Here is a 142,953-nt window from a genome sequence, read left to right on the forward strand (position 1 = left end):
TGAGCATTGGCAGGTTAGAGAATACTGGAGAGTGATCTGGGTGATACTGCTTGAGCTGGGAGATATGGAAGACAGGGTGAACCTGACTGCCTTCTGGTAACTCTAACTTGTAGGCAACTGATCCAATACGCTCCAGAACAGTGTATGGCCCAAAATATTTGTATGCAAGCTTGGGGTATGGTTTGCTAGCCACTGAGGATTGAGTATAAGGTTGGAGCTTAAGGAGTACCTTGTCGCCAACTGTAAACACTCTTTCTGTACGTTTCTTGTCAGCCTGGAGCTTCATTCTGTTCTGAGCTGTTAACAAACGTTGCTTGAGGACCTCCAAATGTTGTTCCCGGTGCTCAATGATCTCAGTGATGTCTGGAGAAGTTTCTGTTGATATGGTTGGGCACATCCCCAGGTTGGGTTCATATCCATATAAAGCTTTGAATGGTGAACAGCCAATTGCAGTGTGGAAAGAGGAGTTGTACCAAAGTTGGGCTAGTGGCAGCCAATGTTTCCAGTTTCTTGGAGAGTCTTACACTGCACAGCGCAGGTACATTTCCAGACATTGATTGACTCTCTCTGTTTGACCATCAGACTGTGGGTGGTATGCAGTTGTTAAATTGAGGTTGACTTTTGTATAACTTGAACAGTTCCTTCCAGAAGTTGCTCACAAAAATGGGATCTCTGTCAGACACAATGGACTTTGGAAAGCCATGAAGTTTGACTATAGTGTCTAAGAACAATTTTGCAATGGATGGTGCAGTATATGGATGTTTGACTGGCAAGAAGTGTGCAAACTTACTCAATCTGTCCACCACTACAAGGATTATCGAGTAACCATCTGACTTGGGTAAGCCTTCTATGAAATCCATAGAAATATCTTGCCACACACCCTCAGGGATAGGGAGTGGTTGCAAAAGACCAGCTGGAGGTAAATGAGTATGTTTTGCTTGCTGGCACACCACACATTGTTGGATGAAATTTTCAACATCTTTCTTCAAGCCTTTCCAATAGAAATGTTGCTTGAGTCGCTGATATGTAGCTTTAGTGCGTGAGTGCCCTGCCACAGCACTAGCATGGAATGCTGAGATGATCTTGGTCTGCAGAGCTGAGTTTTGAGCTATCCAGATCAAGTTGTCTTTTCTGATTATGCCTTGATCTAAGTTGAAACCCTTAGCATTGGGACTGACAATGGCCAATTCAGTCAAGAGTTTCTGTGCTTTGGGATCTGTTGCATAGGTATTGATCACTTCCTGTATCCATTGTGGTTGGACCACCGAGACTTCCTATATTGCATATAAGTGTGCCACTCTGGATAATGCATCCGCAGCATTGTTTTCCTTGCCTGGTTTGTAGACAATTCTGAAGTGAAGCCCCATGAGTCGTGTCATTGCTTTCCTCTGCAGCTCTGAATGGAGTGTTTGCTCATTGAGATAAGACAATGACTTATGGTCAGTCAGGATGACAAATTCTTGTCGTTGTAGATAGGGTCTCCATTTCTCTACAGCCATAATCAGTGCTAGAAACTCCTTCTCATATATAGATAGACTTTTCTGTCTTTCAGCCAATGCTTTGCTCAAGAAGGCAATGGGTTGTCCCTGTTGCATGAGTACTGCTCCTAAACCTTCCCCACATGCATCTGTTTCCACTGTGAAGGGCAGGTTGAAATTGGGCATTGCTAACACTGGTGTGTTGGTCATGGCTTGTTTGATGTGTTGAAAAGCCTGTTGAGCTTCTGGCGACCACTGAAAGGTTTTGAGTCTTAAGATATTGGTGAGGGGTTTAGCTAAGATGCCATACTTTCTGACAAACTTTCTATAATAACCAGTGAGACCCAGAAAAGCACGAAGCTCTGTCATGGAAGTGGGTTGTGGCCAAGCTAACATTGCTGCAATTTTCGATGGATCAGTGGCAACTCCCTTGTCAGAGATGATATGGCCCAAGTATTCTATGCTGGTCTTGGCAAATGTACACTTTGATGGTTTGAGAAACAATTGATGCTTTCTCAAAGTGTCTAGAACCTGTTGCAAGTGGAGCAAGTGGTCTTCCCAAGAGTGGCTATAGATCAGAATGTCATCCAAGAAAACTAGCACAAACTACCTCAGAAAAGGTTGTAGCACCTGGTTCATAACACACTGGAAAGTGGCAGGTGCATTTGTGAGTCCAAATGGCATGACCTTGAATTGGTAATGACCCTAGTGTGTTTTGAAGGCTGTCTTCTGTTCATCTGCAGGCGGCATTCTTATTTGATGATACCCAGATTTCATGTCCAGTTTGGTGAAGAACTTTGCTCCAGCCAGCTCATCCAAAATCTCTTCTATGATAGGCATTGGAAATCTGTTCTTAATTGTCATATCATTCAATTTTCTGTAGTCAACATAGAATCTCCAACTCCCATCCTTTTTCTTGACAAGCAGTACTGGGGAAGCAAAAGGGCTGTGGCTATGAGTGATGAAGCCTTTTTCTAGGAGCTGCTTGACTTGATTTTCTATCTCAGTCTTATGCTGTGGAGAATAGTGATATGGTCTGGAGTTAACAGGTACTGCCCCTGGTTGTAATGGGATGGAGTGATCATAACTTCTGGGTGGAGGGAGTTGCTTTGGATCTGTGAAAACATCTGCATAGACTGCTAACAGGTGTTGAATGTCCTCAGTTTGCTGATGAGCCTCCATTGGCTGTTTGGCTGTTGGTTGTATTGGATCAACCAGGACATAAGCCCAAATGTCATTGCCTTGAGTTGCTTTGTATATTTGCTTGGCTGACATAGTACTTGGATTGGGTGGTGGTTCCTGTAATCCATAGAGAGTTACAGGGTGGCCTTTATACTGAAATTGCAGTGTCTTAGCTTGCCAATCACAATTCATTGGGCTGTGGGCCTGTAGCCAATCATATCCAAGGATGGCATCGTATGGCAGAAGATCCAACACTATCATATCAGTATGAAATGTGTGGCCTTGTAGTAACCAGGTCAATTGTGATACTTTTCTAGTGGTGGTCATCCATTCCCCATTGGGTAATTTGATCTTTTGTGGTGACATTGGTACTGTAGGAAGCTTGGCCATGGTTACAAAATGAGCACTGACAAAACTGTGAGTACTTCCTGTGTCTACCAGGATCAGCATTGTCTTGTTTTTGACAGTAGCTTGGAGTTGGATACTAGCAGGTGATGTTGTACCAGCCAGGGCATTCAGAGATAGTTGCCCAAAATCTTCAGCCAATAGCTCTTGTGCAGCTATTTCATTGAGGATATCATCATCAAGTTCCTTATCCAAGTCATTGACCACCAAAGCATTGAGCTGGGGTTTGTTCCTTTTGGTGCACACTTCAGCATGGCCTGGTTCAAACTTCTCACCACAACTGTAGCAGAGGTTGTTAGCTTTCCTGTAGTCTCTAAGCTGTTTGTCACGCCACAATGTGGTATATGTAGTGGGTGATTTGGCCTCTTGCTTTTGCTGTGGTCTTTGGTAATTGTGTTGTCTCTGGTTTTTGAACTTGTTTCTTTCCAGGTGGCGCTGCTGAAAGGTCCTTATTTGGTTTTGGTAATTGAGTGACAACTTAGGTGGACTAATAGTGTTTATGTGAGATACACAGGAGATTAGTCCACAGGTGATTATGTGATGATGGAGGAGCTCATTGCATATGAGACATGACATGGAGTCATGTGACCAAGGTGGAGAAGATCAAGATGAGGCTTGGCTTGATGGACCGGTTGCAAGAGTGAAGGGCAAGTCGGAGGCTTTGAAGCGAGGGACCGCGTGTGACGGTGAAGCTTGAGCAAGACTTGGCGCCGATGGACCGAGGCAACGGTGAAGAGCAAGTGAGGTCAAGATCGATGAACCAATACGGTCACGTGATGATATGAAGTGGATCATATCTTTTGGTGATTGGTTGGTGCATGTGTTGCATCAACATTGGAGGAGATGGAATGGAAAGCGCAAGGCAAAGGTATAACCTAGGGTATTTCCATTTCACCGGTCATAGGTGTGTAGAGAAGTTTATGACCGGATTTAGGATAAATGGCCGTACTATCAAGAGGGGCAAACTTGTTTGCATATCAGTCATCTAGTGCCACTTGAGCGATCTAACTTTGCATACGTGTTAGGATCGAGTGGCGTGGCAAGTTTGAGAGACTAACTCCTTTGGAAAATTGTTTGTGAAAATGCTAACACACATGCACATGGTGGTGTACACTTGTTGGTGTTGGCACACTTTACAAAGGAGGTGGTGTTCCTAGGGTTGAGAGAGGTGTGGGTTTCTCTCTCCCTCCCGCCGAGCTTGCGAGGCGGGATTCGACTCTTTTCGAGAAAATGAAGTGCATATTTTCTATTGCGCTGGTGGGAATTTTAGAGAAGTCGCGGGAGTGTTTTCTCACTGAGAAACACTCACCGGACGCTGAGTGCGGAGGCACCGGACGCTGGCCTCAGCGTCCGGTGAGCTTGACCCTGCTAGGGTTAAGCACCGGACGCACTCTGAGAGCGTCCTGTGGTTAGCGTCCGGTGTGAGGGGTTTTTGCAACCCTCTCTGCGCACGAGTCCGGTGAGCACCGGACCGTCCGGTGCCTAGCGTCCGGTGAGGTCGCGAGTTTGACAAACTCTCTGCGCACGAGTCCGGTGAGCACCGGACCGTCCGGTGCCCATCGTCCGGTGGTGCTGTGCAGGCGCGCGTGCGCAGTAGCCGTTGGCGGCAACGGTCGACTTCAAACGGCTAGTGACACGTGGCCGACGCCTGAGCACCGGACGCTGGGTGTTGAGCGTCCGGTGGCTCCTTGAGAGCGTCCGGTGCTCACGTGTTTTGCCCAGTGAAGGGGTAACAGCTAGTTTAGCCCTTGGGGCTATAAATAGAAGTGGTGGCCGGCCTTGGCTGGTGCTGAGCACCCTTGGGACTTAGTGTCCATGCTTAAGGAGTGCTAGGAAAGCCTCTAACTCACATATGCTTGATAGTGATCATCCGATTGTGTGAGTGAGCGATTCTAGTGCGTTGCATTGAGAGATTGCATCGAGTGGCACTAGGTGTTCGTGTTGCAAGCCGGTGGTGCTTGTTACTCTTGGAGGTTGCCACCTCCTAGACGGCTTGGTGGCTTGTGACTCCGTCGAAGCACGCAAGGAGATTGTGCGGTGCTCCGGAGAAGAAATTGTGAGGGGTACGGTGCTCACCCCGCGGGGATCGCGAAGAGCAACTCTAGTTGAGCGAGACGTGAAGAGCGACAAGTGGTCCGGCTGGGTCAAGTGCTAGAGCTTGTGGTAAGCACTCCACGTGGGAGAGTGTGACTTGCGGGTCACCACTAGCAAGAGGACCGGCGGCAACCTTGGAGCTTGTCTCAACGGGGACGTAGCTTGGTGGCAACCAAGTGAACCTCGGGAGAAAATCATCGTGTCAACATTGTTCTTCCCGTTGGTTTGCAAGTCCCTAACACAAGCTCGTTCTTACGTTCATATACTTGTGCTTGTGTAGTTGCTCTTGTAATTAGTTAGCTTATGTAGCTTGCTAGTTGCCTTCTTGCTTGTGTAGATAGAAGTAGTTCCCTTGCGTGACTAATTTGGTTTGTGTAACCTTGTTAGTCACATTGCTTAGTTTGTGTAGCTAAGTAAGTTGCGCTCTCTAATTTGGCATTAGTTGCCTTGTTATTGAGCTTGCTAGTGAGCTTAGGCTTTGTGCGCTTTGCCTCACTAGTTTGTGTAGGAGCTCCCTCGGTTTGCAAAGTACTAGTTGCATAGGTTTGTGTGACCTTGCTCCTAGAATTGGTTAGGTGAGCTCTTGCTAAGGTAGCACCTTGCTTGCTTGTTTAGGATCTTTTCAAGGTGCTAGAGAACTTAGATAGAGGGGTGTAGTCTTGGCTAGACCGATAGTTTTAATTCCGCATTTGTTTCGGTTAGCCGACGCGATAATTTTTAGAAAGGACTATTCACCCCCCCTCTAGTCCGCCATCTCGACCCTTCAGCTGCTGAATCTTAGCAATGGTTGCTGCCTTTCTGACTGTTTCAGGTGTGTGAGGTTCCACCACTGTTCTGATTTCTTCCTTAAGTCCATTGATGTATGTTGTGACATAGAAGAGCTCTTCCACTCCAGTACTATGCATTGTGAGTTCAAATTGAAGGGCCTGGAACTGATCAGTGTACTCCTCTACTGTGCCAGTTTGTTTCAATTGGAGAATGTCAGTCATGGCTGATCTAAAATCATCAGAACCAAATTCCTGCTGCACAGCTGCACAAAAGGCTTTCCAAGTGAGCTTCCTATGTGTTTGTTTGTATGCCTGCCACCACTTTGCTGCATTGTCTCGAAGATGCATAGCTGAAGCTGTCACCCAAAGCTGTTCAGGAAGAGAGTACATACTGAAGTAGTTTTCACAGTTATCAAACCAAATTTATGGGTTCTTTCCTTCAAATACAGGGAATTGAATTTTGGGAAGAGAGTTTCTTGGAATAGTCTCTCTGGAATGGCTTGGATGATGTTCCTTGTAGTTCCTGGGCATAGCAGTCTTCATTGGTTTCTTGCCTGCAGCGAAGACATTGTGTAAATCTGGATCTTCTTCCTCAAATACCACTGATGTGGATGTATCACTCAAGTACTGGTCCTCTTTCTCCAATTGCCTTAGTGTGAGATTTGCCACAGCTTGCCCATTCGCTCGTATTTGTTGTACCATGACATTTTGCTGTTCTGCCATATGGGTGACCTTCTGGAGACTTGCTTGGACTTGTTGGCTGAGAGTCTGTTGAGCAGTGGTGATATCATTCATTCTATCAAACACCATGTCAACACTTTCCATCATCTGATCCCACTTGGACTTATCATCAGTCTTCTTCGACATGTGGTCAAGCAACAGCTGGGTCTGCTTGGAGGGTTTGATTGGTGCCGTTGAGGCCCTCTGCGTCTGACTTGAAGAATCCACTGTGAAACACAGGCTCGGCCGCAACCTCCCCTATCGCGTGTTTCACAGACCCCTACTCCTGGAGATAAGGCAGGATCGAGGGATTTTACACAGAGATTGAATTCTGCAACCCAAATCCATGGATATCTCCTCTCCAATCGCCACCGCACGACACTCCTCTACGCAAAGCTACGGAATTTTACACGCGAACAACTGCCGCGCAACCCTCGCTCGCTGAGAAAGTGGTGCCCAAAAGAGAGATTGTGAGCAGAAGAGAGCGCTCACAGTGGTTCACGCTGCCGAACCGTGGTTGTCGATGTAGTCCCCCAGTCGGTGATGAGTTGCCGGAGCCGAAGATGTTGAGGACGCGCCGCCGCCGGTACCGAGATTCCGTCGCCGCGCCGTTCGTCGTATGTCTGATGTGGTTGGTGGATCAACGCGATCCAGCAATTTAGGGTTGGTAGATTGGGTGGGTAGGGTTGGGATCCGAGGAACGACCGCCTTTGATACCAATTGTAACAACCGTTGCCGCCGGTGAGGACACCGTCGACGTGAGCGGCAACTGGACTCGCCGGAGTTCGGCCAACGGAGGAGGCAGAGGGGAACCTCTGGCTCTCGCGAGTCTATTGACTTGTATGAAATTCGATAATGTCTTTTTACAACGACAGTACAGGTTCTTAAGGCTTGTAGCCACTGGTCACCAGGACCCACACGTCATAGTCTACTTATTACATAAATAGTGAAAGACGCTTTCTCTTCGGGAAGACGTATTCTGTCGATGCCGCCTTGTCCGACCCTTCAGCCATGGGTTGTGACAGGGCCCCACCGAAAGGGACACCGCGGGCTCTAGCCTCACCTGCAACATGGATGCCAACATGGTCCCTTTCTTGCAGATCGAGGCTTTATTTGCTTGGAAAGTGGCAACTGATAATTACGTACTGTACTACTACGGAGTAGAGTATTACTAGTACGACGTAATCTTTCCTCTTTTGGCTGTTTGGACGTGGGGATCGAGCCTGGATTCGGTTTTATTCCAAAGCTAAATCCAGCCCCAATCCCAACAATTAATTAGAGCCTCTCTTTACCAGCCACCGCCGGGGAAGATGGAGGAGGCCAGAGAGGAGCACGAGCAGTGCGCAGACAAGAAGAACGTACTGCCGAAACGCCGCCAGGACCACGGGCGTGCCCGTCGCCGCGGCGACGGGGGTGTAGAGAAGAATGACGCCGGCGAGGTAGGCCATCGGAAGGGTGAGGGTGACGAAGAGCACGGCCGCGTCGAGCTCGGGCACAGGGCCGCGGGCGGGGGCTCCCTCCAGGAAACTGAGGAGCCGCTCGAGAATCGCGGCGCAGCCGACGGCGATGCAGAGGGCCACCATGCCCGCCTCCGGGAGCTCGGCCGCCATGGTTGCCTTGCCGGAAGGGAGGGGACAGCTGCTTTTTCTGGGACGAAATGATTGGGGCTACTGAGCAAGTGCGAGTGCGCTTTGCCGGTGCAGGTTCGCATTTTTATAAGCGATACACCGGCCCCGCCGTAGCAAAACGCCAAAACCGAAACAGTCGACCAGAAATAGAGAGACAAATCCCAGACATTTTTGGCAATCGATATGAGACGACGAAGCACCATTTGATGCGCCAGGTCCAGGTAATTTCAGCTCAGTGTCAATCCAAAGGCCTCACAAATGTCTGGATTCAGTAGATGTTCGTTCTCTGTTTCAGTTATTTCTATGGATGGTGATCGATCAGTGATCGACATAGGACACTCTGATCTGGTCTGGCAAATGGACGCATGCATGGAAAATCCTTGACATCCATCGCACCATCGATCCTTGCGAGTTGTGAAGGTATGCGCCGAACGGCCGAAGAGGATGGCATGGAAAATCTTCGACGCCGCGGCCGCCATTCCGGATGGCATGTCTAGATCCGCCCCCAGCCGGCGAGGAGATCGTCCTCGCTCGGAAAGCCAGCAGCCTCGAGGGACCCCGGCAGTTACCTGTCCGCCGTGCCCTCGGAGATGGGCCACTACGGGAACCTTCAGAAACTCGACGTCGATGGCCAGGAAGATGCGGTAGAGCTGGAGTTCCTTGTCGTTCATGTACTTCTGGAAGTCGTGGTAGCCGACGCGGCCGTCATGGTGGGTCACAGGTCCAGAGCAGCACGTGCAAGTCCTTGGGGGTACGCAGGCGAGCACCGGCGGCGCCGACGAATCATGGCAGGAGCTCAGCTGGGTGGCCACTGGCCAGGAACGCCGAGTCTGGTGCGTGGGCGAGGCGGCAGGCGTAGCGCGCGGAAGGGCCTGCTGTGGTGTCGCTCCGGCCGGGACATGCGTGGTCGACTGGGCTGCTGCAGGCCTGCAGCGGCGTGGGCGGTCATCGTCTGCACATACGGGCAGCCGCGGGGGCCGCGGTGGTGGGGCGTCCGCAGAAGCAGGGCCGCTCCGCCTCCACGGAAGACCCGATGCGGCGCAGGAGCCTGAAATCGCGGGCGCCGCGGTCGACGTCGACGCCGCGCGGATGGGCGCCCACGATGCGTCCCCGGGCCCGGTTGCGGCCGCGCACCGCCTGCTCGGCGACGAGACCCAGCGGCGCTGACGCCGACTTCCTCGGGGTCGCGGGCAGCACATGTGCCTGCCGCCATCCTCCTTCTGGGCGAGCACGAGGACGCTGTCAACTCCCGGGTGGCGGTGCGAGGCGCCGCTCGCGCACGCTGCGGTACTACGTCACAGCGTTCGACGCCGTGGACGCGGCCGGGGGCTGGCGGACGCGAGCCCCGCGAGGGTGAAAGCGGAGGAGGAAATTCGCGCAGGTTCCAGAACGCCGGCTTCAAGCAAGCGATCCAGAGCTACCGACTTGGTTGGGAAGTTGGGATCAGCAGAGGAATGCAAAGAGTTGCTCCATCACCTCCGTCTCGCTAGCTCACCAACCAACCATTCCAACGCAGAATCGCAGATGCGGCAAACCTTTGGCCGGATCCGGGTTCTGCTGCAGCAGCATTGAAATCACGGTAGCAGCGGCGACAGCATCGACGATATCCCGGTACGGTACTCCCCGGCGGATACTGCTGCGTCTGGCTCGTGCCGGACCAGCGCCGGTGGCGTGCGGGGGCTGACGGTGTCGGACGCGGAGCAGCTGGCGTCCCGCGGGTTCGCGGTGCGGCGCAAGGCACAGGGCGACGACGTTCGCGCGCGTCGAGGAGCAAGGGTGGCCTCGTTGGCGCCCTCGCCGCCCGGCTGGAACAGGCAAGAACCAGGATCGATACCGTGGACCGGCACGGCCACCGCCGTGGCCTTGGAGTCGTCGCTTGCGTACGCGACGAACCGGTGGCCACGTTGTCCGCTGCCCCCTTGCCGGCGAGCTCTTGCACCAGCGGTAGCAGCACCGGCCGAGCTCCGTCGTGGCGTGCAAAGCGCGCACCATGGCCGGGAGCCCGGGACTGCACCTAGGCGCACCATCTCGACGCGCGCCGTGCGCCGCGAGTGCGGGACCAGCAACTGGCGGCCCGTAGGAGAGCTCGGACGACTCGGCCCGGCCGCCGCTGCCTTCGAGTCGTCGGCCACATTGGCGAGCAAGAAATCCGCCAGCCTACCGCGTTTCCCGGTGCTACTCGACAGCGCAGGTTCCGGCCATCCGTGACGGCGAGTAGCGCAGCAACCCCAGCGATGCACCGCGCCTGAGATGGTGGCGCCCATCTCCTCCACAGCGGCGAGTAGCATGCCTGCTGCCCCCGGCCCATCTCATCCACGGCGGCGAGGGCTCCACACTCCTCCGGAACGACGTGATGCGCCGATGCCAGAGAGATCTGACTCAGCGCCGGACTCCCTGGCCAGCTCGAATTCCGCTCTGTTCGGGAAGGGGCTGATAGCGGCGACGTGCGGGAGGGCTGGTGTGGCACGGGAATTCTGCGGGCGGCACGGCGCGGAGGAGCACCGAGGGAGCGTCGCGGTGCAGCTTCGGAGACGAGGAGGAGCAGAGTAGCTCCGGTAGCAGCCACAGCCACAGCCAGGTCGGCGTAGGCCAAGCCGCCCAGGTCGGCTGCGCCCGCGGCGTCGGTTTCCTTCGAGAGGAAGGGGAGCAGCGCGGTGGAGGTGACCTCGACGCGGGCACGCGTTCGTCGCTCTCCCGCCGCGGCCATGCCCGCCAGCTCCTCCTGCTCCAACGAGGGGTCGTCGAGGCGCTGTGCAACGCCACTGTCCAAGCAGCTGCGGGAGGAGGAGACGTGCTGCCCAACTCCGTCGGCTAGTCTGCGTCCGCACCGCATGGTCGCGCTCCAGTTCGCATTCCGCATCGGCAAATGTCTCTGCGCCTCCAACGCTCTGACCTCGGGAAACTGACGGATCCATGGAGTCGAGGGAACGATCAATGGAGACCGGAGGAAACGAATCGGAGGAGGACCGAATCCGAACGGAGGAGGTCGATACGGACGAGGGAGAAGAAGCGGACAGGACACCCTGGCCTTGTTTAGTTCTCAACAAATTTTGTAAAATTTTTCAGATTTTCCGTCACATCGAATCTTTAGACGTATGCATGAAGTATTAAATATAGACGAAAATAAAAACTAATTGTACGGTTTGGTCGGAATTGATGAGACGAATCTTTTAAGCCTAGTTAGTCTATGATTGAACAATAATTGTCAAATACAAACGAAAGTACTACTATTCATATTTTTTAAAAAAAATTAGAACTAAACAAGGCCCCTGTGTCGCCCAAACGCGCAAGTCCCCAACCAGGACTCCAGGAGCGCTTGTGTCCCCGGCATGCTCCAGAGCACCACGCTGCAGAGGCGAAGAGTATGATTAGGCTAAACAGTACTCACCCAAAATTTTTTCATCCATCCCATCGAATCTTTGGACACATGCATGGAACATTAAATATAGATAAAAAATAAACTAATTAGGCCAGTCTCGATGGAGTTTCATTAGAGTTTTATGCACATTAAATATACTAATGTGGCACTATATTAATGAAGAGAGATGATAAGTGTTTCATGGGAGTAGAGAGGTTTCATCCCCATGAAACTCCTATGCACTGTTTCCAAAATATTGATGTGTTGGAAACTGTGTCATGAAACTCCCATTGAGGATGGCCTTACACAGTTTGGTTGAAAATCACGAGACAAATTTTTTAAACCTAGTTACTCTATGATTAGCCTTAAGTGCTACAGTAACCCACATGTGCTAATGATAAATTAATTATACTTAATAGATTTGTCTTGCAGTTTCCTGACGAGATATGTAATTTTTTTATTAGTTTCTAAAAACCCTTTCCGACATTATTCCGACACATTCGATGTGACATAAAAAAATTTCATCCTCAATCTAAACAGGGCCTAAAAAAACTGCCGCATCTGTTTCGTTCATTGTTACAGTATAGAGCAGGTGAGGACAGCGAGAGGATATTTAGACCATCTCCGAGAGACTTTGTATATTCTTCCTAAATACTAGAAATAGCAATTTTGATGAAAAATTACTCTCCAACAGCTTCTCTAAATGGTCATCCAAATATGATCATTGTCTATTCTGGCTTTTTCGCTAACCAAATATAGAAGACGAGAATGACTCTCTAGAGTGGACATTAAATTTAGCAAAACTGTTGGAAAGTAAAAAAAATATAGAAAGCGACTTTTATGCAAATGACTCTCCAAATAATAATTTAGAGAGTGAGATTTAGAAAGGCTCTTGGAGATGCTCTTAGGCCTTGTTTACCTCACCTAAAAAAGGTTTTCTGTCACTCAAATCTTATGGCACATATAAATATAAATAAAAATAAAAATTAATTGCACAGTTTATCTGTAAATCGCAAGATGAATCTTTTAAGTCTAATTAGTCCATGATTGGACAATAATTACCAAATAAAAACGAAGTGCTACAGTACGCAAAACCAAAAAAATTTCAGAACTAAATAAGGCCTTAGTTGGTGATTTTTTTCACAAACAAATACTATAGTACTTTCGTTCATGATTGAATAATAATTATCAAATACAAATAAAAGTGCTACATTAGTCGTTTCCAAAAAAATTCGCAAACTAAATAAGGCCTGGCCTTGTTTTAGTTTCTCACTAAAAAACTTTTTACTCATCACATCGAATCTTTAGACACATATACGGAGCATTAAATGTAGATAAAAAACTAATTATATAGTTTGGTTAGAAATCGCGAGATGAACCATTTAAGTATAATTATTTTATAATTGGACACTAATTACTAAATAAAATAAAAATGCTGCACTAGTTAAATCCAAAAAATTTTGTGAACTTAACAAACCCGAACAAAGTGACACTTCCCAGCACGAGGGTACTCCCTCCGTCCCAACTAAAATATATTTTTTGACTTTCAAGTTTCTTTTTATTCAATTCTTTATATAAATATTAAAATAATAAATCAATGTTAAAGTATTTTTATTGATAAAACAAGTCATTACAAAAATAAATAATATTTATATAAAAATTTTATATAACATGAACGGTTAAATAAGAAGTCTAAAAATCAACGCAATATTCTTAATGGAATGGAGGCAGTACAAACCAAGGCCTTATTTAGTTACAGCCAATTTTTTTTTTCAAGATTTCTCGTCACATCGAATCTTACGGTATATGCCTAGAACATTAAATATAAATAAAAAATAATTAATTGCATAGTTTGCTTGTAATTTATAAGAAGAATCTTTTGAACTTACTTAGTCCATTATTAAGCAATAACTACTAAATACAAAAGAAAATATTACAGTATCAAAAACTTTTTACCTAGGAAAGAAGGCCCAAAGCGGACTGCTGGAAACGACCATGGCTAGGCCCATGCCGAGCTAACGAGCACGTCCATCCAACCTAGCAGATGACCGAGCTAACTGAACTGTGTATCAGCAGAGAATTAGTGCTACGACTACTGCCTGCACGCAGCTTTGTATCACGACGTTGCCGTGTATATGCATATATGTGTTGAGTCTTGACTGTGTATTGTTACCGCCATCTTTGTCTGATTCAAGCGATTGGGAGTATTCCTGGCTTGAAATGTTGACCTTTTTAACAATGTGCAGCCACTGAGGGCCATCGTGATTGGCAGATCACCATGCTGGTTGGTTCGGTGCTTGGGGGTATGGTTGATGGAATCTCCACGATCAAAACCAGGGCTAAGGTCTTCCTTGATTCTCCATTTCGGAGAAGATGATGGATATGTGAATGGGATAATGAGTTAGTAAAGTGAGATTTCATTTCATAAGTCAGCAAGCAAGTCGTTGTAGTATAGTGGTGAGTATTTCCGCCTGTCACGCGGACGACCCGGGTTCGATCCCCGGCAACGGCGATTTTGTTTTTTTACTCTTCTCCCTGTCGAGCTTGCTCGGATCTGCAGCGACCCACAATTGCACGTGATGTTCATGTCCACACACGACTTGTCTGTTTCTCATGCGTGCGTGCGCACCTCCACAAAAAATATACTATACCACTAGTAGTAAACACAGCATGTCCCTACAATTCCTTTCCCACAGCTTCAGCGCAAAACACACTCTGTGTCACAGAGTCACAGTTTCAGCTTCTTTACATGCAGTGTCCATCTATATACATTTGCCAAAACACGTTCTGTCTCACAGTTTCAGCTTCTTCCCACATCTGGGACCCAAACTTTGTATGTGAACATATATATGATGCTAAGGCGGCACTACAGACTGTTAGCCTTCAGAAATATTGCCTTCTTCAACTCAATGAACACTGATGTTGGATGGTTTGGAAACATCACTCGACGTCCTTGTCCATAGGTTCAGTGAAATTTTGTGGCCAGCATTGCTGGCGTTATTATACCAAAACAGAGAAACAAGGTGAATGGGTGGGTAGTGATGGGGCTTCAGATCATTTCGACCATACAGCTGTTTCTGTTTGGAATGTGCATTTTTTTCTTCTTTGGAGTGCATCATCAACTCTATTGACCATCTATTTCTGTGTTATATATTCTGTTCTTGATTGGATGGATGCTTACACAGAAACAACAGTCATGCATAAGTCCAGAATAGAATGCACAGATTCTAGTGTCTGTCATCAACTGGGATACGCAGTACAACGTCATTTTCATCCAGGTCTTTGTCTATACCATGTCATAAGTTTGCTGCAGCACGAAAATTTACAGCTTGCCCAGGGACCCAGGGTCCACGTATCGGCAACCCATGCCAGCTGGGAGAGACATTGCAACGGCTTCGGTAGTTAGTTCAGTGGTTCACCCAGGGACAGACTCGATAGAAACAATCTGATTTTGCCTGCAAATCAGGAGACCGCATCAGCAATTCGGCATCATGGAATTGCAAACATTTCTATCAACGAGAAAAGAACTTTCAAGATCACAAGGGAACACATCAAATGGGTTATAGTAGAAAACTAGGGACCACAAGAACTCGTGCATAAAAGGAATATAAAAGTTCACCATCTAGAGCAGACATGGTGATATCTTTTGTGGGCCTAACTTCTAGCAGTAGGCATGCAAATCAAAAGGCTCTTATCCACGTACAGCTTAAAAATCAAATTAACGAAAATCAATCTTGTTTATACATGTGCATTCCTCGGGCAAAATATCAATACATATTGATAGAGAATGAAGAACAAAAAGAAGCAACAAACTGACAGTTCTGTGGAGCAAATATGAAATGTTTGACAGATTCTGAGTAAAGCAACTGTTACATATGTTGAGCAGAGGAGAAGAATACCTGCGAGAATTAGTTAAGTTTCGGGCTTAAGAAGTACTGTGGATCCCTGAAGAACCTGAAAATTCTCTCTGCCTTTTCAGTGGAAAGATCGGTATTTTCCAGAATGAATTCCTTGGATGCTTTTGCAATTGCTTCGATAGAGCCAATGGCTTGGGCAAGCTAAAAAAAAAACAGACTAGCATCAGTACCAATTAGCACACCATGGTACACATAACATGGAAAAAAATAAATTGAGAAAGGCAAGTGATGTGCAAGATATAGGGCAGGGAAGGTAACAGAATTCAATCTGCAAGATATAGCATGTGCACATTCTTATTCTGGAGTAGTTTGCATGTAAACTTGTAAAGTTTCAAAATATGTTTAAGCGCTGATCTGCCCTGAATCTTGTACAGATTAAAAGTTACTGTGGTTAATTCTTCTCAATCTCCAGAGAAATGTGTGCAGATGACAAGGAAAATGATGATACCCATATCGGCAAACAACGCCTACAAATAACATGCGTGTCCTCCCTAGAGACAGAACTTGCAAAGCAGTCATAATAAACAATCTAGCATTGATATCCATGTAACCAAGAGATCACAAAATTATACAAGCCGCGGAAACAAGTTGAGCAACTCACCGCATTTGCATCATGACTGTCAATACCAGGAATAGAGGTGAGCACTCGTAAAAACGCATCCATGCACTGAACAGCTTGCTCACGCTATGGAGACAAGCAAGAGAATCATTTAGCAACAACATGACCCGTTGCTAGTATATGAGCTTGCATCTGGGAACAGAACATACCTCAATTCTCATAGCTTCGACGATGTTTTTCTGCTTGGACACTGAAGAAAACAGACACGCAATCAGTGCCAGCTCGCAGTTCAGAACTTGAACATGAGTCAGGAAATTGGTAGATGAAGCAAAGAGGTTTCACCTCCACGAGCATGAGCTATCCTTACAATCTTCTCGAATCCCATCTCTGGATCACAAACAGGCACGAACGTAGGGCAGCCAAGCTCCATGCCATACCTTTAATGAGGACAGAAGGAATAAGAACAACCCAACCCAACCAAACTAGAACAAATGCTACAACTTAGCATCACAGTATGTCAGCCCATACTTGAAATATGACTGATTGAATGATTCATTCTGCTCTGCTGAGCGAACGACGACAACGACGTAGAGATACTTGAACTGCCTCTTCAGTGTATTCACCCTGCAAAAAGCATTCCATGTACGACATCACCATTACCATCACCACGCATGCAGTCATCAGTGCACAACAACAAACATAACACAGGGAACATTGTGACCTGCTGAAGACAGCAGCTTCCCTTTCAGGAAGCCAGTCCGTCTCGAAGATGAAAGCAACCGACAAGCCCCCATTGTTGAAGAGGAAGTCCTGGAACCCAACCTAACCCAATCAAAGCCTTGCCTATACACAGTTACACACACAGCACCATCTCTGGATTGGAGCGCGTACCGGAGAAAGCGACAGGAAATTGAGGCGGTACAGGTTGGTAGCGAGGAATGTGGCGATGAAATTGACGAGGTCCGGGCGCTGCTTGTCTCTCCAGGAGGTGCTCATCAGGCACACTCCTCGGCCTACGCTCACATCGACCAGGGGCGGAGGACCCAGCAGAGCTAATGCACGTATACGATCGTGTGATCAGATCAGATCCGAACACAGATCACCAGATGAATTTAGCTAGGTTTCGGGTACTGCTGGGCGCGGCTGGGCACGACAGGAAGAGGGGAACTGAGGCGAGAGAGAGAGAGAGAGTACGCTTACCTGGTGTTGGGTGCTCGACGCCCGCTAAGGCCTGGCGACGGGCCGGAGATATGGCGTATGGCGGCGGCGGCGGCGGGCGCCCAGACATCGCCGGGCGAGAGGGAGAGCACGCGCGCACGCGGGGTGAGCCGTGAACGGAGAAGAGAAGGCAGGGGGGACTGGAATTGAAATCTGCCTGCTCCTCTCCTCGACGCTGGTCCGGCGGAAAATCAGTTGCCTTTTTGCGGTGCTTTACTTTTTTTTTTCTTCTTTTGAGTGCATTTTGGGCCCGCAGCGACGCGGTTCATTTGGGCCGCCACATGCTAGCTGGGCCGATCGATGCTTTCTGGCTGATGAAAGTTCTAACGAAAAAGTTCTAAATGTGCATTATCATATCATGTGGGCTTAAAAAATAAGAAAAGAAGAAAGAATGTTTTGATATCTCAGATAGCATTCATTTATTTTTTAGACTAGCAAAATATGCCCGTACATTACAACAGGAGAAATAAGCTATGAAAAAAATATGTGTACTGATATTTTCTTTATAATTTATTTATATAAATTAATATTGGTAATAATATGACAATACTCTATTAAATCTATATCAAATTAAAATAATAAAATTAGATTTGTACCGTTGGTAGAACCAAAGTTTAGTAAAATAGCATAAAAAGGATTCAACTTTAGAAATTCGGCATCAAAATATTTCTCCCATGTTGCCTTCCACCATTTCCATCAGATTGACGTTAACTTGAATGTTGCTTGTTATATAACCACCATCACCCCTGTAATAGTGGCACGAACGATAGATGTTCCCACGAAATCCCTCGAGGCATGAACCCGGGGCCTTCATCCGGCGTAGTTAGACACTCTATCATCATTGAACATATGTTGTTTTTTAACTTACATGAGCGTGGGTTGTAAGCATAGGTCACATGTGTATTACGCATCGTTATTGGACAAGTGTTGTTCTAACTTATATGGGCATAAGTTCAAATCATGGACATGACAGAGAGAAGTGCAAGGGTATTACGATAAGTAAAAAAACAATCGGAAAAATCCTTTTGCTCTTTAATATCAAGTATGTAGATGTAGAATATAGATATTGATTAGATTGGACAACAAACTGCTTAAGACTTCAGTTTACAATTACATTAGTCTGACCATTGATTTATCCAAGCTATAATAAAAATAAAATTTATTCATAATAAAACTATATCAAGAATCTAGTGATAATAATATTTTATTAATTAATGAGATAGAAGATGTAAGGATTCAAAGACTAATAATAATATATTTTATTATTAAAGATAATCAGAAAAAAATCATGAAAAAGACTTCGAAGAAACGGACTCAAAATACTTCTTAAAAAGGAAAATAAATGAGAAAATAAAATAAGAGAAAAATTGAACGAGAACTGAAAATAAATACCGAACAAAAAAAAGAGAGAAACAAAAAGAGCATGGAAATCAAAGTGAAGAAACAATGAACAGAAAAGTTAATTGTAGCTAAAACAGAAAAGAAATAAAACTTTTAACGAACATGGGAAACATAGGGCACATAAAAATTTCATCGTAGGCTCCCCTAAAAAATCATCGTAGGTTTTAGAGTATTGAAAAGTTAGGGATAAAATTTCATTGCCTCTTTGGTGTTCGGCTCTGAATAATCAATACTCACACAATAAATATAAAAAGATTTGTCTAGCACTTGAGTTGAAGTGGTGAAATGGCAGTCCATTTTGACTCCAACGTAAATACTCCAGACCAAAAAGAGGCTGAAATTTTACTTCTTTATTTATAGGTATAGATAAAGAAAGAAGCATAGTACTCCCTCCATCCATTTATCTCACTCATTTAAGCAATTTTTTTTCACTTATCTCCATCATCTTGAGGTGACCGGCTGTAATTATGGTTATGCCTTGCATGCACGCTGGCCATTCTTTGGGTGCATGCACAGGTTCTAGGTCATCTTGGATGCTCCTTGGTTGCATGCAGGCATGCATATTAATTAGATTAATTGGACCATAATGATTTATTGAAAATACGTGAGTCATTCATGCTCATTGGTCTCCGTGCACAAGGCTTAAACGAAGGATACTAATGGATGGAGGGAGTATACACTTGATGACTCTTAAAACACTTGTTTGGCGACACTCACATCCACCTCAATTTACGCGTATTAGAGTGGAGTGAAAATTAGTTAATCTTTCATCCAACCCTCCCTATGCGTGTAGATTGAATTGAACACAAATACATCCAAACAAGTCTTAGTGCACCAAAAAATGATGTGCGGCATATATATGTCATCATGACAAAATTTTGTTAGGTCTATATATGTATTTAGGGTGTTTATATTGTATAGAAATATATAAGCTGCAATTCAATGTGAAACCAAGCCCATTAGTCCTTACCACCAATAACGGACTTGATTCTCTTGGAGTCTCCGTTATCTCACCATTTCTATAATTTCTAGGTGTTTAAGTTTCCGTTGTAATTTGGAGAATATGTAATTTTGTTATTGCTTGACTATAAAATTATGATATTAATTGGTTGTCTCATATTGTAGGCTAAAATCCAGACACATGAAACACATCCACTCTCTTACTATTTTAGGCTAGTCCCGGTGCCAGTGACTCTGACTCCCCATGTGTTGGAAATAATGTAAACTAGTTTTTATCCCCATGAAACTTATTTTACTCCATGAAACTTTGACCACTTATCTCTTTTTATTTATATGGTGCAATGTCAGCATATTTGCTCAATTGATTGCTTATTTAATCTCTATAAAATTTTCATGAGACTGGCCTTATAAATATGGCGATAAGCTTTTAAAAAGGAGTGCACAGACGTCAACACATTGTGTTATGGGGATAGTCAAGTCCAAAGAATCAAAGGAGAAGAACTTATCGTATTTAAGGCAGAGCCATATGTGTGTGTGACGTGTGTGTGTGTGTGTGTGTGTGTGTGTGTGTGTGTGTGTGTGTGTGTGTGTGACATTGTGACAGTGTGATAGAGGACATCTTTGGTTTCTCCGAATAACTCACCTAGTCTAGTTGACACGGAGCACAAAAAGTTTTCCCAGACATGAGAGCCAATTTGACTCTCAAGATAGCAAGACAAAGCTTGTTTACCAAGGCACAAGAGAGGTAGGTAAGCTATCTAAATAAGTTTGTTTCATATCCTTACTCAATGAGGCAAAATAGTAACTGGCAAAGAAAAGCAGCCGAGAGCTTTTGTGGGCAGGGGTGGAGCCAGGTGGTCTGCTAGCAGAGGCCATGGCCCCCTAGCAACACAACACATTTCTAACTCAATATTTATATCAAGAAATATATAATAAAAATTTTATCATATATTTTTATTGGCATTTAATACTTTAATCAACAAGTTAATGACAGTATTTGTGCTGTGATTTCTTGTGCTCTCTCATATTAATCTTTTATAGCATCATATATAATTAATAAGTGGTCTTCCTATTATTTTCTCCATCCTTTTGTTCCCACAGTAACTCTCTAATTAGCTATTTCAAAGAATTATATAATAAAATTTTTATCATATATTTTTATTGGCTATTTAATACTTTAATTAACAAGTTAATGATGTTATTTGTGCTGTGATTTCTTGTGCTCTCTCATATTAATCCTTTTATAGCATCTTAAATAATTAATAAGTGGTCTTCCTATTATTTTCTCCTTCCTTTTGTTCACACACTAACTCTCTAATTAGCTATTTAAGTATACTCTCCATCTGAATTGATCTCCAATAACACATATATTATTTAGGATTAGTCTTTATGTTATTATCGTGATTCTTTTTTCCTAGCTCAAGAATTAGATTGCTTGTTGTATGAATGTGATAAACCTACAGCTAATTATTTTTCTTTGTTTTTTCTAAAATATTCGTGTCCTTTTTAGCTTCTGTTATATTATTATATAAAATGTTTATTTGGTTGTTTTGTATATTTTAACTATATATGTATTTCATCATGTGTGATTGTTATCAGTTCTGAACGTCCCCTGTTCAGAATCCTGGCTTCACCGGGAAGCGGAGGACATTAGAGCATCTCGAGTTTTTTCTCCCTAAATCATGTAGTTTTACAATTCCTAAAATATTATTGGAAGAAAAAAAGTCATCTCCAAGAGTTTTCAATAATCTACTCCTAAAATAAAAGATAATTTTACAACAAGAATCCTACACTATTTCTAAATTATCATAACTACATATATATACTTTTTTCTCTTGTATATTTGCATCAGAAACTTTTCTGTACTCTCTATTCTTTCCCACACCCTTCCACCTTTAAAAGATGGCACGAGAAAGCGAGGCTGCGTGTATTTTTACGCACGATGCCGTCTTATTTGCCAATTGCTAATAGATGAGGAAGGGGTATGGGGTACTGTTAGAGCATCACAAACAGTTTGACATTTTTTATTTACCATTTGTTGTAGTTTGCCAACTCCCAAAACGATATGACAAGTGGAAGAAAAGGTCATCTCCAAGTATTTGGCATAATTGACTTGATAAAAACCAAAATTGTGGACACAACCGTATTTGCCGCGACTTTTCTTCCGCACCGTATCTGGTCCCGCGCTATTGGTCGCGCGTGTTTCTTCTTCGCGGCATTTTCTCGTCGCGCCGCCAGTTCGCGAGCTTCCAGGTCGCCGCTGTTTCCTGTTACCTGTATCTGAGACGCTGCAGGTCGTCATCGAGGGCTTCCTGCCATAGAGACCTTCCTATCATAGAGTCCTTCGTCCTGCTGCCGTGGACTGCAAGTCGTCATCGATCTCCAAGATTTGTCACCACGCGCGAAGAGTCCCCCACGCGCGGGAGTAGCGCGGGAGGAGCGCACGATTGGCGTTTGCCAATCGGCCCGCGGCCTTGCATTTATGCCAAGTTTCCTCCCCCAATTGCCAAGTTGCCCAAATTGCAAAACACAAATGCAAAACTGTTGGATACCTCATTTCCATAATTTTGGTAAATTACAGGAATACAAACCCCAAATGCAAAACTGTTGGAGATGCTCAGAGATGAGTTTTTCTCTTTTCCCCCAAAAAATATGCATGGGAAAGGCATATGGGGTAATCTTGGAGATGCTGACAACCGGTGCAGGCAAAAGCATCAATAGATGAGAATGACACAAGTACCCCTCTAGCATTGCACGTACACACAACATTGCTTACTAGAGAAAGGTTGAGTGTAATATGGATAGAGTTGTGGACCAGAGCCATCCTTAAAAGCTAACCTATAATATAATGAAGCTAATGAGACTTCGCCTAAAGTACAAATCTGTGATAGAAGTTTTATATGGTGTTGTTTATGCTCAATTTAGTATGTGGAAGCTTTCTCCACAGTTTAGGCACTATAAATAAAGGAAAGATGCAACCAAGTTTCTTCTTCTAGTTTTGCATGTGATAAGATAACCATAGTGCTGCTAATAGGCATAGCCTAAGTTACTAGCTTTAAGAAACAATGCTTTATAAGTGGGAAGATTATGAAGAAATATTTTTCTGACGTTGATAAAATTCAATCATTAGAAAGAAGCAATAGCTAAATGCCAAATTTATGGGGAGCCTTACATCGCCCTACAATATAGAGCCAGAACAAGCAACAATACTATGAGGAACTGTTTTCAGAAGAGATGTAAAAAAAATCCAAATTAATAAAAATTTAAAAAATAAAATCATGTATCAATGAATAAAAATAAAGACTTTTTGACATTTTGTGGTAAGTACAAACCCAATTATCAAATGGACAAGCTTATAAATGTTAGTTGAGCTATAAAGTAAGCTAAATTAAGGTTTCATATTTTAGTCTCAAGATTCTAATCTAAATGCTCAAGTTTTCCATGAGCCAATGGATACTAGCAACTAAAGAGTTTCGTATTAGCAGTGATAATTCAATACTAGCAAGTCAACAGTAGTACATTTTCACCAAACAAAACAACATTACTTGGTGAAACTGTAAATTGACTAGAAATCTGAGGTCACCTGAGAAGTTACTACAACATGGACAACAAAATCATACTTTTAGAAAGCACTACATTTTCGGTGCAACAATTCTAAATATCAATCTAAGTTGGGTCTCTAGCCTAGTGGTTAGAGCATAGCATCCAGTAGACTTAGATTCGACTCCCATGGGAGCAAATAAAATAGGTCTAGAATAAAAAAAATACAAAAAATAGGTTGGGGATTCCCCCTACATGTCAAAAAGTATCGATCTAAGTTGTCTAATTCTCCACAAGGGGTGACATTTTGTAGTTAAGTTAACAGTAATTTCCTACAGTTAGGCATCAAAGAAAGAAAACAAATAAGCTAGCGTGTCAATCCCAAATATTCTCATCAAAGGAACAAATCAAACAAAACCTAGTGCCCCTAATCCCAAATGTTCACATAGAAGAGGAAAATTATAAATAATTCCTTTTAGCAGCAAGAATTCTCATGCCCAAAGGAAATGATGGTGTTGATAATCCACCGGAGCTGACCCATCACAACGAGGTACGTCAGGACGACAACAAAGGTGAGGTTCCCTACAACCTAGCTGTTGCCGATATCCACACGCCTCCTGCTGCCACCAAAGAAGGGGCCTCTCCTAGCTCTAGTCATGCCAAGTCATCATCCTTGTGTTCCCGTCGTTCTCCAAGCCAAGCCCCCTCTTTTACCCAGTAACTTGCTCTGGTCCAATGACCTCACTGTGGAGCAGACCACTTTTGAGAATTTTGGAGCCAATTCTAAGTACCTTTGGTAAAGGATGGCATGCAAGTAGCAACAAAGTGGTGGAGGACTGAGAAGAGTAGGCTTGAGCAAGGACATGAATGTGAGGGAACGCGTGAGGAAGATTATTCTTCAGAGATCATATTTTGTAAAACTAATCTTTTTTTCACGGTTTTTTGTTGAAAAAAATGTATGTACTATTAGCCTTACTTTTCAAACAAATCAAGTCTATGTTCATTTTTACATAATCACAAACTTAAATAAGAAGTGCAATAACAAAAATTTCATTCAAGTTCATATTAAAATGCAATGATAAGTAGTCTCATGAAGAAGAAGTGTGACAATGCATATTTCTTTGACCTTGTAACTGACTATCACTTTTATACCTAGCATTGATATTCACTCAACAGTTTTGAAAAGAAATACAAAATGACCAAAAAAGTCCAACCAGATCAAGTTTGATCCAATTTCTCAACTCTATTTAGATAGCCTAATAGCCCTGGCAAAAACAAAACCACACATGTAATGTATGAAGTTGCAATTATCCAGTAGCATAAGCATGGTTTCAAACGTCATATATTTCTCATGTACAATGCTCACCACTTTTTGATTGTTTTCTTTTTTTGTAAGAAAGAACCACATGAAAGAAAATAAAGGAGTTTCTTTTAAAAAACACAAAATCCATATGCACCCATTCATGGAGGATAAGCAAGTTGGGTGTGCCACAAGTGCTCTAGCCATACCTAGCAGGCAATGAGAGCCCAACATCAGATGTCATGGCCCACATGTCATCCATGTTGCCTTTAGGAAGCTTCTAAGTCAAGCCTTTGTGCCCATGTAACCCCCGCCAGACAAGGATAAACACCAAAGAAGGAAGGGAGAAACAAATGTGTAGAAGATGTCCTATGCCATGCTAGCATTGGGTGACATGGGCCCACCTTCCCTTGTGCTCCTTTATAATTGGAATACATCTACATGTGAGAGGACTTTAGATTCTATTAGATGCCATAGTAACGAGAGGGTCATGAGGTATCTCTCGCACTAGGAGGCTACACTACACCACTGTAAATCAAGTACCACTAACAATGTCATGGAAGCATTTTTGAACACTTCATCTAGGCACGACATCTTGCAAGTCAATATCCCTACATGGTTGTACGTCTAGGGCTCCAAGGCATCTGCTAGATTAGTCACCAAGGTTTTTAACTATGATGATGTATCTAGTTACTCATGTTTAAACAACATATCTTGTGACCTTATTACTTCTAATTGTGCTATGTTTTTGTCGACGAAAGCTGGTCGGCAGTCTACCTTGGGGTATACCCACGGTAGTAGTTTATCGGTAGACGGTGCGCAAACTACGAACTCGATGGTGACGCAAGACACGGACAAGCTTTTTATCCAGGTTCGGCCGCCGAGTTGGCGTAATACCTACGTCCTGCGTCTGGTTGTATTGATTTGTGCCGAGAGAATATGATGTCCTAGGGGGGTCCCTTGCCCCTCCTTATATAGTCTGGAGGGCAGGGTTACAGATCCGGAAACTAATCCTAGTCGGTTACAATTGCCATGGATAATTCGATATCAATTCCTATTCTAACCGACTAGAATCCTGCTTGATCTCCACATCTTGTTTCCTTGCGCGAAACTCCAGGTTGTCGGATCAAGCCTTGAACTCGTCTCGTAATGGGCCAAGCCTCCTGGCCGAAGTCTAGCCGTAAGGGTATAGGGGTTTATACCCCCACAGCTAGTCCCCGAGCACCATGTATTGTGATGTAACACGCCGTCTTGAGCTTCTTCGATCAGTGAGACTTGACGTCTTCAATAAGTGGGAAAGTCGCCCAAACAGTTGCAACGGTTCTTTGACCAACTCGAAAGACAGTTGATCAACATCGATATCGAAGAAGCGAGTTGTTCGAAGAATGCATGGTGCTCTAAATTAAAAAAGATTTCTTTCCTGGTGAAGTGTGCCCACTTTACTTTTTTGAAACGTATAAACATCAAAAAAGCAAGCATATTCACCGCAAGGTGAAGTGTGCCCACTTAGTCCCCGAGCCTGGTAGTAGGTGACGTAGGCACGTGGTGCCAGGGTCAAAATAAAAGTCCTCAAAGAAATTCTGTAACTGAGATGCATCGCCAGATGCATCGTACCGATGTAGTCCCCGAGCTTGCTGTAAGGCGAAGTATGAGCCTTGTAGCAAGGTCTAAAAAATTAAAAGTACCAGTCCGTCTGCAGTTGAATAGACTAATCGACCAGTCCCCGGGTGTACAAAAGTATGACAACCAGGCCCCAAGCACCAAGCGCACTCCTTAGAATTCTGAGTTGCTATATTGGGCGACCAGTCCCCGGGCATCGAGCGTTCAGTGGTCGCCGGAATTTTCGAAGTTCCGGGCTGATAGACTGGGCGACCAGTCCCCGAGCATCAAGTGCTCGGTGGTCGGTGCAGTCTTTCACATCCGAGTTAATAGACTGGGCGACCAGTCCCCGAGCATCAAGTGCTCGGTGGTCGGTGCAGTCCCCGAATTCTCAAATTGGTGGGCTGGTCGACCAGTCCCCGAGCGTATAGTGCTCGGTGGTCGGTGCAGTCCCCAAGTTCTTAAATTGGTGAGCTGGTCGAACAGTCCCCGAGCGTATAGTGCTCGGTGGTCGGCACAGTCCCCGAGCACGGCGTAGGGACCGGTGGACAAGTCCCCGAGCGTGGTTGGGAACGTAAACGTGCTCGGTGGTCGGCACAGTCTTCGAGCATAGCATAGAGAGTAGTCGACAAGTCCCCGAGCGTGGTTGGGAACGTAAACGTGCTCGGTGGTCGGAGCAGTCCCCGGGCACAGCGTAGGGAATAGTCGACGAGTCCCCGAGCGTAGCTTGTCGACTGGGCCAAACCCCTGAAAAATAAATATAAAGAATAGGTAGTACATGATGTATAAATAAACTTTAGATAAAAATCAGTACTGAGATAAGTTTTAGATTTTTTGTTATAAAATTAGCACAAGTAGTTAATTCATCCTAGAGCTTGTACCAGCTCTGGTCTAGCCAACAATCAGCATGAGGTGCGGAACCTAGACACGCGTGGGATTGTCAGCCTCGCCAGAGAGCTACTGCCGACCACCCGGAACGCAGAGGGCGGATCTCGTGCACGTGTAGGGAGGAGTCGGAGACAGTACCGGCTCTAGAAAGCTCGTGTAGGAGAAAAAACTAGTGTGGCTAAATAAAAAGTATTTTTTGAATGATAATAAAAAATATTATGCCAAAAATAAATAAGATATTAGAAGTGTACTTATCTTTGGATGAAAGTCTAGTCGGTGACGACAAAATTGTCCGGCCCTCGAGCTTTTCGACTTGTCATGACGGTGGTCGCTGTTGTCGTAGCGTCGTTCTTCGCGGCGATTATTATTGCGACTGGTGGTCAGAGCAAGTAGGCTAAACAATTTGGTCGATGGCCCGAGCAGGTCGGTGTTGTCGATCTGCCTCTCTTTGTAGCAGGGAAGCGGGTGACGCGTTGTCGGCGTGGTCGGAGACGTTGCTGGAGTAGTCGGAGTCGTAGCCAGCGTGGTTGAAGCCGCCGCCGACGTCGATGAAGAAGTGGTTGGCGCAGATCGGATCTACACCTCCTCCGTGGTCATGGCGGTGAAGTTGTTGAAGCTGACGGTGAACGTGAAGTCGCCCGCCATGGCCGCGAAGTCGGGGATGATGGCCATCTTGTTCGTCGGGAGAGCTGTACGCACACCCCCTACCTGGCGCGCCACTGTCAACGAAAGCTGGTCGGCAGTCTACCTTGGGGTATACCCACGGTAGTAGTTTATCGGTAGACGGTGCGCAAACTACGAACTCGATGGTGACGCAAGACACGGACAAGCTTTTTATCCAGGTTCGGCCGCCGAGTTGGCGTAATACCTACGTCCCGCGTCTGGTTGTATTGATTTGTGCCGAGAGAATATGATGTCCTAGGGGGGTCCCTTGCCCCTCCTTATATAGTCTGGAGGGCAGGGTTACAGATCTGGAAACTAATCCTAGTCGGTTACAATTGCCATGGATAATTCGATATCAATTCCTATTCTAACCGACTAGAATCCTGCTTGTTCTCCACATCTTGTTTCCTTGCGCGAAACTCCAGGTTGTCGGATCAAGCCTTGAACTCGTCTCGTAATGGGCCAAGCCTCCTGGCCGAAGTCTAGCCGTAAGGGTATAGGGGTTTATACCCCCACAGTTTTGTACATGCATCTCTGTATGCATAGTTGTGATCCTAGTAGTGATGGAAAAAACTAATAGATGGCAAAAATATATCGTTCTTGAGCGATTGTGCTAGTAGCATAAGCGTTTTAGATTAGCTAGTACAATAATTGAGGCAGTGAGTATGTAGACACTTGAAGTGGAGGAGTTGAATAGTCTAGAATGTGAAGTCAACAAATGTTATGAAAGCAATAGAGTGAAAGAGTAGGTGTAGCCATTATCTTTTTATAAGGAATGTAACCCCATGCTAGTTATCTGGCCAGTAGGAATGCAATCCCATGCTAGTTTGTGGTTGTGAAACCTAGGGCTTGCCACATAGGAGGGAAGGGGTTTGAAGAGGCAAGTTTGGTTCAAGTATAACATTGCCTTTTGCCTTTGCTCATGCATTGTCACAACTTACCAGCAATAATTAGTTTGCAATCCCTAGGCCTCAACTTGCCTCACGCTGGTTGATGCATGACAAGCTATGGTCAAGGCTGCTTGTTTCCAAGCCCTTGTGACTAAGATCTAGTGGCCTGAGGGTGATGTTTTCTTCCCTATTTTTCTTCTCATTTGTTCTCTAAGTTAGTATAAACCTTGGAATATCCTTAGGGAAAAAGTTCTACAACATCTCTATACACTTGCGGTATTAGTAGGTTGCATAACTTCCAACAATGCCATAGTTATTTTGATCTTATGACTAGTAGATATGGAGAAAATTGCAAATATAGGACATCAAACAACATGTTTCGCAAATATAGGACTCCAAACATCGGCTTTATTAAAAAGACACTATGTTGGATTCTTGTTTTTCATGATATTTGGTGTTTTTCATCATTTTGTTAATCTAAATACATGTATTTTGCCTCTAATCTGACCTTTTGTCCTTCTGCTATATTGATGTATGAGACCAACATTTCTTTTCTTCCGTACCAGATTGATGGAAGCCTTTGGTGGGGCTTTGACATCCATGTCGTCGGGGTTTAGTGCAGCCACGTCTGATGATGTCGTGGGTAGGACTGATGGTGATTGCCCTTCTGATCACCCTTGGCTGGCCGGTGTCGAGTGTTGGGTGGCCACAATGGCAAGCCCTAGGGTCACCAGGTCCATGCGTTGGAAGACCAGTGTTTGGGCTCCGTCGGTTCACGTGGCCTGGCCAAGGAAGGCTAGTGTTAGGGGTTCGATGGCCGACATCACAGGTCGGCCGACCATCGTGGGAGTTAGCCAACTGTGTGCCACCTAGGGTTCCATCGATGTGATGTTATGGGGACAAGGTAGCAAGCAGCGGTAGAGGAAGAGTTAGAAGGAAGAATTGAAATGTCGATCTCGTACGTGAATGTAGCAGAAGGGCAAGAGGGTCATATTAGGGGCAAAATACATGTATTTAGATTAATAAAGTGATGAGAAACACCAAATGTCATGAAAAATAAGAAGCCAATGTTTCAAGGGTCATTTCAACAAAGTTGATGTTTGGAGTCCTATATTTGCTAAGCACGTTGTTTGGTGTTGTATATTTGTAATTTTCTCATAGATATGTTCTCTAACGATTTGTGATCCTATGATTCAAGTTTCAATCTAATTTAATATCACAATTTTAACAACCTTGCAAGAAAGACAATAAAGCATAGACACATGCATATAATAGTTCATTACAAAGGTTCGTTGAAATTATTCCTCCACAATAGGACATAGTACTTATAGCACATAGGTATATGATAGACTAATGTGTTTCCATGCATCTTATGTTACTATAGGCTATATGTAAAAACTAGTTCATATCCATGTTCATCATCCACTGATCAATTAGAAAATCTCCCTCCTGATCACCAGCCCAGGTTGTCTTGTTGCTATTCCTCTCCATCACTAGAGCAACATGAGAGCCACTAGCCCACATTTGTTGTTGTTGTTGTTGTTGGCCTACAACTAAGGTAGCAGCCAAGCTATTATTGTTGCTTGTCCGGTCAGCATGGTACAAGGATGGTAACCCAATCTGTTGGTCCAGGTTGTTCATGGCGGTGAGATGTCCACTAGTGCCATTGTGTTTTGGGTTGTAGGTGGCGCCATTAAAGGTGAGCCCCTCCAAACTAGAAGCATTATTTTGCAGCCATGGCTCAACATCATAGAGACCAACATCATTGATGCTACAACGTTGTTTCGTGGTAGAGTCCATCCTACGGAAGTACTTTTGGGCATGACTGGAGACTTGCATCGGTGTCCTGGTGGTAACAAAGTACCTAGAGATATTTTTCCAATCACCGCGGCCAAACACAACTAGGCCATGGAGAAAGTTCCTACAATGAGTAAGATTCATGTTAAAACAGTGATATATGAACTCAAAGCACATGTCCATACTCTCAAAATCTGAATACCCTTGTCAAAAAAGATCTCAATGCATGCCTAATGATAATCAATAACCCACGTGGCACTCCTAGAATATGTACTAATTAATAGTTCACACAAGCATATGCTTTAACAGTGATATATGAACTCAAAGCACATGTCCATACTCTCAAAATTTGAATACCCTTGTCAAAAAAGATCTCAATGCATGCCTAATGATAATCAATAACCCACATGGCACTCCTAGAATATGTACTAATTAATAGTTCACACAAGCATATGCAAAGCATTTTAAAAAATAGTGTAACCTAATAAAAACATCAAAACTCAAATGTGTGTGAAAGGGATTGATAACATATATAAAATTATTGACCTGTGCTCTTCCTTGGTCCAAAACTTCATAGGGCGCTGCCTCTTTGTCGGTGGAGCGAGTTGCCTACATGGAGCCTCCTCCGCCTTCCTCTTGGCCCCACTCTCTACCGGATAACCACCCAACATGTCCATGCTTTCCATGGCTAGAACATCCAGTGACATCTTGGATTCTTCATGAACAAGATTGCTACTTGATGTTGCATGGTGGTCATTGCTCAACATCGTCTGCAACATCTCTACCATGAGATCAACATACAAGTTGATTACCTGATGCTTTCCCTTTGTAGGAAACCTTGCTTGGAGAACATCCACAATATTGTCAGTGTGCTTCTTGTACATGTTGTAGGCATAATTATTGTTGGTGTTGTGGCTAGCTATGAGATCTTTCGCCATCATGATCTCAGAGGCATTCCACTCTCCAGAATTGAGATCCATGGGGTTTCAATACTAGACACGATAGATGTTAGTATGAACTAGGATGAGGGATATTGGGATAGGGAGAACAAAAAGGACAAGGTCATGTATTTATAGGCCTTGTGGTGAATCTTTTTGTTCTGGTTTTTATTAATTTTCCAACTATGGTATGGAGTAGATAATAGTTTTCAAAAAATAAAGTCAAATATTGAGTCACAAATATATATTTATTAGTTAATGTACATTATAATTTATATAGTATAGGATTATTGCTTGTCAAGATAGCGCTCCTATCTCATAGATCTCATATCAGACCACTTTGGACAAGTCAATGAGGTGTCAAGCGACTTATACACCCACATACATAATCGTTGATGTGGTCCTGCATGGACATACCACAACCACCATCACTGATCTCAAGCACACAATACGGTAGGATACTGGCGTCTGATTTGACTACTATTGGTTGACTCTATCTTGAGTAGTGAATTCTCATAATTGTGACACCATTGATCTATATCTATGAGTTGCCACTACATAAATGATCGTGAACAATTTGAATCTTCTATATAAATATACATACATACCACCACCACCACTTATCTGAAGCACACAATACAGTATGATATTGGCGTCTGATTTGACTACTATTGGTTGACTCTATCTTGGGCAGTAAATTCTCATGATTGTGACACCACTGATCTATATCTATGAGTTGCCACTACATAAATGATCGTGAACAATTTGAATCTTCTATATAAATATGCATACATACCACCACCACCATTGATCTCAAGCATGCAATACAAGGATACTAGCACCTGTTTTGTTTACTATTGGTTGACTCTATCTTCAATAGTGACTTCTCATGATTGTGACACCACTAATCTATATCTATGAGTTGCCACTACATAAATGATCATGAACAATTCAAATCTTCTTTATAAATATACACAAATTTTCTCATGATAAAACACTCAACAATTTTATACCATATTCATATATAAAATAAGCATGGAAGGAAGCCAATTTTTTATAATATATAGTTATACATTGCATGGATACCAACTAGATGCATTATTGTACTATAGATGACTTGTTTCTTTTTTCTATCATTGGTTAGTAACAATATTGTAAATAAGTTGAGAAATGGAGAGGATGTGTAGTACAAAATGTCCGAGAAACATCCTGAGCCAAAGAAAACAAGAACTAGGTGTTCTATTGGTTATTGTGTTGCCATGGTACTAATGCTAGTGTTTGTTTTAAACCAAGCAAAGTGGTATCTCCATGATCCCAACATATGCACTAGCTTTCAACAAAACTATAGAAACATGAAAAGGATATAAGATTATATAACACTCCTTGAATCTACCTTGAATTAGACTTGACTTCAATTAAGGGGAAAGAAAAGCAACTAGGTGAGCTCAGAAACAACAATGGAGAAAATTATGGAAACCATAGAGTACTTAAAATAGCTTTTCCAATCTTTTCTTGGTTTTAATACACTTCGGTATATTTATCGATGTTAAAAATTTACTTATAAATTTGCATTGAGAATAAATAATGTGCAAAAATGGTAAGCATATAATCAAAGGTACCTAGAATAATGATATCTAGAATATTCCCGGTGAAATTCTGCAACAATATCCATGCACTTGTTGATTAAAATGTGTGACTATTAAGGATACAAACAAGCATTTTTAGCATCATTGCCTAGGAAGGCATTGGGTATAAAGTTTTGATTTATTTCTACTTAGAACTATAACCATAATTATTCATCACTACTCTGGCAGGCTTACCCTTGTCTATTTTCTCCTTTGAGTGAAAACAAATAGTGTATGACTAGTTTCTCCTTGCCGATAAACTTCATTGGAAACCTAGAAGCACTCATGAGAAAGACTCTGTCCATACCGACGCTTCTCAAGGTCCCTCATAAGTAGTTGTACCCATTGTTTCTGCACCAGCAACCTCAAGAACTATGACCTAGGAGTACTTAGCCCCATCGGCCGCCAGCATCCAAACTAGCCTGGCCATTGATGCTGGAGAGCCTAGATTTGCAATCAAAGAATGCCTAACCACGATGGTGTAGGCTAGCCATTCTGTGGGAAAGCTAAAGAGTATGCAAGCACCCACCTCCTAACACTACTACACAATTTGTTTTCCGCATCGTTTGGTGTTTGGCCTCTAAGGCGGACGGCCTGGTTCCCCGCCTCGGCTATTCAAGGTAGGACAGCCAAGCTAGCAACCGCCTTGTTAAATTATTAACCAAGGCGGGCATTATAAAATAACCACCTCACTTAATAAGTATTAACTAAGGCAGACATTGTAAAATAACCACCTTGGTAAATCATTAACTGAGGCAGGCATTGTAAAATAATCGCATTGTAAAATAACCGCCACGGTAAATCATTCACCGAGGCAGATATTGTTAAATAACCACCTCGTTAAATCTGGCCCAGCTCACTAGCCCACACTAGCCCACTATCATGTCCAATGTATAAACGAATTCACAAACCCTAAAGTCACTCCCTCAGTCTCTACCTCACCCCTGCAGCTGCAGCCCCTCTCTCCCATGCTCCTCCACGCGACCACACAGGCAGCGAGCGTCGTGCTCGTCCCTACCCTCTCCTATCCTCCTCCATGTGCTCCTCCCTTCCTTAACATTCCTTCCTCGGCAAGCGAAAGGCCAAGACGACGGGATAGTTTGAATCTCATGAGCAGGTACGTGGGTCCTTTTGGCGAAGAACTGACATCCCTCACAATGTCGGACCAGTTTTTCTGCGTCGGTGACCGCGGTTGGCCAGTAAAAACCTGCTCGGAAAGCCTTCCCGACCAGCGTTCTGGAGGCAGCGTGGTTGCCGCAGGATCCGGCATGTATGTCGTCAAGGAGCTTGATGCCATCGTCTTGTGATATGCATTTGAGCAGCGCTTCAGAACTTGCATTTTTTCGCATAAGTTTGCCGTTCACCAGTATGTAATTCTTTGATCGTCGAATGAGGCGCTCGTTCTCTGTTTTATCCTGAAAGCCTGACCCGTCCGATATATATCTGATGAACGGGGTGCGCCAGTCACGGTTACTGGTTGTCGGAGTAGCGACGTCTACGATCATTGCCTCGGTAGGTTGCTTTTCGACCAGGCCTGAGCCCACACTTGGCTCATGGATGTCCTGGACGAAAACACCTCGCGGGATCTGGGCCCGAGATGACCCTAACTTTGACAACGCATCCGCTGCTTGGTTCTTATCCCGGACCATGTGGATGTATTCTATGCCGTAGAAGTTGGCTTCCCATTTGCGGATTTCTTTGCAGTAGAGATCCATCTTCTCGTGGGTTGCGTCCCATTTCTTATTGAGCTGGTTTATGACTAAAGCGGAGTCGCCGTGAACGTAGAGGCGTTTGACTCCCAGCTCAACGGCTAGTCGTATGCCGTGCAGGCATGCTTCGTACTCGGCGACGTTATTCAATGCCGGAAAAAGGATCCTAAGGACGTAGCGCAATTTGTCCTTGTTAGGCAACACGAAAAGTATCCCAGCGCCGGCACCGTTGATGTTCAGGGATTCGTCGAAGAACATTGACCAGTGGTCGGAGACGTCGGAAACGGGAGGCTCGTTGAGATCCGTCCACTCTATGATGAAATCGACCAGGGCCTGAGACTTGACTGTGGTGCAGCTCTGAAAATCCAGAGAGAATGGGCATAATTCCATTGCCCATTTTACAATTCTGCCGTTGGCGTCTTTATTGCGCAGAATATCCCCAAGAGGGAAACTGGTGGTTACCAAGACTCGATGGCCGTCGAAGTAGTGCTTTAGCTTCCTTGACGTTATTAGAATAGCATATATGAGCTTCTGTATTTGCGGGTATCTGGCCTTGGACTCGTTTAAGACTTCGCTTATGAAATAAACGGGTCTCTGGACCTTGTAGACGTGGCCTGGCTCGTCTCGCTCGACCACTATTGCTGTGGAGACGACCCTGTCGGTTGCTGCAATGTAAAGAAGTAGGTCTTCATTGGGCTGAGGCGCCGTGAGAACAGGCGGTGAGGTGAGGAAAGTCTTAAGCTGGGTGAACGCAGCGTCAGCCTCTTCTGTCCACGAGAATTTTTCTAACGCTTTCAAGAGTTTGAAGAACGGGAGGCCTTTTTCTCCTAATCTTGAGATGAAGCGGCTGAGAGCGGCCATACATCCGGTGAGCTTCTGAATATCCTTGACATTCTTAGGTGGTCGCATGTCAAGTACTGCTTTTACTTTTGAAGGATTCGGCCATATGCCGTCGTGGCTGACGACGTTGCCGAGTAGTAGACCGGAGGGGACCCCAAAGATGCATTTTTTGGGATTGAGCTTCCACTTATATTAGTTTAGCGCTTTGAAGGTTCGGTCTAAGTTGTCGATTAGGGTGCTTGCGTCCCTTGTTTTGACGACGACGTCGTCTACATAAGCCTCGACGAGGTCGTCACGAATCTCGTCGTGGAGGCATTGCTGGATGGCCCTTTGATAGGTGGCCCTGGTATTTTTGAGTCTGAAGGACATGGTCGTGTAGCAATATGCGCCGAAAGGAGTAATGAAAGACGTTTTGATCTGATCGTCTTCCTTTAGCGAGATCTGGTGATAACCAGAGTAGCAATCTAGAAAAGAGAGGAGTTCGCATCCGGCCGTTGAGTCGACCACCTCGTCGATGCGAGGGAGACCAAAAGGATCTTTAGGACAGTGTTTATTGAGATCGGTGTAATCAACGCACATTCTCCATTCATTATTCTTTTTGCATACAAGAACCGGATTGGCAAGCCAATCGGGATGATACACTTCTTTAATGAATCCGGCTGCTAGAAGCCGTGTTATTTCTGTCCTAATAGCCTCCTTTTTGTCGCGAGCGAACCGTCGCAGCTTTTGCTTGATGGGTCTTGCGGTCTTCGAGACATTTAAGGAGTACTCGATCAGGTTTCGTGGGACACCGGGCATGTCTGCGGGTTTCCATGCGAAAACGCTTACGTTGTCCCTTAGAAACCTGACGAGCGCGTCTTCCTATTTAGGGTCCAGGTTGGCCCCGATGAGGGCCGTCTTCTCGGGGCTGCCTTCGACCAGCTGCACTTCCTTGTGCTCCTTGGATTTTGAATTCTTCCTGGCGGTCTCCTGCTCGGGTAGTCGGAGCTGGTCGGGAGGTAGCTGTGCAGCTTGGGTTGCTGTTTCTGCCATGCGTATTGAGAGATCAATTGCTTCGGTGATCTTGAAGCTCTCCTCCTCGCAAGTATATGCAGTGTAGACATTGCCTCTGACGGTTAGGACGCCTTTCTCCGTAGGCATTTTGAGGACCAGGTATGAGTAATGTGGGACTGCCATGAACTTGGTTAGCGATGGTCGGCCCAGTATAGCGTGGTAAGTCCCATCAAAGTCGGCGACCACAAAGTTGACGAACTCTGTTCGAAAGTGGTCGGACGTGCCGAATTGGACAGGCAGTGTTATCTGTCCGAGGGGCACTGAACTCTGTCCTGGCAGGACTCCCCAGAATTGAGCATCGTAGGGTTTTAGCTGTGCCGGAGATATCTTGAGAGCGGGCAGGCTGTTACGGAAGAGGATGTCAATGGAGCTTCCCCCGTCCACGAGCACTCGCTCGAATCTGATGCTGTTGATGCAAGGGTCCAAAATTAGAGGAAAACGACCTGGCTCTGGGATGGCGGCCCATTGATCCTTCCTGCTGAAGGAGATTTCTCTGTGTGACCACGGGGGGAATTTCGGATCTGCGATCAAGCCGTCCGAGCTGTCTATGTTGAGGCAGGCTCTTTTTAGGAGCTTTCTTTCTCGCTTAGATTCGATGGAGACCTTGCCCCCGAAGATGGAGTGGACCACGTCGGTGGGACTGACATATTGGTGTCGTGGGTCCCTATCTTGGTCCTCGTCCTCGTCTTCGTGGTCGCGCCCGTCTTGTTTCCCGTTTTTCTTGGCGGAGTCGTCTTGGGCGGCCCGCCGCGTATAGATGTTTTTGAGGACACGACACTCTTCCATGGTATGGTTGGACTTCGGATGCAGTTGGCACGGCCCCTTCAACATTTTGTTGTAGTCTTCTTGGTAGTCCCGCCGCCCGTTGGGGCGCTTGACTGTGTTTACTTCGTGGTCGTGGTCACGGGGACGCTTTCCTCTGAAATCGTCATGATTGTCACGTCGCCTGTCCCAGCCTTCCCTGTGATCACGGTGGTCGGGGCGGCGATGGTTCCTGTTGTCGAAGCGACCGCGACTATCATCTCGACGAGGAGGCTGGTCGGGACCTCTCGCATCGTCCCGGATGAGTTTTTCTGCGTCGTCGACATCGGCGTAATTCTTAGCCGTGGCGAGGAGCTCGACCATCGTTGTTGGCCTTTTGCGCAACAGCTTGTTTCTCAGTGCTTCATGGAAGCGTAGCCCTTTGATGAAAGCAGATATGGCCTCGTCGTGGGAAATCTTTGGGATCTTAAGGCGCATATCCGAGAATCGTCGGATGTAATCGCGCAGAGGCTCGTTTTTCCTGTCCCTTATCCTTTTGAGGTCGTACTTGTTTCCAGGTTGCTCGCATGTGGCGATGAAGTTGTCGATGAAAGCCTGGCGTAGCTCTTCCCAAGAGTCGAAAGAGTCCTCGGGCAGGCTAAGGAGCCATTGGTGACCAGCCTGGTCGAGGACTACTGGGAAGTAGTTGGCCATGACGTGCTCGTCGCCTGCTGCTGATCGGACGGCGATCTCATAAAGAGTGATCCAGTTCTCTGAGTTTTCTTTGCCGTCGTATTTTTTGAGTTTCTCGAGCTTGAAATTGCGGGGCCACACGACCTGGCGGAGGTGCGAAGAGAACTGTCTCAGGCCCGAGGGGCCGTGTGTTGCATCGTATTCAATACGACGCAGGTTTTCGTGAACTGCTCTCTCCGTAGCGCGCCTGTTGATGCGGTCTCGGGCGTCTTTGGGAGGGATGTTGTATCGAAGATCCCTGTGCTGGCTTGCTTTCGGACCACGTCCGTGATTCTGCTCGCGACGGCCGCCATCATCCCGACCGTCATCGCCACGCCGTGAGTCTTGATGATTGTTGGGGGAACGATTGCGGTGGTGCCCGCTGGGCTGTGGTGAGGTCCGGCTGCGGTGGGTCTGGTCGGAGGTGGCCTCTGTATAAGAGACGGCTTGGACTCTTTTGAGCAGAGTGGCTGTCTGTCCCATCGCGGCGATCAGATGTGCTCGAACGCTGGATCGGACGCCCTGGCACTCGGGAGTATCAGGGAGCCGATCTAAATTAGCCATGGCGACAGCCACATTGGCGCTTGGTGTTTTGTAGACTGGCTGGTCCTCGACCATGTCGAAAGCGTTGTTGAGATTATGCGGCGGGAGTTGGCGTTCCTCATCCGCGCGTCGTCGGGCGCGGTCGGCGTTGCGCTGCTCACGGAGCTGCCTCTGCTCGTCCGTTTCTCCATCAACGGCCGGCTCGTCGGCGCTGACGTTGAAAACGATGTCTCCTCACCGGGGTGGGAAGACCGGGAAACGAGAGAAACCCGGAGGATATGGAGGCAAATCCTGATCGTAGTCCTCGTCCTCGGAGTTTATGACTTCAGTGGGAACGGAACCAGTGCTCGAATTTGTGCTGGAAGCCTGGCCGTCCCGTAGTTCTCGGACCGTCACCATGTTGACGTAGTGACGAGCTGGTCGACCGTTCCACTTTGGCAGCCAACCCACCTCGTTGAAAAGGGATTGGACGTGCCGTGAGTAGAGAGAGGCCGAGTTGTTCAAGCCGCGAGGGTACCCTTCCTCTGGATCAGCCTTGATCTTGACGGACCTCCCCGAGGGGGTGGAGGTTATCGTCAGAGTCGTCTCCAGCTGTTCGTGTGTGACGACACGAGTTGGCCGGTAGGAGTTGAAAAAATCCGTTGGTGCGGCTTGATCAGGTCGACGCAAGATCCCATCTACTAGTTGGGAAGCTTAGAGAAGCTTGGAATCGGCGCGATCAAGTGCTCGGAGAAGATCCGAGCCGTCGATCTTCTTTCCCTTGTAGCATGGGAGCGGTGGTCGGGTGCTTGGTGCCAGCATCCGTGTGGTCCGAGCCGACGCCGCCGTCATCCCAGATTGGATCTGGGTTCCTTCCGAAGCCGTGGTCGCGAGACCGCCGCCGTGCGTCGTCCACGTGATCTGGCCGACGGTGAGCGTGAGGCCTTCAGGCACGGCCGCGGAAGCTGGAACGATGACCATCTTGTTCGCCGGAGAAGTTGTACGCACACCCCCTACCTGGCGCGCCACTGTCGACGAAAGCTAGTCGGCAGTCTATCTTGGGGTATACCCACGGTAGTAGTTTATCGGTAGATGGTGCGCAAACTACGAACTCGATGGTGACGCAAGGCACGGACAAGCTTTTTATCCAGGTTCGGCTGCCGAATTGGCGTAATACCTACGTCCTGCGTCTGATTGTATTAATTTGTGTGGAGAGAATAATGATGTCCTAGGGGGGTCCCTTGCCTCTGCTTATATAGTCCAGAGGGTAGGGTTACAGATCTGGAAACTAATCCTAGTCGGTTACAATTGCCATAGATAGTTCGATATCAATTCCTATTCTAACCGACTAGAATCCTGCTTGATCTCCACGTCTTGTTTCCTTGCGTGAAACTCCGAGCTGTCGGATCAAGCCTCGAACTTGTCTCGTAATGGGCTCAAGCCTCCTGGCCCAAGTCTGGCCGTAAGGGTATAGGGGTTTATACCCCCACAATGTGCTCCTCCCTTCCATCACATTCCTTCCTCTCCTCCATGCACTCCTCCCTCCCCTTTCCCTGTGCTCCTCCCTCCCCTCTTCTCCACGCGCACGTGCGGGCCTCCCAGCGGTGGCGCCACCATCTTAACTACCATGGATTTGACGCCTCCTCCTTGCAGACCTAGCACGAGTAGTTCCTCCTCCATGGTGCGGCCAAATCTGGTGGTGGAGATCCGACGATGGTGCTCTCTCCTTCAGGCAGCGCCCTTTCTCCTCCAGCACATGATGGCAGGCGATTAACCGAGTGGGAAGATTTGGTGGCACAGCGTCCCTCTTCTCCCTCCATTACATGGATCTGATAGCGGAGTGCACGTTGGGTGGTTGGATCCGCGGTTGGGAGATTGGATCTAGCTTTCCCGACGGTGGAACGGGTAGTGGTTGCGGCAGCGTGACTCTAGCGAGCGGTGGTGGATCCAAGCCTAGATCTAGTCCTAGTATGGGCTCTGGGCTCGACGGGCCTATGGATGGACTTGTTGGGTCGGTCCATGGTTATTTTATTTTATTTTATTTATCGTGGCGGGCATTTGAATAGCCTCAGTAAATCATTGATTTACTGTGGCCTTTTGACCGAGGCAGTTGCTAAAACCACCTCGGTTAATGCCATTTGTTTACCACGGTTAAGTTTTTTAGTAGTGTAAATTTCCTCGAGATATGCAACATTTTCACAATGCGGGTGTGGCATAAGATCTTCTAAAAATGTGGTCTCTCTATAAAATATATTTTAAGTAGAAGAGACATGGGCTATGCAAAAGAATATTTATATAAAATAGTATTAAAAGTTTGCCATACGTGTTAGGCTTTGTTTAGTTTCTTCGGTGAAAAGTTTTTAGATACTGTAATACTTTTATTTATATTTGGCAATTATTGTTCTACGGATTAACTAGGCTCAAAAAATTCATCCGCAAATTACAGAAAACTATACAATTAGTTATTTTTTTATCTATATTTAATGCTCCATGCATATACTATAAGGCCTTGTATAGTTCACCCAAAAACCAAAATCTTTTCAAGATTCCCCGTCACATCGAATCTTACGCCACATGCATGGAGTATTAAATATAGACGAAAATAAAAACTAATTGCACAGTTTACCTATAAATCACGAGATGAATCTTTTAAGCCTAGTTACTCCATGATTGGATAATGTTTGTCAAATAAAAACAAAAGTGCTACAGTTCAGAAAACTTTTCAGTTTTCGGAACTAAACAAGATCTAAGATTTGATGTGACAAGAAATCTCGAAAAGTTTTTAGATTTTGATAAACAAGGCCTTGTAGATCCTCCATTATTTTGGCTTAAGTCCATTTTTTTCTGAAGAAAATTTGGTTTGAGACCTTGCGTCCTTGACCTCCCCGCTGGTGGCAGGGCCCAGGCCTGGCGGTAATTCGGACACACGCGCCGTAACAAGGAGTAAAAAGTTACATTGGGGGGCTATATCATGGGCTCATGGCGCCATAGACAGCCAGCAACTCGCATCTTCTCGCCTCCTCTCCTCTGGCACCTGCGCGCCCTCTTTCTATTTGGTTATTATTTGCTCTTCTCTACTCTGCTCAGTAGGAGTACTGGCACCCCGATCTCAAACAACGGCAGCACAAGCAGTTCGACCAAGAGATCGAGCCAATCAAGCTTCTTGTTCTCGAGCCTCGAGGTAATCTCTCACTCATCATCACCATCTTCTCTGCTCTGAATTCTGATCTCTCCTCGCCCGAATTTTCCTTTTTCCAAAGGACTCGGCGTCTTCCTCCTCCCGGTCGAGCAGCAGACTCCTCTGCTCTACTCTCACGGACTCACCGCCAGCGGTTTCGTAGGAGGAAGTGGTCGGCGGCGGGCGAGGCGATGGCCGACCTCAACGACGCCGCGCAGTTCGCGCTGTGCGTGGCGCTGGGCATCTCCTACATCCTGAAGCCGCTGCTCGACTTCGTCGACGGGGCCACCAAGCCGCTCAGCCCCGTCCTCGAGTTCGCCGTCGCCGTGCTCATCGCCACCCTCCCGCTCGCGTACCTCATGGGCATCCTCCTCCTCCAGCTCCAGGTGGCCCCGGGGGCGCCGGCGGCCCCGGGGCCGGCAAGGAGGCTCGCTTGCTTCGCTTGCACCGTGGTGTCGGCTGTTCTTGCTGTGCTCGCCGTGGCACTCATCGCCTTCTGGTTCCTCACCGGCGGCTCGCCGCCGTGACCGTGAGGAGGTGCTCCGTCCAGATGGATTTGTCGTTCTTGTTGCTGTGTTGTCCTAACCATTTCCCCGTTCTGCTCTGCTGACCCTGGTTCTTGACCACGCCGGACTGCCGGAGTCTTCGATGTGCCGCTGCAAGTGGACCCGGCGCACGGTCCTTCCCGGGCTCCCGTCGGCGAGACCGAGACCGGCACAACATGCAGTCAAAAGGGACGACGGAGGTGGCGTGCCAAGATTAGAATTGAAGACCGTGGTGTCCTGCAGTCCTGCCTGCCTGCCCAGATCGAGAAATTAACGAATAACTAATTGTAGCTTTGCTGAAGTTGTGAGGTAGTTGTACTCCTAGTAGATCACTTGATGCTCGATCGGCGCTGCTCACCTCAGTCACTGGTATATCAATCGCCATGTACAGTACAAAATTTCACCATTCCATTCATCATCAAATCGGCCTGGGTTTCTAGGCTGCAGCTGTTCATATATTGGAAACCATGACTGGACATGTATTTGAGACCAATTTTCTGAATTCATAAGCAAATACAATACTGGTTCTCAATTGAGTTACTACGGGACATGCATGATCCGTCTTCAGCCTTCGTTTTCTGGGTCTCCTCCATTTCTTCTTGTGAATTTTGGGTGTGTAGCTAGGGACGGATTTTATTTCTGGTCCGAATTGAAATCAAACACTAATCTTGACTTTTCAAAGGTCAAAGATGGGCGGCGCGCGTTATTGTATCAGGCTACCAGCATGATAAAACAAATAGAGATGAAAAATCAAAGGCAACCGGTGCAAGCGAAGTGGCTCATTGGCTGTTCATTCCATGTCATGGCCCTGTTAAGTTCAGAGATGCACTGACATACTACGTGTGACGTGACGACGGCCGGCCGGTCGAGCGATAAAACTTTGAAATCCTAATTCACCTCAAAATTATCTCCAGAATCCAAATAACTCGACACTAGAAATCTTAGCGAGCAAGGAAACGTTTAACGCGCCGAATTTGCAAGGTTTGTTTATGCTTGTGCTATGGAAAATGGGGGCGTTAGTTTGACGCGCCGTGGCCTGTCGGGGCCACTAAATTGCAACTTGAGTTGAGGATGCTAAGGCCTTGTTTAGACCCCAAAAAATTTTAGATTTTGACACTGTAGCACTTTTATTTTTATTTAACAAATTGTCTAATTATGGAGTAACGAGGCTTAAAAGATTCGTATCGTGATTTACAGGCAAACTATGCAATTAGTTATCTTTTTATCTATATTTAATATTTCATGCAAGTGCCACAAGATTCGATGCGACGGAGAATCTTGTAAAGTTTTAGATTTTTAGGTGCATCTAAACAAGGCCTAACAACATACATTTCTTGCTGGAGGGGGCTTCCGGGGATGAAGTTAATTTGTTTATTAGGGCGACGTCGTCGTCGTCGTCGTACCCACTTGGTTGAATTCGCGGCCCCATTGCACACAAGGGATGTATGTAGAAAGTGAAATTGAATTCCTATTGTTCTATTATAAAAACTGGTGGCAAAGCTTTTCACAATTCGGAAAAAAAAAAGGATCTTTTTTTCATAGCTCCATATCCGATCGAATTGAGCTTAATTAGAAGACGTTCTAAAACAAAATCTTACAATTGATCATCACTTGGATATAAGCAATGGAAAGACCACTGCATCTACGTGGCTGTGTTGGATGGACAACGAAGAGCTTGGAATGGATTTAGCTAGAGGTCATGTTTAGTTTCCAGTGGCTGAGACGAATTGAATAATAATAACAACCCAACAATAAAATGAGAAGCACTTTCTAAACGTGCTTAGAGAACTAGTAGCTTAGCTTGCGCGCACATGTGTCTAGAAAATTACCTTAAATTAAGCTTTTTGCTTGCTTGCATATATCCTCCTTTTTTATCTTCATATCTTGGATTGAGCCTGAGCTCTGGTGGAGTGGGAGGACCAGATCGATCAATCAGGTCGACGACGCATGCACCATCCATCCCTTTTCGATGAGAATCTACAAAAACTTTCTCGATGACCGTCACATCTGCACACCGTTCCGTTCGCTGTCGCTATCGGCGTACGTACCACTGGCCGTCGCTATGCACCTGGTGGCGCTGAACTCCTTGTATGCAGGCCGCAGGCGATCGAGTCATCACCCTGCCGATCGATGGAAGCCGGCCGGAGTTGATGGCATGCTGTGGAGAGAGATTTGTGATACCGACGATCCACGCACGGATGTAGTCGTAGCCATTTTTATAGGGCGTGTCCGCCTGATGGCCAGAAGCCGCGTTCAAACGGGGCAGCATGCGTGCGTGAACCGCAGCCGCAGTCAGACAAGAACGGGGCAAAAAACTAGTGCGATTCATTGTTTTGGTGTGTCTTCCTCTCCCGTCTCTCCCCCGGCCGGCCGGTCGAAATTCAACGACGGACTGGAAATTTCGACAGGCCTTCGTGATCGAGGCCGTCAGCCGTCTCAGCCTCTCAGGGATCGGAGCCGGTCAAGTTTGTGCGCTAGGCTACTTTGGGTACACAATGCAGAAGTGCAGGTGCTCTTGCACTCTCTGTGTAATACCCGATTTTAAGGACAAAACCAGATATACACTATATATGAGTTTTAGAAGTCAATTCTCATATATAGCTACAAATAAGGGGTAATATCAAAAGACAATGCATAAATTATATAACGTACTTAGTATAAAAGAGATAACCTTAAGGAGCAAACAACGGAAGATAACTCCAAACTTCGGGTATTAACTTCACTCTACAGGATCCAACTGACTGGTTGACCACAAGCCCAAAACTTCTCCTGAGGTTTGGGGGAAATGGCAAGAGTGAGTCCATGTCGAACTCCACAAGTATAGCAGCTAGATTTTATAGCTCTCACAATCTCATGATCAATATGACATAAATAATGTAAAGCATTAAATAATAAATAATGAGCATATTTAACACATAGGAATCATTATCGTCGCAGCAAGAATCCCCAAGGCCGCTCCTGACCGTGAGCTCGGCTAGTATACTAGTTTTTAACCCTCTGCAGAGGTTGCACATCTTTACCCATGAGTCATGATTTACCCTTTCGCCCGAGGTAGCTAGTCTCTTAACCCCCTTCCTAGGGAGGTCGGCAGGGATCACTATGAAGTCTTTCAAAGGTTCGTCTAACAAGTTAGGGCCGCTTGGTTTCATTAGTCAGTCCGTGTGATTCACCCGCAGGAATCCACGGTCTGCTATTCCCCAACTGCGCCACAACGGGTAACCGCTAACGAGCTAGAAAAGTTACTCATACTTAACTAAAGCCAGAGCCATTATAGCCCTCATGGTTGCACTGTTGTCCCGGTTATCACTTACAGATAAATCATCAAGTGGCTAAAGAGTCATCTTTATCATTTATTACTTAACATTAATCTAGTCACAGGATCATGGTCACAGAAATAAAATCCAAATGCTATACTTGCCTTAATCCAAATGCTCTTGCTTATCCTTTTGTTTCTGCTGGTCTCTCTTGTCCAAGGCTCTGATCTTGACCACCGAAAACTGCTCTCCGACTAAACTCGATCATCGATCACACAAACAATCGGAGACAAACATACACGAAGCAAACAAGTCTACTATTAGAACAGTACACCAATCATATAAAAACAGTATGAAAAGTTTACAAAATGATTCTACGCATCGCTACGATTTCATAGACGTAAAGATCACGAAAATCGGAATTAAAACGGTGAAGTTATGAATTTTCTAAGATTTCCTATAGATAAATAATTAATTAAATAGGACCACGAAATTAAAAGTTTCAAACTGAGTAAACAATTTTACTAACATGTAGAGCTCATTAAAACGAACCTAACGCAATTTGAATGGGTCAAATCGGAGTTGAAATGAACGTTTTATGGCCTATAGAAACTCAGTGGCAATTTAGTAATTACTGAAAACGTATTCTGAGCTAAGCCGCGATGGTTTACGCTTTCAAAACAAGAAAACGCATTCCACGTATACGCTTTGGACCGCGGGTTCAAAAAGCAAAAACAGGGAGGGCTCTTTAACAAAATCTACCCCGAAGGGGTATCTTCTAATCTCAGCCGTAGGCCTGAGATCTGACGGTGGAGGGCGATCCAGGGCGCTGGGTGGTGGCCGGCGGCGATCTCCCGCGGTGGGGCGCCATGGCCGACGTCACGAGCTCGCCGGAGTTCATAGAAAAACGCGCTACGGTCCACTATTCACTAAACCGATAGCATGGGGAGACAGAGGGGGTCAACGCGAGCTTACCAAGAGGATTTTGGAGACCCGGGGAAGGCTCGGATGTGGTCGGCCACGTGAGCTAGCGGACGACGGGGCTCTGCACACGTTCGGCGGTGTTTAGGAAAACCCAGAGATCGTGAGACGGAGGGAAAAGTGCACCTACGGCTTCGTGATTCTGTCGCGGTGCTCGGCAAGCGCTCAATTGCGACGGAAACGCGGCGACCAACGAGAACCTCGGCGGCGGCCAAGTTGAGCTCGGCGAGATCCGAAAACAAGATTGGCAACAGATTGGGGCTCTTCTAGATGGGGAAAAGAGTGCGGGGGAGATCCTCGGGCTGAAAAAGGACTCGATTCAACGAAATTTGGTAAGAAATCCCGAAAAGATCGGGTTGGGGCGCTGCCTTCGTCTGGGACCAGAGTCCGGCTCGCCCACGCTCAAGGAAGAAGAAGGGAGAGGGCGCTGCCAGGTGGGCCGGATCCGTCAGTGTCTGGAAGTGGAGGGGGAACACCGACGGGCGGGGCCCGGTCGACAGTGGAAAGAAGAGAAGGGGAGGGCGCGGGTGTACTGGGCCGTGCTGCTGTTGCCCTGCTGGGCCGTGGGGAAAGAAATCGGCCAGGGGAAAAAGGAAAAAGGGAGTGGCGCGTTGGGTTGGGCCGAGGCCGAGGGAAGGGAGGGGCCAGGCCTTAGGGCCAAAGATGGAGAGGGGAAAGGTTTTTTTTTTTTTCCTTTTTCTTTTGTTTGTTTCCTTTTTGTTTCTCTTTTTTTTTTATTTCAAAGTCTTTTCAAGGCAGTTTCAAAACAATTCAAAAATATTTTGACTTTGCTCAAAATCACACAATAAAATGAAAATAAATGCTCCAACATGAATGCTCAAACAAGTTGCTAAATCCTATAATAAATTTTATTTTAATGAAAATATTATTTTTCCTATGTTTCATAAGCTCAAAAAAAAAAATTCATAATTAAATCATTTTCACCTATTTCAAAAAGGAGTCAATTTTAGGGTGTTACAAATCTACCCCCCTTAAAATGAATCTCGTCCTCGAGATTCGGAAGAGGCACGGATCCTTTGAGAGAACAGAGGATAAAGATCTTGATAACTCTTTCAATTTCACAACTTGTATACCAAGGCAAACTCAAATATTCCATGGAATGTATATTATTCATAATTGATCAAAGTCCATCTTGACTACTCACTTTTTTTTTTTGACTTATACACTCAAAGATATGATAACTTAGCATGGATATGCCTCCTCAGGTAGGAGTGGACCACTTTGATACTCAATTCTTTTCCCTGATGGTGCAGTTAAGAATATTTTCCACTGGGTAGCATAGATCACTGCCCTGTGTGCACATAACCATCCATTGCCAAGAACCAAAGGAATATTGAGTGACTCTAGCACAATGAGGTTTACAGTGAAGTTTTCCTTCTTTATGACAAGATTGATATTTGAGCAAACCTGATCTGCCTGCATTTCTCCCATTGGGGTTTGAACTAACAAAGGCTTTCTCGTCGGACACTTCATCCGTTCGATTGTCTTTACCAAGTCAGCGGAAATAAAAGAATGTGAAGCACTTCGGTCAAACAGAGCAAAAACTAGTACTGAGTCCACTTGAATATAGCCTCCCACCACTTTGGTGGCTCCTTGAATGTTATGCATATCCACATTGTTCAGTCTTCCATTGATATAATTTCGCTGTACTTTATTTCCGAGAGCAGGCTTCTTACGAGCTTTCCTTCTACGCTTCCGTCGTTGTGGATTTTGATTTGATTCGTTGTCAACTTGCTCTTCCATATTGTTATTTTGATAACACTCAGCTTTGTCATACTCATAGCATCTTTCTTCAAAATCAAGATGATCATATTCTTCCCACCTATCCATGAGAGGTGTCATATTGTGCTCCGGATTCATGGGACACTACACTCCCTGTCATCAAGTGACCAACGTCAGTAACACGGTAAGGATAGATGATCATAACCATAGAATATCTTAGAAGACAATTATCACTCCAAGCTAGTCTTATAATGCATCACCCTCGATATCAAGGTACTACCCCCCTTAAAAATTGGGTTGATTGGGGACACTAGGGACTAGTTCTCCTATCCTTTTTGGACGCCACACATCATAGTCTTTTACATTCGTGGTACCGAGTCTCTTGTTCCAACATTATCCAATTCTTCTCCATATAACCCCTTTATTTAGGCTACCCCCCTTAATAAAGGTCATCTAGGGGACACAAGAAAGGTAGCTAGCATGTTTTCCCGACAAGTTAACTAACATTGAGAACTTATGACATCCCAAAGAGCTTTTGTGCAAGAGACAAACATGTATCCTGAAATTTTTCCGCGATATGAAAAACACCAGCATAGAAAAACAGGTATAACTCCCATTCTGTTAATCCAATAGAGTTGTAGTTTATACCGTTAGAAAGATTATGAAATTCCCTACAACTTTCCTGTAGAAGACGTCCTTAGGTTCTGTATTTAGGCTCAGGTAAAACAGCCAAACATAATATCCTTCCTGATAATATCCCAGCAAGGATGCAGTAAATTCCAGAAATTATATCTCGAGCTCCTTAACTCATCTGGAGATGATCCTTATATTGTTGAAAAGCTTATGAAATCCTCTACAACTTTCGTATACAACTCTTTCCCAGATTCTGAAGTTAATTCAGCCGAAATTAGGAAATTCCAGATCTGTCCAGATTTTGAAACAGAAAAGAAACATCCAAGTTTAAATGTCATATCTCAGGTTCTACTTGTCCAATAATGTTCCAGCTTATACCGCTGGAAAACTTAGCAAATTGTCTAATACTTTTCTATAGAACACTTTTCCAAATTCTATAGTTATATATGTCCAAACAGTAAGCAACCGAAACTGGTCCAGATTCTTGACAGCACAGTTGTATCCTGTTGTGATTTTTGTAACTTCCAAACCATAACAGCTATGAGGGTGATTCTTGTGGTCAGAGAAAGATCTTGGAGTCTAGTTGTTTCCAGAAAAGTTTAGTAAACTTTGCACGACCAGATCTTGATATACACTATGATTATTGCAGACTGCTCCAGAAATCAGCAAAAGACAGAAACAGGATATAACCAAACCCAACTATTTATGTCATTACTCCGTATGCCTTAGTTCTATAAACTAAATGAAATTGTGAAGAACTTCACAAAATCATTACACTCATTACAAAGATCCAAATCAAACATAAACATAATAACAAGCAATTAAGCATTAAAGGTTCACAAGGCACACAAACTCAACTTTCGCTACTAGCGTTTTTATTACACCAGGGGACACGGACACCTATATCTTAGACTTAGTGTGGTTATCTTCACGATGCATCTGTTGCTTCTTTTGTGGACAAGAGCTCATATAATGTCCTTCTTGTTGGCAGTGATAACACCTTCTCTTAGCTGGTTCCTCTGTGATGTTATTTTCCACTGAAGTGTTGTTCGGTGTGTTATCAACTTGCATACTCTGATGGTTTATCTTTGCCTGGTTAGATTTCTTTCTACATTGCTTGATCCTCCGAGGTTGAAACTCTCTATAAGTAATTGTCCACCCATCTATGCATACCTCATGAGCGGTGGGATTAGCTTGGGGAATTTGTTCATCTCCAAGGTTTGAGTTTTCCTGACGAGAATTTGAAGCTACATGTGACATCTTGGGATTTGGGTGTTGATCACTTCCCAATCTCGGCTCTAGTGCTTTTGCCTTCCTCTTCTTATCCTCATTAGTCACACAGGTTGGTTTTGTCTTAACTTCCTTCTTAGATGACATATTCCGAAGACAAGGAAGACCATAATGCTCACAACAGTGGCATTGATTCTGATATCCTGATGTATTACTCCCAACGCTTCCATGATTTCTCATATTTTTCCAAGCTTCTGCTACTTGTCTCCTCACGGGTCCTGAGATACGTTGTTGAGAGTTCTTATTCTGAGTTATTCCTTCCACTACTTGTGTTTGCATGGCTAGAAGCTTCTCCATGTCGAATGCTTTTACGGTTGGAAAATCTGGGTGCTTTCGTTCCTTCTTGTCAAAGGTCTCCTCGTTATGATCCATCTAAAGAGACAAAGAGAGAGGATTTAGAATAGAGACAAGATTTTATAAAAGAACTAGGCAAGAGGTAAGCATAACTTTTAGCAACTATCAAGGTCAAGGCGAAAAGCAAGAAGTAAGCAAAGATGGAAGCATGCCAAAACGTCCAGTTCTAACTAGGCTTGCGTCCTACAGTCAGCATTGCTCCGATACCACTTTGTAATACCCGATTTTAAGGACAAAACCAGATATACACTATATATGAGTTTTAGAAGTCAATTCTCATATATAGCTACAAATAAGGGGTAATATCAAAAGACAATGCATAAATTATATAACGTACTTAGTATAAAAGAGATAACCTTAAGGAGCAAACAACGGAAGATAACTCCAAACTTCGGGTATTAACTTCACTCTACAGGATCCAACTGACTGGTTGACCACAAGCCCAAAACTTCTCCTGAGGTTTGGGGGAAATGGCAAGAGTGAGTCCATGTCGAACTCCACAAGTATAGCAGCTAGATTTTATAGCTCTCACAATCTCATGATCAATATGACATAAATAATGTAAAGCATTAAATAATAAATAATGAGCATATTTAACACATAGGAATCATTATCGTCGCAGCAAGAATCCCCAAGGCCGCTCCTGACCGTGAGCTCGGCTAGTATACTAGTTTTTAACCCTCTGCAGAGGTTGCACATCTTTACCCATGAGTCATGATTTACCCTTTCGCCCGAGGTAGCTAGTCTCTTAACCCCCTTCCTAGGGAGGTCGGCAGGGATCACTATGAAGTCTTTCAAAGGTTCGTCTAACAAGTTAGGGCCGCTTGGTTTCATTAGTCAGTCCGTGTGATTCACCCGCAGGAATCCACGGTCTGCTATTCCCCAACTGCGCCACAACGGGTAACCGCTAACGAGCTAGAAAAGTTACTCATACTTAACTAAAGCCAGAGCCATTATAGCCCTCATGGTTGCACTGTTGTCCCGGTTATCACTTACAGATAAATCATCAAGTGGCTAAAGAGTCATCTTTATCATTTATTACTTAACATTAATCTAGTCACAGGATCATGGTCACAGAAATAAAATCCAAATGCTATACTTGCCTTAATCCAAATGCTCTTGCTTATCCTTTTGTTTCTGCTGGTCTCTCTTGTCCAAGGCTCTGATCTTGACCACCGAAAACTGCTCTCCGACTAAACTCGATCATCGATCACACAAACAATCGGAGACAAACATACACGAAGCAAACAAGTCTACTATTAGAACAGTACACCAATCATATAAAAACAGTATGAAAAGTTTACAAAATGATTCTACGCATCGCTACGATTTCATAGACGTAAAGATCACGAAAATCGGAATTAAAACGGTGAAGTTATGAATTTTCTAAGATTTCCTATAGATAAATAATTAATTAAATAGGACCACGAAATTAAAAGTTTCAAACTGAGTAAACAATTTTACTAACATGTAGAGCTCATTAAAACGAACCTAACGCAATTTGAATGGGTCAAATCGGAGTTGAAATGAACGTTTTATGGCCTATAGAAACTCAGTGGCAATTTAGTAATTACTGAAAACGTATTCTGAGCTAAGCCGCGATGGTTTACGCTTTCAAAACAAGAAAACGCATTCCACGTATACGCTTTGGACCGCGGGTTCAAAAAGCAAAAACAGGGAGGGCTCTTTAACAAAATCTACCCCGAAGGGGTATCTTCTAATCTCAGCCGTAGGCCTGAGATCTGACGGTGGAGGGCGATCCAGGGCGCTGGGTGGTGGCCGGCGGCGATCTCCCGCGGTGGGGCGCCATGGCCGACGTCACGAGCTCGCCGGAGTTCATAGAAAAACGCGCTACGGTCCACTATTCACTAAACCGATAGCATGGGGAGACAGAGGGGGTCAACGCGAGCTTACCAAGAGGATTTTGGAGACCCGGGGAAGGCTCGGATGTGGTCGGCCACGTGAGCTAGCGGACGACGGGGCTCTGCACACGTTCGGCGGTGTTTAGGAAAACCCAGAGATCGTGAGACGGAGGGAAAAGTGCACCTACGGCTTCGTGATTCTGTCGCGGTGCTCGGCAAGCGCTCAATTGCGACGGAAACGTGGCGACCAACGAGAACCTCGGCGGCGGCCAAGTTGAGCTCGGCGAGATCCGAAAACAAGATTGGCAACAGATTGGGGCTCTTCTAGATGGGGAAAAGAGTGCGGGGGAGATCCTCGGGCTGAAAAAGGACTCGATTCAACGAAATTTGGTAAGAAATCCCGAAAAGATCGGGTTGGGGCGCTGCCTTCGTCTGGGACCAGAGTCCGGCTCGCCCACGCTCAAGGAAGAAGAAGGGAGAGGGCGCTGCCAGGTGGGCCGGATCCGTCAGTGTCTGGAAGTGGAGGGGGAACACCGACGGGCGGGGCCCGGTCGACAGTGGAAAGAAGAGAAGGGGAGGGCGCGGGTGTACTGGGCCGTGCTGCTGTTGCCCTGCTGGGCCGTGGGGAAAGAAATCGGCCAGGGGAAAAAGGAAAAAGGGAGTGGCGCGTTGGGTTGGGCCGAGGCCGAGGGAAGGGAGGGGCCAGGCCTTAGGGCCAAAGATGGAGAGGGGAAAGGTTTTTTTTTTTTTCCTTTTTCTTTTGTTTGTTTCCTTTTTGTTTCTCTTTTTTTTTTTATTTCAAAGTCTTTTCAAGGCAGTTTCAAAACAATTCAAAAATATTTTGACTTTGCTCAAAATCACACAATAAAATGAAAATAAATGCTCCAACATGAATGCTCAAACAAGTTGCTAAATCCTATAATAAATTTTATTTTAATGAAAATATTATTTTTCCTATGTTTCATAAGCTCAAAAAAAAAAATTCATAATTAAATCATTTTCACCTATTTCAAAAAGGAGTCAATTTTAGGGTGTTACACTCTGTACGTTCGGTGACGCATCTATGCGCACTGTCACGGCGTGCCGCAGCACACGCCTTATTCGTTTAGACTTATCAGCCGAATCTGGTAGCTATTCAGCAGTGTACACGATCAGAAACGGGCCAGCCATGCGCACGCCCTCCATGGAAGAAACGAGAGCCATAGTAGAGCACAGCAGGAGAAGGTAAAGGTCTCGTACTAATCCTGGTCTGAACAGATGATGCAGCGGCCTGTGTTGGCTGTGTTTGCATTGTGTTCGCCACTATATATGCGCGGAATAATATAATAACCAATCAACTCAGCAAGCAGCCAAATGGTTCAATGACTTTGGTGGGCTGCGCATGTGTAAAGGCTAAAGGGAGAGGAGGTGATAGTGTCGATGATATTAGATAGGATTCTATTTGGGATTCTATTTGACTGAAATTTACTTATTATCCATCAATCCATGTTTCAGCACGGGATACTTAGAGAATCTTAGGTTGTGTTTGGTTTGACGAATGAGGTGGTCCATCATCTTTTTACTCCTGACTTTTTTATTTGGTTTGTACAACAGAATGAGTTAATCCATCGTCACCTTATTTCTCATAAACTAATAATTAGTATATAGATGAGGGATGTGTTGATTTCACCAAAATTTATAGATGAACTTATGATGTATCACCTCATAAAGCATACGATGACTCCACAAACGAAACACACTATTACGAGCTGATGAGACGTACAAGTATTTGAAAATATGTCTAAAAACATTGCACTTCCTCTTTGTTCATTTTCTAACACAAGGTACATATACTATGTAATATCTGTCCAGATGTGGTAGGCTTATCAATTACTCTATATATTTTCTCCCATGTATATGCATAGCTTTTTCAACCTTTGGGATGCATGACACCTCCGTTTGGGATGAATATATACGCTTAGTCGAAACCTAATCTCAAGTTACGGTGTTGTTGTTGCAGCCAATGTCTTATAACATCATGAATAGGGATGAAAACGATTGATAGGAGGCTAAATCACTTTTATTTTTAATTTTTTCTCGAAAACAAAATTGATATGATATTGTCGGAAACAAAAACGACACCGATATTCTGGTAATTTCAAAACTAATAGTAATCGATCAGAAAATATATCGAGAACGATCGGAATCCATAAAAATGATATCCTAAAAACGATAAATACGCCAAACCGTCGAACATAAAAAGATCTATATAACTCAACCTATCTCACATGATAATGATAAATAAAGCCATAATTGACAAGATCACAAGCTGAAACCACACACATCACATCATCTTAGGTCTCAAACAGTAGCAAACCACGCAACAGTACAACAATTCTTGACAAAGACACAATATAAATAATCATGTTCCAAGTTAACTCGACATAGCATAGTGATCAACACATGAATTATTAGAGTTCCTCTTAGAAGTTGTAGAATATCAGTCATGTCATTAATTAAAGATCTTTGAATTGGTAAATATCGATGGTAAATTACTAGTTAAATACGGAAATCTTCGAAAACGATCAGAAGAAGGCAAAATCATTTTCGCTTTTGTTTTTTAGTATTATTATTATTATCGTTTTTGTTTTTTCGGTTACCGTTATCATTTTCATTTAGACCTAACAGTCGAAAAAAAACTCAAAAATGATTTTCGAAAATCTGAGATTATCATTTTCGTTTTCATCCCTAATCATGAATCTAAATTTTGACTTACAAACCTTTATCTTCATGTTAAGTTAAGCTCATATGCTTAATACCTTTTTATTCAAAACTCGTTTTTATTTTATTAAAAAAAATAATGACTATGTGTCCTAGAATGTAGTCTTTATTACTGAGGCCCTGTTTGGTTCCTTCTATTAAACTTTATTTCCTATCACACCGAATATTTGGACACATGTAATAAAGTATTATATTTAGATTATTTATAAAACTAAAAACACAACAAGAGAATAATTTGTCAGACGATTCTTTTTAAGCCTAATTAGTTTATGATCATACACTAATTTAATAAGATTAGTTTGAAGTTGTACATGTTAGTGTATTTATCAATCCACATTTTAAGTTAAAACTCTAGTGCTTAATATTTAGAGAAGGCTAGGTTACTATTAGCTACTATAATACAGTAATATTTTTTCGAAAGATCCAGCTAGCTGTAAACATTCTTTTGCACCCTAGACGTTGGATTTTATATGTAAAAGGTGTATGTACTTTTAATTTTTTTTAACAAAATAAAGTAGGTAGATATGTTAGAATTTCTCGACCAAGACCTACGAATCATTGTCATAGAGTTTAGCCACCCGATTGGAATCATGGGATCCCCGTGATATCGACCACAGAACTTTTTTTCGTGCAATAGAAAATTAGCATCTTTTTCCAATACAAATCTAGAGTGTCAATTTTTTCATACAGAGCTGGTAGTAGTAATTTCGTATTTCCTTCGTAGAAAATTAACTTTTCTATATATTATTTTTACTAGTATATAGTTAACTAGATTGATATAGTGTGTACATCTAAGTACAAAGCAAAAGCTACATATCTAGAAAGATTAAATCGTTTTATAATTTAGAATGGAGGATTTCAGAAAAAGGGAAAGGCAGACTTACAATTAGATACAACGGAGGGCGGACGTACCTGTATATATCGTTATATCAAAAGAAAAACCTTTCGAAATTTTTTGAGTCGTCTCTAAACTCTTTTCTTTATCTCATCTCGAACAAATTGACTTTTATTGAGGCATCTCTTTCTTTCTGCAGGTGACCAGCATAATGTTAGCATTACCTTCAATACATGAATTGATCATCTGTCTTAACAAGTTGAAATATTAATGCATCAATAGAACCCCTTGTGTAGCAAATTGTCGGGTATTTTATCCATGATGAAAATAAGCTGTCTCTTTTTTTTCCCCTTTCTCCATAGAGTCCCGGACTGGATCACATACTACCAGCTGTGCAGCTTCCTCGACGACGAAATTAAACGCCACGACGCTGCGCAATTCTTCCGTCCCATCATGTCCTCTGTGTAGCAAGTGCGCAAGCGCCTATCCATCCCATGTCGACAAAACCTTGCTGAGATCTGAGAACACAACACTGATGAATTGGTCCCAAAACACTAGGGTCTTATTTAGTTCCCAAAAAAAATTAGAAATGTTTTTTTAGATTTTCCGTTACAACAAATCTTGCGGCATATACAAGAAGCTTTAAATATAAATAAAAGAAATAACAAATTGCACACTATACTTGTAATTTGAAAGACAAATCTTTTAAGTTTAGTTAGTTCATGATTAGATAATATTTATCAAATACAATAAAATACTACTGTATCTATTTTACATACGTAGACTGCAGTGGTGCAGGCATTACGAGTTGCCGATGATGTTCCCGATCAAGCGAGCAGACGTGCCGACGCAATCACCATTATATTCGCCAATAATATATCCAAACTCTCTCTCCGAGGGGTTCCGCACCTGAGATGGCTGTGAACTACAGAGTACAGTAGCTAGCTTGATCCTCGGAGACTCGTTCGAAGCTATAGGTGAAAATAGTGTTCGCGGATTTATTATGAGATAAAAATAATATAATATTAACTGACAAAAAAAAATACAGCCTATAAGATAAGCGAACAGAGTCGTTACCTAGCTCGTGCACCCGCCGTAAACGAAGGTGACGGCGTGCTTTGGAGCGGGCAGATAGATAGCGAGGGGAGGCCATGGACACAGTTTAGTTTTAAGCTGTGTATTTGGCTTGGTGTGTGTCAACCGAGACGCCATGTCTTTGGTATATATAGCGCGTGTGACAGAACTTGCATGCCATTGAACGGAAAACACGCATGAGCTGACGATGACTGGAATGAGATGAGCAGAGTCTGATGTGTCTCCCTCATCGAGTTTCAACGACAGCAAGTTCCGGGAAGAAGCATTCTTGAGGCCGCCTCGGGTGATACTTTCGGCATATACATGGGAGATTTCGCAGAGATTTCGCCGGCCGGCGCATTGGCGCTGGAATATCCATGGGGATTCGCTCTGTGGCTCCGTGCTTGAATGGAACTCCTAGTAGAAACCTTTATATGCGGTGGTGTTGCTATTGCTATCGCGCAAGATTGGGTGGAGTGGAGCCGTGGATATCACGACGTTGCGCGTTCTTTCGTTGAAATTTTCGATGCGCTGTGTGTTTCTTTCGGATGTAATTATATAGGTTTGGTCCAAAATTAGAAAATAGTATCAACATTACTCCCTCCGTTCCAAATTATAAGTCATTCCATGAATCTTGGAGAGTCAAAGCATTTTTTAGTTTGACCAAAAATATAAAGAGAAATATAAAGATTTATGTCATAAAATAGGTACACTATAAAATATAACAAACAAAAAATCTAATGATACTTGGTTGGTACAAAAAATGTTATTATTTTGCTATATAAATTTGGTCAAACTTGAAAAACTTTGACTCTCCAAGATTTTAGAATGACTTATAATTTGGGACAGAGGGAGTATTTAATAAGGCTCTAATCTCTAAATACGTAGCTCTAAAAATATATTATATGATCGATCTAATGATAAAAAAATGAGTATGATAAATATTAGTTGTTTTTTTTAAAAAAAATGATGGAACCTAAGAGTATTAACTCAACAAATACTATTTTAGAATAAGGGAGTAAGAGCAGGCAAGATCTCTACCAAAAGGGTATGTACCATTGTCATCAGTAGTAGAACATAACATCGATCCAGTCGGCACAGAGGAACTATTGACATTGATTGGCCAAAGTCGGCATAACAAGGAGTAACTTAGAGCATCTTTAGGAGAGTAGCTATATGTGCTATTGTAGTCTATATCTGGGTATTTTTAGAGAAAATAGTCCTCCAATATCTTTTCTATCTGCAGGGGCTAAGGCTGCTCCAGTTCTCTAAAAAAAAATGTTCTAAAATAAGAAGTAGGCTATCCCAGGATCCTCGCTCGCTGAATATGGCATTGCCACGGTGGCTCGTCATCCGCTTCCAGGCGCGCTTGGAGCTTCTTCCCGCAAGTATGTGCCTTGCATGCCGGCTAAATAGCATGAAGTTATCTATTTTTGAAAGACTGTTGGTGTTATCTATTTTTGAAAGAAGTTTTTCTATTTTAGATAATAGCTAAATCATAGATAAATTTTACAAATTCTCATCGTGTATTTGTGTGCTGCCGTACGTGTAGCCCGTGCCTCAGCCGGCGATGTTTGATACCCACCACCAGTGTGCACGAACGCAGTGTTTTTGCTTGAGCACATGTGATTATTTTCTCACCCATTAAATTCATATTGAGAAGTATATAAATATATATCTCAATACAAATTCAATAGATAGAAGAGCGAGAACATATGCTCTCAAAAGATTTGGTTTTCACGCGAGGTCGGAGATCAGTGTGGAACACGAGATGAGAGGATTAGGATGGTGGAATCTGCCATTGTTTCAGGGGAGTTGAAAATGTGAATCTTCTTACCAGGGTTCACACTACAAACTAATCGTCCACAACTTTTTATATTACTAGTAGGTTTATTTAAATATGGCGGCAAGGTTCCAAAGCCAGCAATGGCGGACACTCCTTTTGCTCTTTTTCACCGCGTGACCGGCCGGCACACGTGTTGCTCTTTTTTTTTTTTTGAATGGAAAAAATTAAAATCCCCGATCGATCGTGAGGTCGATTCCTACCGGGACAACGATTATGGCGTCAGGACGATCAGGTATGCAAATCTCATTCAGTGCAGCTGTTTCAAAGCGCGTTGAGCTCAACAAATCTGCAGTCCCATCGGCGGATTATTCCCTGCGGTCCTGCCCCTTTCCATGGTCGCTCTCACCCAGGAAGGAAAAAAGAATTCATTGTGGAAGCGTTCGTCCCGTAAGGATAGAGATGAAATTGTTAGGTGGACTGATCATGGGTGATTACATATCGGTACCCCAGGGAGAGATGGGGGCCACAAATTAGCAATGGATCCCATTAAAGGCTCCTTTGGATCACAGGATAGAAAATATGTAGGAATAGGAAAACTTCAGGAATACATATGCCATACCCCTCCGTTCCTATAGAAATTCAAAACACAGGGAAGCTGAAATGAAGCCCTTTGGTACGTAGTAGCACAGGTGAAACAATTGCTCCAGAGGATGCCATGCATGCCATCAAGGCTCAACGCCTCAACCGCTCAAGCAGCGTAAAAAAGAACACCCAGTTGTTGCTTCGTGTGGATCCCTTTCCTTGTTTTGGCATTGAGGTTTTTTTTTTTTTTTTTTTCATGGGCGCGTGCATGCAGCGCTTTGTTTGGCGGGGCGGCTCCTCTTTTTGTCCAGCTGTCAATCTCCCTGTAACAAATGACAAATCGACCCATGGCTACGTGGCTGTGGCTGCTACTGGTAAGGAAAGGTAGCAGTTCAGGCGAGTCACTGACACGACACCCAAATGAGCCGCTCTTTGTAATAACAAAAAGAAAAAGAAAAAGAAAAAGGAAAAAAAAGATGAGGCCGGTTTCCCCTGCCGTCTATCTATATAAAAAAAAGAATCATGCTCAGTCTCCTCTCCCTTCTCCGTCTCTCCCCCATTCGTCCGCCATGGCATCCTTCATCGCGTTCACCGTTTTCTTCGGCTTCAACGCCGTCCTCTGCTGCCTCCAACTCCCCACCATGACCACGACCACGGCCCAGGCTTCGCAGCAGTCGCAGAGTGGCCTCGCGCTCGTGCTGCGCCTGGCCGCGGCCGCTCTCGTCCCGGCGGTCCTGGCCACGCTCACGCTCACTCCGCTGCTCACGTTCGCGCACGTTATGGAGCTCGCCCGTGCCAAGGCGGCGGGCAACGGCGGTGCCGCGGCACGTCTCGTCGTGGCGGGGCTTGCCAGGGCGACCCTCCTCGCGGCGACGGCGGCTCTCCTCGCGGGCGCCGTGGTGCAGCTCGGCGCCGACGGCCACCTCGATCGCGGGCGCGGCGACGTCGCGCGCCTCAACATCAAGTGAAGTAAGAACCGATCCCCCCTTCTCCCGACTAGAAAAAAGCAACCTGGACCAAGTGGGGTTGCAGGCTTGGCTTGCGGCGGCACGGCACGGCACGCCGTGGTGCTGCTGCCGGACTCGCAGCCAGGCCGGCCAGGCATGTGGATCTCGCAGGCGGCAGGTCCGATGCTGCTCTGTTTGTTGCAGCTCAGCGCGCGCGCCTGAGTGTCTGAAGAAGGGGACGGGTTCTTGGATGTATCTATGATAAAAATGTTTGATGCTCCCGTGCAAGTAAAAAGAGGATACTCTCTACGTACTAGTACTTCATTTGATCCTCGATGATTGTTGCCGTACTACTGCTTTTCGTTTGTGGGGAACACTAGTAATTTGTATTTATATTTGTATTTGTATTTGTATTTGTATTTGTATGATCCAAGGATCTCTTGGACGCTCTTGTAAAATACTACAGTACAGTATTTCAGTTATGTTCTTGTATGCTACAGATGCTATTTGTGATTTGGATTTGATCTCTCTTTCATCAAACTATTCATTCGCAGTACAACCGGGACATGCAAATTGATTGATATGACTCGAACTAATAAAACAATAATGGCCAAAATTCCTGATTTTTTTTCTCCTCAAGTAGCTCGGATTTTTTTTCGCTTTTTTTTGGTACGAAAGTATCTTTTCACTTTTCTTGTTTTTTCTACTACCAGCACCACTACAATCTGTCGTAAATATTTTGCCCCTTTCTTTGCGTGGTGGATACTTGTGACACACACCAGACGGTTTCAATTGCTCTTTTTTTCCCTTTGATTTGACTCGAGTGCCAAAATTACACTTTTGACATATCGTGGCACATATATCAAGTATTTTTATTAGAAACACAAATATCCTCTACATATTGTGGCACTTATAAATCAATAAATCAGTGGAAACAATTGCTATGAGAGTAAAATAAATCCGGATAACTCTAGGGATAACCGTCAGTACCAGTCAAAATTGTGATGTGGATCCAGGTGGTGTGGGGTCGTGGGCTCTATTTGACATGAGCGCCTCCATGTTTTTTAAGGTAAATAAACTAACAGGACATGTTGTTTATTAAAAAAAATATATATTAGAGAAGTAACTAGTCCCACCAAAGAAAGTACTCTAAGAAACATTAAAGCAACTTCAACCCACCTCCTAAACAAGTCCCTATTCTAAATCTAGGTACTTGATTCAAAAAAGTCAAATCCAACCCACCTCCTACTTGGGCTTCCATTTTCCATGCCCTCCAAAATTATAGTTTCAACCTCTCACATCTAGAACCCCTATCCTATTTGTTGAGGTGGGTTGGAGTTGGGTCTTAATTTGAGCTCCTACTTTTTTTTATCATAGCATGTAAATAAAAATTTAAGGGCTTGATTTAGAGACTTTGGTTGGAGTTGCTTATAACTCAACAGTGACCGCACATTTGCATTATAATAAGGAGAAGAAAAAAAGAACACACATCTCATGCTTAACAAGGTGTTTCGCTCACGTGGCATCAAGTGCGGAGCTTCCTCTTCGATTTTGGCTACCGTTAAGAGAATTGATGGTGGCAAATGTAACCATACGCCATCATGATTATAGATTTATAGTATGTTTGTTTGAGTTTATCTGCAAAATCTATTAGCTATTAATAATGTTTTTATTTTATAATAAATTAGCGAATAATATTTTTATTTTCAACTAATTAAATAGGCTGCAAGAAAACAATGGAATAGAACAAGAGCCTTCACACTAGTAGTAATATACTACTAATTTAGGTCTTGTTTAGCCCGCGAAATTTTTTGAATTTGGCTATTGTATCATTTTTGTTTGTCTAATTATAGACTAACTAGACTTAAAAAATTCATCTCGAAAGTTACAAATAAACTATATAATTAGTTATTTTTATTTTTATTTAATGATTTATATACGTGTCTAAAACTTTAATATGATGAGAAATTTTAAAAAAATTAGGAACTAAACATAGACCTTAATATAAAGAAGTCTTGACACCCATGAGCCTTGTTTAGTTTCCAAAAATTTTCAAGATTCCTTATCACATCGAATCTTGCGATACATACATGGTGTATTAAATATACATAAAAATAAAAACTAATTACACAGTTCATTTGTAAATCGCGAAACGAATATTTTAAGCTTAGTTACTTCGTGATTGGATAATGTTTATCAAATAAAAACGAAAATGCTACGGTGACATTTTTCAAAAGTTTTTGCGAACTGAACAAGAGATAAAAAAAAAACCACATTTTGCGCGTTCTTTGAATCCGTCTACGTGGCGATGAATCACCACCGGGGCCCACGACCCGATTGACATATGCCATTTTGCTGTTCACACCGTTACGTGCCTTCGGCGAGAAGGCTTATAGCAGACAAGTCATACGGAGAGTTGCGTGCAGTGACGCGAAACACGTAGCTCCAGGCTCGGCTTTGTTTCAGTTTGTAAAAAATTTTAGGTTTTCACACTGCTTAATCATGGAGTAACTAGGTTTAAAAGATTCGTCTCGTAATTTCTATACAATTAGTTTTTTTTTCATGTATATTTAATGCACCATACATATGTCACAAGATTCGATGTGATAGGGAATCTTAAAATTTTTTGGAAACTAAACAAGGCCTTAGAGAAATTTCCAGCATTATTCTTCGAAAAACGAAAAGAAATTCCTGTCACTTGACATTTTATTTCAAGAAAAAGAAGTGCACGAATTCTGATTGGTTCAGGTCCCGCTCGACGGTGAGTATGTAGGGCTTTCTTTAATTGGCGAAATTTTTTGTAAAATCCTATTTTATCACTTTCGTTTATATATTAGATAATTATTGTTCAATTATAATTTAATTAGACTTAAAAGATTTATCTCGTAAATTATAGACAAACTATATAAATAGTTATTTTTATTATATTTAATGCTCCGTGCATGTGCCACAAAAGTCAATATGACATGGAATCTTAATCATTTTGCAAAATAGTTTAGGCTTTATCTAGATCCAAAAAATTTTGTAAAATAGACATTGTAGCACTTTCATTTGTATTTGATAAATATTATCCAATTATAGACTAATTAAACTCAAAAAATTCAGCTCATAAATTATGGTCAAATTGTGTAATTAGTTATTTTTAAATTTATATTTAATGTTTAATACATATGCCGTAAGATTCAACGTTATGAAAAATCTGAAAAAAATGTGTAATTTTTTTTTGAAAACTAGACAAAGCCTTAGGAACAAAATGGTTGGATACTCGATGGTTGGTTCGATCGGGCGGGCTGGCTGGCTTTCGCTCTCGTACCTCATCAATACCGTAGTTTCCCAAACTGGCACATCAACGTCAGGCCCCTTAGTTCTTATCTAAAAATTTTATATCTAGATTTTTGTATATTTGAATATATGCATAGAGTATTAAATATATATAAAAAATAATTAATTCTATAATTTACATAGAAATCATGAGATAAATCTTTTCAGTCTAATTATTTTATAATTAACCATAATTATTATAATAACACACATGTGCTAATGATAGATTAATTAGGCTTAAAAATCTATCTCGTAGTTTTGCAGATAAGTTATGTAATTAGTTTTTAATTAGTATCTAAATATCTCCTTTAATAACCCACATGCCAGACATCCTATAGGCTCCTTCTGGTGGAAAGATATACTCAAGCTAAGCTCTACGTTCAGAAGCATGACGATTTGTCATCTGGGTAACGATCACTCCATCCTTTTTCTGGTCAGATCATTGGGCTGCTAATTGCCTCAAAGAGTCCTTCCTAAGATTATATTCCTTTGCCAAGAGAAAGAAATGAGAGCTGCATGAGTACGCCACACTATGGGAAAAAGTACAAGAAACTACACTTGAGGAAAATAGTGAGGACACAATTCGTTGGAGATGGACAACAGACGGGGAATACACAACCAAAAGCGCATACAACATCCAATTTGAAGGATCTTTCAGCAAGCTAAAATTGACACCAATTTGGAAAGCACAAACTGAACCTAAATGCCGATTCTTTGCGTGGACACTTCTGCACAAGAAAATTCTAACTGCCAACAACTTGATAAAACGTAATTGGGCAAATGATCCCATTTGCAAACTTTGTGGAATGGACCCAGAAACGCCAACTCACCTTTGCAAAGACTGCACCTACGCAAAGCAAGTCTGGTCTTATTTAAAACAATGGCTCAATCTATACGCGCTAAACTCGGTTGGAATGAATGGATCCTTACATGGTTACTGGCGCAAATGTCGAGCAAAGTTTGATAGAAGTGAACGTAGAAAGATAGATGGTGTCATGATCTATTTTTGGTGGAACGTCTGGAAGGAACGCAATAGAAGAACTTTCCAACAAAAACATCTGCAACCGATCCAAGTAGCCCAGCTGTGCAAGGATGAAATTCAACAATACCAAATGGCAACAAGACCTAGCACTATGGTTGAGTAGGTGTTTATACTAGTGCAATACAGTGCAATACAGTGGTTTGGTTAGTCTTTTGGTTTTTGGCATGTGTGCCATAGTAGTTTAAAGTCGAGTTGCTATGTAAGTTGTTGTAAATACTTTCTGTTTTTCTTTTTTCTCGTCTAATAAAAATACGGCAAAGCTCTTGCCGCCTTTCAAAAAAAAAAAAAGAAATGCTCTATATTCCAATTTATGCACAATAAGGACAACGCCAACTTCTTCCTTCCACTGTCCCCAGAAGCTGTCTAAGAATTTCAGGCTCTGCAGAACCTTCTCAACTCATCTAATTGGAATGTTGACAGCTCAGATCGTTAGACATACCGCTGGAACCCGTTTACCTCATATATTAAGAAAGCCTACAACTTGCTCCTTGGGAGTCACCAAGCTTCACCTCTGTTTGAATGGTTGTGGAAAGGCCAAAACCTTGGAAAACATAAATTCTTCTTTTGGTTACTCCTTAAAGACCGCCTTAGTACCAGAAATTTGCTGAGAAGCAAAAATATGCAACTCACCAGTTACTCATGTGCCATTTGTAATTTGGATGTGGAGGAAACCATGTATCACCTCTTCTTTGTTTGCCCCTTCAATCAAGCGTGTTGGAATTTTGTTGGCATCAGCTGGAACCTGAACCTCCCTCACCTTGCCATGATCATTGATGCAGCAAGAATCAATTTTGGTAACCCGGTGTTCAGAGAAGTTCTGATTACTGCTTGTTGGTCCATCTGGTGCTCCAGAAATAATCTCATCTTCGACAACAAGGCCTGCTCGCTGGCCAATTGGAAAGCTCACTTCAAGCATGAATTTGGATTGATTTGCACCAAAATCCAAGCCCGGCCGAGCAGATTCACTACTTTTGTGGCTTGAGAGTATCTCTTAAGGTTTTTGTCTTTTCCTTTTTGAGCTTTGTTAGCTCTTTTAGCACAACTCGTGCTCTTGTATTACTTTTTGCTTACAAGAAATAAAAGAAAAAAGAAAGGTGGGGAGGGTTCTCCTCCACAGTTCCCTCAAAAAAATATGATAATATATGGTTGAGTTTATCTATCAAATCTGTTAATTATTTTATAATATTTTTTTATAATAAATTAGTAAAAGATACTTTTATATGCAGCATATAGAGTGATACAAGATTGAAGTGTCAGAGAAGAGAAACGCCATGCACGAGAGATCCAAAAATGGCTTACGCACGAGGTACAGTCCCAAGAAGCGCATGAGATCTTTAGGACCTCCGTATATGCCTGGACCCGGGATAGGGAAGACGGTTTTTTTTTCTCCTTAAGGACATATGCTCTTACTCTCTCATCCATTCGATTTATTTTGAGAAGTGTGCAAACACACATGTCAAAACAATTTTGCATTGAGACGTGTGTTTGCACACTTTTTAAAGCAAATTCAATAGATGAGAGAGTGAGGACACATGCCCTCAAGAGTAAAATTAACTTTACCCCTGGATAGGGCTATTTTTTCCCCCCTCTTGCATCTTTTTTAAGGCCATCCTCAATGGGAGTTTCATGACACAGTTTTGGAAACAGTGCATAGGAGTTTCATGGGGATGAAACTCTTTCTACTCCCATAAAACTCTTATCATCTCTCTCTATTAATATAGTGCCACATCAGCATATTTAATGTACATGAAACTCTAATGAAACTCCATTGAGACTGGCCTAACTAACAAAATAGGGGTGCGGTCTGCTCTTTCTTATTAAAAAAATCGAGTCAATCCGATGATGCTTGATGCCTCACCAAATAGGGTTTAGGGCCTGTTTAGATTGGGGATGAAAATTTTTTGGGTGTCACATCGAATGTGTCGGAAGTATGTCGGGAGAGGTTTTTACAAACTAATAAAAAAACAAATTACATAGCTCGTTAGGAAACTGCAAGACAAATTTATTAAGTATAATTAATCTGTCATTAGCATATGTGGGTTACTGTAACACTTAAGGCTAATCATGAAGTAACTAGGCTTAAAAGATTCGTCTCGCGATTCTCAACTAAACTGTGTAATTAGTTTATTTTTTTATCTACATTTAATGTTACATGCATGTGTCTAAAGATTCGATGGGATGGATGAAAATTTTTTAGTGGGGAACTAAACAGGGCCTTAGACTAGTTGTACCGTTTCGATTGAAGAAACAGTACGTATCTCGCATCTCGCGAGACCGTGACAATTGACAAAATGACAAGACTCACCGGTAACAATCTCGCCTCAATTCGAGTCGGGCCTTGTTTAGTTCACTTAAAAACTACTTTTTCAACATTCTCAGTCAAAAACTTTTCAAGATTCTCCGTTAATCAAATCTTAGAGCATATACATAAAGCATATAGATGAAAACTAATTGCACAGTTTACCTGTAAATCACGAGATGAATCTTTTAAGCCTAGTTAATCCATAATTAGATAATATTTGTTAAATAAAAACAAAAATGCTACAGCGTCGAAATCCAAAAATTTTTAAGAACTAAACCAGGCCTCGTTCAAGATTTGACCGCTAAAGCAATCTCAGCCGGCCTTGTTTAGTTCAAAAAAATTTTGCAAAATATGAATAGTACTAATTTCGTTTGTATTTGACAAATATTGTCCAATCATGGACTAACTAGACTCAAAAGATTCGTCTCGTCAATTCCGATCAAACTATGTAATTAGTTTTTATTTTCATTTATATTTAATACTTCATGTATACATCTAAATATTCGATGTGACGGAGAATCTGAAAAATTTTGCAAAATTTTTTGGAAACTAAACAAGTCCCAATTCTTGTCAAATCGAAGTCCTCGAGAAGCTGCTGAGGTACTACTGTACTAGTATACTAGCGTACCTGAATAGAAAGCTACTAGCGTACCGGAGTACGTATATACTAATATAGTATATTACACGGGTATCATACTACTACTGTAAGCAAGACATGCATGGTCAATTGGAGTTCGGGCCGCCCATACGCGACAGCGACAAGGAGACAGCAGGAGACGGTGACGATGGGCGATGGCGACGCCACGGGCGTGAGCTTGTCCGAGCAGCGGCGCCGGCAGCATTACGCGCCCCTGCGTGAGCACCGGACAAGAAGCGTGATGCCAGCGACCGTAACGACTGCGACCCCGACGGGCATGGTGACCATGCGGCGCCTCCGCCGCCAGTGGAATTCGGGAACGAGGAGCCGCGCGTGCGCGTCAAATCCGCCGGACGCGACGAGAGACGACGACACGGCGACCAGGAACACCACAACGATCTTGATCGCCGTGGCGGGCGCAGCAGGCGCGGGCCTGCCTACGCTGTCCGCCCTGCGGAAGAAGCGGCGGGCCCGCAGATGCACGGCGCCCGGAACCGGAAGGTAACCGGCGGCGGCGAAGGCGAAGGCGGCGCAGATGGCGAGGACGGCGGTGACCAAGACCAGGTTCTTGACGACGACGGCGAAGTCGATCGGGAGGCGGACGGCGCCGCCGGGCACGAGGAGGAGGAGGCACGCGGTGACGAGGAGGGCGGCGCCGACGGACACCGTCGCGGTCATCCGGGCGAAGAGGTCCGTGGCCGGCGTGGCAGTGGCACCGCCACCGCCCGGGCCGGCCTTGCGGACGAAGCGCGCCAGCAGCATGGTGCCGAGAAGCGGGGCGGTGAGAAGGCTGATGACGACGATGCAGATGGCGAGGTCCACGGCGGGGCTGATCCGCCCCGCGAACTGGAGCAGGAGGCGCAGTGCGTCGGCGCCGCCCAACGCACCGGCGCCGAGGGCGAGCACAATGGCCTGCGGAACAAGACCCGCACCCGCCATGGGAGATCCGAGATCAAAACACAAAAGGTCAGTCGATCGACGATCGAGTAGCACCAGCCCTTCGACCTCGACCTCGCTCTCGCTTTGTTTCCTCTGCTCTGCGACTCTTCCCCGCTGGTAGTGATGTGGTGTGTGGCCGCAGAGCATCGCCCATTTTATAGCGGACGGCGACGCAACGCAACGAATTGGTGGCAACGCGGCTCCCCTAGATAAGCAATCTATTTTCAAAAGCACTGATTAAAAATTCAGTACACACGGAGCCTACGGATTTTGTTGTCTAGGAGCATATTAGATGACAAACAGACAGAGACAGGTGATTTCGTATGACCCTATTTGCTAAATCGTTTCGGCTGCTTATGCTGATTTATTATGGTAAAAAAAAAATAGTAGGTTGGTAACTGAGAATTATTATTGGTTCAACTATAATCTTCTACTGTTGGTAAGTTGGCGAGGTGGGGTTGGACTATAGGATTATTCTAATTCTACTAAGTTATTATGGATTAAGTATTCTATAATCTAGAGAGCTTGGATTATCTAAAGAATAATTTTACTATTATAATCGAAGATGATCAGAACGGGGCCTAACAAATTTGGCAGGGTTTTTCTTCTCACAATCACGCAGGAGTTGTTAATTAACCTTTGAATAATGATAGAGATAAACTCGCCGGGGCATCCCATGGGGCCCGACTCTCGTCGCAGCGACGTGGCCCTAGCCAACCGCGCGTAGCTCGTCACTGTCATGTACTCTAGTGTGGACAGATGACCATGGATTTGAGGAAAAAAAAAGCTCAGGGAGAGCATGACGTATAGGACAGCGAGATTGACACCGACCAGCTTATATGAGTATATATACATATATTTTCTAATTGATGAAAAAACGGTCTCAACCTCGGCGTCGCGCTATGATCGGCATCAATGCTTGCTAGCTAGTACTACTGTCTAATACTAGTATATGCGACCGCACTAGTTGCGCAAAAGAGTACATTATCCCGCTTGCTTTGCGTAATCACAGTCGTGTGCAGCAGATTGGTTGGGGTTACAATTTTTTTTTGCAAAATAAACACTATAAATTTTTATTTGTATTTGACAAATATTGTTTGATCATGTATTAACTAGATTCAAAAGATTCATCTCGGAAATTGTAGACAAATTGTATAATTAGTCTCTAAAGTATAACTTTATTTAACTCTTATTTTTTATAAAAATATTTAATAAAAAATGGTGTGTGTGTATATATATATATATTTCAAAATAAATCTATTCATATGGTTTTCATAATTTTAAACTTAACAACTTAAAAATTATTCATGATTTATATTTTTAATATTTGATTCAAATCTTGTTTCAAAACAATTTTTTATAAGTATAAATGGAGTACTGTGTATATACTAGTACAGGAGATTATATTATATATAGGAGTAATAATAAAATAAATTGGAAACGGCCTTTATCTCGGGTCGAACGTGATTCGTCCAAGTGGCCCAATGTCCAATCGCGTCGTCGTGCACGGTGCACCTTTCGTAGTACGTAGTATATGCTTCACAGGTTGTTCCTATTTCTCAAAGGAGAAATATGAAGAAATATATTTACTACTGAGAGTACCAAGTCGAGTTGAAGTAATGCAAAAATAAAACTTCATTTTTTTCCTTTTTTTTTGGTTTCATTTTTCCTCACCTTAATTTCTTCGGGTCGTACAACCACTTCTAATTTTTCCAATCAATTTATCTATTTGATTTTTTATCTACATTTTCTTAAGTCAACCAAACAATTGACTAAAAATTTTCAACCTGTCTGTTCTCCATGCACTCTGTAGTTAGTTTTTCTTTTTCTTGTCATATATAAATTGAATCCAGTTATATATTTTTTTTTGTAGAATCGAGACAAGATCACTGAGTGTAGAGTAACTTTTTGCAGAATGCCATGATTAAAGTTAAAGATAACACACTCAACATCTATAGTTCATTCCAACAGAATAGGATTGATGATGATGCAGGCACATTGCATTTCCTTCAATGATTTAATTTGTGTTAGTTGCATAGTCCAAAAATGACAAGTTTGTACCTCTCATGGGCTCTATACTTAAAGTATATATTAATATTCATAGACTTTCATTTTTAAAAATATCAGCTATAACCCCATTAGGCCTTTAAAGTCTATACTTCTCAGAAGTTGAAGCCTACCTTTTGACAAATAGAGTGGTTTCTAATTTTCTATACTGCTATAGTGTGTGTGAATTAAATCGCTATTGGTTCACAATAGTCCTGTTACTCTATCCTATAGTTAGAGATCTCTAGCAGTAAAAGGATGAGCCCACACTGTCGTTGTAGTCACCTCCGTGGCCGTTTGGCTCTACTTCGTGGGCTCCCTCATCCTGGGATTGGAGAAGAAGACCACCATAGTTGTCAGTGAAGGCCTCAATCTGTTTGCTGGTTATCCTCTACAGTTCATCAAGGCCATCTTCATGGCCTCAGGTAATTGTGATTTGCATAACTTATCAGGCAGCCTTTGAGTCTTTTTGTAAATAGAAACAATTTTAGGTTTATATCTAAAATCACAAAAAAGGTATCAGGTTTAACGAAATAGAATTTGGGGGTGCATCATGTAGCTTGGGTTCTCTGTTTTTATTGTGCCAATATGGTGACTACGACAAGTGCAGGCGGCCCTTCTTTTGAACAAATCTAATTTCCAGCCTTATTTAAATATACTATATATTTATCTCTCTTACACATCTGTTTATTCATTATAGGATGTTGGGACGTAATATATGTATGGGACAATAGACTGCTTTTTTTTTCATATATATGTTAATTGATGCTTTGATTTTTAGCTATGAAGCTGCAATATCTCAGGTTACCAACGGACCATCAATTTTGGGGGTAAAAAACTAATGTGAGGTCCATATTTTGATTTCTTCTATAAAATCTTACCCATATATATAGCTCTGCTTTTATTATATTAATTCATAAATAGTGGTAGCACAATATTAATAATCTTGTATTCGATGATCATACTTGCTATGCTCCTCACTTATTAAGCTATTTACAACATCAATAGAATATATCAGGTTTAACTATTTTGGAAGTGCAGTTCGGATAGTCTATACATATTCACGAAGCATAAAGTTTTCTTAGAAAGTGAAGATTTGAAATTTTGGAGTAAAGCTAACACATCTTTTTCAGCCCGATTCGCATGCTCTTTTTACTCCAGAGGATGATGCTGGGGAAGATTGCCTTATCTTTGATACAGGTCATAAGTTTGATAGCAAACACAATCAGATTAGGTCACGGATTCTAATGGACTTGATCACCTATTGCTATAAAGCTAAGAAGGGTTCCTGTCCACCCTAACATAAAGTCCTGTTGGCAAAACACATCTGTTCCTCACTGTGTTTTCACTGCATTAGGCAGCCTATCATAATTTCAGTTACTTAACTATGAGTGTGTAATTCAGAAAAAAATTACTTGTTTGTTTGTTCAGTGTCCGAAAACTGTAAATGTGTTACCTAGACTATATACTATGTATGAAACAGAGTGTGTTGTGATCAGCTTTCTTATCTTATTACTCCACACATTCTCCATATTTGAAATTTTATGAACCGCTGCACACACGCACCAATAACAGATCTTCTGAATAAGGTCATCCTTTCTTCACGTACATAACTACACGTGCGCGCAACGGCGCGCGCCCTTCACTAGTGCATCCATACACTTCACATAGCAGGATACGGCGACCGATGGTAGAGACAAGGAGACAAACAAGCGAACTAGCACGGGGGTGCAAAGCTGCGGAGTACGAAGGATCTGAACCCTCCATCCCAAAATAATTTTCGTTTTGGTTTCTGTGTCGCAACTGGATTTATAGAAAGTATGTGCAATATTTATATTTCTAAATAAATTTATTAAAAAACTAAATTCAAAAATCTTTCTAATAGTACTATCATAAACATTAATATTTTTAATATAAATTTAGTCAAAAATTGTTTCTTAAAAAAACGAGTATAGTAGTTATTTTGGGAGCCCGAATTTATGGCTCCTATGCAATCTCCAATAGCCCATCCTGACCTTGCTGATCGACACGCCTGCTCATCGATCACAATGCAGGCGATGCCGCCCCCGCCGCGCGCGCCTCGGAACGCTTCTCCAGGACGAGGCAGACGGTGTGCTTCATCTTCATCGCGCTGCTCCTCGCCGCCGCCTCTTCCGCCGCGTCCAGTGGCCTCGACGCACAGCGCGATCACCAAGGTTCCCGTCGGCGTCGCAATCGCCGCGGTCGCTGGAACGACGCGTGTCGTCCGCTTCTCCCGCTGGGGACGTAATGCCGCCGTCGCCGCTGCCCCTACGCCTGCCAATGCCATGAGCACGTGGTGGCGGCGCTTCGGCAAGCTGACGTCTCTGGCCGTCGTGGCCTCGGCGTCCTCGCTATGGCGTATGCGCACTCCCAGGAAGGCAGTTTTTTTAGTCTACATGCTGGACATTGCTTATCTATACCGATGCATATAGTTGAGAAAAGCGCAGCAGCACGAATCTTAGAGCATATTTAGATGGTCTAGATAAGCAATACTGGAGCATGTACATGCTGCATGGCATTACTGCACTCGCAGATTCCAGTCCGGGAGCGAGTCGGAGGGCGGGGAGCACGCAAACTCTCTTCTTGAAGGATGAAACAAACGATGCCACGTGTCGCAGGAGGTTAGGCGGCTGTGCAGTGTGCAGAGCAGCAAAAGGAGGGCCTGTTTAGATTGCTGATAAAAAATTTTTGAGTGTCACATCGGATGTGTCGGAAGGATGTCGGGAGGAATTTTTAGAAACGAATAAAAAAACAAATTACTTAGTTCGTCAGGAAACTGCAAGACAAATCTATTAAGCATAATTAATCTGTCATTAGCACATGTGGGTTACTGTAGCACTTAAGGCTAATCATAGAGTAACTAGGCTTAAAAGATCCGCCTCGCGATTTTCAACTAAACTGTGTAATTAGTTTATTTTTTTTATGTACATTTAATGTTCCATGCATGTGTCCAAAGATTCGATGGGATGGATGAAAAAATTTTAGAGGGCAAACTAAACAGGGCCGTTAGCCTTGTTTAGTTTGAGAAAAATTTTGGATTTCAGTACTGTAGCACTTTCGTTTGTTTGTGGCAAATATTATCCAATCATAGACTAATTAGAATCAAAAGATTCGTCTCGCGATTTACAGATAAACTGTGTAATTAGTTTTTGTTTTCGTCTATATTTAATACTTCATGCATGTGCCGCAAGATTCGATGTGACGGAAAATCTTGAAAAATTTTGGCAACTAAACAAGGCCTTATTAGAAGCGTGCCATTATAATGATGAGCAGCAATGGGTTTCAATCAAATGGAGTGGGACATGCACGCGCATACCCTTTTATGGTTTTATGTTTTTTTTTGAGGGAACACTACTAGGGCCTTGTTTAGTTCCCAAAGGCCTTGTTTAGTTCCCAAAAATTTTGCAAAATTTTTCAGATTCTCCGTCACATCGAATCTTTAGATGTATGCATGAAGTATTAAATATAGATAAAAATAAAAACTAATTGCATAGTTTGGTCGAAATTGACGAGACGAATCTTTAGAGCCTAGTTAATCCATGATTGGATAATATTTGTTAAATACAAACGAAATTGCTACAGTGCTCATTTTGCCAAAAAATTTGGAACTAAACAAGGCCAAAATTTTTGGGAAATTGACACTGTAGCATTTTCGTTTGTATTTGACAAATATTATCCAATCATGGACTAACTAGGCTTAAAAAATTCGTCTCGTCAATTCCGACCAAACTGTGCAATTAGTTTTTATTTTTATTTATATTTAATACTTCATACATACGTTTAAAGATTCGATGTGACAGGGAATCTGAAAAATTTTGCAAAATCTTTTGGGAACTAAACAAGGCCTAGAATGGTTTTATGCTACTTGCTACATACTAGAATATAGTGGAATGTTTACTGTATTTTGAGGAAACACTGGAATGTCCACTTCCCACTTCCTTAACACGAGCATACAAAAGTCGAAACCTGCGTACTAGTCCCAATTGTCCGTTTCGCCACGTCGGCATGCACATCGATCTCATTCAGGGGCTCAGGGCTGTCCTCTCATCCCGTTCAGATTTTGTCGCCGGTAGATTCTGATCTAATGACAATTAATTAAAATTAATAGATTTGTTATGCAGATTACTAAGAATTTTTTGTTATTATTATCGAAATACTCATTGTGACACCCTCATTTAATATTCGATGTGATACCTTATAAGTACTTCAGCTTCTAGATGTGGTAAGGCCTCGTTTAGTTAAAAAACTTTCAAAATTTTTCGTCATATCGAATCTTTAAGTCTATACTCTATACATAGAACATTAAATATAGATAAAAAAAATAACTAATCGCACAGTTTGTCTATAATTTGAGAGACGAATTTTTTTGAGTCTAATTAGTCCTTGATTGGACATATTACCAAATACAAACGAAAGTTCTACAGTAGCAAAAGAAAAAAAATTCCCCAACTAAACAAGTTCTAATTTTCAGCAGCACTAATACTTCGCTAAATCTATTAGTCATTCAGTAGTGTTTTTCTCTCGTAACAAATCAGTAATCGGTATTTTTAGTCATTGGCTGAAACGACCATTGCTACTAAGGCCTTGTTTAGTTCCAAAAAAAATTTGCAAAATCTATACCGTTGCATTTTCGTTTGTATTTGATAAATATTATTTAATTATAAACTAACTAGACTTAAAATATTCGTCTTGCAAATTACAGATAAACTGTGCTATTAGTTATTATTTTTATCTATATTTAATGCTCTATACATGTGTCGTAAAAATCGATATGACAAGAAAATTGAAACTTTTTTGCAAATCTTTTTGAACTAGACAAGGCCTAAATGGAAGCTGTTGGACTGGATAGCGCTTATGAAAAAAAAAATAATCCAGCCGCAACAGGACGGGCAGGACCCGGTCGTCGGTTACTCCGTTTGGCACCGTCCAAGTCTGTACATTTGTTTGTATGTGATCTTGTGGATATTGCGATGGATCGCATGCATGCACAAGAGCAGCGGGCCAGCACGAGTGCACGACCGCAAGAAGAGGTGGTCAGGGTGGAAATGATGATCGAGCAGAGCTAGCACAAAGTTGGGGAAAAAAAAAAGATATCATCATATTCATATCATGATCGATGCCTAATGCAGCGGCTCATTCTGTCAGCGTGAGTGTCATCCTGACCACGTCATGACGGCCAGCACGCCATGCTCCATGGATCGATCGGAGGTTTGTTTCTTTACTTTTTTTACCGCCGTTACTTCTTGGCTACAAAACACCATATATCGATCCATTATGGATAGGCGTCGGGCGGTAGTGGTACCTCGGCTCTCCATTTCCGCGTTCAGAGCTGAATTTACCATGTGATGCTATACGCAATTACGCATGCCAAATTTACCAGTCGAGACCTGCTACCACTCTAACGGAAAAAGCTTCTGCTACGTTTTAAAGGTAAAAGGGATAAAAAAAAAGCAAGGCATCTGCAGGTGTTCATGGATTCATCACTCATCACCGTACGTGAATGGGAGATGAGTTTAAAAGACAAAGCATACACAAAAGCTGAATACAATAGTCCCTTCCACCACATGGCCGCCAGATCCGTCGCTCTCAGGCTGATCCTACTAGAGATCAGTTCGAAAGCACGCAAAAGGCACAATCCAGCATTCCAACCGCAACAGGATAGGACATGCAGCGTCCGGTCGTCGGTCGGTCGGTCGGCATCGTCCATTCAGCTTGTCGTCCTTCCCTGTGGATATGCGTGATCCCAAGAGCATGCAGCAGGCACGATCGGAAGAAGAGGTGAGGAGAGGCAATGGAAACGAAAATATATAAGCAAAAGCAAAATATATAAGCTCGAGAACTTTTCCTAGTCTTCCTGTCCTAATAAGGGATTTCAGTTGCAGATTTGCGTGACGGAGACAAGCTGACGCACCACACGCACGAGGATGAGCATTCACTATGAAAACCAATTTTCAAAATTCCCCGTCAAATCGAATCTTGTGTCACATGCATGAAACATTAAATATAGACAAAAAAAAATAAAAAACTAATTACATAGTTTAGCTGTAAATCACGAGACGAATTTTTTGATCCTAGTTAGTCTATGATTGGATAGTATTTGTCGCAAACAAACGAAAGTGCTACAGTACCGAAAACTTTTCACTTTTCGGAACTAAGCCAAATTTTGGCCTGCGCAAAAAGAAGAGTGCCCCAGCTGGCTGCAATCTTCTCGCAGTAGCAGCTAAACTGTGTAATTAGTTTTTGTTTTCGTTTATATTTAATGTTTCATGCATGTGCCACAAGATTCGATGTGATGGGGAATCTTGAAAACTTTTTGGTTTTCAAGGTGAACTAAACAAGACCATAGTCACAAATCTAGTTATCAGTTTAGTACGTTATAGCAGCCCCGCCATTTGAGCCGGCGATGTTTGTCATGTGTGTGCCCGCGGGTTGAGGCTTCTCGCCAAAACCGTCGAGATGTATTCGAAAACATCTCATTTCTCTTAATGAAGTACGCGCCAAGCGCGATTTCAAAAAAAAAAAAAAACAATTGGAGTTGGGATCACGCATGTGGAGAGGAGTCCAACGTTTAGGTGACAGTCAAACTCAAAGGCCTTCTAGAGCCGAAACCTAATGGCGTGCGTGATTCAGACACGTAGTGTCGCCGAGCTTATCACAAGTACTACTTTTCTTGTAGTAGCCTTGTGCCTGCCAAAAAAAAAAAAAAAAACACATCTGGCGCACTGAACTCGCCAATCCTTGCGCCATTTCCTATAAAAAGTTCACTCCACTGCACACTACTCACAGAGTCGCGGCAGAACAGCACGGGAAGCAAGTCGCGAGACGTCGGGGAGAGGAGAGGGCAGGGTGATCCACATCGACATGGCGTCGAGCCTCGTTCCGGGGATCATCGTCGTGGCTCTCGGCGCCGGGGTGCTAGGATTCCCGGACGCGCTCCGCGTCCTCCTCCTCGATGACGTCGCGGGGCGGAGGCGGAGCCCCCTAACCGACATCGCCATCTGCGTCCTCGCCATGGCCGTGGTCACCGCCCAGGCCCTCGGCGCTATGCTGCTGGCGCGCTTCGTCCGCAAGGCAGCGCGCGCCGGAGGCGGCGACGCACACGCGCCCGGCGCGCCGCCACCGCCGCCGCCGTGCACGGATTGCTTCGCGCAGATGACCCTGGTCATGTCCCTCGGCGTCGCCTTCCTCGTCTCCGCGTGCCTCCTCGTCGACGCCGGCGGCCTCGGCCTGCTCAACCTTGTTGTTGCCGGCATCGCCAGGAAGATGAAGAGCCCCGTCATCGCGGTCCTTGCCACCGGCGCCGCCGCCCTCTCCTGCGCCAGGCCTCTGCTCCGCGTCTTCCGCGAGGAGGATCACTCGCATGGGACGGGGACGGGGCAGGTGGCGAGCTTCACCGGGGCCGCCGCCTTCCTCCTCGCCGTGTCCATACAACGCGGCTCCATCGTCGGCGTGGCCGCGGTCGTCGGCACCGTGCTTCTTCTTGCCCGCTTCGCCTTCACCCGAAGGGCGCGTAATGCCGATGCCGGCGGCGCAGGCGGCCGCGCTGCCCCTGCCCCTGCTTCTGCCGCGGGCACGCAGCGCGTCGGCGGCAAGCTGACGGGGCTGGCGCCGTACCTGGCCGTCGTCTCCTTCGTCGCCCTCCTCTGCTACCTCGTCCTCACCACGTATGCGCCGCTCGAGAGCGGGCCCGACGGCGCCAACTCCAAGTACCCATGACCAAGCTCTCCTTGATTGATGTCTGCGTCGTGCGCATGCGCGCCGGCGCCGGAAGAGGAAGGTGGCTCTGGCTGTCGAATGTCGATGTTCCTGCGCCGGCGCTGTTCACGTGGTGTGGTGGCCACTGGTGAGTGCTGACGTACCGGTACAGGTACCGCGTCCGCGTACCACTACTGCAACTGCAAGTCTTCAGAAGTAGTACCTTGTTAATAGTATGTTACGATACTACTATGGAAGTGTGATGTAGCTCATCCAAAAATTGCAATTTGCTGGTCGCGTTTGTGTGTACGGTGCACCTGCGCTGCAGGTCCTCGGATCTCGGTAGTTACTACGTACTAGTAGTACAAAATACTTCTAGAGTACAGATACAGACTGACAGATGTATACTAGTTAAAAGGTAGGGAAAGAAAAATGAAGACTTTGCACGGCATGTGAGGAGCTTGGGACATTTTGGGTGGATTGGCCATTCTGCTTGAATAATCCTATGGAACTATGGAAACAGCAAGGTGCATTTTTTTTTTCCGCGAACAGGGTTTCCTCCGTGTTTCGAAAGGAGTAAGGTGCATATTTTCAGTCCTGAATTTCAAGGACTAATCCCTTCCCTTGAATTTGTCTTTGCTTCGTGTGTTACCTAGACTAGAAGCTCCAGTACGCAAAAGGCGAGGAGGATGTTCCTTCCATTTGAATGCAGCAAAAGAGAGGAGACATGTAGCCCACCGATTTGGGCAAACCAAACAGTCCCAAGAAGCTCGAAGCTCTTCCCCGCCGTGTCGATTTGCAGTCTCTGTCTCTCTGATGGTTGTGTGTGTGCGGGGACTATTCTATGCGGGTGCCATATCACTAATAAATAATAATCATCAATCAGTCTTTGCAAGGCAAAAGGCCACCGCAGCTGCATTGGTTCAAAAAAAAAAAGAAAAAAAATAGCTACCACTTTACAAATACTAGTCCAGTAGTAGATTTTTTTTTTTGACAAAGTCCAGTAGTAGATTATTTCTCAATTCCATCCACACCTGGCAGTGACAGCAGCCAGTGTACTGTATTATATGAAAGCCAGTCTTGGACCAACTGAATCAGGATGATAGGATCCCATGTGCAAAATTGATGGCCATAGATAGAGTTCCCAAAGCCTCGTTTTTCCTTGCCAGCTTATCCGATGAACGATGATGTGAAGCGTCAAAAAGCCAGAAATGTAGAAATCGCCAGTCGCAGTCTCACACTGGTGTTGTATTGTCTCGTACTGCGCCAAAAACGTGTCGGGCGGCCGTCCACGCAGACTTCGCCCCGATCACCTCCTAGCTAGCTGCTTGTGGGTGACGGTGACGGCCGAACTGCGACACATATGATCTCCAATCCAAAGCACCGGGATTCCTTCCTCTTTGGCTCTTTTCCTCAGCTGAGGCTGTCTAAACAAGGCCAGGGCCGAGGCCGAGGCTGTCTAGAACTCTAGTCACACTCATTGTCACTCTTGTGTTAACTGCCGGTAGTGTCCATCCAATTCAACTGGCTAATCACATAAGAACGAAATATTTGCTGTGGCTACAGTATTTAACTGAACAATAATATATAGTACGTATATGGTTTAGCATGTACAATAACGATCCAATCCGGGAACCACGTCAACGAGCTTTCAGCAGTATTAACGTCGCTTCTAGTCGATGCTGCCTTCACCATTATACATAACATCATATCATCATCTAGTCCTCCGTGCCACCATGTCCCTATCAGTTCATCACCAGAAGATTATGCTGCAGAATAATATTTATCCGAGTTTAGTTACGATGCTCCTAGCTAGTTTATTTGGCTTAGGCCTTGTTTAGTTCCAAAAAAATTTGCAAAATCGACACTGTAGCATTTTCGTTTGTATTTGACAAAAATTATCTAATTATAGACTAACTAGGCTCAAAAGATTCGTCTCGTCAATTTCGACCAAACTGTGCAATTAGTTTTTATTTTCATCTATATTTAATACTCCATGCATGCGTCTAAAGATTCGATGTGACAGAAAATCTGAAAAATTTTGTAAAATTTTTTGAGAACTAAACAAGGCCTTACTCAGAGCTTCGTTTCCAGTTTCACAAAAGATTTATATGTTCAAGTTTCTAGAGCATTTAAAAAAAACTCACTTTATCTTGGACTCTCTCCAAGCAACTGGCAAGCCGAGTCAAGCAACTTTTATTTTCGCCATCCTTCACCCTGTGGTCCTGATGTTTCCACACGTTCTAACGTCCAAGCCAATTAATTGCCCTGACGCTGACCGGCCGGCAGCGCGGCACGCATACTTTCCCCTTTAGCAGCCGTATTTAGTTTGGGGAGGAAAAAATTTCGTAACATTAGGCCACTCACAATGCAATACTCTATCACAGAGTCCAAGACAATTAATTACATACTATTTATGGTATTTTGCTAATGTGACAGCATATTTATTGAAGAAAGAGATAGAAAAAATAAGACTCCAAGTCTTATTTAGACTCTAAGTCCACATTGTTCGAGGTAATAAATAACTTTAGACTCTATGATAGAGTCTGCATTGTGAGTGCCCTTATAATACTTTCATTTGTTTGTGGTAATTATTGTCTAATTATAGATTAACTAGGCTCAAAAGATTTGTCTCGTAAATTCCGATCAAACTGTGCAATTAGTTTTTATTTTTGTCTATATTTAATACTCCATGCATACGTCTAAGGATTCGATGTGACGGAAAATCTTAAAAAATTTAAGTTTTGGGGTAGAAGTAAACAAGGCTGCTAAAGGCAATCTGAAGTTCTGTGAACATTACACCGATCGGCACAGTTTTGCTTGGGTCAGTATATATACGTTGCCGCGTTCCGAAATTAGGCTCGGATCAGGCGATATCACTATGTGAGATCTCTCGTAGTCTCATTCTCATGTGTCACTGGCCCGGCGCACTTGGATGGCAATATTCCTTTGGATTTTTTTTCCTCAAAAGAAACTGAGACAGTTCCTGATAATATCACATATGAGCTCTTTTCAAGGAGTCAATGCGAGACTCCAAGATCAGCCCCCTATATTGCAGGCAATCCATTCTGATCGAATGAGGCAAGTGCCAGTCGTGCAGAGCAGAACCAATCATCCATGGGCAACGTTGCTCTCCTCTGTCGAGATGAATTCCTAAGCAGTCTTTCTTCAAAAAGAAAATTAAATCCTAAATAGTCTCAAATGTGGGAGGCTATAGTATGTGAGAATCAAAGTAACAAACATGTGATCCCCGGTCTCTAGAGTACCAAGGCAATTCTGGTAGTATGATTTCTCCAGCTTCCAAATGTCCTTGTTGTAGACGTTAGCCTGGGAGTGTAGCCTGTTGTTGTCAAGAAGCCAGCAGAAGAGACGAGCATGTAGTAGGGAGCCTGCAGCTCCAGAGATGTTGGAGTATATCCGGGACCGGGAGAATGGCTTCATGAGCATGCATGTAGCAGGTAGGGGCGTGCCGCTCCTGTTCTCCGTCAAAAAGAAAAAAAATGATCATGTAGCAGTAGATGCAGTGTTAGAGAGACGGCCGGAGAAGGATGCTCACACATCACCAATTCACAAGTAACGTACAACTGAGTAAAGGAAATAAAGGCGTGATTTCTACTCACTAGTGATGGATCTAACAGCAACTACTGTTGTGCTTCCAGAGCAATTCGCCCTGCTGTAAAAACCCACTGAATTCTGAATTGTAAATTATTGAAAAGGGGGAAGCAATCCAACCGTTGGGCACGGATTAGGTCGATGCCCGATGGTTGTTTAACAACTAGGACCGGTTGTTTTAACGTCGTTTGGCAGCTAGTAGCCTCCCTAGTACTGCTCGTGATGAGCCGCATATTCCGCCGTACAAGGAGCTGGATATTTTAGGGTATGCTCTGCTCCATGTTTTTCAGCTCCGCTTCATATTTTTTAGCCAAACGGTTTCAGCTCCACGCACTCAGTTGGAGAAAAAAGGGTGGAGTTGTGAAAGCACCTAAAGAGATACTCCACAAACTCTAATTTTTTGTGGAGCTGTTCCATAGTGGAGTTTGTGGAGCAGTGCCAAACACTCCCTAACTCTTTGAGAGCAACTCCAGCAGTAGCCCCAAAACTAGACCCCTACTTTTAATTCGGGTACTCTTCCTACTTCTTGGGGCATAACTTTTTTCTTCAACTCTAACAATAGCATCCAAATTTGGGCCTCCAAACCTATTCCAGAGAGAGGGACCCACTCGTCATTGTATTTTTCTTCTTTCTCTTTCTTCTTCCTTTGGACAGGAATACATTAGAGCATCGAGTCGGTTACCGTAGGGTGTCATGCACATGCAACGAAAGAGAGAGAGAGGGAGCATGCTCTGGGGGCTAGAACACGCGATGGAGGATGGAGGCTGTCCTGTTGAGCCAACAGGAATGGGGTCTGGGAAAGAAATATGGATGTCCAGCCAAATATGGAGTCTAGAGTAGGGACCCTGCTGGACACCCATATTTAGCTATTTGGGCTTGAGTAGGGGCATGCTGGAGTTGCTGTGATAGATGGACCCATTTAATTTTCAGAACCACAGTGATGTCTTGTCCATGGCGTTGGCTGAGGATTGGTGAGGAGACTTGCAGGCTCATCAGCCTTGCAGGTCAACGTTTGCTCCCGCTCAAACTACCACATCTAAACTGCCGCTCCGCTCGACCGCTCTCCATCTCCATGCTCGCCGATGTGCTGGATGCTGCTAATCCCCACCGGAGATGGGCCTGAAGGCTGGCCGGAGCTGAGCTTCTCTGCTGCCGCTCGTGCCACGGCAACTGCAGGTTTTTCCTGGTCTCCCATCTTTACTGCGCCTTGTGCTGATGTGCCACTTTTACTTGTCTTTTTTGGAACCAAATCTAGGCGACTTTCTACCATGCAAGTGAGCACACAAATTAGCTAGCATTAGCAAGCTTCACTTGAGTCTTCAGATAAATCTCCAACTCCTTGCTCTGAGTCTCAGATGGCAACCTATAGTACAAGTACAGTTGCTGCGGATCTGACTGCTAGTAAGCAAAAGGTATGCATTCAACTTGTAGATACAGTACACTGATTAATCGTGGAGAATTTCTTGTAGCTGTCATCGGGTTACATAGCACATAGGGTACCTGCATCAAGGGATAAATAAAACTTTGTGGTTCTTTTCCTCTTTGATTTGAACTCTGGGCATAGGGAGCACTTTCGTTTAATTTAGTGAAAATTAAGCAAGCTAGCTTTTCAGCTCTGAGCTACGTGGGTATATATGTTTATATTTTAGGATAGTCTACTCATTCCCTTTTATAAGAAAGACCCACACACATATTGAGATTCAAACTTTATTTTTTTTATCAATAATTTCACTAGTAATTCTAAATTATTATAATACAATTTGATATGGTTAGACTTTTATTTAAATCTACTATCTAGTTATCATAAATTATAAGTATCAATAATATAACGTACATTAAATAAACAGTCAAAGGTTAATTTGTAAGACCAGTATCATCATATTGAACAGAATGGGTCAAGCTCGGCCCTGGAAAAATCCGGTCTATTGGCTCACCTGAAGAAGCTTGTGAAAACATGGACCAAGATGCTTGTTCTAGTATAGAACTATAGACTAGAGAATAGGTGGGCTACGGCCCTATTATTGTGCACTGCCCTATCTCACCATGTAACACCCTAAAAAAATTAATTTTTGGGAATTAGAGCTAAAATAATTTAATTATGAATTTCTGTGCTCATGAAACATAGGAAAATAATATTTTCATTTAAATAAAATTAATCCTAGGGTTTAGTAACCTGAATGTGCAATCATGCTGGAGAATTCATCTTTTGTTGCTGAGTGATTTGATCCCAAATTTCAAAATAATTCCAACTGACTTTAAAATGGTTTTCAAACTGATTTAAAAAGGGTTTGGAAATAACAAAAAAAAAAAAGGAGGAAGCCGCTCCCTGGAAACCAGGCCGCAGCCCAGCCTGCCCCGCGCCCTTCCCCCTCTCCCCTCGTCTCGGGCCGCAGCCCACTCGGCTCACCCAGCGCTCCCCTCCTCTCCTCTTCCAGACGCTGACGGATCGGGCCCACCTGGCAGCGCCCTCTCCTTTCTTCTTCCTTGAGCGTGGCCGAACCGGACTCCGTCCAGGAACCAAATCCCGCGAGTCTCGGGATTTCCTGCCCTTGTGCGCACCGAGCCGCAATAAGCCTCCACGCTCTCCCCCCGTGCTTCCCTCTTTTCCATCTATTAGAGTCGCGAGCCCCTAGCCGCCGCCCAGCATTGCTTTCGGATCTCGCCGTGAAGCAGAGAATACCGCCGCTGTGAAACTCTTCCTCGGCTGACGCGTTTCCAAATTCAAGAGCTTGCCGAGCTTCGCGACGAGAAAACGAAGGTGCCGAGCCCTTCCTTGTACCCTCTAGCGCGATCTATCGCTCCTAACTCCGCGCCGAACTTTCGCAGTGGCCAGGGATCCGCCATCTCTCGACGCCGGCCTTCTCCGAGCCGTCCCTGATCGCGAGGAGGCCCTAGGTGAGCTCGAATAGACCTCCGCTTCGTTTCCATGATCTCGGTTTCGAGTTTGGCACACCAAAGCGAGATTTCTCGAACTCCGGCGAGGGTCGATAATGGCGCCGCCGCGGGGAGCACTGCTCCGGCGAGGTGGCCAGCCATTTTCTTCCCTGCGCGATCTGAGCCGTAGGATTAGAAACCGAGCGCCCAGATTAGAAGAAAACGTTTCGCTGGCGTTTTTGCTAAAGAAACCCTGGGAGACTCGCGTTTTGAACCCGCGGTCCAAGGCGCTGTCGCAGTTTACGCTTTTAGCTTTTGAAAACGTACTTTCCCTCGGTTCGGTTCAAAATGCGTTTTCACTAATTACAGAAATGCCACTGAATTTAAATAGTTTATAGAATGCTCATTTTAACTCTGATTTGACCCATTCAAATTGCGTTGGATTCGTAATAATGAGCCCTACATGTTAGTAAACTTAATTCACCAGTTTGAAACTTTATAATTTTGTGACTTTAATTAATTAATTTCTTTTCTATACAAAATCTTGGAAAATTCATATCTTTTTCGTTTCAACTTCGATTTTCGTGATCTTTACGTCCATGAAATCGTAGCGATGCGTAGAATCATTTTATAAACTTTTCATACTGTTTTTATATGTTTGGTGTACTGTTCTAATTGTAGCTTTGTTTGCTCGTGTATGTTTTCTCCGATTGTTTGTGTGATCGATGATCGAGTTTAGACGGAGAGCAGTTTCGGTGATCAAGATCAAAGCTTTGGCAACAAGAGAGACCAGCAGAACCAAAAGGATAAGCAAGAGCATTTGGATTAAGGCAAGTATAGTAATTTGGATTTTATTTCTGTGACCATGATCCTGTGACTAGATTAATGTTAAGTAATAAATGATAAAAATGACTCTTTAGCCACTTGATGATTTATCTGTAAGTGATAACCGGGACAACAGTGCAACCATGAGGGCTATAATGGCTCTGGCTTTAGTTAAGTATGAGTAACTTTTCTAGCTCGTTAGCGGTTACCCGTTGTGGCGCAATTGGGGAATAGCAGACCGTGGATTCCTGCGGGTGAATCACACGGACTGACTAATGAAACCAAGCGGCCCTAACTTGTTAGACGAACCTTTGAAAGACTTCATAGTGATCCCTGCCGACCTCCCTAGGAAGGGGGTTAAGAGACTAGCTACCTCGGGCGAAAGGGTAAATCATGACTCATGGGTAAAGATGTGCAACCTCTGCAGAGGGTGAAAAACTAGTATACTAGCCGAGCTCACGGTCAGGAGCGGCCTTGGGGATTCTTGCTGCGACGATAATGATTCCTATGTGTTAAATATGCTCATTATTTATTATTTAATGCTATACATAATTTATGTCACATTGATCATGAGATTGTGGGAGCTATATAATCTAGTTGCTATACTTGTGGAGTTCGACATGGACTCACTCTTGCTATTTCCCCCAAACCTCAGGAGAAGTTTAGGCTTGTGATCAACCAGTCAGTTGGATCCTGTAGAGTGAAGTTAATACCCGAAGTTGGAGTTGCGTATCCGCTGTTTGATACTAAAGGTTATCTCTCTTATACTATGCACGTTATATAATTTATGCATTGTCTTTTGATATTACCCCTTATTTGTAGCTATATGTGAGATTTGACTACTAAAACTCATATATAGTGTATATCTGGTTTTGTCCTTAAAATCGGGTATTACAAAGTGGTATCAAAGCAATGCTGACTGTAGGACGCAGGCCTAGTTAGAACTGGACGTTTTGGCATGCTTCTATCTTTGCTTACTTCTTGCTTTTCGCCTTGACCTTGATAGTTGCTAAAAGTTATGCTTACCTCTTGCCTAGTTCTTTTATAAAATCTTGTCTCTATTCTAAATCCTCTCTCTTTGTCTCTTTAGATGGATCATAACGAGGAGACCTTTGACAAGAAGGAACGAAAGCACCCAGATTTTCCAACCGTAAAAGCATTCGACATGGAGAAGCTTCTAGCCATGCAAACACAAGTAGTGGAAGGAATAACTCAGAATAAGAACTCTCAACAACGTATCTCAGGACCCGTGAGGAGACAAGTAGCAGAAGCTTGGAAAAATATGAGAAATCATGGAAGCGTTGGGAGTAATACATCAGGATATCAGGATCAATGCCACTGTTGTGAGCATTATGGTCTTCCTTGTCTTCGGAATATGTCATCTAAGAAGGAAGTTAAGACAAAACCAACCTGTGTGACTAATGAGGATAAGAAGAGGAAGGCAAAAACACTAGAGCCGACATTGGGAAGTGATCAACACCCAAATCCCAAGATGTCACATGTAGCTTCAAATTCTCGTCAGGAAAACTCAAAACTTGGAGATGAACAAATTCCCCAAGCTAATCCCACTGCTCATGAGGTATGCATAGATGGGTGGACAATTACTTATAGAGAGTTTCAACCTCGGAGGATCAAGCAATGTAGAAAGAAATCTAACCAGGCAAAGATAAACCATCAGAGTATGCAAGTTGATAACACACCGAACAACACTTCAGTGGAAAATAACATCACAAAGGATCCAGCTAAGAGAAGGTGTTATCACTGCCAACAAGAAGGACATTATATAAGCTCTTGTCCACAAAAGAAGCAACAGATGCATCGTGAAGATAACCACACTAAGTCTAAGATATAGGTGTCCGTGTCCCCTGGTGTAATAAAAACGCTAGTAGCGAAAGTTGAGTTTGTGTGCCTTGTGAACCTTAATGCTTAATTGCTTGTTATTATGATAATGTTTGATTTGGATCTTTGTAATGAGTGTAATGATTTTGTGAAGTTCTTCACAATTTCATTTAGTTTATAGAACTAAGGCATAAGGAGTAATGACATAAGTAGTTGGGTTTGGTTATATCCTGTTTCTGTCTTTTGCTGATTTCTGGAGCAGTATGCAATAATCATAGTGTATATCAAGATCTGATCGTGCAAAGTTTACTAAACTTTTCTGGGAATAACTAGACTCCAAGATCTTTCTCTGACCACAAGAATCACCCTTATAGCTATTATGGTTTAGAAGTTACAAAAATCACAAGATGATACAACTGTGCTGCCAAGAATCTGGATCAGTTTTAGTTGCTTACTGTTTGAGACAAACATAGATATAGAATTTGGAAAAATTTTCTATAGAAAAGTTGTAGGAAATTTGCTAAGCTTTCCAACGGTATAAACTAAAACTTATTTGGATAAGCAGAACCCGAGATATGATATTTACAGTTGGATATTTCTGTTCTGTTTCAAAATCTGGATAGATCTGGCAATTCCTATTCTCAGCCAAGCTTAAAGACAGAATCTGGGAAAAAGTTGTATACGAAAGTTGTAAAGGATTTCATAAGCTTTTCAACAATGTAAGGATCATCTCCATATGAGTTAAGTAGCTCGAGGTATAATTTCTGGAATTTACTGCATCCTTGCTGAGATATTATCAGGAAGGATATTATGTTTGGCTGTTTTACCTGAGCCTAAATACAGAACCTAAGGACGTCTTCTACAGGAAAGTTGTAGGGAATTTCATAATCTTTCTAACGGTATAAGCTACAACTCTATTGGATTAACAGAATGGGAGTTATACCTATTTTTCTATGCTGGTGTTTTTCATATCGCGGAAAAATGTCAGGATACATGTTTGTTCTCTTGCACAGAAGCTCTTTGGGATGTCATAAGTTCTCAATGTTAGTTAACTTGTCTGGAAAACATGCTAGCTACTTTTCTTGTGTCCCCTAGATGACCTTTATTAAGGGGGGTAGCCTAAATAAAGGGGTTACATGGAGAAGAATTGGATAATGTTGGAACAAGAGACTCGGTACCACGAATGTAAAAGACTATGATGTGTGGCGTCCAAAAAGGATAGGAGAACTAGTCCCTAGTGTCCCCAATCAATCTAATTTTAAGGGGGGTAGTACCTTGATAACACGGGTGATGCATTTTAAGACTAGCTTGGAGTGATAATTGTCTTCTAAGATATTCTATGGTTATGATCATCTATCCTTGCCGTGTTACTGACGTTGGTCACTTGATGACAGGGAGTGTAGTGTCCCAAGAATCCGGAGCACAATATGACACCTCTCATGGATAGGTGGGAAGATTATGATCATCTTGCCTTTGAAGAAAGATGCTATGAGTATGACAAAGCTGAGTGTTATCAAAATAATATTGAGGAGCAAGTTGACAATGAATCAAATCAAAATCCACAACGACGGAAGCGTAAAAGGAAAGCTCGTAAGAAGCCTGCTCTCGGAAATAAAGTACAGCGAAATTATATCAATGGAAGACTGAACAATGTGGATATGCATAACATTCAAGGAGCCACCAAAGTGGTGGGAGGCTATATTCAAGTGGACTCAGTACTAGTTTTTGCTCTGTTTGACCGAAGTGCTTCACATTCTTTCATATCCGCTGACTTGGTAAAGACAATCGAACGGGTGAAGTGTCCGACGAGAAAGCCTTTGTTAGTTCAAACCCCAATGGGAGAAATACAGGCAGATCAGGTTTGCTCAAATATCAATCTTGTCATAAAGAAGGAAAACTTCACTGTAAACCTCATTGTGCTAGAGTCACTCAATATTCCTTTGGTTCTTGGCAATGGATGGTTATGTGCACACAAGGCAGTGATCTATGCTACCCAGTGGAAAATTTTCTTAACCGCACCATCAGGGAAAAGAATTGAGTATCAAGGTGGTCCACTCCTACCTGAGGAGGCATACCCATGCTAAGTTATCATGTCTTCGAGTTGTATAAGTTGAAAAGTTGGTAGTCAAGATGGACAGTGAGCAATTACAAATAATAGACATCTTATGGAAGTTTTGTTCACAAGTTGTAATCCCGAAACATAAGTGCTTGCATTGTAATACAAGTTGTCAAGTTGAAATAATGATCAAGATCTTCTTCCTGTTTCTCTTTTGGAATCCGTGTCTCTTCCGAATCTCGAGGACGAGATTCATTTTAAGGGGGGTAGATTTGTAACACCCTAAAAAAATTAATTTTTGGGAATTAGAGCTAAAATAATTTAATTATGAATTTCTGTGCTCATGAAACATAGGAAAATAATATTTTCATTTAAATAAAATTAATCCTAGGGTTTAGTAACCTGAATGTGCAATCATGCTGGAGAATTCATCTTTTGTTGCTGAGTGATTTGATCCCAAATTTCAAAATAATTCCAACTGACTTTAAAATGGTTTTCAAACTGATTTAAAAAGGGTTTGGAAATAACAAAAAAAAAAAGGAGGAAGCCGCTCCCTGGAAACCAGGCCGCAGCCCAGCCTGCCCCGCGCCCTTCCCCCTCTCCCCTCGTCTCGGGCCGCAGCCCACTCGGCTCACCCAGCGCTCCCCTCCTCTCCTCTTCCAGACGCTGACGGATCGGGCCCACCTGGCAGCGCCCTCTCCTTTCTTCTTCCTTGAGCGTGGCCGAACCGGACTCCGTCCAGGAACCAAATCCCGCGAGTCTCGGGATTTCCTGCCCTTGTGCGCACCGAGCCGCAATAAGCCTCCACGCTCTCCCCCCGTGCTTCCCTCTTTTCCATCTATTAGAGTCGCGAGCCCCTAGCCGCCGCCCAGCATTGCTTTCGGATCTCGCCGTGAAGCAGAGAATACCGCCGCTGTGAAACTCTTCCTCGGCTGACGCGTTTCCAAATTCAAGAGCTTGCCGAGCTTCGCGACGAGAAAACGAAGGTGCCGAGCCCTTCCTTGTACCCTCTAGCGCGATCTATCGCTCCTAACTCCGCGCCGAACTTTCGCAGTGGCCAGGGATCCGCCATCTCTCGACGCCGGCCTTCTCCGAGCCGTCCCTGATCGCGAGGAGGCCCTAGGTGAGCTCGAATAGACCTCCGCTTCGTTTCCATGATCTCGGTTTCGAGTTTGGCACACCAAAGCGAGATTTCTCGAACTCCGGCGAGGGTCGATAATGGCGCCGCCGCGGGGAGCACTGCTCCGGCGAGGTGGCCAGCCATTTTCTTCCCTGCGCGATCTGAGCCGTAGGATTAGAAACCGAGCGCCCAGATTAGAAGAAAACGTTTCGCTGGCGTTTTTGCTAAAGAAACCCTGGGAGACTCGCGTTTTGAACCCGCGGTCCAAGGCGCTGTCGCAGTTTACGCTTTTAGCTTTTGAAAACGTACTTTCCCTCGGTTCGGTTCAAAATGCGTTTTCACTAATTACAGAAATGCCACTGAATTTAAATAGTTTATAGAATGCTCATTTTAACTCTGATTTGACCCATTCAAATTGCGTTGGATTCGTAATAATGAGCCCTACATGTTAGTAAACTTAATTCACCAGTTTGAAACTTTATAATTTTGTGACTTTAATTAATTAATTTCTTTTCTATACAAAATCTTGGAAAATTCATATCTTTTTCGTTTCAACTTCGATTTTCGTGATCTTTACGTCCATGAAATCGTAGCGATGCGTAGAATCATTTTATAAACTTTTCATACTGTTTTTATATGTTTGGTGTACTGTTCTAATTGTAGCTTTGTTTGCTCGTGTATGTTTTCTCCGATTGTTTGTGTGATCGATGATCGAGTTTAGACGGAGAGCAGTTTCGGTGATCAAGATCAAAGCTTTGGCAACAAGAGAGACCAGCAGAACCAAAAGGATAAGCAAGAGCATTTGGATTAAGGCAAGTATAGTAATTTGGATTTTATTTCTGTGACCATGATCCTGTGACTAGATTAATGTTAAGTAATAAATGATAAAAATGACTCTTTAGCCACTTGATGATTTATCTGTAAGTGATAACCGGGACAACAGTGCAACCATGAGGGCTATAATGGCTCTGGCTTTAGTTAAGTATGAGTAACTTTTCTAGCTCGTTAGCGGTTACCCGTTGTGGCGCAATTGGGGAATAGCAGACCGTGGATTCCTGCGGGTGAATCACACGGACTGACTAATGAAACCAAGCGGCCCTAACTTGTTAGACGAACCTTTGAAAGACTTCATAGTGATCCCTGCCGACCTCCCTAGGAAGGGGGTTAAGAGACTAGCTACCTCGGGCGAAAGGGTAAATCATGACTCATGGGTAAAGATGTGCAACCTCTGCAGAGGGTGAAAAACTAGTATACTAGCCGAGCTCACGGTCAGGAGCGGCCTTGGGGATTCTTGCTGCGACGATAATGATTCCTATGTGTTAAATATGCTCATTATTTATTATTTAATGCTATACATAATTTATGTCACATTGATCATGAGATTGTGGGAGCTATATAATCTAGTTGCTATACTTGTGGAGTTCGACATGGACTCACTCTTGCTATTTCCCCCAAACCTCAGGAGAAGTTTAGGCTTGTGATCAACCAGTCAGTTGGATCCTGTAGAGTGAAGTTAATACCCGAAGTTGGAGTTGCGTATCCGCTGTTTGATACTAAAGGTTATCTCTCTTATACTATGCACGTTATATAATTTATGCATTGTCTTTTGATATTACCCCTTATTTGTAGCTATATGTGAGATTTGACTACTAAAACTCATATATAGTGTATATCTGGTTTTGTCCTTAAAATCGGGTATTACACACCACTAGCATGGCCCAATAAAAACAGATAAGATGCATGAGACGAAAAAAATTAAGGAAAAACCCTACTTTTTCTCCTTCAATTTTCACGAAAGTCCGCTTTCGCTCAACTCCAAAATCAGACAAATTACCTAACTCAACTTTTCAAACCGTGCATTTTACCTTCTTGGAGTGGTTTCGAAGGCAATTTTACTACATTAAATGGTGGTTTTGCTACAATGATGGTTTTATCTTTTTATGTTTTTTAGTTATTTTGGAATCTTTTGAAAAATCATAGTAAATCACAAAAAAATTATAAAATAGAAAATCCAATTTTTTTAGACTCCACATAAGTAGATCTACACAATAAATATATAATATTATATGTTTTAGTACAAATTTTTTGCTATAAAGGTTTTGTCTTTTTCTTTTTTATTTATTTCATCTAATTATTTGAAAAATCATAGTAAATTGCAAAAAAATCATAAATAGAAAATATAATTTTGTTAGAATCCACATGAGCATATCTACACAATAAATATATAATTTGGTATGCTTTAGTACAATTTTTTGTTGTAGCTTTAGATCTATGCTTTTCTGTAATTAATTGAAATAATTCATATCTGCAACTACTATAATTATTTAGTCGGACTAAGCATACCCATATTATATGTTCATGGTGTATATATACTCATGTAGAGTCCAACAAAATTAAATTTTCTATTTTATGATTTTTCTATGACTTACTATAATTTTTCAAAGATTCACCAAATAAATAAAAAAAAGAAAAATATAAAACCTTTATAGCAAAAACTTTACACTAAAGAATACTATATTATATGTTTATTGAGTAGATCTACTTATGTGGAGTCCAAAAACATTGGATTTTCTATTTTATGATTTTTCTGTGATTTACTACGATTTTTCAAAGATTCAGCCGAAATAATTAAAAAAGAAAAAGACAAAACCACTACCACTGTAGCAAAACCATCATTCACTGTAGCAAAACCGCCTTCGAAACCGCTCAAGGGAGATAAAACGCACGGTTTAAAAAGTTGAGGGATGTGGTTTGCCTAGTTTTAGAGTTGAGGAAAGAAAAATGAACTTTCATAAAAGTTGGAGAAGGAAAAGTAGACTTTTTCCAAAAAAAATAATAAAGAAGTGCTTAGTAGAATTTAGCTACTGAATGTTAGTCCCACTAGTCACCCAAGAGATCCTAAAAGGGACTATAGCACACCTTTTAGTCATGTTGTTTCAACTTTTAGTCACTTTGGATCCAAACACCCTGACTAAAAGGAACTAAAAGATCTCTTTTGAGCCATGTTTACATCTTATGGCAAAACTTTAGTTGTGCACTTTTAACACCTCTTTTTGCCATGAGGATCGAAACAGATGGGCAAATGGGCAAAACATTTGGTCTTTTCATTTGCTCTACTAGAGGTCTAAACTGGGTTAAAAGTGCAACACTCTCTTTTTGTCTCCTCTTCTTTTCACCTTTTAGAACCTTTAACCCCTAGATCCTAGTCATGTTGTCTCAACTTTTAGTCCCTTTGGATCCAAACAACCTGACTAAAAGGAACTAAAATACCTCTTTTAAGCCATGTTTACATCTCATGGCAAAGCTTTAGTCGTGCACTTTTAGCACCTTTCTTTGCCATGAGGATCCAAACAGGAGGGCAAATGGACAAAACATTTGCTGTTTCCATTTGCTCTACTAGAGGCCTAAACTGGGCTAAAAGTGCAACACTCTCTTTTTGTCTCTTCTTTTCATCTTTTAGAACCTTTAACCCCTAGATCCTAGTCATGTTGTCTCACCTTTTAGCCACTTTAGATCCAAACACCCTGACAGGGACTAAAAGACCTCTTTTAGGCCCTGTTTACATCTCATGGCAAAACTTTAGTCGTGCACTTTTAGCACTCTTTTTTGCCATGAGGATCCAAACAGGTGGGCAAATGGGCAAAACATTTGCTCTTTCCATTTGCTATACTAGAGACCTAAACTAGGCTAAAAGTACAACACTCTCTTTTTGTCTCCTCTTCTTTTTACCTTTTAGAACCTTTAACCCCTAGATCCAAACACCTTACTTGGTCTAAACTTTAACACCTTTAGCACAAAGGCTAAACTTTAGTCTATGGCAAATGGATCCAAACACCACCTTAGTCTCTTTTAGTATACCAAACGAAACATGGAGTGACTAAACTTTAAGAGCTAATTTAAATGAGTGTAAACTTTAGGAGGTGTGAGCCAAACATATCTTTATGTAGGAGTATACCGTTTTGCTCTCTGAAAATAATGAAAATAATAATATACTGATCGGCCATGTCGAGGAAGAAGGAAGTTTCCTTCATGTTCCAATCCCAGAAACTAAGATTAAAAAAACTCTCAACACCAAACGAAACATGGGTGACTAAACCTTAAGAGCTAATTTAGATAAGTATATAAACTTTAGGAGGTGACCAAACATATACCTTTATAAAGGCCTTGTTTAGTTTCTAAAAATTTTTGGTTCGGGGTACTGTAGCACTTTCATTTGTTTGTGGTAAATATTATCCTAACTAAGCTCAAAAGATTCATCTCGCGATTTACAGGCAAACTATGTAATTAGCTTTTGTTTTTAACTATATTTAATGCTTCGTGCATATGCCGTAAGATTCGATGTGACGGAGAATCTTGAATTTTTTTTTGGTTTTTGGTGTGAACTAAACATACCCTTTCGCTCTTTGAAAATAATAATAGGCTGCTTCGGCCATGTCGAAGAAGAAAGAAGTTTTCTTTGTGTTCTAATCCCAGAAACTAAGATTTTAAAAAAAATCTCAGAAACTACTGCTACGGTGACGGTGGTACCATAAATCCACAAAAATATTAATTCGTCTTGTTCGTTTGGCTGAGGTCTTGTTTAGTTCCTAAAATCTTTTTCAAGATTCTTCGTCACATCGAATTTTGAGGCATATGCATGAAGTATTAAATATAGATGAAAGTTAGTTTATGATTGAACAATATTTGCCACAAACAAACAAAATGCTACAGTAGCGAAATCCAAAAAAAAATCGCGAACTGAACCAGGCCTGATAAGTTATGACTGAAAGTATTGTTTGCTGATTTATTCTGAGAGAAAAATACTGTTGAATGACTGGTAGATTCGACACATAAGCTCAAGCAAAGTTGTTTGTTTAGGCTTACCAGCCGAAACTGCCTGTCATTCAACAGTGTTTTTCTCCCACAATAAATCAGCAACAGTACTTTCTGTCATGACTTATTAGCCAAACAAATAAGGAAGACCGGTCAAATCAGTGGAAAACCCCACCTGAATTTTATTTGCATATCATTAATTGCAGTTGACTTTGGCAGCCTAGTACAAACTTGTTTACAAAATGAATACTGTAGCACTTTCGTTTATATTTGACAAATATTATTCAATCATAGACTAACTAGGTTTGAAAGATTCGTCTCATAAATTACAGGCAAACTGTACAATTAGTTATTTTGTATCTATATTTAATGATCCATACATGTGCCGTAAGATTCGATGTGACGAAAAATCTTAAAATTTTTAACAAAATTTAATTTTTAGGATCTAAACATCCCTTAAAAATAAAGGATCACAAAACTGGAGCAAAAGTTTTTCGCTTAGATAAAATTAGATAGTGTACAAGGTCAAGTCAGTTGGATTATAGAACAAGCGCGTCGGATATACGTGCAGTGTGAATATAGAATGTTTCGCACGCACATTCTCAAAAATCACTGGTTAGCTAAGGCCTTGTTTAGTTCGCAAAAATTTTCAAGATTCTCCGTCACATCGAATCTTTGGTCACATGTATGGAGCATTAAATAAAGACAAAAATAAAAACTAATTACACAGTTTATCTAAAATTTGTGAGATGAATCTTTTGAGCCTAGTTACTCCGTGATTGGACAATGTTTATCAAATAAAAACGAAAGTGCTACAGTAGCGAAAAACCAAAATTTTGCGAACTAAACAAGGCCTAATGATGGCACCATGAAATTTCCTTCACTGCCAGTCCACCACCACGGCACCGCCGCACATCGCGAATGAGACGTCTGCTGCGCATCGGACGTCTGCGTCTGCCCCAGCTTTTATAAACCCTCTATCCGATCCCTCTCCACCAAGTCCAAGGACGGCAGCAGCAAGCCCTCCGCACTCCAAACCGCAAGACCATCCTCTCCCACCGACCACCATGGTGACCGCAGTTTCTGCCGCCGCCGTCGTCGACCTGTGCGCCGCGTTCATCGCCCTCGACATCTTCACCTTCCTCGACCCGCAGCTGGGCGCGGATCCATCAGCTGAAGAAGCCGCACTGCTCGACAGCGCGGTCGAGCTGCTGCTACCGCTGGCGGCGCTGGGGACCCTCGCCACTGGCATCACCGTCATCTACCGCCATCTGCAGCACTCCGCGGCTGCGGCCGCGGGCGCTGCCGGGAGCCGCCGCCTCTATCGATTCTTCGCTATCCTGTGCGCTTCGGCTGGCACCCTCGAGTTTTTCTTCTTCGTGCAGCCTGCAGGGTCGGCCGGCGGCAATTTTGGCGCGCAAGCTCGCGCGCTCGGCCTGGTTGCTGCCCGTGTCCTTCCAGCGGCAGCGGCCGCGACCTTCTTTCTGGGGATGGCGCTGATCATCGTCTCCCACATCCGCGCCGGCGGCGAAGGTGGCGGCGGAGCCTTCGCCGGTGACGGGCATATCCAGGGGGCCGTGTCGTTCCTCACCAAGACGGCGTTTGCAGCGGCGGCGGCCCTCATCTGGCTCACGGCTTTGGCCCTCTACGGCATGTAAGTTTCCTCAAACTCGCCCACCGCACCGACCACCACGCTTTCACACCCTACCGGTGCGCGCCTCCAGCCCGCGTTGGTCCTACCGTCCGACGCCGTGGCTTCTCTCCGCGCCACCACCTTCGACTCTCCGATCCCTTTCCAGTTTCCACCAAGGTTTTGGGATTCATTTCTGAAAAAAATTCGGAGCCCACCGAATTGGGCGAAATTCGGAAAATTCGGATCGGTTCCCACTCAAAATTTGAATGAAATTTGATTAAATTTGAATAGAATTTCTCCAAACAGTCAGAATTGGTGGTGGGCATGAAGAGGATGGATACAGGACCAGCGTTGAACATGTAAGCGGCTCGGAAGATGGCCGAAGGAGCGGTTCAAGCGGAGGGAATTGATGCAGATCCAATCAGCCAGCGTTGAACTGTAGGCAGCAAAGAAGATGCAGATGGCAGCGCAACAACATGTGAGGGGCAGTACGAACTGACCATGCGACGTTGCGGCGCCAAGGAGCATCCATGAGACCATGACCGAGCTCGGATGTTTGCGGGGAGGCGACCATGGCAGCAGGAGCCTAGTCTTGACGGGAGCAGAGACGACGCGACGCCGCTGGCGGCGACGTAAGTACCGTGAGGAAGCGGAAGGGCAATGGTTTCAGCGTTGAATTAGCTCAGGAATGTATGTGGGCTTGTGTTGGGCCATAGAACAAGTTGAAAATTCAAATAGGGCCGAAATATTTTGGCCGAATTCATTTTATTTCGGGCCGGACCGAAATGGACGAATTTCGGTGAAATTCGGCCCATTCGGACCGAATTCCAGAACCTTGGTTTCCACCACCAGCGACCAGCGCGGGGCCCTTGTCGCCAAACTGCGCCGTGTGCTTCCCTCCATGGCTCCATCTCGCCCTTAACCCCTATTGCTGGGACTCCTGACTGGGATGCGCATACCTTTTTATTATTATTAATGTGCTGTTACGTTATATAAATAATTTTATTTGCAGTAAATTGTTTATTTCTCTTTTGCAAAAAATTTTTTTGTTAATTTGGTGGTTACCTGCAGCTGATGAGATGTTGGTAATTTTGGGTCTTGCAGATACTAAAAGAAATCCAGCAGAAGAGATGCTGGCCGGCTATAACTAAAGGTTCATCTTTGGGATATCGATCCCTGAGACACTGCTATCTACTGTCTACAGAAGAGACTTTATTTAGCTATATCTCCACAATGAACTTCGTCATATGTATTTATATTCAGATGAATGTTGTACTAAATATGGCCGAGGTGGTTACTTATTGTTACTATGCATGGGAGTTGTCGAGTCAGGGTTGAGAATTTGAGCTGGTGTGTCTATTATTATTTATGGTATATAAACGTGTTTGTGAATCTCTTACCATTTATACTATTAAATGTATATGGAAATCTGTGGTGGTTTAATATGATGCAATCTTGTATCTGGTTCATGATTATGTGGCTTGTCTTCCTGATTTTACTAATCTGATGAAGTATTTGTATTGATGATCTGTTATATGCAAATGTGAAGATGGTTTTGCCTTTTCCTATGCTGGAAGGGATCCATTTCTTTCCACCACTTACAGGTTGAGATTTGGATCTCGATTCACACCCAATAAAACTTGAAGTGCAACATGGGGGAATGGAGGAGCTCATGCAGGTCACGTATACAGCTTCCCTCTCTGCAATTTGGAGATCAGATTTCATCTCTCGATTTGGAGTTTCAGTTGGCTCTGAAGTTTGGGGGCTTGTTGAGGTTATCTAATTTTAGTTAGTTATCATGTTGCATTTTCTTTTGTTAGATATTTTATCTGGCTTCTGTCCAGGTTGTGTGTTAGGACTTAGGACACATCCTCTTTGCTCTTAAAAACTTCTAGTAAATGCTCATAATTACTGTGATTGTCTTTGTTTGTTTTTCTGTTGTGTGCAGGTAACGATTGAGGCCTAAGCATTCCTTTCAGATTAACCTTGATCAGATCACATCCCCCAAACAAGATATGATGCGATGCGATCGACCATTGAATGAAAACTTAGGCATCTTTCCAAACATCTTAATGAGTTTAGTGTGGCAAAGTGGTAGCTCCTAACAAAGCATGCTCTAATTGCATCTTGTTGTCATGCTTTACATATAGACCTTGTGTAGCCCTATTGCAAATCTGTTTGTGGCTACTGGATAGTTCTTGTTGATCTTGCTATTTTCTGAGATTAGTGATCAGATCACTATGGAATTGCATATTTCTATATTTGTTGATGACCCTATTCATTTACTCATAATAGGATTATCAAGGTAAAGTTTGATTGTATTCTATATTAGTTTTGAGATTTCTGTGGCCCAAGAAGTACTACAAAATTACAACTATGGACATACCAAATTACTATAATTTTGTGATACTTCTTGTGACCTCGCAACCATATGGTTCCTTTTCCTTTCATTCTTTTACAAGACTTTGGCTAATGTCATCGAGAGGTAATATATAAAAGTCCCCTTATTCTCTAAATGCTTTAGTTGCATGCTGAAATTTCATTGATTATTTTGTTTTCATTTTTGTCTTGTGCAGGTAGCATCAAGGTGTGAGAACATTCCTTCAACCCCATTTTGATCATACACAGCCCGGCTGGAAATATACATGATGTTGTAAGTTTGCTTCTGCACCTAAGCATAGTAAGACCATAGACCACTTGGGCTTCTTTGGAACGTGTAAGGAGTGCATAGCATTATTTGTGTTTATCTTTGCTTGGTATCAAACCTTGTGTGTCTCTATTATATTTGCAATCTGACTGTGGCTAGTATTTTTTTTTGTCATTGACTATAGTATTTTGTTCATCCAGAATAAAATTATGCTATCTAGTTATGTTACAGTCATCAGATTATGAGGTTGTGCCAATCACATTGAACTGTTTACATCGCTACCGATTGGATCCCAGGGTAGTAAATAACTTTATAAATCTTGTTTGACATTTTTTTAAGTTTGCCATAAATTGCATGATTTGACAACATAACTCTTGAAAGTATCTGATGCACATGCATTGCACCACAGCACCTCCCTCCATCCCAAAAAGAGTGACGTTTTTAACTTTTAGAAATCGTGTTTGACCTTTCGTCTTATTTAAAAATTTTATGTAAATTATAAAATAAATAAATTATTCGTAAAGTATCTCTAATGATAAAATAGGTCTTAACAAAATATATAATATTTCTGTAAAATTTTTGAATAAGACGGATGATCAAACAAGATGTCTGAAATTCTAAAACGACACTCTTTTTGGGACGGAGGGAGTAGATACTAAGGCCTTGTTTAGTTCACCCGAAAACTAAAAAGTTTTCAAGATTCCCTGTCACATCGAATCTTGCGGTACATGCATGAAGCATTAAATATAGACGAAAACAAAAACTAATCACACAGTTTAACTGTAAATCGCGAGACGAATATTTTGATCCTAGTTAGTCTATGATTAGACATTATTTACCAGAAACAAACGAAAGTGCTATAGTAGCGAAATCCAAATTTTTTTCACTTCTAAACAAGGCCTAAGTAGTGATTTTCCACTGATGAAGAAGACGTTTGAGACAAAAGCATCAAAGAAGACAAATATGATACTCAGGACAGTATGCACTGTAGTTTGATGCTTCCTACCTACCCGAACTGTTAAATTAAAGTTGCTCTGAGTTTGAGCATAACGGTTGCTTGATGTAACGTGAGGTGCTTGTTGGTTTTATGGTATATATGTAAGTGTCAAAATGGGTCACCTTCTCTCTGATGGATTTGATCCATTTTTTTTTCCATTTGCAGGTTCAGACATGGGGCTCACAGGTCCCAGCAGAACTGGAAAGAGCTACATGTGGAAGGGAAGTCGAAGACATGATGCAAGTTATGACTCAGCTTTATCATTTTTATGTATCAGTTGGCTCTGGATTTTTGGTATTTTTAGGGTTATTTAGTTTTAATCTGTAGTGATCAAGTCCTAAGCATGTTTCTTCAACTCCACTTTGTTTTCATATCACAGTCCAGAAATAATACATGAATCAGTAGGCAGAGCCTATATTTATCCCTCTCGAGACTTATGCCGAGTTCGTTGCATCTGGTAACCATTGACCTTGTGCATCTAACTATACTGCAGTTTCATTGTGGCTAGTTCTTGTTGATTATGCTATTCTTTGAGATTCTGTACTCTCTTCTAGATCTCTATATTTGGTAATGGCCATATATCCATCTAATCATGCATGATTAACTAGAAAAATTGTTGGGTTCCTGTTCTTTATTGTTACTTTGCTTTTAATAAATCCTTATTCCTCGCTTCTACTCAACCTGGGGATTAATACAAATTCCCTTTTACCTCCAAAAATCCGTGACAAGCTGAAAAATCCTCTCTTGCCATGTGCAGGTAGAGATTAAACATTAAAAATGTAAGCATATTCCTTTAACTCCGTCTTGGTCATATCACAACTTGGAGATAAGAGACATGATTCTGTAGGTTTGCCTCTGAACCTAACTACACTAAGAGTCTAAAGATTGACCGCATAGGCTTCTTTTGAGAAAAGCTTCTAAAGTGTTAGTCGCATCCTGGTGTCAGCTTTCTGTGCGCTATGCATAAGAAATTTGAAGACAGCCGAGCACCTCTTCCTTGAATGCCCCTACTCTCGACAGGTTTGGACCCTTGTAGCCCGATGGAGTAGATGTCAGGCCCTAACCCCAACCCTTTGGAGTGAATTAAGAGACTTGGAAAGTTGGCTGCTACATCTGGTGGAAGATGGCAACAGAGTTGTCCATAGTCTCGCAATTTTGACGCTGTGGTGCATTTGGAAGCAGAGGAATGCAAAAACTTTTCAGGACAGAGCTGTAAACGAGAATGTTCTTTCCATGGAGATCAGGGACACTTGTCAACTGTGGTCGATTGCGGGAGGGGCCTTCTTGAAAGTTGAAACCCCTTTTTGTTGAGCAAAATGTTTTTTTTTAATAAACTTGTATGCTTTCCTTTCCTGCTCCCCGTAGCCTAGGCAGCAGGGAGAGGTGCATCTCGCACGTGTAATGACTCTTTCTGTTTGCCCTTTTTTTTTTGACAAAACTGGAGGGGCCGAAGCCCCTACAGGGATTTTATTGAAAGAAAAAAGGCAGAAAAGAGTACAAAGTAAGAAAAGGGAGAAGGGCGAGACTCAGTACAACGCTGGAAATCTAGATCTTTTTTAAAAAAACCTTTATCTAGCTGTATTGTATTTTATTGCAATCTGACTTGTGGTGTGGTCGTTCTTCGCTGATTATGCTATTTTCTCAATGCACATTTGTTTCATTGTTTGTAGAGCGTGACGATGAATTCGAGTGTTTGGAGCCTGAACTTCCTGATCAGAGAGTGAACTTCCTTTCTGAACAGCAGCAAGCGCCCAAGGCGCTGGCTAGATATTATTGTAGGAACCAGTTTGGTTCAAACATCACACATACAGACATAATGTATGCAAGTACTGAACAACGTGGAATCTAATAGCACTCAACTATCCATGGTTTGACACATTCGAATTCTGACGGTCCTAGCTAGTTCGCAAAACGAGTCCATGTTTACCCATTAGACGGTGAAGCAACAAATCGTGTTACCAGAAGACGAAGCTACGTTTGTTCTGGGCATGGACTTCCTGGTTCTGGATTTATCAAAGAAACCCAGCCTAGATCACGGACCGAGTCTAACGTTGTTTGGCACCTCGTATTCTAGTACAATGCTCCGCAGATCATTCCCTCGCAAAAGCCAAAAGGAGCAAGATCACGGACTGACCCGACCGAGTCTAACGTTGCTGTTGGGACACAGGCGCTAGCCCTGAATCCCTGATAGGTGGACCCTGTAGTGCAGACACCACAGTGATGTCTGTGGTCAGGAGTGGTAGCCATGCTCTGTTCACTTCATCGCTTGTTTATTTAGGCCTTGTTTAGTTCCGAAAAGTGAAAAGCCTTGTTTAGTTCTGAAAAGTGAAAAAGTTTTCGGTACTGTAGCACTTTCGTTTGTTTGTGACAAATATTATCCAATCATGGACTAACTAGGATCAAAAGTTTCGTCTCGTGATTTACAGCTAAACTGTGTAATTACTTTTTGTTTTCGTCTATATTTAATGTTTCATGCATGTACCAAAGATTCGATGTGACGGAAAATCTTGAAAACTTTTTGCTTTTTAGAGTGAACTAAACAAGGCCTTATGGCGAGGTGGAGGAGAAACTTGCAAGTCAACGTGCTCCGCTTCAAATGAGTAGAGCTTCCACATCTGAAGTCGCCCCTCTTCGTCACCATGCTCGGCGAAGCTGTTGCAGCTCGGCAGCACACTCGTGCCGTGCCAGTGCCACGACCAGGTTTGCCGGGTCTTCCTCTCCCCCTATCTTCAGCGTTCGTTTCCCTGTGAGAAAGCTAGTTGTCCTCAGCGTTCGTTTCCTCTCCCCCTATGCCGTAGCACGAGCAGGTGCTAGGCTGTTTGCTTGACCTTATCAACCAAATCTACCAGCCATTTAGCAGTATTTTTCTTTCATAACAAATCAATCAACAGAGCAACTCGATTGTTCCAGCAAGCATGCAGGTCCTCTGAAATGGAAAACGTCATACACAGATATTGCAGATTACATATGTCGACGCTGATTGTGCCAAATTTGGCCTTGTTTAGTTCTGAAAAATTTTGGGGAATCGACACTAGCACTTTCGTTTGTATTTGACAAATATTGTTTAATTATAGACTAAATAGGCTCAAAAAATTCATCTCGTTAATTCCGACCAAACTATGCAATTAGTTTTTATTTTCGTCTATATTTAATACTTCATGCATGCGTCTAAAGATTCGATGTGACGGGGAATATGAAAAATTTTGCAAAATTTTCTGGGAGCTAAACAAGGCCTTTGTGAACCATTGGAAAAAGCAGCGTCGACACCTTTTTGGCACAAGCAGCCTTTTTGGCACAAGCAGCGTCGTCGACACCTTTTTGCATAGTTACAGAGCGTGACCATGCCACCCCTACCGGTTGCTAGATTGATTTACATATTGAGAGCAACCAGCAAACTCATTCGCCTAACCTGACTAATCATTGGTCACAATGTCTGTCAGCCGTGGTTGTCGTATATATAGCCCTTTCGATTCCTTTGTTTCCAGCACTGATCCAGACTCTCACCTCCTCTTGTATTGCCCAGAAGGTTTGCTCCAGAGTTCTGCAGATCTTGATAAAAACCCTGTGATTCCTCTCCTTCCAGATTTCCCAGGCCGTGAGCATGATCAAGCGATCTGACTCCATCCTTGCAGTCATTGCGACCGCTATTGCTGATTATAACAAACCACAGACTCAAGTCTTGTATCTGATCCCAGTTCTCTGGTCTTACCGCTGCTGTTGCAATCCACCTTCCAACACTGTCCCAGACTCTTCTAGTGAAGGTGCAATCTTGGAAAAGATGTGCTGTTGTTTCAAGGTTTCTAAGGCACAATTGGCAGAAGTAATCATTTGGCCACTCTCTCAGCTGGAGGCACGCAGCAGTCCAAATTCTATTCTGCAGCATAAGCCAGGCGAAGAAACGGCATTTTGGCGGTGCCTTCGTTCTCCAGGTGATGTCGGCTGTGATGGATGTTTGCCAATGACCTGCAGATCATAAGCTGACTTCACGGTGTACTGACCATCAGATGTGTGAAGCCAAATTATTGTCTTCTCCTGCGCTGGGTCTGGGTGCAATTCGATGTTGTGTAGATAGGCCCACAGGATTACAAATTCTGCTATGATTTGCTCAGTCATGTTATAGTCGACGTCCCTGACCCATCAATCCTCTGACAGAGCAGCATCTCTCACTGTTCGGTTCTTCCTTTTGCTATGCCTGAATAGGGCACGAAATAAGGTCGCAGTGCTTCCCCATCCAACCATCTGGATGTCCAGAATAGAGCCTTGTTTCCATTGCCTAGAGATGGACCTGTGGCTGTGTTGCAACATTGAAAAGTGCGATGTCCTCTTTACCTAATGGAAGCTCCATACCTTTCCATGGCCTTACCCTGAACACCAGAGCCATCGAAGCCGGTGGGCTCTACTGAATTTTTCCAGATCAATAATGGAAGGCCACTTTATGCATCATATTGGTATTGAGTAGATATATACGTGGGTCCTGTTGTCATAATCTTAAGCTTAAAACTAGATATTACATAAACTTTTCGAGTTGATGTCCAATGAATTTTATTGGATTAAATAGTTATATGGGCATTCAAATCTAAATAGATGCATCCAAAACAACTAGAGTTGTGCCACAATGTAAGTAGACGCTTCGTTTTATAGTCAAGCAGTAATCACTTCACCACACTATGAGTCTATGACTAACTTAAGTGGACTATAGATTGATATATAAGCCCCACAAAAGTCGTTTTACCCTAATAATAATATATAAAGGGGGAATAATAAAGAAAACGAGAAGAGGAAGAAAAGACACATATTGCCTCTGCTCTGACGAGTCTGACCACACCACCACGCGCTATATCGCACGTCGTCCACCAACTGTGAAGCTCACGAGCCCAGGTCGCAGCGTACCGGTCCGGCGCCCCGCCGCATGCAGTCGTCTGCCTCCCTCAACCACTCCGCCGGCCCAGTTCCCCTCCACACAAGAAACCTGGAACCACGCCATTAGCATCTGCATCTGCATCTCCCACCTCCCACCGCCGGAGTTCTTAAACCCTGAAACGCCGTCGCTGTTGATCCCCGATCCTCGAGAAGCACCACGCCAGGCGCCCCGGCCCTCTTCCTCCTCCCTTCCAGATCCTCGTCCTCCTCGGCAAAAAACCTTACTATGGGGGACGCAATTGCCGCCTCAGCCGTCCCGGCCCTATGCGCCGCGATGAGCGCCGTCGAGCTCGCCAACTTGCTGGACCCGCGGCCGGGTGCGAGCGCCACGGTCACGGTAGCCGCTCAAGCCCCGGCACTCCACAGCGGGGTCCAGGACCTGCTGCTCTTGGCTTCGGCGGCGGGGTTTTCCGTCTCTGTGGCCTTCGTGTACCGCTACCTTCACCGAGGCGCCGGCAACCGGCGCCTGCCGGAGATCGTGTCGTTCATGCTCTGCATCTGCGCTGGTGTTCTCCAGTTCTTGCTGTTCGTGCTGACTCCAGGTGGCGCGGACGTGGATCACGGCGAGCAAGCCCGCGCGCTTGGTCTGGCTGCGCTCCGTGTCTTGCCCGCTGCTGCCACGGTGACCTTTTTTCTGGGAACCATGCTGATTGTCGCCGCGCATATCCGCGCCGGAGGCGAAGGTGGCGGTGGTACCATCGCAGTCGCCGGAGAGGAGCCGATCCAGGCTCCCGTGGGGCTCCGGTTCCTCAGCAGGATGGCTTTGGCCGCTGCGGCAGGACTGGTCTGCCTCATGGCCATAGCCGTCCACGGCGCCTACTAGTAAGTTTTCCCCAACTTACCCGTCGCCCTCCTACCTCCTTCACCACCACCATATGCGCTGTGCGCCCACTCGGACAGGTGTTCCCCTGATCTCCTCGTCCATGGCCGTCCATGGAGAGCTGAGCGTCGTCGTGTACGTGTAAGCCGACGGGTGCAACGCCATGTTGCCATCTCCGATCGATCCGTACTCCTTCAGCAGCGGCAGACACAATGTTCTCGCGTTCTAGCTCGTCTCTCTGTCAGAGTCCGGCCGGCGTGGCATGCCGCATGCGGCATCTCATCTCGCAGACTTGGACTTTGAATTCCTTGTCCTGGAGGCTGGAGGCCTGGCCGGCAGGCGGCAGCCCAGGACAGTGTCTTGTTAGGCGCGGTGCTCTGCCTGGGAGGAGTCAATTATCCCCTAGAATTTTCAGTTGCTTTCCTGCGCTGATTACTGCTAGATAGATAGTCATAACCCAATTTCAAGTGTTCTTTAGTACTACATCTTACTTATAAGATCATATTTGCAGTTAATTATTTCACCTTGCAATTCTCAGCTAATGGCGTTGATGAAAAACAAATCTGGAAGAAGCGCTGGGTGGCTACCATCAAGATTCATGGAAATATCCTGCATTACATTGCCATCTACAAGGAGATTTTTACTACACTTTAAAATAATGAATATTTGTAATAATATTCAGATGGATGTTGTACTGAATACTACACTGTTGTGCTGGTTATCTGTGATTGTCGAGTCAGGGCTGATACCTGGAACTTGTGATTGGCTATTAATTATTGAAAGTTGTATGTGTTTCCGCCACCATTTATTACTATCAAATAAGGGAATGTGTGCGGTGGATAATATGTTGCAATAATCTTCCGTCCGGTGCATGTACCTGATCATTGCTGATTTTACTAATCTTAGATGCTTGTCTTTGTGTTCTGGTATATGCAAGTATCAAAATGTGTTGGCTTTTACCTTCTGGAATGGACTTCCTCATTTACAGATCTAAACTAGGAGCTTCCAGCAGATTTTAAAAGGCTATATATACACGGTATGGCTCTGTATTCGAATGCTTAAGTTCTTTTTCCTATTGTTGTTTCAGTTGGCTCAGTTTGTTGGATTCCTGTTATGACTGTTTATTTCCTTTTTGTTAAGACAATTTTCATGGCTTATGTTCAGGTTGGTCAGTATTATTGCTTGTTTGATCTCAAAGTGTTTGAATTATTGCTGATAATTAGTTTGGTTTTTCTGCTGTCTGCACATAGGGATTGAGGCTTAAGCATATTACTTCCGCTTCATCTTGATCATATCACAGCCCAGAAATACAACATGATCCTGTAAGTTTAGCCTTTTCAGACTCAAGCATCATTTCAGACTTCTCAAGGCATTTTGGTCCTCGCCGTGATTTTTATCACTCATGCATCTTTTTATACTTCTTATAAGGAGTTAACTTTAGGCATGCCAAAGTGTGCCGGCAGCCTGCAGCTCTGAAGCAAAGATCCCTTCTGTGGTCGATGCTAGCTATAAACCTTGTGTAGCTCTATCGCAATGCTTTGTGGCTAGTTCTGGTTGATCATCTCTTCATTTGATTAATAAAGTCGTTGCCTTGTTGGGTTCCTATTAGTTTTTGTTTCCTTTTTCATACCTTTTGTAAGACTTTTGCTAATGTTCAAACTGGGGGTAACACATCCTCTCTCTAAAATGTTTTTGTTGCTGCTGAAAATTTCTTTGTTTATTTTTTTATCGTGTGCAGGCATAACCATACTTCTTCAACAGTTCAACTGCGTTTTGATCATATATAAACGTTCCAGAAACAATACACAAAGCTATATAAGTTTTGCCTCTAAACCTAACTATACAGACTTACAGAGTATGACCATGGCCTGGATGACCAGTTGAGCACTAGCTTCTTTTGGGACCTGTAGCCACACCGCATAGTACATCTTTTCGTGCTATAAAACATCAATTGTTGATGTATTTCAATAATATAGTTATGGCTATTTCCTGTCAAAACAACTAGATATGGCTAGTTCTTGCTGATCATGCTTTATATGGGAGTAGTGTTAGCATTAAATTCTTCTTTATTAAAAAAAATAGTGATAGCCTGAAATTCCAGATTTCTATACAATCCTCTCTTAATTTTGTTGATGACCCTGATATACTCATAATTGGATTAATACCAAACAATGTTGGGTTCCCATTAGCTTTTGTTTCCCCTTCTTACACTTTTGCAAGACTTTATTTGGCCTCTGTTCAACCGGTGGATAATATGAATCACCTTTCCTCTTAAAATGTTGGTTGCTTGCTGAAAGTTTCTCTGATTATTTATTTCTTATTTTCTTCATGTGCAGGTAGCAGTCAAGGCATCAGCATATTCTTTCAACTCCATTTTGAGCTGTAAGTTTTGCCTCTAAACATAACTACAGTAAGACCATGATTTTGCCTGTTAGGCGTGTATGGTGCCATCTGCTTGTTAGCTCCACTGCGATTTGATTGTTTTTTTGAGGGAACTGTAGGGGTTTACACCCCTACAGAGAAACTTAAAATTAATTAAAAAAAGGTCTTATACAAGGTTAAAGAGAGAAAGAAGCAGAACATAAAGCGGTCAATTAAGAGACCCAAAAGGAAATAAAAAAGAGAAGTAACAACTACACACAGGAGGGCTAACAAAGATTTGCTATCCATAAATCTAAATTTGGAGAGTAGCTGTTCTTCGCCCGAAGGAGTAACAAACGGGCTTCATCTAGAAAGTTTTGCTTTGCCAGTGGAAGGGACGGTGACACCTGACGAAAGATTAAGTCGTTCCTTACTTTCCAAATCGTCCAACACATAATGATAATAATTTCCATGGAGAATGGAACCTGCAACTGAGTTCTGAAACTCTGTAAACTCTCAAATGAGTCCAGAGAATGATCCACCTGAATGTTGATAAGTGACCAACACTGATCAGCAAATGGGCACCTAAGGAATAGATGAATTAGAGACTCTTCTGTACTTGTATTGCATAGGGCACAATTGTAGCTCTGTAGTACCATGTGTTTCCTTTTCAAAAGTTCTCTAGTGCTCAACCTGTCCTTCAACAGTAGCCAAAAGAAAATTTTATGCTTGGGTTGACAAGAGCTTGCCCACATCCATTTGAGAGCTGGGTGAATGTTTGCCTGACCACACAGATGCTTATATGTCTTCTTGACTGAGAAGTTGCTTGTATTCCAAATGTAGAACCAAATATCAGGGTCATTGCTAGTTACCATGTTGTCCATTGTTTCTTGAAGCTGCCCTGGCTTTGTAGGTTTTCTTATAGCCACTGGATCGTTGCTAGCTAGTTGATGTTAAGATGATCTGTCCACCTTGGGACTGTGAGATGTCCCAAATACATTCAGCTGCTTCCGGTGCCACGAACTGATCCTGGAGCAGTTTCTATGTTGCCAATCATACACATGACACACCGATATTTGGCAACATAACTACCTGATGCACACGCACAATATGCTTGTCACTGCACAATATTGGTCAGTGGATGGTCCTTCACTCTTATGAGAATTTGGGGTAGCCTTTAGGTCGCGATCAAGTGTCGTCAGAAACAAAACTATTTGAGACAGAGTAGCCGAGCATTCCAATATGGCTTTTTTTTTTTGACTGAACAAATCCAATATGGCAATATTGGTGTGTCATGTGTACTCATCAAGGCCATAATGGTTCAAACTGGACCATATGAAAATTGTAAGATGCACCAAAGTTACGGCTTGATGGGTTGATGATGACAAAAATGCCTTTTGTTTCCTTTTTTATTTGAAATCAGAGCATATTCAACAGAGATAGATATGCGCCATCTCCCTGGCACCAAAAGTTCTGTGGTCTTTTTAAAAGTTCTGAGATCATCCTACTTACACAGAGACCTTTCCCCCCAATGGTAACTTTAGACCCGGACTTGGAAAGTTGAGAGTGACTTAAGAGAAAACAAATCAGAGGGAATTTGAAGGAAATCATGAGCATGAGCCATGATCCATTTGGTCGTAGGTAGTACTTGGCAGTACTCGGAAAGGTAGTACTAGCCCAGAGTCTCTCTGCGTGACTGCGTCCGACCCCTCCGCCCAGCATCATGCTTTCCCCCATCGTCCCCCACGCCCGACTCCTCACTTGGTCTTGGCTTCCCCAAGCTCCCAACTACCCGATCCTGCTATCCCCCGCGCCAAGGAAGACGGACATGTCGTGGCTGCTGTACCTGTGTTCTTATGCATACGATTCCAAGGGCACAATGAGGCCATTCCAATCAGAACATCTAACTAATGAATCTTTTTTTTTTTTTTGCGAAACTCTAACTAATGAATATAGAGTTGAGTTGCAAGACAAATAGGTTTCACCACTCTACGATGGGAGGCCAATTCTAAAATAATTTTTTTCCATCCATGATGAACCTTACAGCTGGTTTTACCGAGTTATTTTTGTTTTCCTTTTGAGATTACGGTTTTACCGAGTTGGAGCTGTCACAAAAGAGACACATGGTCCGAAATTCCGTACTGATGCGTAAAAGCTTGAGCTTGGACCAGACATGGCCGAGGAAAAGCCCTGTTTGTTGGCCCGAAAGGGGTCGCCTAGGTCTACCCGTCATGCTTTTTAGCCCACCAAATGAGACACCAGGCTGGGCTGCAGCAAATCGAGCGATTCAACATAAAATCGTTACATTGGGCTTGAGTTTGGATTGTGTTGCTAGAACAGCAACACACACAGCTGTATGTAAACCTAATTTTTTACAATTTGGTTTTTTTCTAAAATAAATTTACATTTGGTCCCTTAAGTGACATAAATTGATCTTTGGACCCTAAGGTCGGCATCAGAACTTATGGCTCTAAGGTAACATATTTCTGCGCCACAAATCTTGGCTCTGAGGTGCCTGGCCACGCACAGCAGGGCATCCTAGATGGCACTGATGTGGCTGGTACCTCGGAGCCACAAATCTTGCCTCAGAGGTCGGAGCCATAGATCTTGGCACCGACCTCGGAGCCGAGATCTGTGGCTCCGGCCTTGAAGCCATGGATCTTAATACCGAGCTTGGATTCAGAAACCAGGACCAAGTTTTACTGCCTGAGTCTAGTTTTATTTGTTCCTCCTCCCTCTCACGTTCTTGCTCTCCAAGAAACAACTACATAATATCGAAGTCTCTAAACATTCAAAATAAGCAAAATTAATGCAGTCCAAATACATTGCCTGAATACGTCACCTAATAACCTAACTAAATATATATCTAAATTTGCTATCTACCTATATAAAATAAATTAACTAACTACATTGCCTAACTACCTAACTACCTATCAAATCTAACTATAGAACTAGATAACTATAACTAGATTAGTTATATATATGGTTAAATTAGCTAACTAGTTATATAGTCATATAGTTAGCTAATCTAATTATATGTATAGCTAATCTAGTTATAGTTATCTAGTTCCATAGTTAGATTTGATAGGTAGTTAGATAGTTACGCAATGTAGTTAGCAAAATTATTTTATATAGGTAGTTAGAAAATTTAGAAAGATATTTAGTTAGGTTACTAGGTGATGTAGTTAGGCAATGTATTTGGACCGCATTAATTTGCCTATTTTGAATGTCTAGAGACTTTAACATTATATAGTTGCTTCTATGGAGGGCAAGAACTCGAGAGGGAGGAGGAATAAAAATGAGAGTAGGCTCAGACAGTAAAACTTGGTCGTGATCTCTGCATCCAAGCTCGGCGCCAAGATCCATGGCTCCGAGGTCGAAGCCATAGATCTTGGCTCCGAGGTCGGAGTCTCAGATCTCGGCTTCGAGCTCGGCGCCAAGAGGCTCCGAGGTACCAGCCACGTCAATGCCATTTAGGATGCCCTGCTATGAATGACCAGGCACCTCAGAGCCAAGATTTGTGGTACCGAGATGTGTTACCTCGGAGTCATAAGTTCTGGCGCCGACTCCTAAGGTCTAAAGATCAGTTTACGTTATTTAAAGAGCTAAACGTAAATTTGTTTAAGAAAAATAGTCAAATTGTAAAAATTAGGGTATGTAACGAGGTCCTAGGCCCGGTATGGAATAGATGGGATGAGTGAGGACTAAGCTCAGTCCATGTCCACTTGTTCAATTACGCCACCATATATACCTTGACACCTTGTCATAGATAGACTCTCTATATCATTGGTATGGCCGTTTCAGGCTTCCTAATCCTATAAGTTTTGTTCCCATGGCCCTCTTGGAAAAGAGTTATTATGTTGGAATAACGATACAAACCTGCGCACTTTGGAAGACATACTGAACATAGAAGCAAAGATTAACTGATTCGCACAAAAAAGGAGGCATGATCAACTGACAAAAAATGAATACTATGGCAGATCAAATCAACTGATTCAGACGACGGAATAGTTTGATAGGTATAGTTTATATGTGTGTGTCACCACACAATCACTTGAGCTTGTGATGTTTTTTTTCGAAGGGCGCTTGAGCTTGTGATGTGATTGGACTTGTCAGTTAAAAACTTAAAATCAGTATTACTTTTCAGTTGTAAAACAATATTTTGCAAATCGACATAAACATCAATAACAGCCGTAGAAACGGCCTGAAAGAATTTTAACGCGCGCAGCGCATACGTCAGAGGAGTCGTCACAGGGGAACATACCCTGACCCTGCCAGGAAACTGGCCTTGTTTAGTTCCAAAATTTTTTAGGAAATAGAAATTGTAGCACTTTCGTTTGTATGTGATAAATATTGTTCAATTATAAATTAACTAGGTTCAAAAGATTCATCTCGTAAATTATAGATAAACTATATAATTTTTTTTTGTTATCGTCTTTATTTAATGCTCTATATATGTGTTCAAAGATTCGATGTGACAGAATTTTGAAAAAAATTGGATTTTGGAAGTAACTACACAAGGCCTAAGACCTCTCACCACGTGTCCACAGTTCACTTGATGGTTAATTAATTGCTGACCGCGGGAAAAATCTCATCCCTATCTTTAACTAGCACTGCATTCAGCATCGCTTCTCTTTCCCAATTCGGCTTCGAATTAAATTTAGACGGCAGACTTGGCTAGATGCTGCCTTTTAAGCGTCACTGTCATCACTCCTCATGAAGCTTCCTCGGAGGTTCGCCTTCACTTCAGGCTCGTCGAGTGAACACCCCCTCGGCCCTCCCTCGACGCGGACGATCCACGGGCGGACGTTGCTATCCACTACTCGCCCCTTATTTGTCAATGACAAATGTTGACAAATTGTCATGTGAGTGTACGTACTCCGTATATGACAACGTAATCATGAAATCATCTGATCTCTCCTGCAATTATATCAACCATCAAGCCACCATAGAATTCTTCCATCCACCTCGCCGGTCGCCACCTCCCAGCAGCTTTAAACCCTACGATCGAGCACGATAGCTAGCTCCTCTCTCCGCCAACTGCAAGCAGCCGCCTTTCTCCTTCCCTCCACGCCTCGAGATCCTCCACAACCGGACACCATGCTGAGCGCTTTCGCCGCCCTGTGTCTGGCCTTGGCCTTCGCCGCCCTCGACCTCTTCACATTCCTGGACTCGCAGGGCGGTGCGGGCACCATGACATCCGCTCCACTGCTCGACATCGCGGCCGAGCTTTTGTCGCCGTTGGGTGCGCTGGGAGCCCTCTGCGTCGCCGTCGCGCTCACCTACCATCACCTGAGTCGTCGCCGTCGCCACGCCACCGCCGCCCCCGTAGCCGCCGGCGCGGGCAGCGAGCGGCCCGCGATCTCGGGGCTTGTCATCTTCGTGCTATGCGTCTCCGCGGGCACGCTCGAGTTCATCGTGTTCGGGCACGGGCAGGCCGCCGGTGGTGGTGGTGGTGGTGGTGCGGGTCACGGCGTGCATGCTCATGCGCTGGGCCTGGCTGCTCTCCGCGCGCTGCCAGCCGCGGCGACGGCCACGTTCTTTCTCGGGATGATGCTAATCATCATCGCACACGTCCGCGCCGGCGGCGCCGTCGTCGCCGGAGACGCGACGATCCAGGGGCTCCTGCGCGTCCTCACCAAGGTCGCGGCCGGAGCAGCGGCGGCGCTCGTCGGCTTAATGGCCATGGCCCTCACCCTCTACCTCTAACGGAACCAAGTAAGTTCCCCAAACTCTGCCGCCGATCGACCTCACCATTCCCGGTCCCGGCCCCCCGTACCGCAGCCGGCGTTCCTTTCCGCTTGCCGCCTCGGTGTGCAGTGCGCCCCTACATCCTCCCCGGCATCCCCGTTGGCCTCCGATCCGCCTAAACCCCGTCAGGTCGCGCACCGACACCGGCCAGCCCTAGACCTTCGCCCGCGATTCGCTTCGCGCTACCTGCTGACCTCGTCGCCCGCCGCATGCTGCGTGCGCGGAGCTGGAGGTACTAGCTTGCCCGTCCGAATAATGCGCGTAGGAGTAGGAGATATCCAATTCGTAGGTCTAGGGCGACGAGCAACGTCATACTCGCGGTGACTCGATTGACCGGAGTCGGCGCTGTTGGTGGTGACTGCCGGCTACAAGTACGGTCGAGGTGCGTGTGTGGTTGTGCACTTTTACAGCTAGCTGCTGTCCTCAGTCCTCGGTTCGACCATGGCGAACAGTTCGGAACTTCCGATCGATTTAGTGAAAAATTCAGAATTTCAGACTTCTTCAGCAGCAGCAGATACGCCCCACGCGGGTCTTTGATTGTGACGGGCACATGGCGGCATCTTAAGCCAGGAGTTCCTTGGTGGTGGTGGTGCGGTGGTGCCTGCTGAGAGGAGTTGCCGGCTGCTTGCCACCATTCCTTTGCTTCCGGATGCTGTTTTCGCCTAGAACAGAGGGATGGCTAATGATCGTCCAATCACAAGCCTTTCATTATAGATTTATACAATCGTCTTTACAATTGACCGTTTCCCTTTTGCGATGTTCAAGATGATAAATGTGGGCCAATCTTGTGTCTTGCAGATACTGAAAGCATGTAAGTAGAGGTGCAGGCCGGTTACATTGCAATCAAGGTCCTGATCGAGATTGACAACGTCCTACACACAACAGATTTCAACATCATCTCCATATATGTAACGAATTTTCCTATGTGTAATTCAGATGGATATTATGTAGTACTAAATATGGTTGTGCTGGTTGCTTCTTGCAACTCAGCAAGTGGAGTCGGCTGTGATATTTTTAGCTTTTGTGTCTATTATGGTCGAAACTTGCCTTTGCATTTGTCACCATTTCGTAATTTGTACTATCAGACATGGAAATGTGGTTGACTGATATGGTAAAATCTTCTGTGTTGGTGAATTAATGTACCTGATGATTGCTAATTGTACCAGTTTCATTTGAGTTTCTTGTGTTGATGCACTGACATATGCATATGTTGGCTTTTCCCCCCTTGGAACGGACCTATTTCTTTCCAGGTTGAAACTTGAAACTTAGCAGCTGAGCTTGAGTGTCCTGAGCGGATTGATGCAGGTTAACCTTGGCAGAATGGCAGCTGAACCTTGGGATGACGAGATGATCTAAAATTCTAAATAGGGCCTTAATCTTTTTTTTTCTTCTTATGGCCACCCGTGAATATCTCTGATTAGTTTCTTTACATGTCTGATGATGTTTTTTTTAATCAGTGTTTTTACATAGCTGAAGATAGGCTTCAATAGCTGCTAGCAGAGCACGGGAGAAAAATAAAAGCTAGTTAACTGTTGTTTCATAGTACAACGTTGTTTAGCACCTGGGCCTTGTTTAGTTTCGAAAAGTGAAAAGTTTTCGGTACTGTAGCACTTTCGTTTGTTTGTGACAAATATTATCCAATCATGGACTAACTAGGATCAAAAGATTCGTCTCGTGATTTACAACTAAACTGTGTAATTAGTTTTTGTTTTCGTCTATATTTAATGTTTCATGCATATGCCACAAGATTCGATGTGACGGAAAATCTTGAAAATTTTTTGGTTTTCAGAGTGAACTAAACAAGGCGCTAGTAGTAACAAGATTCCCTCGCAAAAGGATGGATTACTGTAAAAGGTGGGGCCGTTCTTTCCTTGGCTCTGATAGGTAGAGCGACATATCGCACAGGGAGACCTACAGTGATGCCTGTACTGGTGCGGAGTGGTTGATAGGTGCATTGTTGTCCACTTGTTATTTAGTTGCTGCCGGATGCCGAGGAGGAGAGGACTTGCAGCAAATGCAAGTCAACATGGCTCATATCAGCAGAGCTTCCACATCTAGGCTAGCTCGCCCCTCTCCGTCGCCATGCTCGCCGATCTGTTGCGATACCCACCGGAGCCAGAGATAATGGGGGTCATCAAGGCGGCGTCGTATTCCATGGCCATAGCCTTGAGCTGAGCTTCTCTGCTGCCACTGGTGCCATGGCGACGACAGGTCTGTCTGCGCTCCTTATCTTCACTCGTGCAAAGCGTTGTTCTGTTGCAATTTGCAAAGCTGCTCTTGGTCGAGTACTGTTTGTTCTGTCCTGTTACAAATGCTATGCTTAAAAGCTGAGATTTATCTCCTTCAAAAAAAGGTAAAGCTGCTAGTTCACTTCTGCCGCCGGCTTTGGCTTACCTTGTTTTGTGAGTCCTTAGCTAGAGCCACTTCTGCCTCAGATCTGAATTCTCGCTCGAAAAAGTTGTGTAGACTTTATAGATATAGATAGATAGATAGATAAATAGATAGATAGATAGATAGATAGATAGATACACTAATTGAGGATTGGAGCTTTTTTCTGACTGCTACCTGCATATATTTGTCTTCGTTTATTTGGTGATAAATTGGCCTACGGTTCTACCTCGTCTCGCTTAATTTGGTTGCGTCCACTGATGAAACCACTGCCACTGGGATCTGGAGTGGTTTGGCCGTGTTTAGTTCGTGAATTGAAAAATTTCGTGACACAGTAGCAATTTCGTTTGTTTATAGTAATTATTGTTCAATTATACACTAAGTAGGCTTAAAAGATTCGTCTCGTCAATTTCGATCAAACTGTGTAATTAATTTTTATTTTTGTTTATATTTAATACTCTATGCATGTGTTTAAAGATTCGATGTGACGAGAAATCTTAAAAAAAAATTTTAAATTTTGGAGTGGAAGTAAACAAGGCCGGAAAAAGGCTGGGAAAAGTACAATGTTCCATAGACCGTACTGATACGTAAACCTTGAGCTTTGGGCCAGATATGGCCTAGGGAAAGACCCGTTTGTCGGCCCGAAAGGGGTCTCCTAGGCCTACGCTTACCCAGTGAAGCTTTATGGCCCATTAAATGTGGCACCAGGCTGGGCTGAACTAGGTGGGCTACCCCGTCCAACAAAAATCGTTAGATAGATTGGGCTTAGCAGCAGCTGATTGGCGAGGACCATGCACAGCCCAAATCAGTGTTCACGCCTCTACTCCGTATACCTTGTCAATTGTCATACACTCTTCATATCTTTGCCCGTGGCCGTTTCAGCCTTCCTATAAGTTTCTAGGAAAAGAGTTTTTTTTCCTAATGTTCCAACCCTACGTTCTTGGGGAAACTAGTGAAGCTTTGGGAGATAGGCTGATAGGGGATGGACATATTAATATACTATAGAACATTATAGAACTATAGAAGCAAAGATGAACCGAAAAAATAAAAAGAAAAAAAGCAAGATCCACATCCCAGTTCTAGACTAGGGCCTTGTTTAGTTCCCAAAAAGTTTTGCAAAATTTTTCAGATTCTCCGTCACATCGAATCTTTAGACGCATGCATGGAGTATTAAATATAGATGAAAATAAAAACTAATTGCACAGTTTGGTCGAAATTGACGAGACGAATCTTTTGAGCCTAGTTAGTCCATGATTGGACAATTTTTGTCAAATACAAACGAAAGTGCTACAGTGTCGATTTTGCAAAAAAATTTTGGAACTAAACAAGGCCAAGTATGACGGCTGAAATCAATTATTTTGGTAGTAGTAGGTTATTATAGTCTATATTGAGATGACGGAATAGTTTAGAAGGTTTAATTTAGGCCTTGTTTGGATGTTGTCGGATTCACCTCAATCCCACATTGTAGGGGTATAAACCCCTATACCCTTACGGCTAGACTTGGGCCAGGAGGCTTGGCCCATTACGAGACAGGCTCAAGGCTTGATCCGACAGCTTGGAGTTTCGCGCAAGGAAACAAGGCGTGGATATCAAGCAGGATTCTAGTCGGTTAGAATAGGAATTGATATCGAACTATCTATGGCAATTGTAACCGACTAGGATTTGTTTCTAGATCTGTAACCCTGTCCTCCAGACTATATAAGGAGGGGCAAGGGACCCCCCTAGGACACATCATATTCTCTCAACACAAATCAATACAACCAGACGCAGGACGTAGGTATTACGCCAACTCGGCGGCCGAACCTGGATAAAAAGCTTGTCCGTGTCTTGCGTCACCATCGAGTTCGTAGTTTGCGCACCGTCTGCCGATAAACTACTACCGTGGGTATACCCCAAGGTAGACTGCCGACCAGCTTTCGTCGAAAGTGGCGCGCCAGGTAGGGGGTGTGCGTACAACTTCTACGGCGAACAAGATGGTCACAATTCCAGCTTCCGCGGCCGTGCCCGAAGGCCTCACGTTCACCGTCGGCCAGATCACGTGGACGACGCGCAGCGGTGGTCTCACGACCACGGTCTCGGAAGGAACCCAGATCCAATCTGGGATCGCGTCGGCTCCGACCACTCGAATAACGGCACCGAGCACCCGACCACCACTTCCACGCTACAAGGGGAAGGAGATCGACTGCTCGGATCTTCTCCAAGCACTTGATCTCGCTGATTCCAAGCTACTCGAAGCTTCTCAACTAATAGATGGGATCTCGCGCCAGCCTAACCAAGCCGCTCTAGCGGATTCTTTCAACTCCCATCGGCAACCTCGTGTCGTTACACACGAACGGCTGGGGACGTCTCTGACGATAACCTCAACTCCCTCAGGACGATCCATCAAGATCGAGGCCAACCCGGAGGAAGATTATCCTTGCGGTCTGAACAACTCGGCCTCTCTCTACTCGAGACACGTCCGATCCCTCTTTAACAACGCTGGTTGGTTGCCAAAGGGGAGCGGTCGACCAGCTCGTCATTACGTCAACATGGTGACGATCCAAGAGCTACGAGACGGCCAGGCTTCCAGCACAAATTCGAGCACTGGTTCCGTCCCCACTGAAGTCATAAACTCCGAGGACGAGGACTACGACTTGGATTTGCTGTCACATCCTCCGGGCTTCCCTCGTTTCCCGGTCTTCCCACCCCGGCGAGGAGACATCGTTTTCAACGTCAGCGCCGACGAGCCGGTCGTTGACGGAGAAACAGACGAGCAGAGGCAGCTCCGCGAGCAACGCAACGCCGATCGCGCCCGACGACGCGCAGACGAGGAACGTCAAATCCCGCCGCATAATCTCAGCGACGCTTTTGACATGGTCGGAGATCAGCAAGTTTATAAAACGCCGAGCGCCAATGTGGCCGTCGCCATGGCCAATTTAGATCGGCTCCCTGATACTCTCGAGTGCCAGGGCGTCCGAACCAGCGTTCGAGCACACCTGATCGCCGCGATGGAGCAAACAGCCACTCTACTCAAAAGAGTCCAAGGCGTCTCTTACACAGAGGCCACCTCCGACCAGACTCACCGCAGCCGGACCTCACCGCAGCCCGGCAGGCACCACCGCAGCCGTTCCCCCGACGATCATCGGAAAGATTCACGACGTAACGATGGCGGTCGGGACGCTGGCGGTCACCGCGAGCAGAGTCGCAGGCGTGGTCAAGAAGTAAACCACTACAGGGATCTTCGATACAACATCCCTCCCAAAGACGCCCGGGACCGCATCAACAGACGCGCCACGGAAAGGGCAGTTCACGAAAACTTGCGTCGTATCGAGTACGACGCAACGCACGCCCCCCCCCCGGGCCTGAAGCAATTCTCTTCACACCTCCGCCAGGTCGTGTGGCCTCGCAATTTCAAGCTCGAGAAACTCAAAAAATACGACGGCAAGGAAAACCCAGAGAACTGGATCACTCTTTACGAGATCGCGGTCCGGTCAGCAGTTGGAGATGAGCATATCATGGCCAACTACTTTCCGGTAGTCCTCGACCAGGCCGGTCACCAATGGCTTCTAGGCCTGCCCGAGGATTCTTTTGACTCCTGGGAAGAACTACGCCAAGCCTTCATCGACAACTTCATTGCCACCTGCGAGCAGCCTGGGAACAAGTACGACCTCGAAAGGATACGAGATAGGAAAAATGAGCCTCTGCGCGACTACATCCGACGATTCTCTTATATGCGCCTAAAGATCCCGAAGATTTCCCACGACGAGGCCATATCTGCTTTCATCAAGGGGCTGCACTTCCACGAAGCATTGAGGAACAAGCTACTGCGCAAAAGGCCAACAACGATGACAGAGCTCCTCGCCACAGCCAAAAATTATGCCGACGCCGATGACGCAGAAAAACTCATCTGAGATGACACCAGAGGTCCCGACCAGCCTTCTCGGCGTGACGATAGTCGCGGCCGCTTCGACAACAGAAACCATCGCCGCCCCAATCACCGGGACCACAGAGAGGGCTGGGACAGGCGCCGTGACAACCGCGACGATTTCAGAGGCAAGCGCCCTCGCGATCACGACCACGAGGTGAATACGGTCAAGCGCCCTAATGGACGGCGGGATTACCAAGAGGACTACAACAAGACGTTGAAGGGACCGTGCCAATTACATCCCAAATCCAACCACACCATGGAAGAATGTCGCGTGCTCAAAAGCATCTATACGCGGCGGGCTGCTCAAGACGATCCCTCCAAGAAAAACAGAAAACAAGATGGGCGCGATCACGAAGACGAGGACGAAGACCAGGATAGGGACCCACGATACCAGTATGTCAGTCCTACTGACGTGGTCCATTTCATCTTTGGAGGCAAGGTCTCCATCGAGTCTAAACGAGAAAGAAAGCTCCTAAAGAGAGCCTGCCTCAACATAGACAGCATTGATGGTCTGATCGCCTATCCAAAATTTCCTCCCTGGTCGCACAGGGAAATCTCCTTCAATAGGAAGGATCAGTGGGCCGCTATCCCGGAACCGGGTCGTTTCCCTCTAATCTTGGACCCTTGCATCAACAACATCAGATTCGTGCGAGTGCTCGTCGACGGAGGAAGCTCCATTGACATCCTCTTCCGCAATAGCTTGCCCGCTCTCAAGATATCTCCGGCACAGTTAAAACCCTACGACGCTCAATTTTGGGGAGTCTTGCCAGGCCAGAGTTCAGTGCCCCTCGGATAGATAACATTGCCTGTCCAATTTGGCACGTCCGACCACTTTCGAACAGAGTTCGTCAATTTTGTGGTCGCCGACTTTGATGGGACCTACCACGCTATACTGGGCCGACCATCACTGACAAAGTTCATGGCAGTCCCACACTACTCATACCTGGTCCTCAAAATGCCTACTGAGAAGGGCGTCCTGACCGTCAGAGGCAATGTCTACACTGCATATACTTGCGAGGAGGAGAGCTTCAAGATCATAGAGGCAATTGACCTCTCAATTCGGATGGCAGAAACAGCAACCCAAGCTGCACAGCTACCTCCCGACCAGCTCCGACTACCCGAGCAGGAGACCGCCAGGAAGAACTCAAAATCCAAGGAGTATAAAGAAGTACAACTGGTCGACGGTAGCCCCGAGAAGACGGCCCTCATCGGGGCCAATCTGAACCCCAAATAGGAAGACGCGCTCGTCAGGTTTCTAAGGGACAACGTGAGCGTTTTCGCATGGAAACCCGCAGACATGCCCGGCGTCCCATGAAACCTGATCGAGAACTCCTTAAATGTCTCGAAGACCGCAAGACCAATCAAACAAAAGCTGCGATGGTTCGCTCGTGACAAAAAGGAGGCTATTAGGACAGAAAGAACACGGCTTCTAGCAGCCGAATTCATCAAAGAAGTGTATCATCCCGATTGGCTCACCAATCCGGTCTGTCGAGGGTATCGGTAAGGGGTACCCTCAGCGATGCGCATTATGAGATTGCCCGTACGAAGGTCGAGACCCTCAATTCGACGCTCTAATCTTACGTATGCGTCGCCATCGACGGTCGCAGCCTCGAAGACGGAAATAGCGTCGAGCGAATCGGTCAGGGCTCGAGCGACGACTGCCGTCGAAAACGGAAGCGGGCTCGAGCGAACCGAGAGGCGTCAGGCGCAAGGACACTGTCCGCCGCCTGACGCGCGCACGCGGGCCGGAACATTAAATGCACCTGACGCTTCCCCACCTAACACACGGGTCACGGAAGGCGTGATAGGGAACAAGCTTCTGTCCCATCGTTCTTTTTGCAGCCTTCCCACCGAACGACCCAGGGCGTGTCAGGACGCAGGAAACAAGGATGGAACGTCTAATCGGGACCCCCTCGAGACACCCAAGGTCAGCGCTCCAGATATCAGCATATTACACGGCGCCCGACCCTCGACCGAACCGGGTCCCTTCCTAGGGACAAGTTGGGCGTCGACTAACGACACCACAGCTACCCCGCCGGATACCACAGCATGCGACCTCAGAACCAGCACAAGGCGACTGGCAAGGCAGAACGCAGGAGCACGCGTAATCATCACCGGGCTATCAAGATGGGACGGCTCGAGGCCATGCCGTACGGAAGCCTCGAGTAGGTCAGCGCTCCATGCGGCTATCGATCCCTACTCTAACATCTACGCATGTACCCTGTGTCTCTCCTTGGAGCTATAAAAGGAGAGACTCAGGAATAGAAGAGGGGGACATCACAACACAAGAACACACACACGTAGTAGAGCTACACACTTCATACCACGCTTGTATTCGCCCCTGTACAAGCACTTAGGTGCAAGATAATACAAACTCTCTCCCCCCGCTGGACGTAGGGCCTTCTCTTGCCCGAACCAGGATAAATCTCTGTGTCTTCTTGCATCACCATCCGGAAAAGGAAACACGCATACAAATTTACTCGTTGGTGTGACCCCCCGGGGGAAAAACACCGACACGGTCCTTGTACGCAAAAAGAATAATGAATGGAGAATGTGCGTTGATTACACTGATCTCAATAAACACTGTCCTAAAGATCCTTTTGGTCTCCCTCGCATCGACGAGGTGGTCGACTCAATGGCCGGATGCGAACTCCTCTCTTTTCTGGACTGCTACTCTGGTTATCACCAGATTTCGCTAAAGGAAGACGATCAGATAAAAACGTCTTTCATTACTCCTTTCGGCGCATACTGCTACACGACCATGTCATTCGGACTCAAAAATGCCGGAGCCACCTATCAAAGGGCCATCCAGCAATGCCTCCACGACGAGATTCGTGATGACCTCGTCGAGGCCTATGTAGACGACGTCGTCGTCAAAACAAGGGATGCAAGCACCCTAATTGACAACTTAGACAGAACCTTTAAGGCGCTAAACAGGTACAAATGGAAGCTTAACCCCAAAAAGTGCATCTTTGGCGTCCCTTCCGGTCTACTACTCGGCAACGTCGTCAGCCGCGACGGCATACGCCCGAATCCTTCAAAAGTAAAAGCAGTACTCGACATGCGACCACCTAAAAATGTCAAGGATATTCAGAAACTCACCGGATGTATGGCCGCACTCAGCCGCTTCATCTCAAGACTAGGAGAAAAAGGCCTCCCTTTCTTCAAACTCTTGAAGGCGTCGGAAAAATTTTCTTGGACAGAGGAAGCCGACGCTGCGTTCACCCAGCTTAAGACTTTCCTCACTTCACCGCCTGTTCTTACAGCGCCTCTGCCCAATGAAGACCTACTCCTTTACATTTCTGCAACCGACAGGGTTGTTTCTACGGCAATAGTGGTCGAGCGAGACGAGCCAGGTCATGTCTACAAGGTCCAGAGACCCGTTTACTTCATAAGCGAAGTCCTAAACGGGTCCAAGGCCAGATATGCCTCGCCGCTTCCGCGCTCCACGGTGATTTGGTTTGGGAGTCTCGAGTTCATGTCTACGGGCTCCGGCTACGACATGATCTTACTCTCAGTCAAAGGACCAGGAGGAGTCCGCGTTACGCCAGCACGGTTGAAGGCCCCGAGACGCCCTCACCACCACGCCTCCCCGCCTAAGAAGAGGCGTGGGCAGCACCACCGCGGCCCCTCTGCTTTAGCACGACCAACAACTCGTGCAAGGCAGGATGTGGGCCACAAGTCGGCAACACCGTGTGACGGAGCGACAAGCACGACGACTCAGCACCGCGCGACGACGGGGGGGGACGCGTCTCGCGCGCCCTCCCCCACCGCAGCTAGGATACTTCCACACGGGTTGTTCTCTCCAAGGGCGGCACTGCCGTTCGGGTTGGACAACGCCGCGGCGTCGCTCGCCAAGGCGATATGCCCAAACGCCCAGACGTACGTAGAAAGACCAATGGTCCTCCCACGTAGCTCTGAAGCGCGGCGGCCGGCGTCCGAGCTGCCGGACCTTTCCCGAGTACGAGGCCTCCGCCGTCTAGGCCCCGGACGATACTCGATCACCTCCCTCAGGCAACGATTGCTGGAGGAAGGACGTGGGTGTTTCCACGCCGCCGAACCGGACTCCGACTCCGAGACAGACAGCTATGACCCTACGAGGGAATGCTATCACATCGACGGGGCGGCAGAAACCACCGACGAGACACGGGACGCTGCTGCGGGTGGTCGAGCCCCCGCGGCGCAAGAAGACCCCAGGACGCCTGGGAACGACGGACGGCTCGACCCTCTTCCTCAGGAAGATAGAACTGCGCAGCTCGCGCAGCTGCGGGAGCTCAAGATGAAGCTCGACGAAGATCGCGAGCGCCTCGTCCTGCTCGAGCAAATCCTCGAACAAGACCTGCCCTACCCGCCGGGCGGAAGTGTCCGCAGACGCGCTCGAGAGGTACATCGACAGATCATCGGTGACGCAGAGGCGGAGCAACCTGTCAGCCGTTTCCCTCGAGCAGGCCAGAATGTAGTGGCAGCGACGATGCTGCTACGTAACATGCCAGAGCCGTCGAATTCCCAGGCCCGACGCATTCGAGATGAAGTACAGACATTGCTCCAGGTGGCAGCGGTTCAACAAGCCGAAAGTTCGGCGTCTCGACGGCGAGGAGCTGCCACAGAGAAGCGCGACGAACAGCCTCTAAACGAAGAGGAGGTGTCAGTCCATCAACAACCTCCCCCTCGAGGTAGAAAGACCGCTCTCATCCTCCCTGCCGACAATCAACGTCGACACGACGCGCGACACGACATCAAAGAAAATAGACGCCGCCGGCATGGAGACGCGGAAGAACGTGGTTATAGCGCGCATCGCGGTGGGAGATACGACAGCGACGAGGACCGGGTGGCCCCCGAGCCACCGGGCCCACGGGTGTTCAGCAGGGCGATTCGCAGCACGCCCCTGCCCAATCCATTTCGACCCCCAACCAGCATCGCGAAGTACAATGGAGAGACCAAGCCAGAGCTATGGCTGTCCGATTTCAGGCTGGCCTGTCAGCTAGGTGGCGCTCGAGGTGATGATCGAGCCATCATCAGACAGCTACCCCTTTTCCTCTCCGACACCGCCCGTCGATGGCTCGAGGAACTCCCTGCCAATCAGATCCACAACTGGGTTGATCTGGTCAGAGTCTTCGAGGGTAACTTCAAAGGGACCTACATACGGCCAGGGAACTCGTGGGACCTCAGCAAATGCAAGCAAAAATCAGGAGAGACTCTTCGGGAGTACGCTCGACGCTTCTCGAAGCAGCGCACTGAGTTGCCACACATCCCCGACCACGACGTCATCTTGGCGTTTGTCTCGGGCACCACCAGTCGAGACTTGGTGTGGGAATTAGGTCGCAATCGACCTCAGACCGTCGACGAGCTGATGGACGTAGTAGCTAACTACGCGGCAGGGGAGGAGGCAGTCGGCGCCTTCTTCAGCTCAGAAGGAAGAAAAGGCAAGCAGCCCGTCGATGAAGATGGGACTTCCAGTCGAGGCCTCAAGAAAAATAAAAAGAAGCAGAAAGTGCGGCAGTTCCACCAGGATGATTCAGGTGACAACCTCGTCGCCGCCATGGATCGAAAGAAGCCGCGAGGCCCTCCGGAGGGAGGCATCTTCGACAAAATGTTGGAGGAGCCGTGCCCTTACCATAAGGGGGGCGCCAACCACAAACTCAAGGACTGTCGTATGCTGAGAAAGCATTTCGACGTTCAGGGGTTCAAAAAAGATACGCGTGATGACTCCAAGAAGGAGAAGGCTGGCGGCAAGGAGGACAACAAAGATGACGACGGCTTCCCCGTCGTCCACGACTGCTACATGATCTATGGCGGGCCTTCGACTCAGTTGACCACGAGGCAGCGCAAAAGGGAGCGTCGCGAAGTCTTTGCAGCAAGAATGGCGGTGCCCCAGTACCTTAGCTGGTCGAGCACTCCCATCACTTTCGACCGAGAAGACCACCCTGACAAGGTAGTCGCCCCAGGCGTCTACCCGCTCGTCGTCGACCCCATCATCGTCAACACCCGACTCTCGAAAGTGCTGATGGATGGTGGCAGCAGCCTCAACATCATCTACCTCGAGACACTCGATCTCCTCGGCATCGATAGAGGACGCCTGCAGCCAAGCGCCGGCGGTTTCCATGGCGTCGTGCCAGGGAAAAAGGCACTGCCAGTAGGTCGAATCGACCTACCGGTCTGCTTCGGCACGGCGGCCAACTTCAGGAAGGAGACCCTCACCTTTGAGGTGGTTGGGTTCCGAGGCACGTACCACGCCATCATCGGGCGCCCGGGCTACGCCAGGTTCATGGCCATACCTAACTACACATACTTGAAGCTGAAGATGCCTGGTCCCAAAGGCGTCATCACTGTCAGTTCCTCCTTCGAGCACGCGTACGAGTGCGACGTCGAATGCGTCGAGTACGGGGAGGCGGTCGAGAGCTCCACCGAGCTCGTTGCAAAGCTCGAGGCCATGGCCGCTGAAGCTCCAGAGCCTAAGCGTCATGCGGGCAGCTTCGAGGCGGCGAAAGGAACCAAGAAGATCCCGCTCGACCCCAACAACTCCGACGGCAAGGTGCTGACGATCAGCACCGACCTCGACCCCAAATAGGAAGCCGTGCTCGTCGACTTCCTCCGTGCAAATGCTGACATGTTCGCATGGAGTCCCTCGGACATGCTAGGCATACCGAGGGAAGTCGCCGAGCACTCCTTGGAGATTCGAGCCGGTTCCAAGCCAGTGAAGCAGCGGTTACGCCGATTCGACGAGGAAAAGCGCAAGATCATTGGCGAGGAAGTCCACAAGCTTTTGGCGGCCGGATTCATCAAGGAGGTTCATCATCCTGACTGGTTAGCGAACCCTGTATTAGTTAAGAAAAAGAATGGGAAAATGAGGATGTGTGTTGATTATACTAGTTTGAATAAAGCATGTCCAAAAGTTCCCTTTCCATTACCACGCATTGATCAGATTGTCGATTCTACCGCGGGATGTGAAACCCTTTCTTTCCTTGATGCTTATTCTGGTTACCACCAAATAAAAATGAAGGAGTCCGACCAGCTCGCGACCTCTTTCATCACGCCTTTCGGGATGTATTGCTACGTGACCATGCCATTCGGGCTTCGAAACGCCGGAGCCACGTATCAACGTTGCATGCTCCACGTATTTGGCGAACATGTAGGATCAACGGTCGAGGCCTACGTCGACGACATTGTCGTCAAGTCAAAGCGACGAGGAGACCTGATCCGGGACCTCGAGGTTGCCTTCAGCTGCCTACGCACCAGCCGGATCAAGCTCAATCCCGAGAAGTGCGTTTTCGGCGTGCCTCGAGGCATGCTCCTAGGATATATCGTTTCGCAGCGCGGTATCGAGGCCAACCCCGAGAAAGTCTCGGCCATCACGAAAATGGGGCCAATCCGAGACATCAAGGGTGTGCAAAGAGTCACGGGGTGCCTGGCGGCTCTGAGCCGTTTCATCTCGAGACTAGGAGAAAAGGCATTACCGTTATATCGACTCCTAAAGAAGGTCGAGCGCTTTTCTTGGACCCCCGAGGCCGAGGAAGCACTCGAAAAGCTGAAAAAGACGCTGACCTCGGCACCAGTCCTGGTTCCACCTCAACCTGCGGAGCCGCTGCTCCTCTACGTCGCGTCGACGACCCAGGTCGTCAGCGCGGCGGTGGTGGTCGAAAGACAAGAGGAGGGTCACGCGCTGCCGGTCCAAAGGCCAGTTTATTTCGTCAGCGAGGTGCTTTTGGAGACCAAGGCGCGTTACCCCCAAATCCAGAAGCTGATCTACGCCGTAATCCTTGCCCGCCGCAAATTGTAGCATTACTTCCTTGGTCATCCTATCACGGTGGTCTCTTCTTTCCCCTTGGGCGAGATAATCCAGAGCAAGGAGGCCACGGGAAGGATAGCTAAGTGGTCGGTCGAGCTCATGAGCGAGACTCTCACTTACGCGCCCCGAAAGGCCATCAAATCGCAAGCCCTGGTAGACTTCGTCGCGGAATGGACAGACTCCCAGCTTCCCCCGACTCAGGTCCAGGCGGAGCTGTGGACAATGTATTTCGACGGGTCACTCATGAAAACTGGGGCCGGGGCCGGCCTGCTGTTCATCTCTCCCTTGGGCGTTCACATGAGGTACATAATCAGGATTCATTTTGCCACATCTAACAATGTCGCAGAATATGAGGCCCTCGTCAACGGTCTCAAGATCGCTATCGAGTTAGGAGTCCGACGCCTCGACGTCCGAGGTGACTCCCAACTCGTCATCGACCAGGTAATGAAAACCTCGAGTTGCCACGACCCAAAAATGGAAGCATACTGCAAGGAGGTTCGTCGACTCGAAGACAGGTTCCACGGCCTCGAGCTTGTCCATGTCGCTCGACGCTACAACGAGGCAGCCGACGAACTCGCCAAGATCGCATCTACCAGAGGCACAGTGCCGCCTGATGCATTCTCAAAGGATCTTCACGAGCCATCCGTCGACCTAGGCACGGGGGCTGGCGTCGACACCACCATCGTCCAACCAACTAATGCTGTCGATGCGCTCTTGATGGAGGAAGAGGTGATGGAGATGGAACGACGACCGGGTCGACCATTCGATTGGCGCACACCGTTCCTCGACTGCCTTATCCGCGGTGAGTTGCCAGAAGACAAGACAGAAGCTCGTCGTATCGCTCGACGGGCCAAATCATATGTGATCTATGGCGAAGACAACGAGCTATATCGACGGAGCCCGACGGGGGTCTTACAACGTTGCATCACCGTAGAGGAAGGCTGAAAACTCCTCGATGACCTGCACTCGGGGGCTTGTGGCCACCACGCCGCCCCACGGACCCTTGTAGGAAACGCTTTTCGGCAAGGCTTTTACTGGCCAACGGCCGTGGCGGATGCCATCGAGCTCGTACGCTCGTGTCATGGGTGCCAATTCTACGCCAAACAGACGCATCTGCCCGCCCACGCTCTTCAGATGATCCCCATCACCTGGCCGTTTGCGGTATGGGGGCTCGATTTAGTAGGACCTCTGCAAAAGGCGAAAGGAGGGTATACCCATTTGCTGGTGGCCATCGACAAGTTCTCCAAATGGATCGAGGCTCGACCCATCACCAACATCCGCTCCGAGCAGGCCGTCCTTTTCTTCTCCGACATCATCCATCGGTTTGGGATCCCCAATGTCATCATCACCGACAACGGCACCCAGTTCACCGGCAGAAAGTTCTTGGATTTCTGCGATCAGCATCACATCCGTGTGAACTGGTCCGCAGTAGCCCACCCTCGAACTAACGGCCAGGTCGAGCGTGCCAACGGCATGATTTTGCAAGGACTCAAGCCAAGGATCTACAATCGATTAAAGAAATTCGGCAAGAAATGGGTCGAGGAGCTTTCCTCAGTCCTATGGAGCCTTAGGACAACGCCAAGCAGGGCCACAAAATACACCCCGTTCTTCATGGTCTACAGCTCTGAAGCTATCCTCCCCACAGACCTCGAGTATGGGTCACCACGACTCAAGGCTTACAATGAGCAATCGAACAAAGAGACTCAGGAAAACGCGGTCGACCAACTCGAGGAGGCTCGAGACATGGCCCTCCTCAACTCTGCTAGATATCAGAAGAGACTCCGACGCTACCACGACAAGCACGTGCGCAAGAGGGACCTCAACGTAGGCGACCTTGTCCTACGACGCAGGCAAAGCAACCAAGGACGCCACAAGCTGACCCCACCTTGGGAAGGCCCGTATGTGGTGGCCGAGGTCCTTAAGCTAGGAACGTACAAATTGGCGGACGAAAAGGGGGCAGTCTTCACCAACGCATGGAACATCGAACAGCTACGTCGATTCTACCCCTAGAAGCCCTAGATTTACGATCCTACATTTTGTACGAAGACTTTGTAAATGAACGCATGAATAAATAAAGTCTTTCCCTCGAGCGACTTCTTTCTATACCAAAAGTAGTTACGGGTCATAGTCTCGACGTTAAAAGGGGATGCCAACCATGACCCATCATAGTCCGCACCCCCTCGGGGGCTACCAGAGGGACGACCCCTCCCCAAACGTCGAAAAAGCCAAGAAATTTTCTTTTCTTGCTTGGTAAACCTTGCACGGTTCGAGTAGCTAAGGCGTCTCGAGCCCCTCAAAGGCCGAGGCATAATGAGCCGGAGAACTCCCACGCCCCTAGGCTACGGAAACTCTACTCACTTCCTCACCCTTGAAGTAATCGAGGTTGTTTTTGACGAAAGATCGAGCAAAGGATGCAAACGTAGGAACAAAAAGAAACAAAGGAACCTCGAGCGGAAAGACAAATAAGCAGTTAACAAATCATAAAAAGATACTATATCGCGTAACAGCAGAATTAATAAAGTATCATACAAGGGGCCTCAGGCGCCCTGAGCAGGCTCGCAGGCCTCAGTCCGCGGCACGATCCTCACCGCCCTCGCCTTCGCCCGAGCTAGCCTCAGAAGGGAGCACCTCAGGCTCGAAGAGCTTGGCCAACCTTTCCCCAGGAGCCTCCGCGTCGTCGATCAAGGCATGGAGCCTCTCCTCGTTCTCCGCGTCGGTCTTGGAGATGTCGGTGACGAAGCCGTGGGACACCACCTCCATATCGTAGGAGAAGCCCGAGCAGACAACCGCCATCGCCCGCTTCACCCCGATGTGGAGGGCGTCCCGCACCCGATCTCACAGCGTCGCGCCTATGTAGCACAACTGGTCGATCAGGGCGTCGCCTCGGGCGTCCTCCCTCGACTCATCCATAGGCTCGACCTCCCAAGAGGTCGAGAGATTGCTTATCGCCGTCCGCACTCGACGGTTCAAAGCAACCTCAGCCTCGAGCTGAGCCTTGGCGTTGCGAGCCTCGGCTTGGGCGGCCAGGAGTTCGTCCTTGAGCCCTGTAAAGGCCAATACAAAGAAGCTTTAGGAAAAACTCAAGCACAACTCGAAAAGGAAATTCGACAAAGGGAACATACCTTTGATGCTCTCCTCTAGGGTCGTGTTCTCGCCGACCAATCTGGTGTTGGCACGCTCGATATCTCTGTTGGAGCGCGCCAGCTCAGTATTGGCGACGCGGAGATCTTCGATCACCCTGCCAGCCTGAGCAACGGCTCCACTCTTCTCCAGCACTTCTCCCTTCAGACGCTCGACGTCGTCAGAGAGACTGCGGGATCGAGCTCGCTCCATCTCGAGGTCTTCGAGGGCCTTCTTCTTTGTGTCCTCGGTGGCACCCCTGGCGACCTCATTGTCCACATACGCCACTTTCATCTTCTGGAAGGTATCGCGGAGGGAGTCCAGGTCGGTTTGGAGAAGGCCCTTCTCCTTGTCCAGGTCCGCAATAACGCTCTTGTAGGACAAGGCCTCCTCCCGGGCTCTGGACGCGGCCTCCTCGACCGTAAGAGCCCGCTCCCGTAGCTGCATCGCCTCCTCCTCCACCTTCTTCGAGACCTCCCGGGCCTCGGCCAAAGCAGCCTCCCTCGCCTTCTTCTCCTCCTCGAGTGCTATGAGATCTTTGTAAGCTTTAAGCAGCTTTTCCTGCGACTCGAGGAGTTGATCCTTGAGGAGGGGAAGCTGCTCCCATCCGCCCCTCGTGGCATGTATGAAGCTGGACTTGATGCGAGAGGTCTCTTTCATATCCTGCGAATCAGGGGTCGGATGGATTAGAATACAGAAACCAGAAAGCACCATAAAGATTGGAGTTCGAGAGACACTTACAAAATAAGCTGGTCCGAGCCCGTTGTTGATGACGTCCGATAGGAGCCCCACCACGTGTTTCATCCAGAGGCGGAGCTCCTCGACATGCTCCCACTTCTCGACCTCCTTCTTGTCGTCGAGGAAGATATTGGGCTCGGACGGGTCGGTGGAAGCTCGGATACGAATCCGATCGGGACACCAGTTCTCCATCTCCCGATCAGCCCGCACCTTGACGCCGCGGAGAAAGTTCTCGACGGTCTCGAGGGAACCCCCGTGGCGCAAGAACAGGTCGGCGAGGCAAGGGAACCGCCCGTCGTCGTCCACCGTCTTCCACGTACCGTCCTTGCTCCCAGACGACCCGATCTCATCCTCCTGAGAGGGAAAGCGGTCCTCCCATGCTCGACGCTCCCGGAGGAACCCTGGGGCGATCCCGTCCATGCCGTAGATCGTCCTCTTGATCTCGGACTCGGGGTCGGTGGGAGTGCGCATCATGCAGGCGAGCGCCACCACTCCGTCCGCTCGCCCCGACTCTGCCCGGATCGCGGCAGGCGGCCCCTGGAGGAGCCACGCTGGGGTGGGAGGTCCGTACACCGGCAAATTTCCCTCTTGATCGCCGGGCTCTTGCGACGCCAGTGGCGCCGGTTCGGCCAAACCTTGAGGCGGGGGCTCGAGTGGCTCGTCCTCTTAGCCCCCCAGCTGCTGTTGCTGCCCCAGCTGCTGCTGCTGCTCCTCCTGCTGATGCTGCAGCTGCTCCTCCGGCTGGGGTCGCTGCTGCTGCTGCTGCTCCAGTGACGGTTGCGTCGCCTCGCGCTCCCGCTCCTCCTCCTCCACCATCTTCCTTTGCGCCTCGAGAGCTCGAAGGCCTGCAGGCCAGGGAGTCCGTCCCGCGACGTTGGGGGTCGATGCTTCTTCCTCCATAGGTCGAGCGCCCCCAGACGCTTCGTTGCCATCAGACATATCGCTGATGGTGATGGGTTCCCCCTCGACCCCCAATCGAGAGGGCTCGGGGGCTCCCTCTGACGCTCGCGTCTGGGGGGCTGCATCATGAGTCGGCGGCGGCGGAGTAGGCGCGGGACGAGATGAAGCCCTCTCGACGCCGGCTGGAGGTTGGGCGCTGGATGAGCCTACAAAACGAAGGGTAAGGGCTAGACGTTATGATAACCAACGTAAGAATATCGCGACGCCCAGGAATTAACTACGAACCTGGTTCCGTGGAGGCGGCACCCGTTCTGAGCCTCTTGGCCATTGACGGTTGGGCTTGCTCGAGGGTCCGTTTCAGCCTGAGAAAAAGTCGGCATGTGAGGAAAGGCGAAAGAATGGGGTTACAAAGACCGCAACATCAAAAGGGCTTACCCCACGGGGAGAACGGCTCGCTTTCCGCCACCCCGACCAGCGGGCCTCGAGCCACCCCGCGTCGGGGCTCTAGGCCCCTCGAGGGCAGGAACTGGCTTAGGTACGTCGGTCCCCGCCTGGCGGACGCCGGGACTCGCGCTCCTACGGCCGGCGTCTCCTTTCTCAGAGGCCGCGGCGCGACCGCGAGTTAGCGGCCCCGACGCCTGGGACCTAGCCGGACCGCTCTCCCTGGGCGCCGGGGGAGGGCGCGGTGCGTCTTGGCCCGCCTTGAGCGCGGAAGGAGTGTCGGCCCGGGGACGACGAGATCCGCTCGGACCCTCCTCTGGCGCCTCCGTCCGGGGGGCGTCGACGTCACCTCGAGGCGGGCCCTCGAGAATCCGATCGAGGCGCGACGCCATCCCCTCGGAGTCGTCGCTACCCTCGTCGTCGTCATCATCATCATTGGGGGATTCTTCCTCAGGCTCCCCCCTCTGCCTGGATTTGGCTCGACGCGCCTCTAATGCTTGGCGGTCGAGGTTCTTCTTCTTCTCCCCCTTCTTTGCGGAGTCCTTGGCAGACTTCAGCTTTTCGGCGGATTGGCGCCGTTTGTCGCGATCGACCTCGTCCTCCTTTACCGGAGGCCTCGAGGACCGGACATCAATCTGACCCTGCCAAAACTAAGGTAGACTTAGAAAAAAGAGAGGGCAGAAAGGAAACCCAGAATCGGGGATGCGCGTAAGAAGAAAGCGTACCAGATCGATCGAGCCTGCGTCAGGTCTCATGGGGAAGCCGTTGACATGCTCCGGCTGAAAATCACCGGCAATTGCGGCCCTGACTCGGGCCGCGACTTCGTCGTCCGCCGGAGGCTCGTTGGACATCCGACATGCCTCGAGGTCCCGAGATGAGACGCCAGGGCCCATCTCGTCCATCCTCAACGGTCGTGACATCAGAGGGAGAACTCTCCGATGATGGACGGCCGAGAGGACGAGGGCGGCGGTCAAACCTTCCTGGCGAAGCTTCTTCAGGGCGTCGAGGAGAGGGTCGAGCCGAGACTGATGAGCTTGGACGACGCCGTACGTCCAGTCCGCTGGACGCTCCAAGATCAGACGACCCGAGTAGGAAGGCAGGAGGTTGTCGTCGTTCCGCAGGTAGAACCATTGGGAGTCCCAGCCGGCGTGGTTGGTCGACAACCCTACCGGGATGTACTCCCGCGGCCGGTCCGTCTTCCCCGTCTTCTGCACCAGATTGAGGCAACCCGCCCGCACGGGCTTCCTTACGCCCGTGGTTCCGGTGGAGGCGTGAAACAGCTCGCCCCTGTAGAGGTGGAGCCACAGATCCCAGTGCGGCATCATCCCCAGGAAGCCCTCACACACGGCGGCGAAGACCGCCGCTACGGTGATGGCGTTCGGAGAGAAGTGCTGGAGCTCCACCCCATAATGGAAGCAGAGGGCCCGCATGAAGCGGCTTGGGGGCGCACCCAGACCGTGGCGGTGAAACTTGGCGAACGACACCACGTAGCCCTCGGGCGGCTGAGGCGCCCTGTGACTCGCCGGCGGCGCGATCCACTCTGGCGACGACAGCGAGGAGCGGCGGCGCAGCAGTCCCTCCTTCTCGAGCTCTAACAGCCGGCGCTCCGTCATCGACGACGGGCGCCAGTCGTCGGCGGCGACGAGTCTTACAGGCATCTCGGCTAAAGGGACGGCGGGTTCGCTACAGCTCGAGGGGGCGTGTGCGCGTGAGATGGCGAGAAAGCAAAGGTAGCGAAGGAATAAGAGCGAGAAGGCGGAAGGGAGAAGAACGGCGGTGACGCGACGACGTATTTATAGGCAGCTGTCCGCCAACGGACAGATCCGAGAAGTAAGGTAACTCTCCCCATAAATGCGCCGCCTGACAGTTCTCTCTCTCTCCTCACAGGCCGGACTCTCCGAATTCCTCGCCGATACGGTGTCGTAACGTCATCCGCCTAAAAAGGCGCGCCCAACGGGCAGAAAGGCGAACCGCCACGGCCGTTTCCTTCCCTCGTAAGCCAAGGGACGTAACCATAAAAGTCTCGAGAGGTCGATGGCTGGCCCGCCAAAAGGGTTCGACAGCCGATCTCGAGCGCCAGAGTCAGGGATCCCCAGCGAGCGGTCGAAGATCGAGGCCCGCCTCGAGGACTCGCTGGCGATGTTCAAGGTAGGGTCGAGACAGTCGAGAGGAATCCCCCCGACGGGAGGCATCGAGCCGCCGGTCTCTATCGAATGAGACTGGTATCCCCGACCACGTCGACCCTGCTTTATGAGGACGCCTCCGGGCTACAGCTGACCCCCTCGAAAGGGGCACAGGTTCTCACTTGGACTACCCGCTAGGAACTCAATTTGGGATGGAAGACGCTCGCTCTATCGAGAGTACGTCGAAACCACCGGGCAAAAACGAGCCAGTCAGAATCTTCCACCACTGGTGTCGAAAGCGTTTCTGCGAATTAGACAACATAACCCTCGAAGGAGTCAAAAACTCCTCCGAGGGCTCGGGGGCTACTGTCGAGGGTATCGGTAAGGGGTACCCTCAGCGATGCGCATTATGAGATTGCCCGTACGAAGGTCGAGACCCTCAATTCGACGCTCTAATCTTACGTATGCGTCGCCATCGACGGTCGCAGCCTCGAAGACGGAAATAGCGTCGAGCGAATCGGTCAGGGCTCGAGCGATGACTGCCGTCGAAAACGGAAGCGGGCTCGAGCGAACCGAGAGGCGTCAGGCGCAAGGACACTGTCCGCCGCCTGACGCGCGCACGCGGGCCGGAACATTAAATGCACCTGACGCTTCCCCACCTAACACACGGGTCACGGAAGGCGTGATAGGGAACAAGCTTCTGTCCCATCGTTCTTTTTGCAGCCTTCCCACCGAACGACCCAGGGCGTGTCAGGACGCAGGAAACAAGGATGGAACGTCTAATCGGGACCCCCTCGAGACACCCAAGGTCAGCGCTCCAGATATCAGCATATTACACGGCGCCCGACCCTCGACCGAACCGGGTCCCTTCCTAGGGACAAGTTGGGCGTCGACTAACGACACCACAGCTACCCCGCCGGATACCACAGCATGCGACCTCAGAACCAGCACAAGGCGACTGGCAAGGCAGAACGCAGGAGCACGCGTAATCATCACCGGGCTATCAAGATGGGACGGCTCGAGGCCATGCCGTACGGAAGCCTCGAGTAGGTCAGCGCTCCATGCGGCTATCGATCCCTACTCTAACATCTACGCATGTACCCTGTGTCTCTCCTTGGAGCTATAAAAGGAGAGACTCAGGAATAGAAGAGGGGGACATCACAACACAAGAACACACACACGTAGTAGAGCTACACACTTCATACCACGCTTGTATTCGCCCCTGTACAAGCACTTAGGTGCAAGATAATACAAACTCTCTCCCCCCGCTGGACGTAGGGCCTTCTCTTGCCCGAACCAGGATAAATCTCTGTGTCTTCTTGCATCACCATCCGGAAAAGGAAACACGCATACAAATTTACTCGTTGGTGTGACCCCCCGGGGGAAAAACACCGACACGGTCCTTGTACGCAAAAAGAATAATGAATGGAGAATGTGCGTTGATTACACTGATCTCAATAAACACTGTCCTAAAGATCCTTTTGGTCTCCCTCGCATCGACGAGGTGGTCGACTCAATGGCCGGATGCGAACTCCTCTCTTTTCTGGACTGCTACTCTGGTTATCACCAGATTTCGCTAAAGGAAGACGATCAGATAAAAACGTCTTTCATTACTCCTTTCGGCGCATACTGCTACACGACCATGTCATTCGGACTCAAAAATGCCGGAGCCACCTATCAAAGGGCCATCCAGCAATGCCTCCACGACGAGATTCGTGATGACCTCGTCGAGGCCTATGTAGACGACGTCGTCGTCAAAACAAGGGATGCAAGCACCCTAATTGACAACTTAGACAGAACCTTTAAGGCGCTAAACAGGTACAAATGGAAGCTTAACCCCAAAAAGTGCATCTTTGGCGTCCCTTCCGGTCTACTACTCGGCAACGTCGTCAGCCGCGACGGCATACGCCCGAATCCTTCAAAAGTAAAAGCAGTACTCGACATGCGACCACCTAAAAATGTCAAGGATATTCAGAAACTCACCGGATGTATGGCCGCACTCAGCCGCTTCATCTCAAGACTAGGAGAAAAAGGCCTCCCTTTCTTCAAACTCTTGAAGGCGTCGGAAAAATTTTCTTGGACAGAGGAAGCCGACGCTGCGTTCACCCAGCTTAAGACTTTCCTCACTTCACCGCCTGTTCTTACAGCGCCTCTGCCCAATGAAGACATACTCCTTTACATTTCTGCAACCGACAGGGTTGTTTCTACGGCAATAGTGGTCGAGCGAGACGAGCCAGGTCATGTCTACAAGGTCCAGAGACCCGTTTACTTCATAAGCGAAGTCCTAAACGGGTCCAAGGCCAGATATCCATAAATACAGAAGCTCATATACGCCATTTTAATAACATCAAGAAAGCTAAAGCACTACTTCGACGGCCATCGAGTCTTGGTAACCACTAGTTTCCCTCTTGGGGACATTCTGCGCAATAAAGACGCCAACGGCAGAATTGTAAAATGGGCAATGGAACTATGCCCATTCTCCCTGGAATTCCAGAGCCGCACCACAGTCAAGTCTCAGGCCCTGGTCGATTTCATCGCAGAGTGGACGGATCTCAACGAGCCCCCCGTTCCAGACGTCTCCGACCACTGGTCGATGTTCTTCAATGGGTCCTTGAACATCAACGGCGCCGGCGCGGGGATTCTTTTCGTATCGCCTAACAAGGACAAACTGTGTTACGTCCTTAGGATCCTTTTTCCGGCATCAAACAATGTCGCCGAATACGAAGCATGCCTTCACGGCATACGATTAGTCGTTGAGTTGGGAATCAAACGCCTTTATGTCTATGGCGATTCCGCTTTAGTTATCAACCAGCTCAACAAGGAATGGGACGCAACCCACGAGAAGATGGATCTCTACTACAAAGAAATTCGCAAATGGGAGACCAACTTCTATGGCATAGAGTACATTCACGTGGTCCGGGATAAGAACCAGGCAGCAGATGCGTTGTCAAAGTTAGGGTCATCTCAGGCCCAGATCCCGCGAGGTGTTTTCGTCCAGGACATCCATGAGCCAAGTGTGGGCAAAGACCCACCCGAAAAGCAGCCTATTGAAGCAATGCTCATAGACGACGTTACTCCGACAACTAGTAACCGCGATTGGCGCACCCCATTCATCAGATATATATCGGACGGGTCAGGCTTTCAGGATAAAACAGAGAACGAGCGCCTCATTCGACGATCAAAGAATTACATACTGGTGGATGGCAAACTTATGCGAAAAAATGCAAGTTCTGAAGTGCTGCTCAAATGCATATCCTAGGATGACGACATCAAGCTCCTAGACGACATACATGCCGGATCCTGCGGCAATCATGCTGCCTCCAGAACGCTGGTCGGGAAAGCTTTCCGAGCAGGTTTTTATTGGCCAACCGCGGTTAACGACGCAGAAAAATTGGTCCGACACTGTGAGGGATGTCAGTTCTTCGCTAAAAGGACCCACGTACCTGCTCATGAGATTCAAACTATCCCGTCGTCCTGGCCTTTCGCCTGCTGGGGGCTCGACATGATCGGGCCATTTAAACCGGCCCCTGGTAACTTCAAGTTCGTCTTCGTATTAATCGACAAGTTTTCAAAGTGGATTGAATACATGCCACTGGTCAAAGCAACCTCCGAGAAGGCCATGGAGTTCCTTAATCAAATCATACACAGATTCGGGATCCCAAACAGTATAATCACCGACTTGGGTACTCAGTTCACTGGCACCACATTTTGGGACTTCTGCGATGACAGAGGCATAGTCATAAAATACGTGTCAGTAGATCACCCACGGGCAAATGGCCAAGTTGAACGTGCAAATGGAATGATCATTGACGCCCTAAAGAAAAGGTTGTACACCGAGAATGACAGAGCACCTGGTCGATGGATGAAAGAGTTGTCGGCCGTGGTCTGGGGTCTCCGAACACAGGCTAGTCGGAACACCGGGGTGTCACCCTACTTCATGGTTTACGGCACCGAGGCAGTGCTGCCATCTGATATAACTTTCGGATCTCCAAGGATTGAAAACTTCGACCAATCAACGGCCGACAACACCAGGGAACTCGAAATCAACTGCATGGAAGAAAAGCGTCTAAATTCGTGCCTTCGAACAGCAAAGTATCTTGCGGCAATTAGACGATACCACAACAGGAACGTTAAGGACCGTTCCTTCGTGGTCGGCGATCTGGTACTCAGGTGGAAAACAAGCCAGGAAGGAATGCACAAGCTATCCACTCCTTGGGAAGGACCCTTTGTGGTCGCCGAAGTCACACGACCTACATCCTACAGATTGGCATATCCAGACGGAACACGCGTACCTAACTCTTGGCACATAGACAAACTGCGCCGTTTTTATCCATAAGTTCTAGTAACTTTTGCTTGTAAGTCTCTTATAGTTGGCAATAATAAAAGTTTTTTCTTTTTGGCTATACTTTGTTTACACGTAGAGCTTTCGGCGAAGAGCAACAATATCCTCTGAGACGGAAACTCTTAACGACTATGAATCAAACACAGTGACATGTCACTCAGATAACTTCACAGCGCTCAAAATAACAGTCATGACAAAAGCAAGCTTTATTACAAACTTTACATACAAAGTTTACAATAAATACCCTGACGGGCGGTCACTAGTCTACTCCTACAGACTACTCTACTGGCCTACTGCTCGGGCTGATCACCTGCCTGGCCTTGCTGCCCGGACGAAGGGGTCGGGGCCACCGGCGCCTGGCTGGTCGAGACCGCAGGCGTCGACCGCCCATCTCCGGCAATGGACGCCTCCGACAACTCCCTGGCCGACCTGTCTGAACCCGGCTGGTCGGGGGGAGTGGCCGTCCCGCATAGATTGATGTCGTCGATCACCGTCGACGACAAGTCTAGCAGTCCAGCCCGAAGCTCGTCCGCCTCCTGCGGGCCGACTTCCTTGGGGTACCCCTTCTCCAGCCTGGACAAGTCGACCAGGGGGTAGTGGGCGCGCACCATGCTGAGGATATGCGCGCCAGCAAACTCCCCGGCGTCCTTCACGAACTGCTGGAGCCAGTCCCACGCCCGTTGCGCCTTTTCAACTGGCATCAGTCTCGGCGCGTGGGGCTGGCTCTCCGGAAGCTCTGGGCTGATCAAGTCCAGGACCGGGGCTACTCCTTTCCAGATCCTACAACAATTAACCTTCTAGGAGTCCCGATCCTTGACTAGCTCCTCCAGGTGCTTCTTGGCGTTCACTTTGAGAACTGCAAATCAAGCAAGATGTTAGTTTCAACATATCGAAAAGAGCGATAATCGGCAAACAACGGGAGCGGCGCGTATTACCAGACAACTCCCGGTCCCTTCGGCCTAACTCCTCCCCTGCTCGGCGCCCGGCCTTCAGCGCCCCGGCAAGCTCTTGGCTGAGCTGCTCTTTCTCCTGCCGAAGGCGCACGACCTCCTCCTCCAAGTCTACATGAATAATCCCCAAGATCAGCAAAGTCAACCAACGCGGTTACATACAGCCGCCTAGAAGTACGAGACTGACCTTCTCGCTGCCGATACTGGTTGGCCAAGCGTCGGGTAAGCTCGAGACGGTGCTCTTCCTGAGCGCTCATCTCGGCCACCTTCTCTCCAACCTCCGACCGCAGTCGGTCCACCTCTGCGGATAGGGCCTTGTTCTCGGCCACAATACCTTCTATCTGGTCGAAGCACCTCTTTCGGTACTTCGCCGTTTTCATTGCGCCCTGCAAGAAGCACATGTGTTGACCCATCACAATAACACAAAAAGTGTCAAGCAGAGCAAAGGATCACTTACCTTGACTTCATCCATGAGACGCTTGGCCGCGCGCTCCACCCTGTCGGCCTCCTCCGTCTCCGCGAGCTCCTCGTGCCCGATGAAATGGTCCCCGCGTTGGCGCCACACGTATACGTGCTGGCGGCTATCATGGGGGCGACCTTCAATCTCCTCCACCTCGTCGTCGGAGGTCGCCTGGGTTTCCTCGTTCGCCGCACCGCCACCAGTCGTGGTCGCAGGCATCACTGCCCCCTAGACCAGGCCCGGGGAGCCTGCGGACGAAGAGGCCCCTGTCTGAGGTGGCGTTGGAACCCCCCTCTCTTCGGCAGGGGGAGGGGTCGGGGCTCTGTCTTCCCCTTCCGCGACGCTACTCGGGGGAGCGGTCCTTGCTGCCTCCCCATCCCTCGGCGGAGTGCTCGCAGCGGCACTCGTCGGGGCAGACTCTCCCTCGGCGCCTGTAGCAGCAGTCGTCGCCGCAGGCTGATCTGCGGCCTGCGGCACCGCGTCCTCAGCAGCACAAGGAGGCTCGGCCACCCTCTGGTCGGCGGCGTGGTCGGGGTTGACGTCCGACGCCGCGCTAAAGAACAAAGCAACATTTTCAGCAAAAAAAAAGCCAAAGTACGTAAGTCGAACACTTACAGGTCTGATCGACGATGGTCCGCGGTGAACCTTCTCCTAGCCCTGCCGGTTGGCACCTGCGCCCCCGTTTCCGCAACGCGCGGCGCAGAAGGGTCGCGGGCCAATCGATCAGTATTGGCCGGTGCACTGTCCGGACGGCTACGAGGCCTTCGGACCAGCGACGGTGCGGTCTCCTCTTCCTCGTCGTCGTCGTCGGTGATCCGGACGAGCCGACGGCACTTTGGCGCCTGGCTGTTCTCTGCCGGCAGCGTTGGCGCAGGTGAAGGATCTGTTGCTAACGGCCTTTTCCCCGCCACTCTCTCCTCAGTGGTCGGGGTAGGGCGGGCCTGGTCCTCCTCACTGCTGGTGTAACGAGTACACCGAGCAGCGTCTTCCTTCGGCGGATCCTCCCCCGTAGGATTCTCCATCCCAGGTGCCAGTGACACATACACTATGCACCGGTCAACATCTCCGATCTGCAAAAGTAACAAAGATAAGTCAGCAGCTGACGATAACAAATGCTAAGGAGAAATAAACAGTAAGATACCTTAGGTGCTGATCGCCCCAACTTGAAGGCTTGCACTCG

The 142,953-nt window shown here is 45.7% G+C and overlaps 9 protein-coding genes, 1 long non-coding RNA gene and 1 other non-coding gene across 19 annotated transcripts; 7 read left to right on the forward strand and 4 right to left on the reverse strand.

The window, feature by feature from the left end:
• TRNAD-GUC lies at positions 14,073–14,144 on the forward strand. The gene has a single exon. It is a non-coding gene; the product is annotated as a tRNA-Asp (tRNA).
• Positions 14,737–17,526, reverse strand: LOC8070742 (protein PARTING DANCERS). The gene is made up of 9 exons (XM_002437974.2): positions 17,309–17,526; positions 17,000–17,160; positions 16,830–16,918; positions 16,637–16,732; positions 16,451–16,545; positions 16,318–16,358; positions 16,151–16,234; positions 15,532–15,690; positions 14,737–15,087 (listed from the first exon to the last, which is right to left on the reverse strand). Exons 1-8 carry the CDS (start codon positions 17,394–17,396, stop codon positions 15,541–15,543), a joined length of 804 nt encoding a protein of 267 aa, XP_002438019.2. The 5' UTR covers positions 17,397–17,526; the 3' UTR covers positions 14,737–15,087; positions 15,532–15,540.
• Positions 29,966–31,344, reverse strand: LOC8070743 (transcription factor DIVARICATA). The gene is made up of 2 exons (XM_002437975.1): positions 30,911–31,344; positions 29,966–30,488 (listed from the first exon to the last, which is right to left on the reverse strand). Exons 1-2 carry the CDS (start codon positions 31,342–31,344, stop codon positions 29,966–29,968), a joined length of 957 nt encoding a protein of 318 aa, XP_002438020.1.
• Positions 41,390–42,806, forward strand: LOC110430878. Of its 2 annotated transcripts, none has more exons than XM_021449033.1 (2): positions 41,390–41,705; positions 41,786–42,806. In XM_021449033.1, exons 1-2 carry the CDS (start codon positions 41,496–41,498, stop codon positions 42,227–42,229), a joined length of 654 nt encoding a protein of 217 aa, XP_021304708.1. In that variant the 5' UTR covers positions 41,390–41,495; the 3' UTR covers positions 42,230–42,806. The 2 variants fall into 2 exon arrangements, with proteins under 2 accessions (XP_021304708.1, XP_021304709.1); XM_021449034.1 differs by having other exon boundaries at positions 41,394–41,705; positions 41,866–42,806.
• On the reverse strand, positions 43,534–57,250 carry LOC110430828. 4 transcript variants are annotated; one of them, XR_002448214.1, is made up of 4 exons: positions 57,037–57,250; positions 56,739–56,930; positions 56,037–56,477; positions 43,534–44,480 (listed from the first exon to the last, which is right to left on the reverse strand). It is a non-coding gene; the product is annotated as an uncharacterized LOC110430828 (long non-coding RNA). The 4 variants fall into 4 exon arrangements; XR_002448212.1 differs by lacking the exon at positions 43,534–44,480 and adding an exon at positions 49,640–50,520 and having other exon boundaries at positions 57,037–57,249; XR_002448213.1 differs by lacking the exon at positions 43,534–44,480 and adding an exon at positions 51,641–51,695 and having other exon boundaries at positions 57,037–57,249.
• On the forward strand, positions 59,914–60,869 carry LOC110431256. Its single transcript, XM_021450147.1, has one exon. The coding sequence runs from the start codon at positions 59,971–59,973 to the stop codon at positions 60,367–60,369; it is 399 nt and encodes a 132-aa protein (XP_021305822.1). The 5' UTR covers positions 59,914–59,970; the 3' UTR covers positions 60,370–60,869.
• On the reverse strand, positions 67,523–68,698 carry LOC8070744. Its single transcript, XM_002437976.2, has one exon. It carries the CDS (start codon positions 68,587–68,589, stop codon positions 67,855–67,857), a length of 735 nt encoding a protein of 244 aa, XP_002438021.1. The 5' UTR covers positions 68,590–68,698; the 3' UTR covers positions 67,523–67,854.
• Positions 77,383–78,873, forward strand: LOC8070745. The gene has a single exon (XM_002436601.2). It carries the CDS (start codon positions 77,518–77,520, stop codon positions 78,370–78,372), a length of 855 nt encoding a protein of 284 aa, XP_002436646.1. The 5' UTR covers positions 77,383–77,517; the 3' UTR covers positions 78,373–78,873.
• LOC8077311 lies at positions 82,759–101,195 on the forward strand. 4 transcript variants are annotated; one of them, XM_002436602.2, is made up of 5 exons: positions 82,809–83,139; positions 83,219–83,375; positions 96,380–97,143; positions 98,227–99,775; positions 100,932–101,195. In XM_002436602.2, the coding sequence occupies exons 2-4, from the start codon at positions 83,319–83,321 to the stop codon at positions 98,231–98,233; spliced, it is 828 nt and encodes a 275-aa protein (XP_002436647.2). In that variant the 5' UTR covers positions 82,809–83,139; positions 83,219–83,318; the 3' UTR covers positions 98,234–99,775; positions 100,932–101,195. The 4 variants fall into 4 exon arrangements, 2 of the variants coding, with proteins under 2 accessions (XP_021304236.1, XP_002436647.2); XR_002448062.1 differs by lacking the exon at positions 96,380–97,143 and having other exon boundaries at positions 82,774–83,375; XR_002448063.1 differs by lacking the exons at positions 96,380–97,143; positions 98,227–99,775; positions 100,932–101,195 and adding an exon at positions 85,577–85,636 and having other exon boundaries at positions 82,759–83,375.
• LOC8077312 lies at positions 105,571–107,362 on the forward strand. Of its 2 annotated transcripts, none has more exons than XM_021448975.1 (2): positions 105,571–106,508; positions 107,018–107,362. In XM_021448975.1, exons 1-2 carry the CDS (start codon positions 105,913–105,915, stop codon positions 107,019–107,021), a joined length of 600 nt encoding a protein of 199 aa, XP_021304650.1. In that variant the 5' UTR covers positions 105,571–105,912; the 3' UTR covers positions 107,022–107,362. The 2 variants fall into 2 exon arrangements, with proteins under 2 accessions (XP_021304650.1, XP_021304649.1); XM_021448974.1 differs by having other exon boundaries at positions 105,579–106,508; positions 107,045–107,362.
• Positions 113,806–115,775, forward strand: LOC110431422. The gene is made up of 2 exons (XM_021450539.1): positions 113,806–114,585; positions 115,417–115,775. The coding sequence occupies exon 1, from the start codon at positions 113,968–113,970 to the stop codon at positions 114,574–114,576; it is 609 nt and encodes a 202-aa protein (XP_021306214.1). The 5' UTR covers positions 113,806–113,967; the 3' UTR covers positions 114,577–114,585; positions 115,417–115,775.

Source organism: Sorghum bicolor, chromosome 10, assembly GCF_000003195.3.
Source record: "Sorghum bicolor cultivar BTx623 chromosome 10, Sorghum_bicolor_NCBIv3, whole genome shotgun sequence".
NCBI classification, from domain to species: Eukaryota; Viridiplantae; Streptophyta; class Magnoliopsida; order Poales; family Poaceae; genus Sorghum; species Sorghum bicolor.

What these genes read in the sequence shown, in the direction of transcription:
- LOC8070742 (XM_002437974.2), bottom strand. Translation starts at nt 17,396, where the DNA reads ATGTCTGGGCGCCCGCCGCCGCCGCCGCCATACGCCATATCTCCGGCC. An exon ending in TTCAATCAGTCATATTTCAA is followed by an intron (nt 16,546 to 16,636) that starts GTATGGGCTGAC and finishes TCCTCATTAAAG; the next exon opens with GTATGGCATGGAGCTTGGCT. An exon ending in ACAGTCATGATGCAAATGCG is followed by an intron (nt 15,691 to 16,150) that starts GTGAGTTGCTCA and finishes TTTTTTTTTTAG; the next exon opens with CTTGCCCAAGCCATTGGCTC.
- LOC8077312 (XM_021448975.1), top strand. Translation starts at nt 105,913, where the DNA reads ATGGGGGACGCAATTGCCGCCTCAGCCGTCCCGGCCCTATGCGCCGCG.
- LOC8070743 (XM_002437975.1), bottom strand. Translation starts at nt 31,344, where the DNA reads ATGGATCTCAATTCTGGAGAGTGGAATGCCTCTGAGATCATGATGGCG. An exon ending in TGGACCAAGGAAGAGCACAG is followed by an intron (nt 30,489 to 30,910) that starts GTCAATAATTTT and finishes TACTCATTGTAG; the next exon opens with GAACTTTCTCCATGGCCTAG.
- LOC8070744 (XM_002437976.2), bottom strand. Translation starts at nt 68,589, where the DNA reads ATGGCGGGTGCGGGTCTTGTTCCGCAGGCCATTGTGCTCGCCCTCGGC.
- LOC110430878 (XM_021449033.1), top strand. Translation starts at nt 41,496, where the DNA reads ATGGGCTCATGGCGCCATAGACAGCCAGCAACTCGCATCTTCTCGCCT. An exon ending in TCTTGTTCTCGAGCCTCGAG is followed by an intron (nt 41,706 to 41,785) that starts GTAATCTCTCAC and finishes TTTTTCCAAAGG; the next exon opens with ACTCGGCGTCTTCCTCCTCC.
- LOC110431422 (XM_021450539.1), top strand. Translation starts at nt 113,968, where the DNA reads ATGCTGAGCGCTTTCGCCGCCCTGTGTCTGGCCTTGGCCTTCGCCGCC.
- LOC8070745 (XM_002436601.2), top strand. Translation starts at nt 77,518, where the DNA reads ATGGCGTCGAGCCTCGTTCCGGGGATCATCGTCGTGGCTCTCGGCGCC.
- LOC8077311 (XM_002436602.2), top strand. Translation starts at nt 83,319, where the DNA reads ATGGCAACCTATAGTACAAGTACAGTTGCTGCGGATCTGACTGCTAGT. An exon ending in TGACTGCTAGTAAGCAAAAG is followed by an intron (nt 83,376 to 96,379) that starts GTATGCATTCAA and finishes CTTCACTGCCAG; the next exon opens with TCCACCACCACGGCACCGCC.
- LOC110431256 (XM_021450147.1), top strand. Translation starts at nt 59,971, where the DNA reads ATGGCATCCTTCATCGCGTTCACCGTTTTCTTCGGCTTCAACGCCGTC.